Here is a 144,179-nt window from a genome sequence, read left to right as displayed (position 1 = left end):
GGCGGATGCTTTAGTCCAGATCTGGGAGGAGATCCCTCAGGAGACCATCCACCACCTCATCAGGAGCATGCCCAGGCATTGCAGGGAGGTCATACAGGCACGTGGAGGCCACACACACTACTGAGCCTCATTTTGACTTGTTTTAAGGACATTACATCAAAGTTGGATCAGCCTGTAGTGTGGTTTTCCACTTTAATTTTGAGTGTGACTACAAATCCAGACCTCCATGGGTTGATAAATTTGATTTCCATTGATCATTTTTGTGTGATTTTGCTGTCAGCACATTCAACTATGTAAAGAAAAAAGTATTTCATAAGAATATTTCATTCATTCAGATCTAGGATGTGTTATTTTAGTGTTCCCTTTATTTTTTTGAGCAGTGTATATTCCACAATGACACATAATTTAGGTGAACAAGAACATTGCACCCTAGACGATTACATCCAAGTTTGTATACTATAGCATGTACCATTACATTTTTACCCCACTCTCTTCCCTGGCCCAAATAGAGAAATGGCATCCCCACAAATGAAGCTACAATTCTGACCCTGGGACCTCCATTGATTGTGTTTGGTATTGACAACAGAGGCTGAGGGAGATCCGGTCGGCGTGGGGAATACTGTTTCTCCTGGGTCTGTGGTATGATCTCTAACTGCGGCTCAGTGAAGCGGCCGCCATATCGAACAAGGCCAAACACCCCATTTTTGTCAATACAAACACAGGGCTGACTGAGGCACAGGAGGGAGAGTTAGGGAGAGAGTGCCCTGTTGACACACCGATGGACCTGTAGAGCTGCACAGTTCATGGTTCTGAAACAATCCCTCTGTAGAACAGTTATGTGGCTTAACCTGTCTGTTGCAAACAAACACATGTGTCATGTAAGGAACAATTAGGATCAGACACACCAGAGACTGTCCGCCTAATATTGTTCTGCTGGATTTCACTGTATTCAAGTTTAACCAGGTGTTAGGGATATTCCATTTAGTAAAAAATCTTATGAGGATGTAATTTCTTTCAGAAGTATTTCTTTGCAAAGAGATTTTAACCATTCAATCTACCCATTGGGCACACCACGTCATTTCATTGTGGAAATGTGGGTAATTTTTGGTTTAGACATTGACCAATGAGATTTCAACCTTTATTCACCCACTCAAAAAGACAGCCAGAAGTTTGTTGAATTCCCAATGTGTTATCATTATGATTTCAACCATCTAAAAGCAACCAAATAACAATGGAAAAACAATGTCTGATTTTTGGTTTAGTTGTCATCTAAATGTGTTATCACTCCTGCACTTTCAGCCATTTAAAAGCACAACAAAGTTCAAATGGGAATACAATGTCAGATATTTTGTATTAATACAACAACTCAATGTGTTATCACTGTGCTTCATCTCATATCACAACCAAATCACCTCAATTGTAGTTGAGATCCATTAAAAATACATTGTGCAACTGATCAATGGCTGTTTGAGATTCTGAAAAGATATTTATATTGGGAAGATCGCCACAGACCTGTGACATCGACATCGCCTCAGTGGAGAGGGAGAAAAGCTTAAAGTTCTTTGTTGTGTACATCACTGACAACCTGAATGGTCCATCCACTACAGCATCTCTTCAACCTTAGGAAGCTAAAGAAATTCGGCTTGGACAGTAAGACCATCACAAACTTCTCTAGACGCCCCATTGAGATCATCCTGTAGGGCTGTGTGGTGCGGTCAGCCCAACACATCCCCGGGGGAACACTGTCTGCCCTCTAGGACATCTACAGCACCCGAGCCACGGCCTGTTCACCCCACTACCATCTAGACGGCGGAGACAGTATAAGGGCATCAAAGCTGGGACTGAGAGACTGAAAAACAGCTTATATCTCCAGGCCATCAGACTGTGTCACCACTAGCCTGGCCTCCGCCCAGTACCATGCCCTGAACTTTAGTCACTCTTACTAGCTGGCTACCGCCCATTACTCAGCCCTGTGACTTAGAGACTGCTGTCCTATGTATATAGTAATTGAACACTGGTCACTTTACTGTTTACATACTGTTTTACTCACCTAATAAATAAATATATATATATCATCCTTCGGAAAGTATTCAGATACCTTGACTTTTTCCACATTTTGTTAGGTCACAGACTTATTCTAAAATGTATTTCATATATTTTTTTTCTTATCAATCGACACATAATACCTCATAATGACAAAGCAAAAACTTTTTTTTTGCTTAGTTATAAAAATAAAAAACTTAAATATCACATTTACATAAGTATTCAGACCCTTTATTCGGTACTTTGTTGAAGCACCTTTGTCAGTGATTACAGCCTCGAGTCTTCTTGTGTAGGACGCTACAAGTTTGGCACACCTGTATTTGGTGAGTTTCTCCAAAGCTCTGTCAGGTTGGATGTGGGAGCGTCGCTGCACAGCTATTTTCAGGTCTCTCCAGAGACGTTAGATCGGGTTCAAGTCCGGGCTCTGGCTGGGCCACTCAAGGACATTCAGAGACTTATCCCGATGCCATTCCTGCATTTTCTTAGCTGTGTGCTTAGAGTCGTTGTCCTGTTGGAAGGTGAACCTTCGCCCCAGTCAGGTCCTGAGCGCTCTGGAGCAGGTTTTCATCAAAGATCTCTCTGTACTCTGCTCCTGACTAGTCTCCCAGTAACTGCTGCTGAAAAGAATTCCCACAGCATGATGCTGCCACCACATGCTTCACCTTAGGGATGGTGCCAGGTTTCCTCCAGACGTGACACTTGGCATTCAAGCCTTGGCTTCCGTCTGGCCACCCTACCATAAAGGCCTGATTGGTGGAGTGCTGCAGAGATGGTTGTCCTTCTGGAAGGTTCTCCCTTCTCCACAGAGGAACTCAGGAGCTCTTTCAGAGTGACCATCAGCTTCTTGGTCACCCCCCTGACCAAGGCCCTTCTCCCCCGATTCGTCAGTTTGGCCTGGCGGCCAGCTCTAGGAAGAGTCTTGGTGGTTCCAATCTTCCTCCATTTAAGAATGATGGAGGCCACTGTGTTCTTGGGGACCTTCAATGCTGCAGAAATGTTTTGGTACACTTCCCCAGATCTGTGCCTTGACACAATCCTGTCTCAGAGCTCTACGGACAATTCCTTCGACCTCATGGCTAGGTTTTAGCTCTGACATGCACTGTCAACTGTGGGACCTTATATATACACAGGTATGCCTTTCCAAATCATGTCCAATTAATTGACTTTACCACAGGTGGACTCCAATCAAGTTGTAGAAACATCAAGGATGATCAATGGAAACATGATGCACCTGAGCTCAGTTTCGAGTCTCATAGTAAAGGATCTGAATAATTGTGTAAATAAGGTGTATCTGTTTTTTATATTTGATACATTTGCAAACTATTCTAAAAACGTGTTTTTGCTTTGCCATTATGGGATATCTTGTGATGAGGAAAAACATTTATTTAATCCTTTTAGAAAAAGGCTGTAACGTAACAAAATGTGGAAAAAGGGGTCAGAATACTTTCCGAATGCACTGTAACTACTGCTGTACACACCTTTTCTATTCATATACTGTCTATAATGTCTATACATACCATTATATACATATATTTATATTCTGGACTCTGACATTACTCTTTCTAATATTTTTGTTTTTGTGTTTTGCATGTATTTTTTTGTATAGTTGTTATTACTTCATTGTTGGAGCTAGGAACATAAGCATTTCGCTACACCTGCGATAACTGCCCCCAAAAATCTGCTAAATACAGTATGTGTACGCGACCAATAAAATGGGGTTTGATTGATTTAGATTTTGTTATCTTGAACATGCACATTTTCTATGATTACATAATAAGACTTTATAGTACAGTAACCTCAAAAAACGGATAGATTGGATGGTACGATAGCCTTAACTTTAGGCTATTTATTGTATTACAAAATCATGTCGAATTGTGTTAGGTTGACAATGCAACAAAATATCAACATTTAAAGGAGATGTATCTAATGCTTGGATAGTTTAATCTTGTCACGCCCTGGTCATAGAGAGGCTTTAATTCTCTATTTTGGTTAGGCCAAGGTGTGACTAGGGTGGGCATTCTATGTTCATTTTCTATGTTTTGTATTTCTTTGTTGTTTGGCCGGGTGTGGTTCTCAATCAGAGGCAGTCTATCGTTGTCTCTGATTGAGAACCATACTTAGGTAGCTTTTTCCCACATGGGTTTTGTGGGTAGTTGATTTCTGTTTAGTGTTTTTCACCTTTCAGGACTGTTTCAGTTATTCCCGTTGTTATTTTTGTGTTTCAGTGTTCAGTTTAATAAAAATCATGAACACGTACCACACCGCATCTTGGTCCTCTCCTTCCAACAGCTGTTACAAATCTGAGCTACTGACAATCTTATTCTTTAACTTTTCTTTTTGGGTTCAGTTGGAAACATGAATCCGACATATAATTTGATAACTTGTTAATAGGCTGAATTGCAAAAGTGATTTTGAATTATGTTTTGTTGTCAACGCAACCAAATATCAACATTTTAAGAGATGTATCTTTTTTTATTCCAGTTTGACAACAAATTAATAATTAATATGTTGGATACACATCTCCATCTCAACCAAAAATCTAAGTTAAAGGATATGACTAAAACAAACAAATCAAACTTTAAATGCACTTTAAATCAAGTTTGATTCGATTTAGTCCTATTCTTTAACTTGGATTTCTGGTTGTAATGGAGACGTGAATCCAACATATTCACATTCAACATATTATTAACTTGAAGATTCAATTTGACATCAACCAAAGCTTGAAACACTAGGCCTATATGTATTGTCTATTTTAGGTGAACTCTGGGTTGAATTGAAACAATAGCTGTTGATGACATATAGGCCTAAATAGTCTCATTGGTGATATATGACTTCATTTGCTCTGTTAAACATACCCTTTGGAATGACTTCGATAGCAACAGTGAATCTATTTAGTTATTATGCAACTTTTCAGGGAAGTTAGGAACCAATATACACAGGCAGTTAGGAAAGCAAAGGCTAGCTAGCACGAACTCCAAAAAGTTCTGGGACACTGTAAAGTCCATAGAGAATAAGAGCACCTCCTCCCAGCTGCCCACTGCACTGAGGCTAGGAAACACTGTCACCACCGATAAATCCGCGATAATTGAGAATTTCAATAAGCATTTTTCTACGGCTGGCCATGCTTTCCATCTGGCTACCCTTACCCCGGTCAACAGCCCTGCACCCCCTACAGCAACTTTCCCAACTCTCCCCATGTCACCAAAAGCACTCACAAACTTCTACAGATGCACAATCGAGAGCATCCTGGCGGGCTGTATCACCGCCTGGTATGGCAACTGCACCGCCCTCAACCGTAAGGCTCTCCAGAGGGTAGTGAGGTCTGCACAACGCATCACCGGGGGCAAACTACCTGCCCTCCAGGACACCTACACCACCCGATGCTACAGGAAGGCCATAAAGATCATCAAGGACATCAACCACCCGAGCCACTGCCTGTTCACCCCGCTGCCATCCAGAAGGCGAGGTCAGTACAGGTGCATCAAAGCTGGGACCGAGAGACTGAAAAACAGCTTCTATCTCAAGGCCATCAGACTGTTAAACAGCCACCACTAACATTGAGTGGCTACTGCCAACACACTGTCAATGACACTGACTCTACTCCAGCCACTTTAATCATGGGAATCGATGGGAAATGATGTAAATATATCACTAGCCACTTTAAACAATGCTACCTTATATAATGTTACTTACCCTACATTGTTCATCTCATATGCATACGTTGATACTGTACTCTATATCATCGACTGCATCCTTATGTAATACATGTATCACTAGCCACTTTAACTATGCCACTTGGTTTACATACTTATCTCATATGTATATACTGTACTCGATATCATCTACTGTATCTTGCCTATGCTGCTCTGTACCATCACTCATTCATATATCCTTATGTACATATTCTTTATCCCCTTACACTGTGTATGACAGTAGTTTTTTTTGGAATTGTTAGTTAGATTACTTGCTCGTTATTACTGCATTGTCGGAACTAGAAGCACAAGCATTTCGCTACACTCGCATTAACATCTGCTAAATATGTGTATGTGACAAATAAAATTTGATTTGATTTGATTTGATTTCTCCTTCACCCAAATCCAGACAGCTGATGTTGTGAAAGAACTGCAAAATCTGGACGCCTACAAATCAGTCGGCCTAGACAATCTAGACCCTCTCTTTCTAAAATTAGCAGCCAAAATTGTTGCAACCCCTATTACTAGCCTGTTCAATCTCTCTTTCGTATTGTCTGAGATCCCAAAAGATTGGAAAGCTGCCGTGGTCATCCCCCTCTTCAAAGGGGGAGACACTCTAGACCCAAATTGTTATAGAACTATATCCATTCTGACCTGCCTTTCTAAAATCTTCAAAAGCCAAGTTAACAAACAGATCACTGACCATTTTGAATACCACCGTACCTTCTCCACTATGCAATCTGGTTTCCTAGCTGGTTATGGGTGCACCTCAGCCACGCTCAAGGTCCTAAATTATATCATAACCGCCATTGATAAAAGACAGTACTGTGCAGCTGTATTCAACCTGGCCAAGGCTTTTGACTCTGTCAATCATCACATTCTTATCAGCAGACTCAACAGCCTTGGTTTCTCAAATGACTGCCTCGCCTGGTTCACCAACTACTTTTCAGACAGAGTTCAGTGTGTCAAATCGGAGGGCCTGTTGTCTGGACCTCTCTATGGGGGTGCCACAGGGTTCAATCCTTGGGCCGACTCTTTTCTCTGTATTCATAAATGATGTCGCTCTTGTTGCTGGTGATTCTCTGATCCACCTCTATGCAGACGACACAATTCTGTATACTTCTGGCCCTTCTTTGGACTGTGTTAACTAACCTCCAGACGAGCTTCAATTCCATACAACTCTCCTTCCGTGGCCTCCAAATGCTCTTAAATGCAAGTAAAACTAAATTCATGCTCTTCAACCGATCGCTGCCCACACCTGCCCGCCATCCAGCATCACTACTCTTGACGGTTCTGACTTAGAATATGTGGACAACTACAAATACCTAGGTGTTTGGTTAGACTGTAAACTCTCCTTCCAGACTCACATTAAGCATCTCCAATCCCAAATTAAATCGAGAATCGGCTTCCTATTTCACAACAAAGCATCCTTCACTCATGCTGCCAAACAAACCCTCGTAAAACTGACTATCCTCCTGATCCTCGACTTTGGCGATGTCATTTACAAAATAGCCTCCAACACTCTACTCAGAAAATTGGATGCAGTGCTATCACAGTGCCATCTGTTTTGTCACCAAAGCCCCATATACTACCCACCACTGCGACCTGTATGCTCTCACTGGCTGGCCCTCGCTTCATATTCGTTGCCAAACCCACTGGCTCCAGGTCATCTATAAGTCTCTGCTAGGTAAAGCCCCGGCTTATCTCAGCTCACTGGTCACCATAGCAGCACCCACCCATAGCACGCACTCCAGCAGGTATATTTCACCTTTTTTCTGATAGTGGATATAACGTTAAAGATCTGACATTGTTTTAAAGGTATGAATTCAACATATTTTATACAAGGTTTGTCTATGCTGAAAATTGGTTACCATGATGACAATTCTGTGGTCGAAATTTCAACCTCAAAACAACAGTATGTTGATGACTTTTTGCAAAAACCAATGTATTTTCCACATAGATTCCACGTCACAATATGTTGACAAATTCTGTTGAAACAACGTTGATTCCACCTATTCGTGCCTAGTGGGTCTTACCACTTTGTTTTGACGAAATCAGAGATTGTGATCTACAGTGATATGGGTCAGAGGTCAAGTATCTCATATCCTGTCTCTCTCCAGACCAGGAGGAGCCTGCTCATCTGTGACAGCTTCTCATTTCCTGTTATAGCAGCCTCGCATCACTCAATGGATTGACCATGCATGATGTGCTTCACTTGTTGTCTGCAGTGGTACTATTAGGGAATCAATACCAAATATTGTTGTTGTTTGCTGCTACAGGATGAGTGTCACAGGACAGAAATAGAATTGAGTGACAATAAAAAAAAATGATATTGCACACTGCCATAATGTGGAGTGCATTTCACATTTTGTTGCTGATCAGGCCAACAAGAAGCCTTGAATGATTCTTTCCAGAGGAGAAATAGTCTGTGGCTACTGGCTGGTGCTGTCATATGTCCTATACATCTTCAGGGTTAGAAAGCTCTTTACATTACATCAGTCCAAGTCAAATAGCTTCTCCAATTCCAGGGCATGCAAGAGACAGTATACTATCCATCCGCCCATGTGAAGGCATACATCCCATCCCTCTCACAGATACACAAATATAAATAAACGGTCTTATCACGCACATATTCATTCTGGTCTCACATCAAACAATGATTTTGATTTCAACTGAAGACCTCTTGTCACAGTGGCCTACAGTGTATGTTCTAACCCATTTCTGGGCCATTTTTGTTTTGTTTTTGGGGGGTGATGGGAGTCCTAATTCAAAGTGACACCTAGTGTTCGTGACACAGGAAGTTCAGTTACTGTGGCACGCTTGGGGCACAGTGGTTGCCTTGCAGAGTTCACAATAGGCTCCTCTACTTCGCTCTATTATTTGGGACAAGTTGATCTGTGTAAGAGGGATGAATGGCCCTTCCGTTTCATTTGTTTACAAATGTTTGCATGGTGTTTAGTCACAATCACAGTAATGGCCTCTGCAGTTATAAATGTGATTTCTCCCTCATGATGAAGTGGGTTGCCTGGGCTGTGACAGGGCATTTCTTAAACACAAGTGGGGAAGAGAGTTACTGAAGTTAGGATTTGCCAACTTTATGAATCAACGAAAGTGTTTACTTGAATTCTTGTAGAGCTTACTGTCGACGATGTCCTCACAGATTGCCATAGAGAGAGTGAGGTCAACATGTTGATTGAGCTGTTATTTATATTTTTACTGCCACCAGAGAATAAATAGACACACACACACACACACACATACACACACCAACCAAGGTTTCAGATGTTGGACTTTAATGTGGTCCTTGATTCATCATGGTACCTGGGAGGCACATTTGGATCCTTTTCAGCAGGGTAAACCAAACAACTGTGAGTTCCTCTATGCTTGGTAGTGACAGCGTGACAAAAACTCATTTTCTTTCATGCATGGAGCCACTTAAGTGAAATGTTTAAAGGCTCAGTGCAGTCAAAAACATGATTGTCCTGTATTTTTTGTATATTTCCACACTATGTGAAACTGTGAAAATTCTGATAATATCCATTTAATGTAAGAGCTGTTTGAAAACATCGCCTGAAATTGGTACCTGTTTTTGTGGGATGGAGTTTTGGCCTTCCTGGTGGTAAATTAGTTAATAGACCAATAAGAAAGAGAGTTCCAAACCTCTGCCAAAAACAGCTAGTTTTCAGTTGTATTCCCCTCCTCACTCCCAAACAGTCCTAGCAAAATTCTTGCTTGAGAAATTGCTCTTTGCTAAGAAGCTACAGTATTTTTGTTTCTTTTTGACCATTTTTAATTGTTACCCAGAAATGATTTGATATTGAGATACATTTAAAAAAAACAGCTGCTTTGGACCTTTAACATGACATGTAAAATTCATATATTTCAAAAAGGAGACTCATGACACCACACCCCAAGGGTAGATAGAATGCATTCATTTCAGCTTAGCTCAACACAGCTCACTGCAACAAAAGGCAACTGTCTGCAGCCCAACTGAAGTTACAAGAGCCTGTCTGGGCACCAGTGTTATCTTCCGTCCAGACGACCACAAGTGAACCAAGCAGCCACATTTCAACTCATCTGACTGAACACACATAGGCACCTTTCCTGCATTTCTGGCCCAAACACAATTCACTAAACTGGGGAAGTTTGTCAAGCAGAAAGGGTTGCCTGGAGGAGCATGGGCCAGGGTTCAGGGCTGGGACCAGAGAGACATACTCCTGAACAAAAACAAGGGGAAGTGTCACGGCTCACTCATCCTCTCACTGTCGTGTTCTATCAGGGGAGCTGCTGCTGGTGTGTCTGAAGGGTTCACCTGTTCATCTTCTCTCTCATATCTCATTTTATATACACTACATGACCAAAAGTATGTGGACAACTACTCATAGAAAATCTCATTCCAAAATCATGGGCATTAATATGGAGTTGGTCCTCCCTTTGCTGCTATGACAGACTCCACTCTCTGGGAAGAACAGTGCTGTGGGGACTTGCTTCCATTCAGCCACATGAGCATTAGTGAGGTCGGGCACTGATGTTGGGCGATTAGGCCTGGCTTGCAGTCGGCGTTCCAATTAATCCCAAAGGTGTTTGATGGGGTTGAGGTCAGGGCTCTGTGCAGGCCACTCAAGTTCTTCCACACCGATCTTGACTAATCATTTCTGTATGGACCTCGCTTTGTACATCGGGACATTGTCATTATGAAACAGGAAAGGGCCTTCCCCAAACTGTTGCCACAAAGTTGAAAGCACAGAATCATCTAGAATGTCATTGTATGTTGTAGCGTTAAGATTTCCCTTCACTGGAACTAAGGGGCCTAGTCCGAACCATGAAAAACAGCCCCAGACCATTATTCCTCCTCCACCAAACTTTATAGTTGGCACTATGCATTGGGGCAAGTAGCATTCTCCCGGCATCTGCCAAACCCAGATTCATCCATCGGACTGCCAGATGGTGAAGCGTGATTCATCACTCCAGAGAACGCATTTCCACTGCTCCAGAGTCCAATGACAGTGAGCTTTACACCGCTCCAGACGAAGTTTAGCATTGACCATGATGATCTTAGGCTTGTGTGAGGCTGCTTGGCCATGAAAACCCATTTCATGAAGCTACCGACGAACAGCTCTTGTGCTGATGTTGATACTAGAGGCAGTTAGGAACTCGGTTCTGAGTGTTGCAACCAAGGACAGACGATTATTACACATTACGTGCTTCAGCACTCAATGGTCCAATTCAGTGAGCTTGTGTGGCCTACCACTTCGCGGCTAAGCCGCTGTTGCTCCTAGACGTTTCCACTTCACAATAACGGCACTTACATTTGACTGGGGCAGCAAAAATATTACGAACTGACTTGTTGGAAAGGTGACATCCTATGATGGTGCCACGTTGAAAGTCACTGAGCTCTTCAGTAAGGTCATTCTACTGCTAATGTTTGTCCATGGAGATTGCATGGCTGTGTTCAATTTTATACACCTGTCACTAACGCGTGTGGCTGAAATAGCCTCCACATACTTTTGTATATATAGTGTACTTCCAACTAGAAAATAGAAGTCATAAAATGGTTTACTGGAACTCTGCGGTTCTGTGATCAATGTACCTCTCCAACCCCAAGGCTATGAATGATGGACAATAAAACTAGCATAGAGGAAAAGAGTAGATTGGCTCAGTATACAGTGCCTTCGCAAACCCCTTGACTTTTTCCACATTTTGTTAGGTTACAGCCCTATTCTAAAATTGATTAAATAGTTGTTTTCCCCTCATCAATCTACACCACATTAAAAAAACAAACACATAATGACAAAGAATCAGACCAGAGAATCTTGTTTCTCATGGTCCGAGAGTCTCTTAACTCTAAATGGGCTGTCATGTGCCTTTTTCTGAGGAGTGGCATCCGTCTGGCCACTCTACCATAAAGGCCTGATTGGTGGGGTGATGCAGAGATGGTTGTCCTTCTGGAAGATTCTCCCATCTCCACAGAGGAACTCTAGAGCTCTGATCATCAGGTTCTTAGTCACCACCCTTACCAAGGCCCTTATCTCACGATTGCTCAGTTTGGCCCGGCGACAAGCTCTAGGAAGAGTCTTGGTGGTTCCAAACTTCTTTCATTTAAGAATGATGGAGGCCTCTGTGTTCTTGGGGACTTTCAATGCTGCAGACATTTTTTGGTACCCTTCCCCAGATCTGTGCCTCGACACAATCCTGTCTCGGAGCTCTATGGACAATTCCTTCGACCACGTGGTTTTTGCTCTGACATGCACTGTCAACTTTTTCTAAAAAACTGTTTTCTCTTTGTCATTATGGAGTATTGTGTGTAGATTGCTGAGGATTTTTAAAATGTAATCCATTTTAGAATAAGGCAGGAACGTAATTTTTTTTTTTTTAAAGTCAAGGGGTCTGAATGCTTTCCAAAGTCACTGTATGACCATATAAAGCCTTTTTAAAGACTATTTGCAAGTCACAACAAGGAAACGAAACATAGATAATCAATGCAATAGGATTGGAATAAACCCCTGTGAGGCATCAATGGGTCTTATAAAAACCAGTGGTCTGACGATCTCTGGGAGTGAGTGCCCCGTCACCGTGGTTCAGGCCTGGGAAATGCAATCACATTTTAGTATTCACTTCGACTCCTCACCTATACAACTACCACATTCATCTTTTTTTATTTTCATGTATGCTGTGATTTACGACATCACAGGTTGTTATTAAATGTAAATAAGTAAATTTAAAAAGGGGGGAGCCGACACTGTTGCTGATTGCCCAGGCTATGCAACAAACTGCTTCAGATCTTAACTAAGAGCGGAGAACCATTCGTGTAATGGAAATAATACATCTCAGACAAAATCTAAGACGTAAATACTCTTAGACCTTATAGAGTGGGATTGGGAACCAGAAAAAAGATGAAGGTCCTCGTGGTAGAGGTGGTGATAGAAACACTAAGATTCTTAGAGAGCTCTTCAGGCCATGAGCTGGAACTATAAATATCAGGAACCAAACAATGACAAAAGAACATGGGTTAACAGTAGTATTTTATCTATGTTTCCAAGTTATTTTGTTGATCAAGAGCATAAATGTTCCTGTTATATTCAGCCATTTGTAGTATGTTTATTTTAGGCAAGTGTAAAGCATGTAGAGTTATGTTAGTGAGTTACGTCCTTCAATATAATTATACTCCGATGAGTTCTGCCTATAACAAAATCTCTTGCATAGTTTGTTTTGTTTCGGTATGTTGCATTGAAAGTGGCTAATATTGTGTTGATTCTATAACAATTGCCACAGTAAAGGGGAATGTTGATAGTGTTAACAGAGAACTGTGATCATCAAATTTTTCTGAGTCAAGATCACTTTCTGAATCAAAATGGAAGCCGAGATCTACCGCCCCAAATTTTTTTTACGTGACTTAAAAAACGTAAACCTATGCAACATGAACCAATTAAAAACAATACTGTAGCAACGAGGTTTGTGCAGTAAGCTATAGGCATAATACATTATCACAGCATATTAGCTTTGCTTGAATTGCCCTGCCAATACATTGTTGTTTGGGACATTTTTTAAAATTATATTTCAACATTTCAGGTAGGCTATATGATCACACCAGTAAAAGATCCGTTGTTGCATTACTTGAGGCACGGCTGAGTGAGTATACATTTAAATCATTTGCTTTTTATTCTACTGGGCTGTTGGTGCCTGCATCTGAAGGTCAATTTCAGCGGACTCTCAACATCCCTCCGCTCTTCCTTTCATCTACTGACGAAGACCAAAAAGGGACATCGTCTTTCAGCTGATGGAAAAACTCGAGTCGCACCGCATTATTTCTGCCTCATGCACAAATTCATGTTGTTACTCCTATGAACAGAGAAAGTGAAATATTCCTCAATATTAAAAAAAGACCCAAACCGCTAATAATAACAACAACACAAGCCTATATATAGATACACTTTCCTACTCATTCATTACTACTGCAGTGCTTGTTGTAGCGCTGAGTGGAAATAGGAAGAAAGTGCATTTTATGGCTTATTAAAGAGTTGAATACAAAATGTTGACAGTGCTGAGTAAGAACTTAAACATGAACTGTCATAAAAACAGCAGCTCTTTGCTGTATTCTTTGACAGTCTCTCTCTAGTCATGGTTTTAAACATTTTGAAATCTCACAGTATCAACTTTGCTGTAGCTTTCTTTTATGCCTGCTACGTTAATGCAGACAAGGTAATCTGAGCCTTCCATTTGGCCAGTGTTAGGCTTATAGTGCACTTGATTTGCTCTCTGGGAAGGCAGAGTTTGTACCTTCAGACTCATGAAATGGTTTAAAATGGTAAAAGTCACCTATCCGGTGCGCAGGGCAGCTGAATCGGGTGCACCTACTGCCAACAGCCAGAGACAAAAAATAAATAAAAACAGGAACAGAAATCTTTTTCGTTGGGTTTTTTACAGAAATGTTTGACGATTGACTAGGAATGAATGCATTGCAGATAGCGATCGACCTGTTGGTTGGTGACCACTGCCCTAAAAAGTTCTCTGTGGTCTGATATTTCTTTGCTGGGCTACTGCGCATGTGCTCAGTTTACAGGGAATATTGTTTTTTGTTTCCTATCCCTATATAAAAACAGCAAAAAAGTTTAAATGATTGAGTGACAGGTTGGTGGAAAATCTGTATATTCGCTGTGTTGTGTTAGCACAATGGACAGAGCATACCACAGTGTGTGTATGGGGGCTATGGAAAGCCACTGGGGCACAGGGTTTACGTTAGCCGGGAATTGCTGACTTTTGGCATATAAAATAAATGAAAAGCCGATAAATAAAATTGTAGCCGGGCAAATTGTCCAGAGCAGGTCTGCTGCTGAGGAGAGAGAGAAAGCAGAGAGGAGCCTTGGCCTAGGCTACTGTTGATTGTGTAGATGGAGGGCTTTTTCATTGAAGTAAAACGGAAATGAGAGAGTATGACGACAGTGAAAAGCCTATAAGGCAGGTCTTCAGACTGCAACCATTTAGTTTTGCATTTTGCAACCCTTTTACACCTGGCTGTAGGAGTTAAAAAATGTATTGGTTGTATCGGTGTGGGCTGCACATTCGTTTAGTTTGCATTATTTTGGGAAGACGAATGCATTCACGTAGGCCGTTTGTAACAGGCCTATCTATCCTGTAGATTATATTCATTAACAAAACGGCCTTGCTTCAGTGTGTAGCACAGTGGAGATTGGCATGAAATCGTCACTCAATGATCTCTAAGCCTTTGCATTTGAACTTTGTTTGTTGTATAGTGTGATATAAGCAGAATTACATTTAATTACAATGCATGAACTCCCCAAAAATCCATCTCCGATTTCAACTGCCCCCTTAGTCACTTTATCTTGGTGCCGGGTCTGCATGGGATAGGTAAAGTTTATTTTAATCTAAGCTGCCAGTGGCTTCTGGTTTTCACATAGGCACTTTAGGAGCCGTGTGTGTGTGTGTGTGTTTAGGCACTTTAGGAGCTGTGTGTGTGTGTGTGTGTGTTTAGGAGCTTTAGGAGCAGTGTGTGTGTGTGTTTGCGTGTGTGCATGCAGAGGACGGTGTCTGATCGGCCCCTGTCTATTTCAGAGATAGTCATGAAGCACTGTCACTATCTGGTGCGTGACTGTTCATCTGAAGCCAGAAATGCACCTGTGTGCCAGCCTCCCGATACTCCCTGTTGTAGCTCTAGACCTGTTGTGTCCCATCATGGGCTGGTCTTCCACCACAGCTCCCATTCCCTACCCTGCCCTCCCTACACTCTCTGATTCATAGAGCCTTGCAGTTCACACTCCATTCCTCACTTCACACTCAATAAAAAGTGCCCTTCTGCCAGAAGTAATAAACACAGAAATTATGGGAAGGGATCTGCTATGATGGCGGTGGAAAGTCACTTTCTCTATATCTTCACATCCTCCACAACCAGAGGTGCTTAATAATAATAGTGTCACTAGTCCATAGGACTAATCAGATGGTTGAGTCCGATTTTGTCGCTTTTATTCCGGTGTAAAGCTACTGTTTGAGAGTACACACAACCTACATGTGTTAAACATATAGGATCTAGTAAGAAAAAGTTTTTAAATGTGTTAAGTTATGTGATGAAAATTCCGTCCTGCATTCCTGCATGTCATGTGAGCAGCAGAAAAGACCCTTGATGTGTAAACAGTAAGTAGGCTTGCACTGCCCCCTTGTGGAAATACCATTGTCATATCATTGTTTGAAATCGAGGACCACTATTCTCTGGTGATGTTCATCATCATCATAATTATTGTCAACACCATCAACATAATTTCCATGGAAGGGACCATAGAAATCTAAAAACAAGATACCTTTATGCAAATTACATGTTTTTTTTTGTGTACAGGGGCTCTTTTAAAAGTCACACTCTCCTCCACTTCTCCCTCCTGTCCATTGTCACCTCCAAAACTAAGGATTGATGAGGAATCTACCTGCATGTGTTTTGCACTGCCGGATTTCCACAAGATGAAGCTTCAGTAATAGTGGTGAATATTTGGTTTTAAATTATCTATTTCATATGGACATAGATATTTGTTGTATTGTAGCATATTTGCAGTTGTTTTTCCTCTAGTTTCTAGGGCTTTTTTAAACAATTGGAAGTGCTTAGGGAGAAAGGCCTCTTTTTCCAGCACCATCAAATGGGCTATGACAATGCATTTATTTCCATCCACAGAGCGAATTACAGCTGATGCGTGTTATTATTAGTTCAGCTTTATCTTGACCTTTCCATCAAACCACTGCCATATGCTTGAGTCCTTGGGGGATGGAAAGATATGCTGTCTACTGTAAATGGGATGATGTCATGACCACTGGTCTCACACAAGGATTCCAAAGCAATAACAGATTGAGAGAAAAAAAAAGAAGAAAAGATAAACAAACCTTTGAAAACTGTATTCATCAGTCCAAAAAATATGTCGATGTGCCCTAGAGGAAGACACTTAACCCTAATTTCTCAAGGGTCGCTGTTGATAATGGCAGATCCTGGCCGTGACCCCGACCGTGACCCCACTCTCCGAGGGTATCTTAGGGACAGATTTCCAATTCACGGTTGTATAATACACACTTGTGTGAAATAGGACAAATACAGTGGGGCAAAAAAGTATTTAGTCAGCCACCAATTGTGCAAGTTCTCCCACTTAAAAAGATGAGAGGCCTGTAATTTTCATCATAGGTAGACTTCAACTATGACAGACAAAATGAGAGAGAAAAAAATCCAGATAATCCTATTGTAGGGTTTTTATGAATTTACTTGCAAATTATGATGGAAAAAAAGTATTTGGTCACCTACAAACAAGCAATATTTCTGGCTCTCACAGACCTGTAACTTCTTCTTTAACAGGCTCCTCTGTACTCCACTCGTTACCTGTATTAATGGCACCTGTTTGAACTTGTTATCAGGATAAAAGACACCTGTCCACAACCTCAAACAGTCACACTCCAAACTCTACTATGGCCAAGACCAAAGAGCTGTCAAAGAACACCAGAAACAAAATTGTAGACCTGCACCAGGCTGGGAAGACTGAATATGCAATAGGTAAGCAGCTTGGTTTGAAGAAATCAACTGTGGGAACAATTATTAGGAAATGGAAGACATACAAGACCACTGATAATCTCCCTCGATCTGGGGCTCCATGCAAGATCTCACCCCGTGGGGTCAAAATGATCACAAGAACAGTGAGCAAAAATCCCAGAACCACACGGGGGGACCTAGTGAATGACCTGCAGAGAGCTGGGACCAAAGTAACAAAGCATACCATCAGTAACACACTACGCGGCCAGGGACTCAAATCCTGCAGTGCCAGACGTGTCCCCCTGCTTAAGCCAGTACATGTCCAGGCCCGTCTGAAGTTTGCTAGAGAGCATTTGGATGATCCAGAAGAAGATTGGGAGAATGTCATATGGTCAGATGAAACCAAAATATAACTTTTTGGTAAAAACTCAACTCGTCATGTTTGGAGGACAAAGAATGCTGAGTTGCATCCAAAGAACACCATACTTACTGTGAAGCATGGGGGTGGAAACATCATGCTTTGGGGCTGTTTTTCTGCAAAGGGACCAGGACGACTGATCTGTGTAAAGGAAAGAATGAATGGGGCCATGTATCGTGAGATTTTGAGTGAAAACCTCCTTCCATCAGCAAGGGCATTGAAGATGAAACGTGGCTGGGTCTTTCAGCAAGACAATGGTCCCAAACACAGCGCCCGGGCAACGAAGGAGTGGCTTCGTAAGAAGCATTTCAAGGTCCTGGAGTGGCCTAGCCAGTCTCCAGATCTCAACACCATAGAAAATCTTTGGAGGGAGTTGAAAGTCCGTGTTGCCCAGCAACAGCCCCAAAACATCACTGCTCTAGAGGAGATCTGCATGGAGGAATGGGCCAAAATACCAGCAACAGTGTGTGAAAACCTTGTGAAGACTTACAGAAAACGTTTGACCTCTGTCATTGCCAACAAAGGGTATATAACAAAGTATTGAGATACATTTTTGTTTTTGACCAAATACTTATTTTCCACCATAATTTGCAAATAAATTCATAAAAAATCCTACAATGTGATTTTCTGGATTTTTTCTTCTCATTTTGTCTGTCATAGTTGAAGTGTACCAATGATGAAAATTACAGGCCTCTCATCTTTTTAAGTGGGAGAACTTGCACAATTGGTGGCTGACTAAATACTTTTTTTGCCCCACTGTATAAGCACCCACTAAATTATTCTTATAAAATATCCAACCTGAAAAGCATTCAACCCTCACCAACTGGGGTCAATACAATTGAAATTATTGCTTGGAACAGGCCCACTGAAAAAAATACAAATTAATGTTCCCCTCTGCAATAAATTGCAATAACAGTAATTGAATAAATCTACCAGAAATTAGTCTGATGAACTTTTTTTTAAAATGCATCATTTGTGGCAATGGTAGAGTATGACATGTGAAACAGCATTCCCTCTGTGGCATGTTAAAAAGTAATCTGAAAGGTTTGACGGTGGATGACTTCAGTCATGTATCTATTCTGAAACAATACAGTATATTACAGTTCCATATAACCTTGGGCGGGCTGAGGCAGAAGTCACTATGAATTACAGCAGTTCCAGGTCGGCAGTTTATAATAATCAACTTGTCACCCAACCTCCATTTCCCAAGAATCATGGGTTTCCCCTTCCCTCCATCTCTATACTGGAGTCTCGGATGCACAGTGAACGATGCAGGCAATGCCATCCCACATTACACATCAGCAATGCTATGACGCGCAGTGAACCACCATCCACAGAGAATCACTGATGAGAGCATCTGTGTATTGGGATGTTAATGAAAATGTGATTACACAAGGCCAAGTGAGAATACAGCACATAATATTCACTTCAGTTATCTGCCAAGTCCAACCTCAGTACCTTTTAACCATGCATTTGTTTGTTTTTCTGAGATGAGGAATCCTTGTATCTCTGGAGAACAATGCCTCGACATAGAGGAATAACATAGAACATTTGAGAATGATTGAGGCTGTAACGAGGATGATTGTTATTGTGATAGTGATTAGGATGACAGTCAAAGCATTTAGATTGGCAGATTTCAAGTCAGCTCTAGAGGCATTACATCTCATTTATAGGCCTTAATACTGTCTACACCATCTGCCATGCATGACGCCTTGTGCTTGTAACTGATTTTTGGTTGGTATTACTGCTAACAGGGCCCCCTACAGTTCCTCTCACAATGCAACTCTTTCACCTCACTAAAGGCTATTTCAACATCGTGAGGTATCATTGAATAAGACCATAATGAAGATATGTCTCTCAGGAAATTGCTTTCCCTCTGCTCATGTGAATGCAGCAGCACCATGACAGAGAGAATACTGAACCACTCCAGCAGATGGGCAGAGCTGTTCCTATAGCAACTCTCAGAGATGGTCAGATCTTTTCAAAGCATCAAAAAAATAAAATCTCTCCATCATTTCTATTGTACACACAAAACCAGGCCGTTGAGAGCCGTTGGTAGTTTGCAGAACTATTCCTGCACTAAAAATCAAATGTATGTAGATGTTTGAAATATGACTCTGAAAGCCAGTCATTTTTAAATGACTGCTCATCCAATCTGAGCTGCATACATCTGCATGTGAATGTGGTGTAGCCTAGATTTGGAACTGGTATGGCTTCATTCAACTGACACAAATACTGTAGACAGTGAGTCATCAAAAAAAAAAAGTGAGACTGGGGGGTTAATCCCTCAAACAGAACCCATACAAGCATGACAAGGCACACGATGACTAAGCAACTGACTACTAAATAAGCTAAAATTAATACACCAAAATACAGATATAAAATTACATAACTCAAACTCTGCAGGAGCTGAGTGGGTTAATGTTTTGGAATAGAAATAGTGCATTCGGAAAGAATTCATACTCCTTGACTTTTTACACATTTTGTTACGTTACAGCCTTATTATAACATTTATGAAATAGTTTTTTTTTGCTTCATCAATCTACACACAATACCCCATAGTGACAAAGCAAAAAACTGTTTAGACATTTTAGCAAATAAAAAGCTGAAATTTAAGTACTTTTTTGGTTACTACATGATTCCATGTGTTATTTACTAGTTTTGATGATATCTTCACCATTATTCTACCAAGTAGAAAATAGTCAAAATAAAGAAAAACCCTAGAATGAGAAGGTATGTGCAAACTTTTGACCGGTACTCTAAGTATTCAGACCCTTCACTCAATACTTTGTTGAAGCACCTTCTGCAGCGACTACAGCCTAGAGTCTTCTTGGGTATGACACTACAAGCTTGGCACATCTGTATTTGGGGAGTTTATCCCATTCTTCTCTGCAGAACCTCTTAAGCTCTGTCAGGTTGGATGGGGGCGTCGCTGCATAGCTATTTTCAGGTCTCTCCAGAGATGTTCGATCGGGTTCAAGTTCAAGCTTTGGCTGGGCCACTCAAAGACATTCAGAGACTTGCCCAAAGCCACTCCTGCGTTGTCTTGGCTGTGTACTTAGGGTCATTGACGTGTTGGAAGGTGAATCTTCGCCCGAGTTTGAGGTCCTGAGCAAGTTTTCATCAAGGATCAGTTAACAAATTCTTATTTTACAATTGACGGCCTACCCCAGCCAACCCCTCACCTAACCCGAACGACACTGGGCCAATTGTGCGCCTCCATACTTTGCCCTGTTCATCTTTCCCTCGGTCCTGACTAGTCTCCCAGTCCCCTGCCGCTGAAAAACATCCCCACAGCATGATGCTGCCACCACCATGCTTCACCGTAGGGATGGTGCCAGGTTTCCTCCAGACATGACGCTTGGCATTCAGGACAAAGAGTTCAATCTTGGTTTCATCAGACCAGAGAATCTTGGTTCTCAGGGTCTGAGATCCTTTAGGCAAATCCCAAGCAGGCTGTCATGTGCATTTTACTGAGGAGTAGCTTCCATCTGGCCACTCTACCATAAAGACCTGATTGTGTAGTGCTGCAGTGATGGTTGTCCTTCTGGAAGATTCTCCCATCACCACAGAGGAACTCTAGAACTCTGTCAGAACGACCATCGGGATCTTGGTCACCTCCCTGATGAAGGCCCTTCTCCCCCAATTGCACAGTTTGGCAGGGAGGCCAGCTCTAGGAAGAGCCATGGTGGTGGCAAACTTTTTCCATTGAAGAATGATGGAGGCCACACTGTGTTCTTGGGGACCTTCAATGCTGCAGACATTTTATGTTATTCCCCAGATCTGTGCCTCGACCCAACCCTGTCTTACATTAGGTTTCTACGGTGTATTCCTTCAACCTCATGGCTTGGTTTTTGCACTTTCATGCACTGTATATAAACAGGTGTGTGCCTTTCCAAATCATGTTCAATCAATTGAAATTTACCACAGGTGGACTCCACGTTGTAGAAACATCAAGGATGATCAATGGAAAAAGGTTGCACCTGAGCTCAATTTCAAGACTCATAGAAAAGGGTCTGAATACTTACATAAATAAGGTATTTCTGTTTTTATTTGTATTACATTTGCTAACATCTCTAAAAACATGTTTTCACTGTCATTATGGGGTATATTGAGGAAAAATATTTATTTAATACATTTTAGAATAAGGTTGTAACATAACAAAATGTGGAAAAAGTGGTCTGAATACTTCCCAAATGCACTGTACATTTCCATAAACTCATGAAAACATTCATAACTACAAGTAATCAGAGAGTGAATGAGTCATCTCCTTTGACACCTAAGAGCACAAATAAAGAAGCATGAAACATTAAAAAATAATTTAATAAGCAAATACCTGGATATACTGTCACATGTAAAGAAATTAGCAAATCACATGGGGACATCCTTTCATAACATAAATATAAGTTGATGAAAATTTTAAAAACACATCCAATACTCAGTGCCAAGGAAAAAACATGTGACAATGTCTCTCAAAAATACAGTAGTGTTTATTAGTAAACAGAACATGACCTAACAGGAAACAGTGGCATTGGGAAGCAAAGACAAGCGTTCAGAGCAAAAAACTTTGTTACGATGGAGAAAGATTCAGGTAGATGGTGGTTAAAATTCCACGCTCACAGATCACTTAGCCATGATGAGATTCCCTTAGTCACTTGTCCTCGTGTGAGAAGATTTACGGCACTGCAAAAACAGAATTCTTTTCCTTACCTTTCTCTCTCACATGGTTGCCAGCTCCTGAGTTAGTCTCTCCTTCTCCAGCTGCAGCTCAATGATGCTCTTTCTGGTCTGCTCCAAACGGTCCTCCAGCCACTGCAGCAGGGGACCACTCACAGCAGACATCTGACTGCACAGGTTCTTAGTGAACACTGAAACACACACACGTCAGGTGGAGAAAGCAGTCCAGACACATGCACCGTCTGTGATATTAATGTGCATGCTGATACAATCAAATATCAGTTGTCAACAAATACATGACACCAACCTGAGCCATTGTGTATCTTTGTGATCGGATCCAGGTGAGTTAAGCTGAAAAAGGAATGAAATACTACAATTATTCCATTAACAATGAGCAATACAATGAGCAATACACAATGAGCTTCCCTGTGTCCTGTGTGTGCAGCAAGACAATTTTGTATATTATGGTAGACAAAGGGGAAATGTGTTCAGCGTGGCAGAGGCAATTGCAGGGGGGCTCAAAACACACCAAAAAGAGGTACCAAGGAGCTCCTCACTCACTGGCTTCACCCGCTCATGTGACGGGCAATAGCCTGGTACAACCCAGGCCAGTTTAATCAAATACATTCAATGAATCACTAGTTTCAATCAAGACTCCACCACTTTTATTGTCTTCCTGAGAACTTCCACAGGCTTTCGAACAAAACGTTAGAAGCCTGGGGTGCGTTCAGTACGACAGAAGTGTTGAAGGTTAAATTCAATGGAACTGTACTAAACAACCAGTTGATGAATGACGTGATTATGGTGTCCCAGAGGACAATTATGCATAGCGTGCTGCAGGAGTTTTGCAATCTCGAAATGGTCACCACCATATTGATCAGGCCACAGCGCGCCACAGCCACCAAACGTACCTTCAACGTACCTGTTGAAGAACGATGTGTACCGATGGGTGTTTCCTGGAAACCCGACATGGAATTCTACATCAGTCAGAAATGTGCGTTTGACACAGTAAATCTTCCACTCATGACTTCTACTAGACAGAATGTTGAAAAAAATACATTTTGACAGACTTTACCGGTTGTCCGTACGGTCGGTCCTTTTGGAGGTAGTAATGTGAGACATATCTACAGTATAATCAAATCAAACTTTGTCACACCTTACTGTGAAATGCTTACTTAACCAACAGTGCAGTTCAAGAAAGAGTTAAGAAAATATTTACCAAATAAACTAAAGTAAAAAAAATAATAAAAAGTAACAAAATAACAACGAGGCTATATACAGGGTGTACGGGGTAATTGTGCAGGGATATCAACTTTTCAAAGCCCTGGTAGTGCTTTCAGATCTCTAGCAACTGAAGCATGCGCACAACAACCATGTCAACACGTGCACGAGCTCAGAAATTATGGATGTGTCTCGTGCATGTAGTCTTTTCTTGTGCACATGCTGCAGGTGATAGAAATCCAAACGCACTACCAGCGCTTTGAAAAGTTGATGCAATTATACTCTCCTGTGGATACATTGTCTCACATTCCTACCGCCAATATGACCAACCGCACAGACAACTGGTAAAGTACATTAAAATATAACTTTATTCTACATTCTGACTTTGTAGAGGTTGCGAGAAGAAACTTTCCTGATTCAAACGCTCATTTCTGCCCAACGTAGAATTCAATGTGATTCAACATTAGGTTTCCATGCAACATTTTTGCAAAACGTATCGTTCAGTACAGTCACAACAAAGCAAACATTGAACCAAAATAAACGCACCCCCCTGGGCTTACGAGGCTACATACCTGTGAATCTTTCTGTAGGTATCCTGCTCTTCCTGGCAGAGGATTCTTGGGAGCTCCACTGCTGATTCAAGGCACACTTTCCCAATGGCCTCATGCGGGACCACATGAATTGGGATCTCGATTCTCTCGTACCTTTATCAACACAGATCAGGTATGCAATTCAGTATTTGTGCCGATATTGTCAAATGGCTTATTTTTTGGGGACAACTGCTCTGAGATGGACTGAATCAACTGAATATTCCTCTAATTAGTAGTCATGAGGGAGAAAAGATAACGAGAATCTAATAACACCTCATTTTGTTTAACAGAGAGTTGGATAGGGTATTAATTTCACTGCAAACAGTGGTTTCCAAACAGGGGCACACTTACTCAGAGCCTTTCTGGGCTTGTACAGACTGGAAGCAGGTGTAGAGAACTCGACCAGTCTAAGAGAAAATGATCATTGAATTCATTCAATGCCCCTTTGTATATCAAAATGGCTTTCTATATTTCAAATTGCTGTCATTTAAACCCTACTTTTGTGTTCTTATCCTCAATGAAACAGGAGAATATCAGCCCAACAAAGCCCTGGTCCATCATTTGGTACATGGCCTGTGTCCTTACATCTGTTGTAGAAAATGAATGATGCAGACACACCAACTGAAACAGTTTGCAATGACAGTGAAAACTAAAGTTGTGGAACTGATGTGGTAGAGGGGTGCTCTGGTTCTTACCCACATGTGATGGCCACACAGTGATGTGGGGGTGAGAGTGGTACCAACCAACTACACGCATCGGCCGTCCAGTCATATCAGCCAACCTGTAGCTCTTACTAAGGAAACGGATTACCAAAAATAATACAATGGCTGTGTCCCCAGGAATCCTACGAAACCTCCACCGGTCACACTGACATTTGTGACATCCATGACACTGACTTTGTCACACTGATCTCCTGCAAGACACCACCAGAAGACAGAGATTTGTTTTTTCATGAATGAGACATGTTGCACAAAGGATATCTCAGCTTCGGTAGTAGCTGAAGATAGCTGCTCAGGCGAGATTTCCACGCGATCCTTCCTCTTGTCTGAGCGTCGCAGAATAATAACAGAGTGAATGTGGACGATGCGGTTGGTGTCCACCTGTGTAAACAAACCAGGCGACTTAGAAAGCAGAATACTTAGTAGGGTTGTTAGCGAATCAATGAAATGTGTCACTATACCAAGTTGGAGACATATGCCAACTGAAAATATAAATGCAACAAGGGATACACATGCATGCATGTAGTCTGATTAATCAGGCTGGAATACACAATTAAATTGTACATACCAAGTGTGTATTACAGCCTGATTAATCATACTAACATGTAACGTTTTCTATTTATCGCGCTAGTAACACAAGCATTTCGCTGCATCTGTTAAAACACCTGCTCAACGTGTACGCGACCAATAAACTGATTGATAAAGTTATATAGCTAAATTGCTAGTAAACGTAACTTTACCTCTCCGATGCAGAGTCCCATTACTTCCTCCTTCTCGGTACTTAATGCATGATTCATGCAAACCAAAAATGCATCTGATTCGAGGTGAACTGCGCTCACTGCCATGTTATAGGACTAGCTAGCTATTTATCAAACTCCACAAACTAGAGTTAACTATCTACTTCCTTATCAAAGCGTGTGTTACATCAATAACAGTACGGTTTTGCAAGGAGGCGGATTATTCCATGGGTGAATCTCAAGTGTCTACTCTTCGCGTCCTCTCTCCTTCAAACCTATTGGAAGAAACGATCATAGGGGCGGGACCAGTAGATTTCTCATCCAATGGGTTTTGAGAAGGAGGCGAGGAGAGAGGACGCGAGAATGCTGCAATCGAGATCCCCCCCATGTGATCCTAGCTACATAAGTGTGCCAAAGTATTTTACCTCTTAGCCCTCAAAATTTAACACTTTTTATACAGTCGTGCGTTTTCCACAAACATAAAATACATTTATAGACATCACAAAATAATATTGTTATAATTATCTGCAGTTTAATCAGCAAAGTCCATAGGGCAGCCAATCCAGTCGGACGACATTTGGTAAACACCCGGGATTCCGGGGACGTTTGTATCGCTCTTGAAGAACGAACAGGTATACAATCATGACAGTTCAGTATCGTAGGCTAATTGCAATATGTACAGGTGGTTAATCGTTTATGCTGATTGTCCAAGTAATCAAACATGTCTGTGTTTTCTTGATAGTGGTAAAATGCCACAGAAAGATCCTTGTCAGAAGCAAGCATGCGCAATTCAGAAGTGTTTACAAGGTGAGGGTTTTCCACAACATAATCTATTTCTGATTTCTAACGTGAATAGCTTTTGATATCTGATTGGGTTTCTTGTATTACACGCACTTAGCCCACTGTCTTTGTCTTCCAGCAAACAAGTACATAGAGAGCAGGTGCGAGGATGTAATAAGAGCTATGCGTATGTGCTGTGAGCACGCAGGCGAGAACTCCATCTGCTGCTCAGGGTTCGCCAGGGAACAAAGGTCTACAGAGCCTAAAATTCCTGGTGCATCCTGACCTGATTGTGGACACTGGACAACGGTCTTATTTGTAAATTGTACATAATGACAATGCTTCAAATGTAATAAAGTTGTTTATAATGACAGTAAATGATCCTACGGGGATGAAGTCCAGTGTTGTTCAAGTACTGTAGCCAGGGGTACAACTTCTAGGGGGGGGCATGACTCCCCCTCACATTCTGAAATTGCATTTTTGTCCCCCTCAGTTTTATCATTGCACTGTGATACAAAACGCTGCTCGGGTGTGCCTTAGGACCATGCAGATGCCTCAGAGCGGTCAGGCATATAGGACCAGCACTGGAAAGCTGAACAGAGGCAGCAATTCTTTAGTTGACTGATTTAGCTGGCAATGTAACTGCTGTTTGACAGAAAATAATCTATATTCAGAAACTGGGTGGTTCGAGCCCTGAATGCTGATTGGCTGGCAGTGGTGGTATATCTAAGCAATAAGGCACCTTGGGGGTTTGTGGTATATGGCCAATATACCATGGCTAAGGGCTGTTCTTAGGCACGACACAGATTATAATAGCCTTGTTGCTATTATAAACTGGTTAGCAATGTAATTAGAGCAGTAAAAAATTTATTGTCATACCTGTGGTATACTGTCTGATATACCACGGCTGTCAGCCAATCAGCATTCAGGGCTCGAGCCACCCAGTTTATAACAGACCAAACCACGGGTATGACAACATTTATTTGTACTGCTCTAATTGAATTGGTAACCAGTTTATAATAGCAATAAGGCACTTCGGGGGTTTATGGTAAATGGCCAATTTACCACAGCTAAGGTCTGTATCCAGGCACTCTGTTTTGCGTCGTACATACCACACCCCCTTGTGCCTTATTGCTTAAATATATTCCCAGTGCTGAGCTAGTAGTGTAACTGACATTTTACGTGAGCTAATGTTTCACCCCCTCTCAAATTAAGTGAATGAAAAACTAGCAGCTCGCTAGTAGCTAAGTACCACAGTTCAGCTCTAGCTAGCCTCTAGCTAGCTGTCAGGTAGCAGTATCTTAACAGCTGTCGTGTGTATGGAAATGTCTTGTAGCCTTTTTTTATCACGTTTCAACAGAAGTACATTTGATGATGTACCAATAGCTAGCAGAGCTAGCCAAAAGAGCTAACGTTAGCTAGCTAGCTCCTTAACTTTAGCGATTATTTCTGCCTCAATCACACGACCTGAATTAAACGATGAAACCAGCGGCCAAACGAATGAAGACTGATATTCTGACGTTTTTTTCCAGCTCAATGTGAGTTCTTAGTCAGTATACCACTGTAAGGTTATTGATCTATCGGTTTCCCTAGCTAATTCCCTACTTTTCACTGACACGGTGTAAACATCTTTAGAGTCTTCACTGTCATGGTGCAGTCAGTACACAACTCATGTCTTAGCGGGATCAGTTGGTGACAGATGTCCCTGCAGTGTCAGACAGCCAGAGAAGACCAATCTACGGAGGAGTTTAGGGAAATTTTGCTGTATATTATAATCAATGAATGGATGCAAAGTTCCATCTTGAGTTGATAGGTAGGCTAGTCTGGGATCTGTGTTAATTTCAATTGTTGAACCATTGATTCTATTCATGTATAATATAAATGTTCACCAATGCAATTCTTTGTCATGCCTCATCTGAGCAGGATCAGATGGTGATAGGGGTCTCATCAGGGTCAGGCAGCCAGGGAAGACCAGTCTGATGGAGCGGAGGTGACTTTTTGCAGATACAACACTATTTTCTCTGTGCCGCAAACACTGTAAAGAAAGAAGCTTCAAAGATTGAAACTATTTTAAGTCTGTCTGACAAACCAATAAAGCGTCGATAAGAGGTTTTTCCCGATGACACACAACTTGTCATACAGAAATGTGAGGAAGACCTGGGAGATACTTAATGATGAATGGATACAGATATGTTAGAATGCCCAGTCATGTTCATATAATCTCAGACATAAATTATTGCAGTTTAGGACAATCCATAGAATGTACTATATGCCAGTGAAAATGAATATCATGCACTCAGAAATGTAATTATTCTGCTGGAGGGGTGTAACACAAAAGGGGACATATTTGCATATGTTATGTTCTTGTGAAGGCTTGCTGAATTCTGCCAAAGAATATGTTCTATCTCAACATGTCTATAGATTCTCCCTGTTTTTGTTTGCTTGGAAATGTTGATACTGGAGACATCAGAAAAAAACTGTGTAACCTAGCATTTAGTGGCTAAGAAATGCATTGCCATTAATTGGAAGGTTTGTTATCCTCCCACAATGGATGGAAGAAATGTCAAGTTATGTAGATAATCTTGTAATTAATCAAATCTATTTAAGGGTATACTATACTGTGCAACTTTCATAACGTCTGGATGCCTTATGGAAAACAGTACGACAAAAGGAGTCTATATAGAAAACATGCCCACGTCAGGGGAGATACCTATTTAGGCGCTGCTGGGCTGCTCAATCCTGGCCCTGGGTGTCTGCCGTACTATTGGTTAGCACTTTGGCCAAAAACCTGAAACCAATAATGAATGTTTCACTAAGATCCTCAAGCTGAGTAGGGTGTGTTGGGTTGGGGTGCTGCAGGGTCGTGGACCCCTAGGGACAGGGTGACCAAGCTAAATTGTGTGCAAGTAAAAAAAGCTCGAGTACTATTAGGCCTATGAATTATATGGAGGGTGTACTGTTTGTGTGTTAATGTGTAGCTGTTATAAAACTTGTTTTCCAAACCTTTCCTTGAGACAAAACAACAAAGATGGGAAGGAAGTGTTGGGGGGAGAGTTTAGTTATTGACTAGACTGGTGGGTGTCGGACATGCAGATGGCTCAGGCTGGCTGGCTGAGATTTGATAATCAAAAGGCGTTGTACTTTATTTGTAAGAGTTGTTAATTTGTTAGGCTATTGATTAAAGGTGCAACACAATATTAATTATTGATCTAGTTCAGTCTTATCAATCACTTAAACATATTTAATGATCTCTTACCTAGCTTGATGACAGCATTTTTGCTTACTTTATGTTGTTCCAAATAGTGATGATGAATGGCCATGTTAAATTGTATAGAAATGCAGGAAATTAGCTTCAGATGCCCCCCCAAAATGGGAGGGCCCCCAGACCCTCCACCAAGTTGTCCCCCCACTTCTAAAACAAAGTTGCACACCTTACTATAGCTGTATTTTCAGTGAAACGATGGCAAACAAAATCATTCTAAAAAGACAGTTCACTTTTTTATTACTTCTCCCAGAATTTTACATTTTGTTTGTAACAAAATATAGAATTTTAAACAGTGAAAAAAATACTATGAAGCTTTTGAACAGCACATTTTACACTTTACTAAGTAATTGGGAAGGGTTGCATTGAGGAGGATAAACATTGGAGAAATAATTGTAGCAAACTTGCATTCCTATCAGTGCATTACCTCATCACATGTTCTCTACCAAAGGCTTATTGATATGTTCCATGTATTACAGTACATTCCATAATTGTCCTTAGTCATTTGTAAATACACTGGACTCTTGTATGCTGTGCGGCAGCTTTTGATCATGCAACTTTAAATCAACACAATCTGTACTTGCAAACAAATCTGACTCAGACCTCAGTCTCAAGCAGGGATTTAGAAAGCCAGATATGTCCAGTCTGGCTTTCTAACTCCCTGGTCTCAAGTAAGAACTTGCCACGCATCCTCATCCACTGGTAAATAAGTCACTACTATTTGGGATGATTAACATGCACACACCATGATTGTCCTTGAATTACCTACATTTCCAAAGTGTAAGAAAAGATGTCTAATACCATTCAAACTTGTGTTACTGCAGCCTCTTAGTCCCCTTGTACAGTACTTACTCACAGATGTATTTCTGTTTGTAACTCAGAGACCCTTTGGTTTGAAGGAACATAAACACACATACAACCTTGATCTTAACCATTTAAAAAATGAAGGATATTACTAAACAAATCCCAAATTAGGGAAAACAAGTTAAAAGGGCTTTGCTCCAGTTCCATCTGACAGAATGCATTTACATGTATCCAGGTAGACATATTTTGGTGGATTTCAAACCATATCTCATAAGTACTGTATTATACCAGAATAATACATAGGAAAATGTAATAAATTAAATAGGTCATGCATAAGCCTCAATGATAAACATAGTATTTTAAATGGCTGTGTTTTCAATTGGACACATTCTCATGAGCCCAACAACACACATCAAGCCTATGAGTTACAGTTTGACATATATTATTGATATGTAGTCTACTTGCATATCTAGATAGCTGGTTAGATTTAAGCTTTTTTTCAGCCTTGTATTTGACACAATATTAAATAAAGAGATTAATTTGTAGATTTAGGAGGCCAAGCCCAGCAGAAATCCCCCTGCAAAACCTCCTGTGAGGACAATATTCTTCTTCACAAATGTCTGCACCTGGTAAAAAGAAAAACACCAATGCATGGTTAAGTTTAGCAGAGTATTGATAAGCATTGGTCTTAGTATGGAAGCCCGTTCCTTATGAGCCCAAGCTCGAAATGACAAAACGTTAAAGTTATGAGTGTGCCATTATATAACACATAGCCTACCACATATTACGCATGGCAGCAAAACAAAACTGATTTAAGATGTCTTTAGTACATAATTGGTCTAGCTTATACTCCAAAATTAAACAGATTTGAGTAGTCACCTTTGGGTGTGGACTCTATTATTCATATTGGATGGACTGGTTACCTTATGTGACACTCCAAAATGTCTATCCATGAGTCTGGGAGAGAACGTATAGCCCTAAGCGATGCACTTGATTCATTGATTTTGCAGTGCGACTTAGTTAGCCAAGAATTAGTGAATTTGCATTTGATTTTGATAGCCTACTAAATAGGGATTTTTAAAATTTATTTTAAGAATGAATTGATTGACACATTACCTTCAGCTATACAGAATATCTCACCAACATGCATTTCCATCTGCTCTCCTTTATTCCTTTCTTGAGTGCGCAGAAGGGCTGTCAACAGTGTAGTGAAATATGTTTCCTTGTGTAAACATGTCACTATTGATGTTCCCGAACAGATTTAACTTGCCCTAATTAAGCACTGGGTAGCTGCAGGAACAGGGTTGGAGAGCCCATGGCATACAGAGTTTGGGGCGGAATATCACCTGTCCGGCAGCTAGAGCATGCTCCTCAAACAGTGGTTGGTTTATGCATGGAGTGAAACTAGTGTTTTTATATTTACTCCTCAACTGCTCATATTAAGAACATGCGCCACTGTAAAACCGAAGTAGCCTACAAAGCAGACCCACAGGAAAGCGCACAAAGCCTTCATTTGCAATTTGTGTGCATACAGAGATGACATGTCACTTTCCCCCTGCCCATTTGATGATGGACCATTCTAAATCTAAACTAATTTTACATATTAGTAATGACAAGATTAAATTGAGAATAGTCTGATGGGTGAAAATATGATCACTTGATGAGGACAGCTGTGCAGCATAAGGTTTGTATCATTACTAAAGTTGCTAAATCTTGCATATAGGACCCTTTTCAAATTACCATTTTTACGCTCAACATAGCCACACCATGAGCACTCGCTCTGTAATGAGAAAAATATCCTCAAATTCAATTTACTATAAAATCTGATAAAATGGCACAGGACTTAAGCATATCTTGTCAGTCAAATTAACAAGCCTACAGCATGGAGCATAGCCAGATAACATGGGCCTACAGTAGGCCAACTCATATTCTGTTCTTCTGAATGACATTTTCTTCATAGTGTAACGACCCTGGGTTTATAAGCGCGGAAATCGAACCTGCCGCATGAGCATGCTTTTGCGGCACAGTCGATAGCGCGCCGGACCTCGGGCTCGAAGGTCGAGACCTGCTCCCTGCCGTTTCATTACATTGGTGTCAGAAGTGATCGGACCTTGCATCCACAACAGTGCGTGTGCTTGGCCGGTGAGCGCGTTCCTGTAAGACGTAGAGTCACAAGCTAGCGCGAGGACACGCTCTTTGAAAGGAGGGATTAGTGTAACGACCCTGGGTTTATTAGCGTGGAAATCGACCCTGCCGCATGAGCATGCTTTTGCGGCACAGTCAATAGCGCGCAGGACCTCGGGGTCGAGGGTTCGAGACCTGCTCCCTGCTGTTTCATTACAATATCATAAATGTTTTAGACCTGACTAAAATAAACAGATTTACTGTGGTGTATATTAAATTGATTTATTAGACTTTTCTAAATGTAGCGGTTCCAAAGGCGTGCATCAGGGACTGTATGCGTGGAGGATAAACTTTACCTTGATACTAGCAGTCTTTTGCATGACAATAACCATCAGACAAAATCTAATTCGTTTCGGGGAACACCAAAACTCAGGCTTCTTTAAAACTTAAATAAGTTGAACTCGCACCTCAGCTGATGTGAAGTGTAGCTCTCCCCATCTCTCAAGCTCCACTGGAACACTGGCCCAGCCACCCCTAAATAGCACCTGGGCCAACACAGGTGAAACACCTTCCCACTAACGAGATGGCAACCAGCACAGGTGTAACACATACTGACTGACAAGGTGACAAATCGGTGTGCCCTACATGCTAAAAAGCTATGCGTGCAAAAGTACAACCTCAAAACATAAATGAAAAAACCAAAGCATGTAACAACTTTAAAGGATAACCATATCTGTGTCCTATAGTCAACGTGCAAGCTTTGATATTAATGAATTGGAGAGTTTTGTTGATGTGAGTTGATGACTTACTATCTCATAATTAGGGTTATTACTTTTTTCCTCTAGAAATTAAATAGGTTTCATGTTTTGTTTGCTTGCCACGATACAAGTATTGCGATACGAAGTATCGTGGCAAGGAAACAAAACATTAAATTTCTCTAAGAAAAAAAGTCAATGTTAGAAACAAACAGCATTATGTTGTCACCAAGAGTCACATGTTTATTTTGCAAACTATAGCACCGACATTTTAAAATAAAGTAGGACCATAGAGTTAGTCTAATTCCTGTTGTTTTCTTTGTGCAATGGAAAATCTGGTGTCGTAGTATCACAACACTGGTATCATGACAATCCTACTTATAATGACTTACTATCTCACAACTCAAGTCAGATGTTCTTTTTTGGGTGGCAGGAACGGGCTTCCATATATTTGACTTTGTTCTCTTTTATACTCTGGAGTAAAAAAGGTGTGGATAGCTTCAACATCATACCATTAGTCATGAGCATATTTGAAATGCTAAAATCACAACACCAAAGAGATCATAAGACATGAATCAGATAGAAAACATCCACCATTTTATAGTAGACCATGATGACCCCTTACCTCATCCACTTTTGTCCTGACTTCCTTACTGGGCTTTTCTGTATTCAACTTCAGCTGCTTCTTGGCCTTGTTTACATCACGCTCCACTCTCTTCCAGTCCACTTTTATGTACCCTGTGTGGTTGGCAATCTAGAAGGAAATGAATCACACACCAATAATGGCAATGTGACTGGGTTTGAGCCATAACACACTTCCATGTGTCCTAATGTGAAACATGAGTGTCAAATATGTGTTAAATGTAGGTAAATAAGTCAGTCAGGTGTTGTTTAGAACTATGGATTTTCAAACACTAAATAAATTAATGCAGAGCATAAGAAGTCACACCTTACCTGAAGCAAAAAGAAGCCTCCACCCACTGCTGAAGCCGCCAGCTTTCCAACTTTCTGGAACAAATACCCAGCACACCTAAGAGGAAAAACAGCTATTAAACAGAGACCTGCCAATTCATAAATGGTTCAAATTGTAGAACACCACAGCAAATTCACATGGCTTATCCATTTATTATTTATTCATATTACACAATCAGGACTGATTGACTCACCAGCCAGACACTCCACCAATGGCAAGCTGGGTGGCAACATCATACTTCTCTGCTACTGGCCCAGAGTTCTTGCCAAAAATTTTGTTCCACCATCTCTGTTTCTTGGCATAGTCTACCACCTCTTCACTCTTATCTAGAAGATACTCTACTACCTCCTCACTCTTATCTAGAAGAACAAATCACACAACAAAAAAAGAGTCAGACCCACCACCATGTAACTGTATCTAGTTGTAATTTGATATAGCCAATTATTACATTGATTTCAAAGTCATACGCTTGATTGTCCTTGGCTCACATGACCTTGCAGGACACTGAAATACAGTGTGCATCTTATGCTGTGTCTGATGCCAGAAACTAGACTACATTGACCTTTACAAATCCAGGCTTCTGGACACTTGAAAATAGAGGCCTAAAATAGACCAGCCTAGAGACCAGATGGCCATCAATTTCACTTTGTCAGACAAACTTGTGATCAGCTCAGCAGTCGAGAGATTTGGTCTGTCTCAAGATCAAACACACTGACCTGGCAGACAATCCTTTTTGATGCATACCATTGATAGTGAAACACTTTTGTTTCATTTTATGGAATTGGCCCCGTTTGTTTTAAGGTCAGTGCTATCCAGGATCCTTGTGACATCCCTACCCTAAAAGCCCATTTATGCTTGATCTGAAAATGTGGTCGGATGCTCCGTATGGAGGATGTGACGCAATTGCGGCGCCTTCAGAGGCATGCAAAGACCAAAGGATCATCGATGCTTGGCTGTCATTTAACAAATAAATATAATTGTAAAAAATTGCCTGCGCTACAGACAGCGATACCGGTCTGCTAATACAGGACTAGTAAAGGCCCAGTGCACAACTTTATAAAATATATAAATAAGGCCTCCCGAGTGGCGTAGCGGACTAAGGCTCTGCAGAGCAGTGCTTGAGGCATCACTACAGACCTGGGATTGATCCCAGGCTGTGTCACAACAGGCTGTGACCGGGAGTCTCATAGGGCGGAGCACAATTGGCTCAGCATCGTCCGGGTTAGGGAAGGGTTTGGCCAGGGCCTTTACTTGACTCATAGCGCTCTAGTGCCTCCTTGTGGTGGGCCGGGCACCTGCAAGATGACTTTGGTCGTTAGTTGAACAGTGTTTCCTCCGACACGTTGGTGCAGCTAGTTTCCTGGGTTAAGCGGGTGGGTGTTAAGAAGCAGGTCATGATTTGGAGGACGCATGACTCGACCTGCACCACTCCCGAGCCCGTTGGGGAGTGGAAGCAATGAGACAAGATCGCAATTGGGTATCACAAAATTGTGGAGGAAAAAGTGGGTAAAATACAACATATATATACACACACACACACACACACACACACACACACACACACACACACACACACACATATATATACATACATACACACAGTACCAGTCAAAAGTTTGGACACAACGACTCATTCCAGGGATTTTATTTTTACGTTCTACATTGTAGAATAATATTAAAGACATCAAAACTATGAAATAACACATATGGAATCATGTAGTAACCCAAAAAAGTGTTGAACAAATCAAAATGTATTTTATATTTGAGATTCTTCAAAGTAGCCACCCTTTGCCAGCTTTGCACACACTTGGCATTCTCTCAGCCAGCTTCATGGGGTAGTCACCTGGAATGCATTTCAATTAACAGGTGTGCTTTCTTAAAAGTTCATTTGTGGAATTTCTTTCCCTCTTAATGTGTTTGAGCCAATCAGTTGTGTTGTGACAAGGTAGGAGTGGTATATAGAAGATAGCCTATTTGGTAAAACACCAAGTCAGTATTGTGGCAAGAACAGCTCAAATAAGCAAGAACTTTGAAAGTTTATTCAACTGCAGTGGCAAAAACCATCAAGTGCTAGGATGAAATTGGTTCTCATGAGGACCGCCAGAGGAAAGGAAGACCCAGAGTTACCTCTGCTGCAGAGGATAAGTTCATTAGAGTTAGGTTGAATTGCTGTAAAGAAACTACTAAAGGACATCAATAAGAAGAAGAGACTAGCTTGGGCCAAGAAACACGAGCAATGGACATTGGACCGGTGGAAATCGGTCCTTTGATCTGATGAGTCCAAATTGGATATGTTTGGTTCCAACTGCCGTGTCTTTGTGAGACGCAGACTAGGTGAATGGATGATCTCCACATGTGTGATTCCCACCACGAAGCATGGAGGTGGTGGTGTGATGGTGCTTTGCTGGTGACACTGATTTATTTAGAATTCAAAGCACACTTAACCAGCATGGCTACCACAGCATTCTGCAGCGAGATGCCATCCCATCTGGTTTGTGCTTAGTGGGACTATCATTTGTTTTTCAACAGGACAATGACCCAAAACACACCTCCAGGCTGTGTAATGGCTATTTGACCAAGAAGGAGAGTGATAGAGTGCTGCATCAGATGACCTTGCATCCACAAATAACCCGACCTCAAACCAATTGAGATGAGTTGGACCGGAGAGTGAAGGAAAAGCACCCAACAAGTGCTCAGCATATGTGGGAACTCCTTCAAGACTGTTGGAAAGCCTTCCTCAGGAAAAAGAGAGGCAGAGGAAGTCAGAGAGAGGGAGGAAGAGGGTGAGTTTGAATCGGTTAAAGTGCAGGGATTATTTAAAAAAATAAGAATGGTAGAAAGTGTAAGCAGAGTGTACTGTACACTGGATCGAAGACAGGAGGAGAAATAGAAGTGATTGAGGGCAAAGTATCGGAGGGGGTATGTGTGAAGTTCTCAGAGCCCGAGGCTTGCACAGAGAGTCAGGATAAAGAAGAGTCTGGTAGGAGTGAAATGTTTGGAAAAGTGGACCCTTTCCTTTTGGCTGATACATTTGTGGTTTCAGGATGGGTGAAAACAGTGTTGGGTGCTGTAGAATCAGTAAAGGTAACCAGAAGTGATGTGAATTGTTTTCCTCTCAAGAAAAGGACACCATTAAAAGAAGTGATTACTGAGATAGCGGTAAATGTGAAAGTTAACCAACTGAAGGGGAAGATTCCCGGTGTCTTTTGGAGTGACGCAGACAGGGTGGTGTGAGTGGTGAAACAGAAGAGACGTCGTCTGTCCTTTTGAGTTTTGATGTTAATGTTGATGTCCTTACCCGACAAAATGATGTTAGGATATATATACTCCCGGTCAAAGGTTTTAGAACACCTACTCATTCCAGGGTTTTTCTTTCTTTTTACTATTTTCTACGTTGTAGAATAATAGTGAAGACATCAATACTATGAAATAACACATTTGGAATCATGTAACAACCAAAAGTGTTAAAATCCAAATATTTTATCATTGAGATTCTTCAAATAGCCACCCTGTGTCTTGATGACGGCTTTGCACACTCTTGGCCTTCTCTCAACTAGCCTCACCTGGAATGCTTTTCCAACTGTCTTGAAGGAGTTCCCACATATGCTAAGCACTTTTTGGCTGCTTTTCTATTACTCTGCAGTCCAGGTTACTACATGATTCCATGTGTTATTTCATAGTTTTGATGTCTTCACTATTATTCTACAATGTAGAAAATAGTAAAAATAAAGAAAAAACAAATGTCCAGTGAGAGAGGCTGGTTGAGGTTTCCAGGGTTAGAGTACTGCAGAAGTTGTCATATGCTGAGGCAGTGAAGAAAGTAGAGGAAGATGGGTCAAGGGATCCTGAGAGGAGTGGTGTGATGGAGTGATGTCTTCACTATTATTCTACAATGTAGAAAATAGTAAAAATAAAGAAAAAACCAATGTCCAGTGAGAGAGGCTGGTTGAGGTTTCCAGGGTTAGAATACTGCAGAAGTTGTCATATGCTGAGGCAGTGAAGAAAGTAGAGGAAGATGGGTCAAGGGATCCTGAGAGGAGTGGTGTGAGTAGATCTGTACCAGTACAGAGGGATAGGCCAACAACTTATGCTTCCATAAGATTGGATTTTTAGCGTTTATGGCAATGGTATCAACTGTTCTAACAGGGATGGAATGGAAGTTGCTGGAAACTTGAGGTTGTGGTGGCAGCTGCAGAGGTATTTCGGTGTGTGAGACTTGACATCAGAAGAGTTACAGGGTGTGGTGGTGTCCCATCCTTTCAGACTGTTGGCCTGAGGAAGGACTAGATAGATTTAAATAGTGGGTAAGGGTGGTGGATTGTTGATTTATTTTCTATAAGGGAGTTATACTCCAGTCTCTTAGGTAGCAGTAATGCAACATTTGATGCCAACCGCCATTAAACCTCATCGAATAACAAAAATAAGTGGTTAGTAATACTACAAGATTGGACAAGAAAGTAGGCGGGGTCCCATAAAATGGCCTTCACTAATCCCCTATAAGAGACCTCAGTAACGGCACAGTAAGACATACCAGTCATGTATGCCATATCAGTTAAGGCTTAATGCCAAATATTATATTACAAAGTTATTGAATGGACCAAATGTGTGCGTCTTAGTTAGTAGTAAATGTTGTGTTAGCTAATGTTAGTAGTTCAGTAGCTGGCTAACCTAACTACCAACCAACACACCCAGGGGCACTGGAAGTTACGTTAGCCAACTACCGTTACAGCTGCTAGCTGAATAGCAGGCGTGGTGACTTGCAAACGGAGGCACGCTGATGTGCATTTCACACCGAGTTCTTTCTATCTATCTAGCTAACGTTAACTAACTGCGATTTTTAACTAGCATAACATTTTGCACATGCTAGTTAACTTTCTGAAGGGCAGCGTTCAAGTGCATTAACGTAAAGAATGGCAAACGCATGCAGTTTGCGTGCCAGTATTTTATATTTTCAGTCAGATTAAAGACTTTGTGGATAGTTACCTAGATCAATATATTTAAACTATGTATTATATTTCAAATATTTGTTGCTAGCTTGTTTCTCACCTTTCTTCTTCTCGGCCATTTTTTCTCAAGTCACTTCGTTTCAACCCGGATTTGAATCGAGAGCCCTTCCGGAATATCACGTGACGGAGCAGAAAACTGGCCTATAGTAGAAGAAGAGGCGAAGCGAGACATTCTCCATGTACCGCTGACTGCAGTGTGCGATTCGGCCCACGTTTGACCCCGCCCACCTTTTTTTGGCCCATCTGAGGTTTGACAGTCACACTGAATACAAACACACACGTGTGCGCAAGGCACACGTTGAATAAAAGCGTATTTCATTTTTGAAGATCGTAAGAAATATTATATCAAATCAAATGTTATTTGTCACATGCGCCGAATACAACAGATGAAATGCTTACAAGCCCTTCACCAACTAGGCAGTTTTAAGAAAATACCAAAATAAATAAAATTAAGAAAACAGTAAGATAAGAAAAACAAATAATTAAAGACCAGCAGTGAATAACAATAGTGGGGCTATATACAGGGGGTACCAGTACAGAGTCAATGGGTCAATGTGCGGGGGCACCGGTGTTGAGGTATTTGAGATAATTATGTACATGCAGGTAGGGTTGTTAAAGTGGTTATGCATAGATAATAACAGAGAGTAGTAGAAGCATGGGGGGAGGGGGGCTGCAAATAGTCTGGGTAGCCATTTGATTAGCTGTTGAGGAGTCTTATGGCTTGGGGGTTAAAGCTGTTTAGAAGCCTCTTGGACCTAGACTTGGTGCTCCAGTACCGCTTTTGCCGTGTGGTAGCAGAGAGCACAGTCTATGACTAGGGTGGTTAGAGTCTTTTACAATTTTTAGGGCTTTTCAAATCAAAATCAAATCAAATTTATTTATATAGCCCTTCGTACATCAGCTGATATCTCAAAGTGCTGTACAGAAACCCAGCCTAAAACCCCAAACAGCAAGCAATGCAGGTGTAGAAGCACGGTGGCTAGGAAAAACTCCCTAGAAAGGCCAAAACCTAGGAAGAAACCTAGAGAGGAACCAGGCTATGTGGGGTGGCCAGTCCTCTTCTGGCTGTGCCGGGTGGAGATTATAACAGAACATTATAACAGAACATTTGAACAAGATGTTCAAATGTTCATAAATGACCAGCATGGTCGAATAATAATAAGGCAGAACAGTTGAAACTGGAGCAGCAGCACAGTCAGGTGGAAGTTGAAACTGGAGCAGCAGCATGGCCAGGTGGACTGGGGACAGCAAGGAGTCATCATGTCAGGTAGTCCTGGGGCATGGTCCTAGGGCTCAGGTCAGTTGAAACTGGAACAGCAGCATGGCCAGGTGGACTGGGGACAGCAAGGAGTCATCATGTCAGGTAGTCCTGGAGCTCAGGTCCTAGGGCTCAGGTCCTCCGAGAGAGAGAAAGAAAGAGAGAAGGAGAGAATTAGAGAACGCACACTTAGATTCACACAGGACACCGAATAGGACAGGAGAAGTACTCCAGATATAACAAACTGACCCCAGCCCCCGACACATAAACTACTGCAGCATAAATACTGGAGGCTGAGACAGGAGGGGTCAGGAGACACTGTGGCCCCATCCGAGGTCACCCCCGGACAGGGCCAAACAGGAAGGATATAACCCCACCCACTTTGCCAAAGCACAGCCCCCACACCACTAGAGGGATATCTTCAACCACCAACTTACCATCCTGAGACAAGGCTGAGTATAGCCCACAAAGATCTCCGCCACGGCACAACCCAAGGGGGGCGCCAACCCAGACAGGATGACCACAACAGTGAATCAACCCACTCAGGTGACGCACCCCCTCCAGGGACGGCATGAGAGAGCCCCAGTAAGCCAGTGACCCAGCCCCTGTAATAGGGTTAGAGGCAGAGAATCCCAGTGGAAAGAGGGGAACCGGCCAGGCAGAGACAGCAAGGGCGGTTCGTTGCTCCAGAGCCTTTCCGTTCACCTTCCCACTCCTGGGCCAGACTACACTCAATCATATGACCCACTGAAGAGATGAGTCTTCAGTAAAGACTTAAAGGTTGAGACCGAGTTTGCGTCTCTGACATGGGTAGGCAGACCGTTCCATAAAAATGGAGCTCTATAGGAGAAAGCCCTGCCTCCAGCTGTTTGCTTAGAAATTCTAGGGACAATTAGGAGGCCTGCGTCTTGTGACCGTAGCGTACGTGTAGGTATGTACGGCAGGACCAAATCAGAGAGATAGGTAGGAGCAAGCCCATGTAATGCTTTGTAGGTTAGCAGTAAAACCTTGAAATCAGCCCTTGCTTTGACAGGAAGCCAGTGTAGAGAGGCTAGCACTGGAGTAATATGATCAAATTTTTTGGTTCTAGTCAGGATTCTAGCAGCCGTATTTAGCACTAACTGAAGTTTATTTAGTGCTTTATCCGGGTAGCCGGAAAATAGAGCATTGCAGTAGTCTAACCTAGAAGTGACAAAAGCATGGATTAATTTTTCTGCATCATTTTTGGACAGAAAGTTTCTGATTTTTGCAATGTTACGTAGATGGAAAAAAGATGTCCTTGAAATGGTCTTGATATGTTCTTCAAAAGAGAGATCAGGGTCCAGAGTAACGCCGAGGTCCTTCACAGTTTTATTTGAGACGACTGTACAACCATTAAGATTAATTGTCAGATTCAACAGAATATCTCTTTGTTTCTTGGGACCTAGAACAAGCATCTCTGTTTTGTCCGAGTTTAATAGTAGAAAGTTTGCAGCCATCCACTTCCTTATGTCTGAAACACATGCTTCTAGCGAGGGCAATTTTGGGGCTTCACCATGTTTCATTGAAATGTACAGCTGTGTGTCATCCGCATAGCAGTGAAAGTTTACATTATGTTTTCGAATAACATCCCCAAGAGGTAAAATATATAGTGAGAACAATAGTGGTCCTAAAACGGAACCTTGAGGAACACCGAAATTTACAGTTGATTTGTCAGAGGACAAACCATTCACAGAGACAAACTGATATCTTTCCGACAGATAAGATCTAAACCAGGCCAGAACTTGTCCGTGTAGACCAATTTGGGTTTCCAATCTCTCCAAAAGAATGTGGTGATCGATGGTATCAAAAGCGGCACTAAGGTCTAGGAGCATGAGGACAGATGCAGAGCCTCGGTCCGATGCCATTAAAATGTCATTTACCACCTTCACAAGTGCCGTCTCAGTGCTATGATGGGGTCTAAAACCAGACTGAAGCATTTCGTATACATTGTTTGTCTTCAGGAAGGCAGTGAGTTGCTGAGCAACAGCCTTCTCTAAACTTTTCTCTGACACTGCCTGGTATAGAGGTCCTGGATGGCAGGAAGCTTGGCCCCAGTGATGTACTGGGCCGTACACACTACACTCTGTAGTGCCTTGCGGTGGGAGGCTGAGCAGCTGCCATACCAGGCTGTGATGCAACCCATCAGGATGGTCTCGATGGTGCAACTGTAAAATCGTTTGAGAATCTGAGGACCCATGCCAAATCTTTTCAGTCTCCTGAGGGGGAATATGTTTTGTTGTGCCCTCTTCATGACTGTCTTGGTGTGCTTGGACCATGTTAGTTTGTTGGAGCTCTCAACCTGCTCCTCTACAGCCCCGTCGATGAGAATGGGGGTATGCTCGGTCCTCTTTTTCCTGTAGTCCACAATCATCTCCTTTGTCTTGATCACGTTGAGGTAGAGGTTGTTGTCCTTGCACCACAAGGTCAGGTCCCTGACCTCCTCCCTATAGGATGTCTCATCATTGTCAGTGATCAGGCCTACCACTCTTGTGTCATCAGCAAACTTAATGATGATGTTGGAGTTGTGCCTGGCCATGCAGTCATGAGTGAACAGGGAGTACGGGAGGAGACTGAGCACACACCCTTGAGGGGCCCCCGTGTTAAGGATTTGTGGCGGATGTTTCCGGTCACAACTTGCAGGCTTGTTTTCGAGTTGCTGTGCGTTTTGTTGCCAACCTGTTTTGCTACCTGACAACTTTACGGTTTCACTTTTTAATTACCGTTCATATATTTATTTATTTTTTCCTCTTTTTCACTCCGGACGCTTTATCTGGACACGATTCGTCAGGACCTCCAACAGCCGAAGCTAAGTAGTAACATTAACATGATGCCTTCTAATTGCAGCCGCTGTACTCGCCTTACGGCGAGGATAGCTGTGCTGCAAGCCCAGCTTCAGACGCAATCGTTAGGCAAGGGTAATTTCAGTGTAGGAAAGGATGAAACAGCGTCTGTGCCACCAGTAAGTACAGATAGTAGTATAAATCCCCTGACACAGTCCCCACAGCCGGACAACTTTCTCACGGTTTCTGGAAGGAAATGCTGTAGGAACGCTCAACCGGTGTCGCTCATTCAGCCGACAGAAACTTTCAACCGGTTTTCCCCATTAAGCAGCGGGTCGGAGTCAGAGGCCGAGTCTTCTCTGGTCTCTACTCCTCCCGTTACGGGGTCTGAGACGCCGAAGCTTCCCACCATTAGCTCTGACAAATTGAAAACTCTAGTCATTGGCGACTCCATTACCCGCAGTATTAGACTTAAAGCGAATCATCCAGCGATCATACACTGTTTACCCGGGGGCAGGGCTACCGACGTTAAGGCTAATCTGAAGATGGTGCTGGCTAAAGCTAAAACTGGCGAGTGTAGAGAGTATAGAGATATTGTTATCCACGTCGGCACCAACGATGTTAGGATGAAACAGTCAGAGATCACCAAGCGCAACATAGCTTCTGCGTGCATATCAGCTAGAAAGATGTGTCGGCATCGAGTAATTGTCTCTGGCCCCCTCCCCCAGTTAGGGGAGTGATGAGCTCTACAGCAGAGTCTCACAACTCAATCGCTGGTTGAAAACTGTTTTCTGCCCCTCCCAAAAGATAGAATTTGTAGATAATTGGCCCTCTTTCTGGGACTCACCCACAAACAGGACCAAGCCTGACCTGCTGAGGAGTGACGGACTCCATCCTAGCTGGAGGGGTGCTCTCATCTTATCTACCAACATAGACAGGGCTCTAAGTCCTCTAGCTCCACAATGAAATAGGGTGCAGGCCAGGCAGCAGGCTGTTAGCCAGCCTGCCAGCATAGTGGAGTCTGCCACTAGCACAGTCAGTGTAGTCAGCTCAGCTATCACCATTGAGACCGTGTTTGTGCCTCGACCTAGGTTGGGCAAAACTAAACATGGCGGTGTTCGCCTTAGCAATCTCACTAGGATAAAGACCACCTCCATTCCTGTCATTACTGAAAGAGATCATGATACCTCACATCTCAAAATAGGGCTACTTAATGTTAGATCCCTTACTTCAAAGGCAATTATAGTCAATGAACTAATCACTGATCATAATCTTGATGTGATTGGCCTGACTGAAACATGGCTTAAGCCTGATGAATTTACTGTTTTAAATGAGGCCTCACCTCCTGGCTACACTAGTGACCATATCCCCGTGCATCCCGCAAAGGCGGAGGGGTTGCTAACATTTACGATAGCAAATTTCAATTTACAAAAAAAAAAAATGACGTTTTCGTCTTTTGAGCTTCTAGTCATGAAATCTATGCAGCCTACTCAATCACTTTTTATAGCTACTGTTTACAGGCCTCCTGGGCCATATACAGCGTTTCTCACTGAGTTCCCTGAATTCCTATCGGACCTTGTAGTCATAGCAGATAATATTCTAATCTTTGGTGACTTTAATATTCACATGGAAAAGTCCACAGACCCACTCCAAAAGGCTTTCGGAGCCATCATCGACTCAGTGGGTTTTGTCCAACATGTCTCTGGACCCACTCACTGTCACAGTCATACGCTGGACCTAGTTTTGTCCCATGGAATAAATGTGGTGGATCTTAATGTTTTTCCTCATAATCCTGGACTATCGGACCACCATTTTATTACGTTTGCAATTGCAACAAATAATCTGCTCAGACCCCAACCAAGGAACATCAAAAGTCATGCTATAAATTCACAGACAACACAAAGATTCCTTGATGCCCTTCCAGACTCCCTCTGCCTACCCAAGGACGCCAGAGGACAAAAATCAGTTAACCACCTAACTGAGGATCTCAATTTAACCTTGCGCAATACCCTAGATGCAGTTGCACCCCTAAAAACTAAAAAAAAATTCTCATAAGAAACTAGCTCCCTGGTACACAGAAAATACCCGAGCTCTGAAGCAAGCTTCCAGAAAATTGGAACGGAAATGGCGCCACACCAAACTGGAAGTCTTCCGACTAGCTTGGAAAGACAGTACCGTGCAGTACCGAAGAGCCCTTACTGCTGCTCGATCATCCTATTTTTCTAACTTAATTGAGGAAAATAAGAACAATCCGAAATTCCTTTTTGATACTGTCGCAAAGCTAACTAAAAAGCAGCATTCCCCAAGAGAGGATGACTTTCACTTTAGCAGTGATAAATTCATGAACTTCTTTGAGGAAAAGATTATGATTATTAGAAAGCAAATTACAGACTCCTCTTTAAACCTGCGTATTCCTCCAAACCTCAGTTGTCCTGAGTCTGCACAACTCTGCCAGGACCTAGGATCAAGAGAGACGCTCAAGTGTTTTAGTACTATATCTCTTGACACAATGATGAAAATAATCATGGCCTCTAAACCTTCAAGCTGCATACTGGACCCTATTCCAACTAAACTACTGAAAGAGCTGCTTCCTGTGCTTGGCCCTCCTATGTTGAACATAATAAACGGCTCTCTATCCACTGGATGTGTACCAAACTCACTAAAAGTGGCAGTAATAAAGCCTCTCTTGAAAAAGCCAAACCTTGACCCAGAAAATATAAAAACTATCGGCCTATATCGAATCTTCCATTCCTCTCAAAAATTTTAGAGAAGGCTGTTGCTCAGCAACTCACTGCCTTCCTGAAGACAAACAATGTATACGAAATGCTTCAGTCTGGTTTTAGACCCCATCATAGCACTGAGACGGCACTTGTGAAGGTGGTAAATGACATTTTAATGGCATCGGACCGAGGCTCTGCATCTGTCCTCGTGCTCCTAGACCTTAGTGCCGCTTTTGATACCATCGATCACCACATTCTTTTGGAGAGATTGGAAACCCAAATTGGTCTACACGGACATGTTCTGGCCTGGTTTAGATCTTATCTGTCGGAAAGATATCAGTTTGTCTCTGTGAATGGTTTGTCCTCTGACAAATCAACTGTAAATTTTGGTGTTCCTCAAGGTTCCGTTTTAGGACCACTATTGTTCTCACTATATATTTTACCTCTTGGGGATGTTATTCGAAAACATAATGTAAACTTTCACTGCTATGCGGATGACACACAGCTGTACATTTCAATGAAACATGGTGAAGCCCCAAAATTGCCCTCGCTAGAAGCATGTGTTTCAGACATAAGGAAGTGGATGGCTGCAAACTTTCTACTATTAAACTCGGACAAAACAGAGATGCTTGTTCTAGGTCCCAAGAAACAAAGAGATCTTCTGTTGAATCTGACAATTAATCTTAATGGTTGTACAGTCGTCTCAAATAAAACTGTGAAGGACCTCGGCGTTACTCTGGACCCTGATCTCTCTTTTGAAGAACATATCAAGACCGTTTCAAGGACATCTTTTTTCCATCTACGTAACATTGCAAAAATCAGAAACTTTCTGTCCAAAAATGATGCAGAAAAATTAATCCATGCTTTTGTCACTTCTAGGTTAGACTACTGCAATGCTCTATTTTCCGGCTACCCGGATAAAGCACTAAATAAACTTCAGTTAGTGCTAAATACGGCTGCTAGAATCCTGACTAGAACCAAAAAATTTGATCATATTACTCCAGTGCTAGCCTCTCTACACTGGCTTCCTGTCAAAGCAAGGGCTGATTTCAAGGTTTTACTGCTAACCTACAAAGCATTACATGGGCTTGCTCCTACCTATCTCTCTGATTTGGTCCTGCCGTACATACCTACACGTACGCTACGGTCACAAGACGCAGGCCTCCTAATTGTCCCTAGAATTTCTAAGCAAACAGCTGGAGGCAGGGCTTTCTCCTATAGAGCTCCATTTTTATGGAACGGTCTGCCTACCCATGTCAGAGACGCAAACTCGGTCTCAACCTTTAAGTCTTTACTGAAGACTCATCTCTTCAGTGGGTCATATGATTGAGTGTAGTCTGGCCCAGGAGTGGGAAGGTGAACGGAAAGGCTCTGGAGCAACGAACCGCCCTTGCTGTCTCTGCCTGGCCGGTTCCCCTCTTTCCACTGGGATTCTCTGCCTCTAACCCTATTACAGGGGCTGGGTCACTGGCTTACTGGGGCTCTCTCATGCCGTCCCTGGAGGGGGTGCGTCACCTGAGTGGGTTGATTCACTGTTGTGGTCATCCTGTCTGGGTTGGCGCCCCCCCCTTGGGTTGTGCCGTGGCGGAGATCTTTGTGGGCTATAATCAGCCTCGTCTCAGGATGGTACGTTGGTGGTTGAAGATATCCCTCTAGTGGTGTGGGGGCTGTGCTTTGGCAAAGTGGGTGGGGTTATATCCTTCCTGTTTGGCCCTGTCCAGGGGTGACCTCGGATGGGGCCACAGTGTCTCCTGACCCCTCCTGTCTCAGCCTCCAGTATTTATGCTGCAGTAGTTTATGTGTCGGGGGGCTGGGGTCAGTTTGTTATATCTGGAGTACTTCTCCTGTCCTATTCGGTGTCCTGTGTGAATCTAAGTGTGCGTTCTCTAATTCTCTCCTTCTCTCTTTCTTTCTCTCTCTCGGAGGACCTGAGCCCTAGGACCTGAGCTCCAGGACTACCTGACATGATGACTCCTTGCTGTCCCCAGTCCACCTGGCCATGCTGCTGTTCCAGTTTCAACTGACCTGAGCCCTAGGACCATGCCCCAGGACTACCTGACATGATGACTCCTTGCTGTCCCCAGTCCACCTGGCCATGCTGCTGCTCCAGTTTCAACTTCCACCTGACTGTGCTGCTGCTCCAGTTTCAACTGTTCTGCCTTATTATTATTCGACCATGCTGGTCATTTATGAACATTTGAACATCTTGGCCATGTTCTGTTATAATCTCCACCCGGCACAGCCAGAAGAGGACTGGCCACCCCACATAGCCTGGTTCCTCTCTATTTTTCTTCCTAGGTTTTGGCCTTTCTAGGGAGTTTTTCCTAGCCACCGTGCTTCTACACCTGCATTGCTTGCTGTTTGGGGTTTTAGGCTGGGTTTCTGTACAGCACTTTGAGATATCAGCTGATGTACGAAGGGCTATATAAATAAATTTGATTTGATTTGATTTGATGTGTTGTTACCTACCCTTACCACCTGTGGTACGGGCCGTCAGGAATTCTAGGATCCAGTTGCAGAGGGAGCCATTTAGTCCCAGGGTCCTTAGCTTAGTGATGAGTTTTGAGGGCACTATGGTGTTGAACGATGAGCTGTAGTCAATGACTAGCATTCTCACATAGGTGTTCCTTTTATCCAGGTGGGAAAGGGCAGTGTGGAGTGCAATAGAGATTGCATCATCTGTGGATCTGTTGGTGAGGTATGCAAATTGGAGTGGGTCTATGGTTTCTGGGATAATGGTGTTGATGTGAGCCATGACCATCCTTTCAAAGTATTTCATGGCTACAGACGTGAGTGCTACGGGTCAGTAGTAATTTACGCAGGTTACCTTAGTGTTCTTGGGCACAGGGACTACGGTGGTCGGCTTGAAACATGTTGGTATTACTGCCTCAGACAGGGAGAGGTTGAAAATGTCAGTGAAGACACTTGCGAGTTCGGAGTACACATCCTGGTAATCCGTCTGGACTTCTTATAAGCTTCCTGGTTAGAGTCACGCTCCTTGAAAGTGTCAGCTCTACCCTTTATCTCAGTGCGAATGTTGCCTGTAATCCATAACTTCTAGTTGCGGTATGTACGTACAGTCACTGTGGGGACGATGTCCTCGATGCAGTTATTGATAAAGCCAGTGACTGATGTGAAGTACTACTCCTCAATGCCATCGGAAGAATCCCGGAACATATTCCAGTCTGTGCTAGCAAAACAGTCCTGTAGTTTAGCATCTGCTTCATCTGACCACTTTTTTATAGACCGAGTCACTGGTGCTTCCTGCTTTAATTTTTGCTTGTAAGCAGGAATCAGGGGGATAGAATTATGGTCAGATTTGCCAAATGGCGGGCATGGGAGCGCCTTGTGTGTGGAGTAGAGGTGGTCTAGAATTTTACCTCGGGTTGCACATTTAACATGTTGATAGAAATGAAAACTCTCTGGGTAAATAGAGAGGTCTGCTGCTTATCATAAGATACTCCACCTCAGGCGAGCAAAACTTTTGAGACTTCCTTAAAGTACCAGCAGATGTGTTGTAACACTTTTTGCTTCATGCTATATTTGAGACAAGCTACTGACAGTGTTGCAGTGAACAACACTGTCTTTTTATGCATGTCATGTACTGTTAGAATTGTGTTGATAAATGTTATAACTTTAATATATTATTTAATTGAGCATATCAGTGCAGTTACTACCTATCCTGATTTATAATGCTATTTACTTTCCTCATGAGAATGGAGACAGACTATACCATATAGACATACTGACAAGCTGAATGTGCTTTGTACATTAAGTTATATCAGCTCCAGTGAAGAGATCAGAGACTCGGGTGACTTCTAAGTCATCTTTACTAAACAACATAAACACAATTAACAAAGCAGACAAAAACAAGGTCTGACCACTCCTCAAAAATGGCTTCACTTCTGCTCCTCAAAATAGGCAAAGACAGTATTTTCTTGTTGTCAACTGCCTCCACATAGAACATCAACTGCCTCCACATAGAACATCAACTGCCTCCACATAGAACATCAACTGCCTCCACATAGAACATCAACTGCCTCCACATAGAACATCTCATCATCTCTCTGTAACTGAAACATGAACAGTTCCTTGAGGAGAATAATTTCCTCTTCATCCAGGCCATCATACAACCGTAGTTCTTTAAGGGTTGTAATGCGGTCTTCCCCGTCCATCCCAATTACACTAGGGAGGGTAATAGTGCCTTTAAATGTTTGGCGCTCGCACCACCTTGCTGCCTCTAGGGTGTCCCTTAGAAGAACATCTGCTTCCTTGAAGAAAAAGGAAGAATAAATGAAGAGTAGTGCCTCATTGGGTGATCAAGTCAAATTACACCCAACTATCACAATACCACCATGCAAACAAAAGCCACTATTACTAAAGGGTTTTTCAGTGATATCTATAACTACTCAACAAGTCATCACAACTATTATATCTTTCCATGCATCAAGCCTTCAGCATTACACACAGACTATATACCCAGTTCACAGCTCACCGTGCATTTTGTTTTCAGTATCGTCTAGAAAGAAAACAGATTGTTGTCATTAAGTAATCTAAGGGAACCTCTAGGGATGTGTGTACAAAAATGCGCCTTACTTTAGCTAATAGCCTACACAGTATCTGATCCTGCAGAGCTGAATGATGTGCCTTCTTGGGGGGGGGGGGTGTATTTTGTTTTTGCCTCCTCTTTCGATCTTTCTACCTCTCTTCTTCAGACCTTAGTGAGTGAATGACATACTTTCAATATGAAAATATATTGAGGTTAGTCTGGCTACAGTGAAACAAGCGATTTTAAGAATGCAAATTAAACGTTTTTATAATGTCCAAGACTTACGGCATGGGAAAGTTCTGCAGGAGAACTAGGCACCAGCATCGCCTAATATGCTGCATGTTTACCTTTTAAAAAGAAAATCACACAATCGGATGGGTATCCCAAAAAACATATCCACTAGTGATGAGAATTTCATAATTTATACATTCTTCAATGAAATCACACTGTGCTTCCATTGCAATGTACAGAGCGTACTGTAACTTAAGAAAGAGTAAATTGTTAAGTTTGATTGTTATGATAACAACAATAATGATAATAGTAAATAATAATACCCCCCAGGAATATATTTCAGGATGTAGAAGATGTGTGTGTGTGTGTGTGTGTCCCAAGAAGTCACAGCATGTCACATCAGCATCCAGCTCTGCAAGGTGACCGGAAACATGACCGAATACAAACAGTGTAGCTATTCCCTCCGCAAGGCAATCAAACAAGCTAAGCGTCAGTATAGAGACAAAGTAGAGTCGCAATTCAACGGCTCAGACACAAGAGGTATGTGGCAGGGTCTACAGTCAATCACGGATTACAAAAAGAAAACCAGCCCCGTCACAGACAGGGACGTCTTGCTCCAAGGCAGACTAAACAACTTCTTTGCTCGCTTTGAAGACAATACAGTGCCACTGGTCACAGCCCACTACCAAAACCTGCGGACTCTCCTTCACTGCAGCCTACGTAAGTAAAACATTTAAACGTGTTAACCCTCGCAGGGCTGCAGGCCCAGACGGCATCCCCAGCCGCGTCCTCAGAGCATGCGAGCATGCGCAGACCAGCTGGCTGGTGTGTTTACGGACATATTCAATCAAACCTTATCCCAGTCTGCTGTTCCCGCCTTCTAGAGGGCCACCATTGTTCCTGTTCCCAAGAAAGCTAAGGTAACTGAGCTAAATGACTACCGCCCTGTAGCACTCACTTCCGTCATCATGAAGTGCTTTGAGAGACTAGTCGAGGACCATATCACCTCCACCCTACCTGACACCCTAGACACACTCCAATTTGCTTACCGCCCCAATAGGTCCACAGACGACGCAATCGCAACTACACTGCCCTAACCTATCTGGACAAGAGGAATACCTATGTGAGAATGCTGTTCATCGACTACAGCTCAGCATTTAACACCATAGTACCCTCCAAACTCATCATCAAGCTCGAGACCCTGGGTCTCGACCCCGCACTGTGCAACTGGGTACTGGACTTCCTGACGGGCCGCCCCCCAGGTGGAGAGGGTAGGTAACAACATCTCCACCCCGCTGATCCTCAACACTGGGTCCCCACAAGGGTGCGTTCTGAGCCCTCTCCTGTACTCCCTGTTCACCCACGACTGCGTGGCCATGCACGCCTCCAACTCAATCATCAAGTTTGCAGGCGACACTACAGTGGTAGGCTTGATTACCAACAACTACGAGACGGCATATGGGGAGGAGGTGAGGGCCCTCTGAGTGTGGTGTCAGGAAAATAACCTCACACTCAACGTCAACAAAACAAAGGAGATGATCGTGGACTTCAGGAAACAGCAGAGGGAACAGCCCCCTATCCACATCGACAGGACAGTAGTGGAGAGGGTAGTAAGTTTTAAGTTCCTCGGTGTACACATCACGGACAAACTGATTTGGTCCACCCACACAGACAGCGTGGTGAAGAAGGCGCAGCAGCACCTCTTCAACCTCAGGAAGCTGAAGAAATTCAGCTTGTCACCAAAAGCACTCACAAACTTTTATAGATGCACAATCGAGAGCATCCTGTCGGGCAGTATCACCGCCTGGTACGGCAACTGCTCCGCCCACAACCGTAAGGCTCTCCAGAGGGTAGTGAGGTCTGCACAACGCATCACCGGGGGCAAACTACCTGCCCTCCAGGACACCTACACCACCTGATGTCACAGGAAGGCCATAAAGATCATCAAGGACAACAACCAACCGAGCCACTGCCTGTTCACCCCGCTATCATCCAGAAGGCGAGGACAGTACAGGTGCATCAAAGCAGCGACCGAGAGACTGAAAAACAGCTTCTATCTCAAGGCCATCAGACTGTTAAACAGCCACCACTAGCATTGAGTGGCTGCTGCCAACATACTGACTCAACTCCAGCCACTTTAATGGAAAAATTGACGTAAAAAAAATTTGCACTAGCCACTTTAAACAATGCTTCTTAATATAATGTTTACATATCCTACATTACTCATCTCATATGTATATACTGTACTCTATACCATCTACTGCATCTTGCCATCTTTATGTAATACATGTATCACTAGCCACTTTAAACAATGCCACTTTTCTATGTTTACATACCCTACATTACTCATCTCATATGTATATGCTATACTCGATACCATCTACTGCATCTTGCCTATGCCGTTCTGTACCATCACTCATTCATATATTTTTATCTACATATTCTTCATCCCTTTACACTTGTGTGTATAAGGTAGTTGTTGTGAAATTGTTAGGTTAGATTACTCGTTGGTTATTACTGCATTGTCGGAACTAGAAGCACAAGCATTTCGCTACACTCGCATTAACATCTGCGAACCATGTGTATGTGACAAATAAAATTTGATTTGATGTAGTGTAAAAACTGTAGGAAATAGGTTCCAAAAAGTGTCAAGAATAATAAACAAGAAAAAGTATGAGCAATAACAAGTGTGCTTTGCATGCTGCAAGCACAGAAATAATAACTTTACATATGTTATAACAGAAAATAGGACTAATATAATATACTGAATAGCCAGCATCTTCTGGACAAGTTACAATGACTATTCTTGACTTGCCATGCATGTTGGGACCAGGTGATTTCATTATTGTATATACACTATGTGTAGGCTCGCTGTGTAACTAACACGGAACCCAAACTGGCTGCCCGCGTGCGCCATTGTGCGCTATCGTGCATAATTGTATTTTGCCCCCACAATTTTTCATCTTTTAATTTATGTGGTGATCGCATCTAAACTTTCATTGTATTACCACGACTACCGGCAAAACAGTTTGTCTTTCAATCACCCACGTGGGTATAACCAATGAGGAGATGGCATGTGGGTACCTGCTTCTATAAACCAATGAGGAGATGGGAGAGGCCGGACTTGCAGCGCGATCTGCGTCAGAAATAGGAACAACTTATATTTTAGCCCTTGGCGTCGCAGACACTCGTTGGCGCGAGCGAGCAGTGTGGGTGCAATGATATTTATTTTGCAACGCTCGCGCACGCGACGTGTCCGGTTTGGTCAGCATGTAAGGGAATGGCATCAACGATACACATTTAGAGCCAGCCAAACACAACTAGGCATACATTGAAGAAACAAAGACAATCAACGATCAAATTGATTACATAACTACACATGTAAACCTAGGCTTACTGCTCAAGTAGGCAAATTTGTCCAAATAAGATTCCCTCATTGTGCGCAATTAGCGAGCTCACGTGCAAATGGGTGCTATGCTAACATCGGCGCAGTAATTTGGCATATAATAAATTACGACTGCAATGGTATAAGATTAATATTACAAAGTATATTATGCATAATGAAAGTTTCACTTATTTCCATGGATTATATTTTTATCCATGTAGGTTAGGTTCGATTACGAATCGCATTTGTTGACGGTGACCTTGAAGGACACTGGAAGGGTTCGGGTTAAACGCGTTTGACTCCGCCCACATTGATCCCGGCCCCGAACTGCACTGCGGTCAGGAGCATCTCAAGCCAGAGGCACAACTCGGTCAAAAATCTTTATTCTCCAGCAGGTGGCGTTGTTAAATTTATTTGGCTCACCAAGCGATGAGTTTTTGTATGGAGGTCAATGAAAGTGTCGAATTTGGTGAACAAAAAATGTAATGGCTTATTTGCTGTGTGAGGTTTATTTGATCGAATAGGAGTTTCGTAATGATTAGTTTGTTACGAGTGTACTGATATAAATAGCACACGTGACACCCCGGCAACTTAGAGAAAACACACTTTGTATCTGAGTTGTCTCGAGATGGCTGTGCATATACATGGTATAAGGCTGTAGCATAGTATCACCATTGAATTCAGGCGGTTGACGTCACCAACCCTCGTTGTATATTTCAAAAAAGTATTGAAATAATGAGATACAGCCATCAGTCCAAAGAAAGGATAGGCGGGAGCTAGAAAGTACAATTTCGATCTCTAGTGCCTCTTATGTCCTACTACCCTTGTGGTGTTTATGGATTCAAAGGACTGGACAGGTGAAAACTACTCTTTTGATTTTGAATAGGCCTATTTCATAGGTATGTTTAAAAACGTTCTTTTTTTCATTATTTTGAATGTATGCATGGTGAGAAAGGACAGAAAGAACAGAGGGCATTGCTTAAGTTTAGGAGAAGGTTGCATCCAATCATCTAAAGTAGATTCCTCTTCTCATCTCTGTCCCTTCATCACACTGGCCTGGCAGACACCATGCAGGGCTCCTTTGCAAAATAGACATTGGTCTCAATGGGACTCCCTTCTAAAATAAAGGTTAAATCAAATCTGCTCTGATCTGAAATAACTAGACAGGCACAGTGCCTTTTAGGTAGGGTTTCGCAAACTCAGTCCTCGAGTGGCGCACGTTTTGTTTTTTGCCCAGCTCTACACAGCTGATTTCAAATAATCAACTAATCATACTTTGAATCAGCTGTGTAGTGTTAGGACAAAAACCAAAACTTGCACCACTTGGGGTCCAGAGAACCGAGTTTGCATTGTTGGAAAAGGTACCCAATTGTCATGCTTGAGTAAAAGTCAAGATAATAGAAAATGTGTCACGTTCTGACCTTTATTTCCTTTGTTTTGTCTTTATTTAGTATGTTCAGGTGGGCAGTCTATGTGTGTTTTTCTATGTTGGGGTTTTGAGTTCAGCCTAGTATGGTTCTCAATCAGAGGCAGGTGTCGTTAGTTGTCTCTGATTGAGAATCATACTTAGGTAGCCTGGGTTTCACTTTTGGTTTGTGGGTGTTTGTTTCCGTGTGAGTGTTTGTTGCCACACGGTACTGTTTCGGTTTTCGTTCATGTTCTCGTTTATTGTTTTATGTTTCATAGTGTTCAGTTTATATCTTATAATAAACGTTATGGACACTTACCACGCTGCGCATTGGTCCTCCGATCCTTCTCGCTTCTCCTCCTCAGAAGAGGAGAAGGAATGCTGTTACAGAAACACCCACCAACCAAGGACCAAGCAGCGTGGTAACAGGCAGCAGCAGGAGAGGCAGCGATACCTGGAGAACTGGACTTGGGAATATCGCCGCCCCAAAGCAGAGCTGGAGGCAGCAAAAGCAGAGAGGCGCCGGTATGAGGAGGCAGCACGGCAGCGCGGCTGAAAGCCCGAGAGGCAGCCCCAAAAATGTATTGGGGGGGCACACAGGGAGTGTGGCAAAGCCAGGTAGGAGACCTGCGCCAACTTCCCGTGCTTACCGGAGAGAGAGAGGGACCGGGCAGGCACCGTGTTATGCGGTGGAGCGTGCTGGGGCTGTGCGTGTGCATAGCCCGGTGCGGTACATTCCAGCTCCTCGTATCGGCCGGGCTTGAGTGGGCAACGAGCCAGGTGCCATGAAGCCGGCTCTACGCATCTGATCTCCAGTGTGTCTCCTCGGGCCGGCGTACCAGCCTTACACATGGTGTCCCCGGTTCGCCAGCACAGCCCAGTGCGGGCTATTCCACCTCGCCACACTGGCCTGGCTACGGGGAGCATTCAACCAGGTAAAGTTGGGCAGGCTCGGTGCTCAAGAGCTCCAGTGCGCCTGCATGGTCCGGTCCACCCAGTGCCACCTCCACGCACCAGCCCTCCGGTGGCAACCCCCCGCACCAGGCTGTCTCTCCGTCTTCTGCCTACAGGTGTTCCCACCTGTCCAGCACTGCTAGAGCCTTCCTCCTCTCCAGCGCCGCCAGAGTCTCCCGTCTGTCCTGAGCCGCCAGAGTCTCCCATCTGTCCTGAGCCGCCAGAGTCTCCCGTCTGTCCTGAGCCGCCAGAGTCTCCCGTCTGTCCTGAGCCGCCAGAGTCTCCCGCCAGAGTCTCCCGTCTGTCCTGAGCCGCCAGAGTCTCCCATCTGTCCTGAGCCAGAGTCTCCCGTCTGTCCTGAGCCGCCAGAGTCTCCCGTCTGTCCTGAGCCGCCAGAGTCTCCCGTCTGTCCTGAGCCGCCAGAGTCTCCCGTCTGTCCTGAGCCGCCAGAGTCTCCCGTCTGTCCTGAGCCGCCAGAGTCTCCCGTCTGTCCTGAGCCGCCAGAGTCTCCCGTCTGTCCTGAGCCGCCAGAGTCTCCCGTCTGTCCTGAGCCGCCAGAGTCTCCCGTCTGTCCTGAGCCGCCAGAGTCTCCCGTCTGTCCTGAGCCGCCAGAGTCTCCCGTCTGTCCTGAGCCGCCAGAGTCTCCCGTCTGTCCTGAGCCGCCAGAGTCTCCCGTCTGTCCTGAGCCGCCAGAGTCTCCCGTCTGTCCTGAGCCGCCAGAGTCTCCCGTCTGTCCTGAGCCGCCAGAGTCTCCCGTCTGTCCTGAGCCGCCAGAGTCTCCCGTCTGTCCTGAGCCGCCAGAGTCTCCCGTCTGTCCGGAGCCGCCAGAGCCGTCAGCCAGCTAGGAGCCGCCAGAGCCGTCAGCCAGCCAGGAGCCGCCAGAGCCGTTAGCCAGCCAGGAGCCGCCAGAGCCATCAGTCAGCCAGGCGATGCCAGAATCGCCCTTCACTCCGGAGCTGCCAGAGTCTCCCGTCCATTCAGGACCCATTTCTAGGGTCCCCATTCCGAGGTTGGCGGCGAGGGTCGCCGCTCGTAAGAGGCCACAGAGGCGGACAATGAGGCGAGAAAAACTGTGGTGAAGTGGGGTCCACGTCCCGCGCCAGAGCCGCAACCGGGGACATACACCCACCCAGACCCTCCACTATAGGTTCAGGTTTTGCGGCCGGAGTCCGCACCTTTGGGGGGGGGGTACTGTCACGTTCTGACCTTTTTTTCCTTTGTTTTGTCTTTATTTAGTATGGTCAGGGCGTGAGTTGGGGTGGGCAGTCTGTGTGTTTTTCTATGTTGGGGTTTTGAGTTCAGCCTAGTATGGTTCTCAATCAGAGGCAGGTGTCGTTAGTTGTCTCTGATTGAGAATCATAGGTAGCCTGGGTTTCACTTTTGGTTTGTGGGTGTTTGTTTCCGTGTGAGTGTTTGTTGCCACACGGTACTGTTTCGGTTTTCATTCATGTTCACGTTTATTGTTTTATGTTTCATAGTGTTCAGTTTATATCTTATAATAAACGTTATGGACACTTACCACTCCGCGCATTGGTCCTCCGATCCTTCTCGTTCTCGCTACTCCTACTCAGAAGAGGAGGAGGAATGCCGTTACAAAATGGCCCAAGTAAAAGTCACACAGTAAAATATTACTTGAGTCAGTCTAAAAGTATTTGTTTCTAAATATACCATTGTATCAAAAGTAAATGTAATTCCTAATATACTTAAGTATCAAAAGTAAAAGTATAAATCATTTCTAATTACTTATATTAAGCAAACTAGATGGCAAAATGTTCTTGTTTTTATTTATTTGTCGATTTCCAGGGCACACTCCAACACTCAGACATTATTAACAAAGGAAGCATTTGTGTGTAGTGAGTTCACCAGATCAGAGGCAATAGCGATGACCAGGGTTGTTTTCTCTATAAGTACGTGAATTTGACCATTTTCCTGTCCTGCTAAGCATTCAAAATGTAATGAGTTATTTTTCGTGTCAGGGAAAATGTATGGAGTAAAAAGTACATTATTTTCTTTAGGAATGTAGTAAAGGAAAAGTTGTCAAAAAATATGAATAGTATAGATATTCCAAAAAACGACCTATATTTACACCATTGCAAGTTTGGGAACACTGGGTTCAGGCGTCAAATCAATAAGTGCAGATGAGAGCAAAGATACAAAGAGAGGAGGGTTCTATAGATTATTGAGATGCACTTATGACAAATCCAACCATCCTCATTCTATCCAAAATCCCCCAGAGCCCTATATTAGACATATTTAAACATTGTGTAGGCCTACCACTTGTACAATACTGAACAGCCAACTAAAAAATACAGCTACAGGCTACATTGAGACAGCTTTATTCACTTTTATACGAGACACCTTTTATTATTAATATTATCCTCGATTATCATGTATGGCATGATGATGACTAAGTAGAACAAAAGTCACATTTTATATTCCAATAAATAATGAACCAACGCTATACTTAGTCAAATGTGTATTTTATTAAACAAGAATACAGTTGGTATAACGGTCTACATACCCAATGAGATGTTCCGTTAGGGCACATGCATGCAGATTATAACGTCATTACTGACCCAGTAATCAGATGTAGCTCTACTTTGATCACACAGACCTTACACTGAGAACTGGGTGAGCAGTGGACATCTTGGTGTGAGTGACCCATGTTGAGTCCAGATCCATCTTGAAGATGACCACAATGGAAACAAGTATTTAGACTTTTTTGTGTATATTATCCTTTGCAATTTTTATATATCTGTTGCCTGCTGTAATATTTGTATGTGTTTTAAATATGTCCAGTCTTTGGACTGTGAAAATCAAACCATTCCCTTGAATAAAAATAGATAGCAATATACATATTTCACCCATGTTGACCTGCCAATTTAAATGCAAGTGTTTGCCTTATTGATTACAAACAACCACTTCTTGACACCCATAAAGACACTAGAACAGATTATTTATTATAACTGCATCTCAGTCAACTCAGCAGGGTTGGTTCTAAGCTCCATGTCACGTTGTGTTTTACATACCGTTTTTAAAAAACACTCTGTAAAAGTGAAAGTGTCTATAACTGTGTGAAAGTGAAATTGTCTATATCTCTGTTTGTATGACGAAGAGGGAAATGTCCTATTCATTATAAGCATTCATGAGTGATGTTTATGTTTATTGGCTGGTTAATGTAAACATTATATTGACCAAATTTGACAGTTGACAGCACAACCACTATTTCCATAATGAATGTAGGTTATCACAATGTTATCTTTTCACCTTTATAAAAAATAATCTACATTTCATTCTAACTATATGGAATCAAAAACTTACTCTCCATATGGTTTCATCCACCAGTACCATACCAATATCCTGGCCAATACCCATAACCAAAAGATCCAAAGAGAATAAGCCATAGCTCATTGTTTGTTTTCAAGGTTTTGTTGTAAAGTGTGATAGTCTGTTGGGCTGTACAAGAAGCTGAATATATACCTCTGCCTTGAATTAATTATAAAGTTTGTCACAAGTCAATGGATCACATTATGAATATTCTCACACCATTAAAACATTCAAAATTAAACTTTGTTTTCATAGACCTACCTGCTGGTTTGTGTGGACCTGTCTCCACTGAACCCCTCGTTTGGTGCCTCTCAGCAGCACTGCTTATTGCTCCACATCCTTCCTGCTTCACTAGACCCTGAATTCTAAGAATCAGATGAAAAAGGTTACTTCCTTGGTTGCAGAAGAGAGTAGTTTAAACATTTAGTTGCCTTATGTTTGTGATGTCAGGGAGGGCAGGTTCCTTTGGGTCGCCTTAAAAAGTGTGTGTGACAGAGGAGGGGACAGCTGTCACATTCAATCAAATTTCCCCTGGGTCTCTCCCGGCACCTGGATGGGAATTATGAATTAGTCACTTTTTAGGTACTGTCCATACAGCCAATTCTTACAGCTCGTTGACACACTCTTACGCATATAGTATAATAACAACATTTTCTTTCAAACATTAGCAGGATTAATATTTCTGTCAAGATAAGAGAACAGTATTTAATTTGACATCTTCTACAGATTGTGTTTTATGACTTCTGATTTTAGTGCTTTTTCAAAATGATCTTGTGTCTTTTTATTCCATATGAACAGCATACAACAGACAATGGATCATGCTAGCGAAAGTTTTCCTTTTGTTTTCTGACCTCTCTTGCAACTACGGTATCAGAGCCATGTTAAAAATAAAAAGAGGATTTGGTCATATGATGAAGGCTATGTGAATTACTTTATTACATTTTGACATGTACATTTTAGTCATGTAGTAGACGCTTTTATTCAGAGCGACTTAACAGGAGCAATTAGGGTTAAATGCCTTGCTCAAGGGCACATCAACAGATTTTTCACCTAGTCACCTCACATTTCTTTGCAAAAGATCTTAGGGTAAAAAGAAAGGACCACTTTATTTCATGAATTCATTTCATATTAAAATGTCAATAAAATCTGACTTTCAGAACGATCACAAAACAAAAAAGGTTATTGTCATTAAAACCTATTTCTCAAAGTTTCAGAGAATTATTTACTTTGTTATGACTTATTCTTGAAACTAAGTACATTACAGGTGTTGTGTTCTGTGATTACATTTTTTTGTGTGATTTATTTGACCATTTTATAACACAAAACAACCACACGTGGATACAGTACAATGCCATTAAAATCATTGAGGATGACACAAAAAAGTTTTAAAATGTATTTCCATTGTGGTCCTCATGAAAATAAATGAAAACAAAATATACACAAGATTATAACATGAAAACCAAGTACATCTCAAATACATCTCATCAATAGGGAGGAAACCGTAAAAGGAATAAAATAGATTACCATGTAATGTTCATTGAAAACAATTATACATTCCTTTAAGCCTGTGCAGTTTTATAGCATTTTGCCCATAAACCATTTCTTAAGGTTTATCTTAAAACTTTCTAGCATAGGAATGGATTTGATATGGTTTGGTACACCATTGCATTCCACAACGCCAGTGTTAAGGAAAGAGCTTTTTCCAGCCATGCTCCTATAGCAGAGCTGTCTGATATTGGCAACACTGTCTCTGGTGTGATGGCTATGAGTCTCTAATGAAATAAAAATAACCAGACAGGTAACTGGGGGCAAGGTCATGTATAACTTTAAAATCACCAACAGTTTGATCTGCACCACCCGGAGATCAACTGGAAGCCAGTTTAGTTCCCTGAAATGGTTAGGACCAATGTGCGTCCTAGGGAAGAGCTTGAGTATAATTCTCATTAGTTTGATTTGTGCCGTTTGAAGTTTGTACTTCATATTTTTTGTTATACCACTGAACCATGAGATACAAGCATATTCATAGTGGGACTGTATCAGATGTTTCCAGGGTCCTCATAGTCTCTGTATCCAGGAACTTGGCAACCCTTGCCAGGAACTTTGTCCTGGAGTTAACCTTCCCCAATGTCCTTCAGAGCCATGAGTTCACCTGTCGTGTTGGTCCAGTTCACATCCAAGTATGTAACAGAGCATTACACTTGACCTAGAAGTTGGAAAAGTTTCTTAATTTGTGTTTGGAACTAAACAGGATACATTCTGTCTTGCCTAAATGCAGAGACAGTTTGTTATCGGATAACCACTCACTGACTTTAGTCAGTTTGCTGCTTAGGGTCTTTTCAACTGTCTCCTTATTCTTATGTGAAACCAAGAGGGCAGAATCGTCCGCATACAGGAACAGAGGGCATGAACAGGCAGAATCCATGTCATTTATGTAGACATGGAAACATGACCACATGATGACAGGCTCACAACACATTTGCCAGAGAGCCATAGAACTGACCCTGAAGTTGATGTAGAGACAGTATTGTTGGAAAGGATATCTTAACATTAACTTATTACCAGTGTTTATGCCTTTGATATGGCTTGATATTCCCAAGTATGGATTATCTCCATAAAAAAAAATATGAGTTGACATAAAAACTATTAAAACAGAGTGTGGTGGGTGTGGGCGCAGTTCAGCTCTTAGTGCTGGAGTGATCTCATAATCTTTTCAGGAAATCTGAATGTCAATATTTTCGCTGTGCACTCCATTAGAAGTTTTTTATTTGCATAAACATTTTGGTGAATCATACTGACACCAACATCCATAGAGGGGAAACGTTTTAGTGTTTTGAAGCCCAAAGTACAGGAAGTAACTGCTCATCACTACCGCCCACCCCCAGAGGGTGGGTGGGGCTTTTTTCTGTCTGTATGTACATTGTCTTTGATGTTTAGATCAGACAAAAAAATCCAAACCATAGGCAGTTTAAGTCAAGAAAGGGTTGCACATTTACCTTTACGTCTTGATTGCAATCTCTAATCCTAGCAATTTACAGTCCAGTAGCAGTCAGTGCTGTTTAGGATGAGGGAGGACACTTTTTTTTTGTTAATGGGCATGGCCTTATTTCTATTACAGCATATTGGATAACTGTCATTCATATTCCATTCACCCAGTTCAATGTAACAGCAATAGGTTTAGGCTACTACATACATGATACTCAAATTTTCCCTACACCGATCATGAAGTTGCTACAACCTAGCCTATGAATGAAAGTTTACAACGTAGGTGCACACAGGTCGAGAGAAAATGTTGAGGTGACAGACAGTGACACATGAACAGACAGTGACACATCCAATACCGCCTTGCACACTCTTGCCTGCATCTAGCTTAGATAGAGTGTAATCATTAGTCCAACAGTTTCAAACAAGAGTTTTTATTGGACAAATTCAGGTATGTTTATCCCCATTTTGTTCCGTTTGCTTATGTTTAAGAAAAGTTTTTCAACAGAATCGGCAGAATGAATACATCCCTGATCACTGTAAATACAGTTCACTTTCATAGCAGCCACTTTGTATTCCTTCTCGCCTCTATGTACCCCCTCTAACCTTTTCCCTTTGCTTGTGGACTTCAATGCACAACACATCAGCTGTTCCAAGCCAAACTGTTGTTACCATTTTAGCTAAAGAAATGTCATAGTCAACATAGCTAATAGAACTAACGCGTTGGTAAACCCGCTACAATCATGCAGTAACATTACAGCGTACAGTCAGTAAGTAGTTCAGCACTTACACCGGCGGGACCCGGTGGCAATAAATTAGTAAAACCAAAAGCTTACCTTGACTTGGAAGAGTTGTTTGGATAGTCATAGCCAGCTAGCTAACGTAGCACCTCCCTGTTTGAGCAGTGTTTGAGTAGACTAAACTAGCTAGCTGCATTTGCTAGCTAAGTAAGTGAAACTGCTCTTTCTTCTCCATAATTTTGGAAGAAATTAATTTGTTCAAAACTGTTAGACTATTGTCTTTCTCTCTTTTTGAGGTAACTACTCACCACATGTTATGTACTGCAGTGCTAGCTAGCTGTAGCTTATGCTTTCAGTACTGGATTTATTCTCTGATCTTTTGATTGGGTGGACAACATGTCAATTCATGCTGCAAGAGATCTGATAGGTTGGAGGATGTCCTCCTAAATGTGTCATAATTACTGTGTACGTTTATGGACGGGGATGAGAACCATGAGCCTCCTAGGTTTGTATTGAAGTCAATGTACCCAGAGGCAGCCCCACGGCTACACCGTGCCCTACAGAGTGCTGTTGAGACTACTGTAGACCTTCATTGCAAAATGGTGTTATTTATTTATTAATAGTCAATTATTTGGTTATATTTAGTATAGTTATATCTAAAAATGATAACTTGTTTAATGTCTTAACATTTTTATTTTTATGAAATTCACTGAGGAGGATGGTCCTCCTCTGAGGAGCCTCCACTGTTACAGTCAGCACATATTATACAGGTTCTGTGCAAACAATTATATTCTTCTCAGAAAAATACACTGCCATTGCTTCATGAGCCCTACAAATCAATTGCAGGAATTAACCATCTCCTGTAGGTTCTCTATACCGGCAGGTGGGAAAGCACATAGCTTCTGGGTGGGGAGTGCAGACATGGGGTATAGAGAGAAATAGTAACGTTATCTTTTGTAGGAACGAACTCCGTCTCGGTTCGTTGGACAAACAAAGCCTATGGAAGAAATTAATGGCGTTTTTGTAGGGTTTTTGTATAAACGCCCAAATGAAGGTCTGTCGTAAACACAGGCATACGAGACCGTATGTTTTATTCAATGAGACTCTTTATCAGCTAACATATCTTTGGTGATTATTTTTAAATTACTTTTATTTTAAAAAGCACATAAAGGCTTCATAATTCATAAAGGTCATGTTAACCGACTGCTGTTGTATCATAGAACAAAACGTATAAGATCTCCTAAACCTGTGTTAACCTCAGACCTTATTTTCGAAGTGTATTCCAAAATCCTATTATTTTCCCATAGGGATGGGTGAACGAACTAGATGTTACTCGTTTCCGGGTTTTAGGACTACAAGCTGGCGAAATCAATATGTAACATAGACTGATGTCAAATATTTGTATAACTAACGTTAACCCAAAACAGACCAGAAGTCTGTCGTTTCCAATGGGAGCAAATAAATCATAGCGGGCAGAACGAGCAAGGAGGCGGGCAGAGCCAAGCACGAGCTAGTGAGATCATATTGGCGCGTTCTAGCCTTTATTTGCATATTTCCGTTTGGAACGCTACTCTGTTAAATGCGCGTGTGCAATAACTCAATTCGCCCTTGCACAATTCGTCCAAAAACATTATGTTACGTTGGCAAAGGGTAACGTCTACACAACGCAGTCCACTCTGTTTGTTTTAGATTCTAGTTTTGGAAACAGAAAATTAGATTGAGATCAAATGTTTCATCAGTGATACATTTGGCAGAATATCGGCCAAAATCCACATCGTTCCATCTTCTCCACTGCCGGTCACTGGGTTTCCCCTCATCACAAGTTTGGTAGTGAGTGGAAACGCCAACCGGATGTTTCACATGTATACATTCAGTAAAATATCTGGCTAATTGTTCTGTATGTGCTGATATGTACCCCTATCAAATTTCCTGGGATCACTTCTTCAGCTGTGATGAAAAACCACTAGAGGGCGAGCCTGCACTTATATTAATGAGATACTGCGAGAGCTACACCCTATGGATACACCCAGCACAGGTCTTAAAATGTCACTTATTGTTGACTGAAATAATAATGATACATTTTATTTGCACAGCTTAATAGAGTGGTTTCCATCTCAAACTACATTGTAAAACCTCAATGGTGTTTACCGTTCTTACGTGACAGGGCAAGCTGTTCCATAAATATAGAACACTTGTTATTGTCAATGAATGTTATGTTGTTTTTTACACATATCAGATACAGCAGATTGTAAATGTATAGACATCTGTATACAAAGGGGGTCTAGTAGTCAGGGGTTAACTGAAAAAGGCGGGGTTTAAACGCAACTATCCCCTAGGAAGTAATTTTCCTAGTGTGTAGAGACGAAATTTTAAATGGGTTAGAAGAAACTTGATGGATAGAGCTAAACTGGTTTGGTGAAGAAAGCTATGCTATATTCTTTAATACAAACATATCTGAAAGAAAACGGCGTTGTAGGCAGCAAGAACCGTATGTTACAACGCACGTGGACTCGTATATCAGTTGTAATGTAACCAGTTAGTAAGCTACCTTCACAGTCTCGTGCTTGATCGAACGATGTTAAATCTTCGCGATTATCCTGGCTTGTGATAAATGGTTGGATTGAATAGTGCAACTGGGGACCAACGATGACCTCTCTTGATGAGATATAGCAACATAAGAACTACAACTGGACTGTTGAATTTGCTACTATTTATCCTACTCGTAGCCATATCTTTGGATGCTGCTGCCAGCTAGCTAACTTAATTTCTTGCAACTAATGAATAGCTAAACGCCTAAAATGCCACTGCAAATAGGTGACTTGGTCGACATGCCGGTAGCTAATCACGTGGTTACTTATATGTACACGGGGGTACAACCATAGCTTTAATATGAATGACCAGGTTTCCATATGATTGAGAAGCAGCTATAGTTAACTAGCTACTCCCACACTGCAATTTGGTCTCGCACTGGCGGCCTCCGAGTTACAGTTCACGCAGTCTAGCTAGCTGAATTTCTACTACTTGTCAAGAATAGGAGGCGGTGGCAGCTGTGGTGTACATTTCTGCGTTCTTTATAGAGATCACTGCCAGGGTGAAATTCTGCAGTTCATGTTTCGACAAGAAGTCAGTGTACTATATTTTATTTCTGTCTTGTTCTTACCTTTTCCAAAACGAGAAGAGGAATATGTCTAGATATAACATTTACAGTCTTTTAGACTGGTTGTATGGCGGCGTGGACCCAAAGTTTGAAGGCAACGGGGGCCCAGAATGTGCCGCCTTTCTTGCACCCCAACAACGTATTGGCGAGAGTTTTGTCATGGTTCTGATTTCCATCGTGGAAGTTGTCGTCGCACTGAGGAAAATCAACATTTCTAAAGAACTCAAAGAGATAGCGAAAGATGGTCCAAGCATAAAAGAGGACAGTTTGGGCAAGAACCTGTTGCTGGTTGCTTTGTGTATGACGTTTGGAGTTGAGGTTGGATTCAAATTCGCCAAAAAGACAGTGATATACCTACTGAATCCTTGTCATGTTGTGACCATGTTGCAGGTAAGATTGCTACAAGGCTGGGAATACTAGCAACAACCACTTTTTGCAAACATACATGGTGTTATTCACACAGGATTTAAACGTACTTTTAAAGGGGCAATCTGCTGTTGCATGTATACATTTTGTATTTATACATGAATGATATGTACCCATTTGATTCTTGAAGAATGTAACTTCTAAATGACTCGAGCTAAGTATAAATGTTGTAACCCATCAGAAGCAAAACTTGACCCATGTTTTTCTCCAATGTTTGTAAACAACCACTAAAGTCTCCAAACATGGTTAAAACTATAGTTTTGATATCATGGATGGTCAGTCCTTCATCCATAGCGCTGTCTTTAAATTTGAGTGGTTACATTTCTCCAGCCCCATCCCTCAGTTTTTTACGGAAACGGGGGCTTGGCTATGGTTTCAACTGCTGATTGCCCGTTAAAGTTACTTTTGTCTTTTGGGGACTCCTATCTCAAATTTTAAGTGTGAACTTGAGATGGGCCTACTAATTGTTTTAGTGTTGAATGTGCATTGAGCATTTCTGTGTAGAGTAGACCTACTCAATGTACACTGAACAAAAATATAAGCACAACATGTAAAGTGTTGGTTGCATGTTTTATGAGCTGAATTTAAAAATCCTAGACATTTTAGATACATACACAACAAGCTTATTTCGGTCAAATGTTGTGCACAAATTTGTTTTCATCCCTGTTAGTGTCTTTCTCCTTTGCCAAGATAATCCATCCACTTGACAGGTGTGGAATATCAAGATTCTGATTAAATACCATGATTATTACACAGGTGCATCTTGTGCTGGGGAAATAACAGGCAACTCTAAAATGTGCAATATTGTCACACAACACAATGCCACAGATGTCTCAAGTTTTGAGGGAGCGTGCAATTTGCATGCTGACAGCAGGATTTCCACCAGAGCTGTTGCCAGATAATTGAATGTTCATTACTCTACCATAAGCAACCTCCAACGTCATTTAGAGAATTTGGCAGTACATCAAACTCGCCTCGCAACCACAGACCACATGTATGGCGTTGTCTGGGCGAGCGGCTTGCTGATGTGAGTGCCTCATGTTGGGGTTATGGCATGGGTATTTACTCTGTTCTATCTGACTGCGCAATCCACTGTCTCATCAGCCCAACCAGGCAATTTATACACTTGATCTCTACTATAAAAAGCATCCAGACATGATCTCATATTTCTTTTAGACTAACATTTTGTTTTCAATAGTGGAGATTTGTGTAATCCTTAGTTGGTCTCTGACATTTGGAACATTGTTTCAATATTCAAATTTGATCTCCAGCTGTCCCATAGTAATGAATGAGTCGGGACCAGACAGGCAGGCAGTGTTTCTCAGTCATTCGAAATCATGAATGAATCAGCTGGCACCAATTTATGGATATATACAATGAAATGTCATTTTAAAAAACGGTGAAACGAAATGAGGTGCAACTACTGTAGTTTAGTCTTTCCAGCTTCAGTTTGAAATGATTGTCTTAGCTGTGTTGTTGGCTAGCTCCTCTGATCAAGTGTCCTGACGAATGAGCACATTTTCTATGCTAGGTGAAATCACGCTTCATTAGCTCATTGTTATGGTTGTATCCAAATAAATGTCACTAGAAAACAGCTTTTGCAAATGCAGCTACTTCGTTGTTTTTTTGCCTTCACTTTTTGATGTGACTGTAAGTTAGCCGTAGTTGGCTAGCTAGCAAGCACGGGATAAGAACATTGCCAGCCAGTATGGCAATGGAACATTTAGAACGAACGACTGGTTTGCGTCCATAGATACAGAACAAAAAGACTGAACGACTGGGTTGCGTCTCTGGCAACCGGACCAATAGAATGAACGACCAGCCGGCTTGGGTAGAAACCCTAGATTTGTGTCGGGACTATATCTTGTGGAAGGATGAAATAGTATGACTAAATTTAAGTAACGTTTTTAATGGAAATATGTCAAACATTATTTTAACATGTTAGGAACCGGTTGTACACAAATGATAATGCCGCAGAAGCCGGGCCGTGCCAATATATCCTCCAAACACCGGCTTCTCGGGCATTATCACTTAAGTAAGCATGTTATCTGCCTCTCTGTAAAACTGTTCTGCATAGGTTTACCATCGTGTCCAAAATGTTAACTTTCTACATTGTGTTTTTACTCTACATCTTATTGTGCACTGATTTCAGGAACATCTTTCATGTGGCTATGGAAATACCTATGTAGTTTACAACGGAATCCGCCTTTACTTGCAGTGGCATCCAGAAAGATTGTATCACTTATGAATGCATTAGTGATGGGGGAAATTGAAGTCAAAGTAATGTATTTTAATAGGATGAAACATTCCTTAACCAGTGAAAGCTGCATGCACAATCTGACATGTGAAACCAATTCACTAGCCTCTCCCTGTTCCTTGAGTTATCATGTTGTAGCTTCAATTAAGGGAGTCCTGATGGCGAGGAGGGGACTAGATAGAAACACATGGTGAAGGAAAGGAGAAGAAACGCTGACAGGTAGGGGGAATGTATCTTGACTAGCTGCCCACCTAGTACACAATGAGGGGTTTGTTGTTCAGTCAGCCTCAGTCTGAACATGAGGTGTGGGCTGTGAGTGTGTCTACTGAGCTGACATTTGGAGAGCACTCAACACAGGGGGTGTTGAGGAGGTAGGGGCTCATCTGTTGTAATGTTGTGCATGAGTATCCCCCTCTTCCCAAAGTGGTGTGCTGCGGTGCACTGTAATTGTCTGATCTTATCCCACTCAATTTAACTGAGCGGATCATGTTGAATCATCTAAAGGGCAATGTCATCAGTTTCAGATCATTGATCAGAAAAGGGGCATGTTATGATTACAATATTGCAGTCACCAAGAAAGTATGTTTTATTTGGCTCTGAAACCCAAGGCTATCCAACATGTCAACGGAAAGACTGGTTAGAACTTGTTACTTGGGCTGACACCATTTAGTCCACTGGTTGATTAGTTTGGTCCATAAGCTGTTAATTGACCAAGATTTCTTTAGTCGAGCAGCAGCAAAAAATGTAAAGAAATCATGGTGTACAAGACACCTGTCTGATTCGTGCCTGTGAGTGGACTGATCCATTGTGGAGGCTGTTGGGGTGACACAGTCCATCAGTCTAAGACGTGCTACTGAAATTGTATATGGTTATTGTATTTATATTATATATGGTTAGAATGACATTTTATAGCATCCGCTTTCTCCCGCATTTGGATAATGGTCTATGTCTGCGGTTCTGAAACGCATATGTGCTTGTTGAATTGGTGACCTTTTCCTAGACCATGTTGCTATGTGCATAATAGCCAAGTTAACCAGCATATTGGTGTTGAGAACAGTGCAGCGGGGGCAGCAGCAGAGTTGGGGGAACGAGAAAACAGTCCTTGCCTTAATTGTCTAAGAAAAGTGAGGAGAGGAAACCTCAACTAAACTAGGACTGTAATCAATAGCTTAACTGTTGAATGTGCCTGGCTTTAGAAATTATCCATATACAGTATCAGTCAAGTTTGGACACACTTACTCATTCCAGGGTTTTTCTTTATTTTTACTATTTTCTACAATAAAGAATAATATTGAAGACATCAAAAGTATGAAATAACAACATATGGTATCATGTAGTAACCAAAAAAAGTGTTAAACAAATCAAAATACATTTTTAGATTTTTCAAAGTAGCCACCTTTTGCCTTGACAGCTTTGCACACTATTGGCATTCCCTCAAACAGCTTCATGATGTAGTCACCTGGAATGCATTTCAATTAACAGGTGTGCCTTAAGTTCATTTGTGGAATTTCTTTCCTCTGTAATGTGTCATCGCTTGATTGTTTATGCGTCTGTACTTGAATAAACTTTCAAAGTTTTGTACAATTTTAAGAATTATGGAGGCCACTGTGTTCTTGGGGACCTTAAAAGCTGCCTAATTTTTTTGTACCCTTCCCCAGATCTGTGCCTTGACACAATCATGTCTCGGAGCTCTACGGACAATTCCTTCGACCTCATTGCTTGGTTTATGCTCTGACATGCACTGTCAACTGTGGGACCTTTTATATAGACAGGTGTGTGCCTTTCCAAATCATGTCCAATCAATTGAATTCCAATCAAGTTTGCAAACATCTCAAGGATAATCAATGGAAACAGAATGCACCTGAGCTCAATTTCCACTTTTGTTTTTCTTCATAAATTTGCAAACATTTCTAAAAACCTGTTTTCACTTTGTCATTATAGGGTATTGTGTGTTGATTGAATGAGTATTTTTATTTTTTTCTTAAATCCATTTTAGAATAAGGCTGTAACAGAATGTGGAAAAAGTCGAGGGGTCTGAATACTGCACTAATATATATTACACAGTTGAAGTCAGAAGTTTACATACACTTAGGTTGGAGTCATTAAAACTCATTTTTCAACCACTCCACAAATTTCTTGTCCTAACCGACTTGCCAAAACTATAGTTTGTTAACATCTACTTTGTGCATGACACCAGTAATTTTTCCAGCAATTGTTCACAGACAACTTATTTAACTTATAATTCACTGTATCACAATTCCAGTGGGTCAGAAGTTTACATACACTAACTTGACTGTGCCTTTAAACAGCTTGGAAAATTCCAGAAAATGATGTCATGGCCTTAGAAGCTTCTGATGTGCTAATTTGAGGTGTACCTGTGGATTTATTTAAAGGCCTACCTTTAAACTCTGCCTCCGCTTGACATCATGGGAAAATCAAAAGAAATCAGACAAGACCTCAGAAAAAAATGTAGACCTCCACAAGTCTGGTTCATCCTTGGGAACAATTTCCAAAAGCCTGAAGGTACCACATTCTGTACAAACAATAGTACACAAGTATAAACACCATGGGAACAAGTTGCCGTCATACTGCTCAGGAAGGAGACTTGTTCTGTCTCCTAGAGATGACCGTACTTTGGTGCGAAAAGTGCAAATCAATCCCAGAACAACAGCAAAGGACCTTGTGAAGATGCTGTAGGAAATGGGTACAAAGGTATCTATATCCACAGCAAAACGAGTCCTATATCGACATAACCTGAGAGGCGATCAGCAAGAAAGAAGCCACTGCTCCAAAACCGCCATTAAAAAGCCAGACTACGGTTTGCAACTGCACATGGTGACAAAGATCATACTATTTGGAGAAATGTCCTCTGGTCTGATGAAATAAAAATAGAACTGTTTAGCCATTGTGACCATCGTTATGTTTGGATGAATAAGGGGGACGCTTGCAAGCTGAAGAACACCATCCCAACCGTGAAGCACGGGGGTGGCAACATCATGTTGTGGGGGTGCTTTCTGCAGGAGGGACTGGTGCACTTCACAAAATAGATGGCATGAGGAAGGGAAATTATGTGGATATATTGAAGCGACATCAGTCAGAAAGTTAAAGTTTGGTCGCAAATGGGTCTTCCAAATGGACAATGACCCCAAGCATACTTCCAAAGTTGTGGCAAAATGGCTTAAGGACTTAAGCCCTGACCTCAACCCCATAGAACATTTGTGGGCAGAACTGAAAAAGCGTGTGCAAGCAAGGAGACCTACAAACCTGACTTGGTTACACCAGCTCTGTCAGGAAGAATGGGCCACAATTCACCCAACTTATTGTGGGATGCTTGTGGAAGACTACCAGAATCATTTGACCCAAGTTAAACAATTGAAAGGTAATGCTACCAAATAAAATTTGATTTGATTTACTAATTGAGTGTATGTTAACTTCTGACCCACAGAGAATGTGATGAAATAAATAAAAGCTGAAATAATAATTCTCTTTACTATTCTGACATTTCACATTCTTAGGATCACCACTTTATTTTATCTGTCCTAAGATAGGACATTTTTGCTAGGATTAAATGTCAGGAATTGTGAAACTGAATTTAAATGTATTTGTGCTAATGTGTATGTAATGTTATGTATGTATGTATGCATGCATGTCAAGACATTGAACTGTTTCCCCGTAAACCACGTTCCCCGTCTTGCTTTAGCAGTATGCTTAGGGTCATTGTTCTGCTAGAAGGTGTCCCAGTCTCAAATCTCTGCAAGACTGAAACAGTTTCCCCTCAAGAATTTCCCTGTATTTAGAGCCATCCATCATTCCTTCAATTCTGACCAGTTTCCCAGTCCCTGCTGATGGAAAAACATCCCCACAGCATGATGCTGCCATGCTGGACACTCTTCCGTAAAGCCCAGCTCTGTGGAGTGTATGGCTTAAAGTGGCCCATAGTCCTATGGACATACACTCCAATCTCCGCTGTGGAGCTTTGCAGCTCCTTCAGGGTTATCTTTGTTGCCTCTGGTTGATGCCCTCCTTGCCTGGTGGTGCCATATTCTTCCATTTTTTAAAATAATGGATTTAATGGTGCTTCGTGGGATGTTCAAAGTTTCAGATTTTTTAAATAACCCAACCCTGATCTGTACTTCTCCATAACTTTGTCCCTGACCTGTTTGGAGAGCTCCCTGGTCTTCATAGTGCCGCTTGCTTGGTGGTGCCCCTTGCTTAGTGGTGTTGCAGACTCTGGGGCCTTTCAGAACAGGTGTGTGTATATACAGTGGGGCAAAAAAAGTATTTACTCAGCCACCAATTGTGCAAGTTCTCCCACTTAAAAAGACGAGAGGCCTGTAATTTTCATCATAGGTACACTTCAACTATGACAGACAAAATGAGAAAAAAAAATCCAGAAAATCACATTGTAGGATTTTTTAATGAATTTATTTGCAAAATATGGTGGAAAATAAGTGGGGGTGAATACTTTTGCAAGGCACTGTACCTCCAGTGTTACATTTTTTAAATAAGCATTTACATCAAGCAAAGTGAGTGCAGTCTAATCTTTTAAATTTGTACAATTCTGCTTGTATCAATGACCAACAGGCATATCTATGCAATCAGTCACTCTGATGACTGATTATGAAGCACCTTTTCACAGGCTGCCAGCTGTTTGACTGTTTATCTGACTTGTTTGCACTAGACCAATATTTGTCTGGTAAATAAGGAGTAGTCGTAGTTCTGCCCGCCTCCTAGAGACTACTGGGAGATGCCTTTCACTGCCAATTCCACTTACCGTTTACTATTCTGGAAACTCTTTGTATCCTGGTGAATGTTAACCAGGGGTTTAGAGTTACAGGTCTGCGCTGTGGCCCCTCATTAGCATATGTCTCGTGTCTGGTCAGTCTGTGGACAAAGATAAGCTGCTGTGACTTATTGTGGAGTGAGTTGGAGGTTTTGCGTGGAAAGGAACAGTGGATTCTTTTGCTATAGAACAGTGGGTCCCACTTTGGGACCCAAATTTCACCAGGTTGTCAGTTGAGCAAATATTCGCATCCAGATTTATTTTTATGCCAAAATACAAGCTGGAAAACTATTTTTAATTCTATATTGATAGTAAGTGTAGCAATTATTTGACAAGGGAGAAACAGATCACAAAATCAACCAAATCCGCTAAAAAGCTCTGCTAACAGCTCTATATTAAAAATACTGTGATAGAATTTAAATCGGAACAATTTTTCTTCAATTTTTTTTTTAGGTTCTTTATAATTTCTACACTTCCTGGTTTTAGTTGTTTCAGTTCAGTCAGGAGTATTTCCCCCCCCGGCTATTATTTTCATTTTTTTCCTCCAACACCCACGACCTATTCAAAGTCTCCTGCGGGGTCGAGACCCACGAGTTGAGAATCTCTGCTATATAATATGCAACAACGACAACTAGGCTTGGCTGGTATACCAGAGTATTTTGGTAAAAGCCACAATGGTTTTCCAATACCATTGAAACTATTTATTTTAAGTTTAATATATTTGAATTCGGGATGCACAATATATCGGTGAACATATCGGAATCTGCCGACATTAGCTAAAAATGACAACATCCGTATCGGCCCGGTGTCTAGTTTAAAACCAATGTGCAAAACCGATATCAAAGCTGATGTGCATACCTTTTATAACATAGGTACATGACATAATGACACCACGTAAAATGTTGCACTACACATGCAACACAGCATTCCTAACCTAGCCCACAATGCTGCCTGGATCGAGCAGTCAACAAGTCGAGCAGTCATTTGAAAGAGTAAGTAAGAAAATTTCAGTGAGACAACTCAAAGGCAAAATCCATTCACGCCAAGATAATGGTATTCATTGACCTTGGCTATCAACTGTTCTCTGTCGTGGGTGACGTTGGCTTTCGCTTACTGGTCGAGCACCGGTACACATTTTGCTCTACCAGAGTTACACAGTAATAGCTATTAGCTTCATGACATACCATGGAACACTGTTTGGGTCTGCGTGTCAAAGAAGATACACGTCAAATAACACTATTTGACGAGTCCTAACACTTTTTGACGCACTAAATAAGCTTTTAATTTGACATGTAAAATAACACAGTTCAATTATAGAATGTTGTGTGTTCTGAATTTGCACGTGCAAGCCAAGCGCCACCACTACTATCAGTAGCACTGTCATAGCTGTACAAAAAGTCTGCAAACAAGCACACACCGGCCACGAACTATGTGTTTACAATACCGCGTTGGTAATAAAGCATTATTTATTTGACCGCAACTTCTGGGGTAGCTAGCTTTAGCTTGGTACCTAGATAACACCAATACAACCAGCCTGAAAACAATGGCCAGTAGGAACTGCAGTCATTTTCATTATTCTTACACACAAGGATTCCTAAATCATTGCAAAGTATTGTTGTTTGCCTATTGAAATTGAACTTCAGTTCATGAAAATAAATGGCTAGCCAGCTACTTAACCCTGTTGCCCAAAGCTAACGTTATAAGCAGCCAGCTAGCTTCATCTAGCTAGTGAGGCTCGACCGGACCGGGTTGTGTTGTGAAGCTAGCCACAATAAAGATTAGGCACAACAGTGGAGTTTGTGGTTTGCCCTCAAAATAAAATGACCTCTTTGAAAGTGATGCAGAAGGTTACAATTGGTGGAATCATAAAATATTTAGACTAGATAATGTTTAAAAAAGGTTGGAATGTGAAGCAATGAAATGGGGTATCAGTCTACTCTGTGACACCCACAGAACACAACTATGAAGACTTTACACAAATATTGAAGTTTTAGCTTGTCGTGGGACTGTGACTGTGAAATCACCTCCCCAGTCAGCCTATTGTGTGTATTGACATTCATATTGCACTGTACAGCTTTACCTAAGGATTGGGGATCAATCAAATGGGGGTATCTGTCTACTCAATACCCAAGATATATTTTTTCCCAATGTCCTCAAGAGACTCCAAAACATCCACACAGTATTGTTTTTCTGCGGGAAAAGTGTTCAATACACACAGGTTGACAATAAATGTGGCTCAATTCAGTTGTTTCAGAGTCCCGCAATAAGAGCTACGACGCTAATGTTCTCTGGGTGTCACTGAGTAGACTGATACCCCATGTCATTGATCCCCATCCATAGGTAAGGCTGTACAGTGAAATAAGTATGCCCCAAATGCAATTCTAAAGTATTATACATCCGGTGTGTTTTCTGCAGATTTTTGTCAAATTAATAAATTGTCTTTTGTTGATTTTTATATAACATTCCAACCTTGTTTAGCCTGATCTATTCAATTATGGCATAATTCTACAATTGTATTCATTTGCATTACTGTCAATGACATACTTTTATTTTGAAGGCTAATCACAAAGTCCACTATTGTGGCTAATTCTTATTGTGGCTAGGGACACAAAGACTGGTCCGATCACCATTAATCAATTAAGAACTGTCCTATAAATTAGGGCTATTTTAGATGACACCTAGCCCTATAGTTAGCTAGCTAACCATAGCTTTTGAAACAGTATGTCATTTTGCTATGTTTTTGGGGAAGAACATTGTTTGCATCCATGAGCGAGCTAGCTTTTTTTTTAAATGACCAGCACTGTAGGTGCGTGAGAAGTACCAGCATCACAGCATACGTATCGATGAATCATTGTGACATAAAATATGAGTGATAGTGTAATAACCACGTAAAAAATGTATGAACGTGTAAAATTGTGACGTGCAGTCATATTCAGGTCATGATTGGTCAACAAGCTTATTTGACACGCAAAGACCCAAACGGCGTTCCATAGTATGAGAAATCCTGGTTGAGAATGAAACAACTGAACAAATGAACAGCGAAACAGCACAGCAAGTAAGTGAAATAAATGGGTTTGGTTATGTTTTACTGGTAATGGGGACATGCGTAAATGCCAACAAAATAACTTTTTCACACGTGTGTGCGTAACCTTTTTTATTTAACAAGGCAAGTCATTTAACAACAAATTCTTATTTACAATCATGGCAAACCCCGGCCAAACCCGGACGACGCGGGGCCAATTGTGCGCCGCCCTATGGGACTCCCAATCACAGGGTAGCGGCAGGGTAGCCTAGTGGTTAGAGCGTTGGACTAGTAACCGAAAGGTTGCAAGTTCGAATCCCCGAGCTGACAAGGTACAAATCTGTCGTTCTGCCCCTGAACAGGCAGTTAACCCACTGTTCCTAGGCCGTAATTGAAAATAAGAATTTGTTCTTAACTGACTTGCCTAGTTAAATAAAGGTTAAAAAAACAACAAAAAACAGGCGGATGTGATACAGCCTGGATTTGAATCAGGGACTGTAGTGATTCCTCTTCACTGAGATGCAGTGCCTTAGACCACTGTGTGTGTGTGTTCACTATTTAACTGTATTAGAATGCTTAAAAGACCGCTAAAAGTTTGAATATCGGCTACTGGTATCGTTTTTTGGGGGGGGGGACAAGGAAAATATTGGATATCGGTATCAGCCAAAAATGCATCACTAATTTGAATATTCTTTTAGCTACTTTTTAAGTAAATACCTGTTGTCAACTTGTGCAATACGATAAGAGATACAGATCACGATTTCAGAGTTAATGCCTAAACTTAAACATTTAGATTTGGAACAACTTCGTCTAATTCTGATGTGATACTGTTCAAGCTTGTAGGAACACTAGTTAACTGCCACTCGTGAGCTATGCAGACTTGCAGAGGTGATTGGGGAGTGCCAGAGAGGCCTATGGGGTCGGGAAATGTGTGGAATTTCTTTCCTTTCTTTTTACTATTTTCTAATAGTGAAAAGGTCAAAACCATGAAATAAGACACATGGTATCATGTGGTAACCAAAAAAGTGTTAAACAAATCAACATATATTTGAGATTCTTCAAAGTAGCTACCCTCTGCCAAGCAGCCAAAAAGTGCTCAGCATATGTGGGAACTCCTTCAAGACAGTTGGAAAAGCATTCCAGGTGAAGCTGGTTGAGAGAATGCCAAGAGTGTGCAAAGCTGTCATCAAGGCAAAGGGTGGCTGCTTTGAAGAATCTAAAATATATTTTGATTTGTTTAACACTATTTTTGGTTACTACATGATTCCATATGTGTTATTTCATAGTCTTGATGTCTTCACTATTCTACAATATAGAAAATAGTAAAATAAAGAAAAACCCTTGAATAAGTACAGTGCCTTGCGAAAGTATTCGGCCCCCTTGAACTTTGCGACCTTTTGCCACATTTCAGGCTTCAAACATAAAGATATAAAACTGTATTTTTTTGTGAAGAATCAACAACAAGTGGGACACAATCATGAAGTGGAACGACATTTATTGGATATTTCAAACTTTTTTAACAAATCAAAAACTGAAAAATTGGGCGTGCAAAATTATTCAGCCCCCTTAAATTAATACTTTGTAGCGCCACCTTTTGCTGCGATTACAGCTGTAAGTCGCTTGGGGTATGTCTCTATCAGTTTTGCACATCGAGAGACTGACATTTTTTCCCATTCCTCCTTGCAAAACAGCTCGAGCTTAGTGAGGTTGGATGGAGAGCATTTGTGAACAGCAGTTTTCAGTTCTTTCCACAGATTCTCGATTGGATTCAGGTCTGGAATTTGACTTGGCCATTCTAACACATGGATATGTTTATTTTTGAACCATTCCATTGTAGATTTTGCTTTATGTTTTGGATCATTGTCTTGTTGGAAGACAAATCTCCGTCCCAGTCTCAGGTCTTTTGCAGACTCCATCAGGTTTTCTTCCAGAATGGTCCTGTATTTGGCTCCATCCATCTTCCCATCAATTTTAACCATCTTCCCTGTCCCTGCTGAAGAAAAGCAGGCCCAAACCATGATGCTGCCACCACCATGTTTGACAGTGGGGATGGTGTGTTCAGGGTGATGGGCTGTGTTGCTTTTACGCCAAACATAACGTTTTGCATTGTTGCCAAAAAGTTCAATTTTGGTTTCGTCTGACCAGAGCACCTTCTTCCACATGTTTGGTGTGTCTCCCAGGTGGCTTGTGGCAAACTATAAACAACACTTTTTATGGATATCTTTAAGAAATGGCTTTCTTCTTGCCACTCTTCCATAAAGGCCAGATTTGTGCAATATACGACTGATTGTTGTCCTATGGACAGAGTCTCCCACCTCAGCTGTAGATCTCTGCAGTTCATCCAGAGTGATCATGGGCCTCTTGGCTGCATCTCTGATCAGTCTTCTCCTTGTATGAGCTGAAAATTTAGAGGGACGGCCAGGTCTTGGTAGATTTGCAGTGGTCTGATACTCCTTCCATTTCAATATTATCGCTTGCACAGTGCTCCTTGGGATGTTTAAAGCTTGGGAAATCTTTTTGTATCCAAATCCGGCTTTAAACTTCTTCACAACAGTATCTCGGACCTGCCTGGTGTGTTCCTTGTTCTTCATGATGCTCTCTGCGCTTTTAACGGACCTCTGAGACTATCACAGTGCAGGTGCATTTATACGGAGACTTGATTACACACAGGTGGATTGTATTTATCATCATTAGTCATTTAGGTCAACATTGGATCATTCAGAGATCCTCACTGAACTTCTGGAGAGAGTTTGCTGCACTGAAAGTAAAGGGGCTGAATAATTTTGCACGCCCAATTTTTCAGTTTTTGATTTGTTAAAAAAGTTTGCAATATCCAATAAATGTCATTCCACTTCATGATTGTGTCCCACTTGTTGTTGATTCTTCACAAAAAAATACAGTTTTATATCTTTATGTTTGAAGCCTGAAATGTGGCAAAAGGTCGCACAGTTCAAGGGGGCCGAATACTTTCCCAAGGCACTGTAGGTGTGTCCAGACTTTTGACTTGTACTGTATGTCTATATTTCTTTTGGCTACTGCTCGACTAATTTCGGTCGACCAACAGCTTATCGATCAGTCTACTAAATGGGGTCAGCGCTACAAGGCTGTGGGCAATATCAAACAGGGTTACCTTGGTCAGTTGATCACTTCTCTTTCCATGACAGACTGAGCAGGTGAACTCTATCCCTTATTGATGTAATTTGTTAAATACACCTCAGTCAGTGTAGATGAAAGGGAGGAGACTGGTTAAAGTATGAATTTTAAGCTGAGACAATTAAAACATGGATTGACAACAAATGTAAGTGCCTTTGAATGGGGTATGGTGGTAGGTGCCAGGCACACCGATTTGTGTCAAGAACTGCAACACTGCTGGGTTTCCTATGTGTATCAAGAATGGTCCACCACCCAAAGGACGTCCAGCCAACTTGACAGAACTTTGGGAAGCATTGGAGTCAACATGGGCCAGCGTCCCTGTGGAACACTTTCGGCATCTTGTGGAGTCCATGCCCCGACAAATTGAGGCTGTTCTGAGGGGGGCTTCCCATTGTTACTCACCACTGTGTCATCTCGCTGGAACAAAAGCACAGCATGCACACATAACGAATGCTTTGCCCTGTCATTATCTCGTTAGATAGAACTCAAGATGTTGTCCCTTGGAAGGAGGTTTCCAGAGGTGTATGTCTCAGGATGTTCGATTGAATGGGAACAACCATTCTCTGGAGATCAATTATCCTGAGAATGAATGCTTCTTTAATTGGTCTTTGGGGGGGATGGGTCCACCTATGGTTTCCATAAGGGTCTACTGCACTGAACAACAACTAAAAGTAGATGACAACATGGCTCAGCATGCCATAGCCCAGTCAAGCTAAGAGTAGAATGCTGTAGTGCTCTAGTACAAGGAAACCTGTTCCTGGGGCCCACACTCGGTGGAAATGTAGTTTTTTTCACCCCTAGCACTACACAGCGGATTCAAATAACTAACTCATCAAACTTTGATTATTTGAATCCACTTAATAGTGCTAGGTCTAAAAACTAAGCTCCCTGCCTGCCCACCTTGGTCCTGGGAAACACTGCTCTAGTATCACAGCCCCACCCAGCAGGGTATAGCATGGGGCCTTCTCTTGGTGCTGCATATTCAATTAGGCTACCTGCGTCGACATGCAAATAAGCACGCACCAGTCTTTACATGTATTGGCCAAAAACTCTTTGTTGTCAGATACCATACCAGTGAGTAAACCTACAAATTTGTATGGCAAAACCCTAATTTACATCCAAGACATGCTTGTTCCTGTTTTGTGTTAAGGCATTTACAAAACCCAAGCAGAGTCTCTAGGCAGAGAGGTGGGTAGGCAGTCAGGCAGCTCTGTGGCTGGAGAAGGATGAGTGTGTAAAGCGGTCTATTCTTCTTGAGGGGAAGAGCAGTGAGCAGCATGAGAACACAGGGTTCTGGCCTTGACAGACCAAGATATTCAGAATGTCACATCTGGCTGAGAAAATGTCCACCAAAACAGAACACTACTAGCAGTCTAGCACACTACTCACGGATACGAAGGCATGCTCACACAAGTGCAATGAACAAATATTTGCAAACTGGTAATTTTACAGTTTAGTCATGTTGCAGACGCTCTTATCCAGAGGGACTTACAGTTAGTGCAGTCATCTGACTCTGGGGAAGTAGATAAAGGGCCTCATTTGCCAAAATCCCAAAGATTCCCTTTAAGATAGCTAGGTGGGACAACAACATCTCAGTCATAGTAAGTACATGTTTCCTCAAAGTAGCTATCAGCAAAGTCAAAGCTAGTAGGGTGGGAAGAGTCAAGTGCGAGTTAGTTTACTGGTTCCACCATTGAGGTGCCAGGACAGAGAAGAGCTTGGACTGGGCTGAGCGGGAGCTGCCCTCCCGTAGGGGTGGGAGGGCCAAGACACTAGAGGTGCCAGAACGGAGTAGTCCGGTTGTAGGATTTGAGCATAGCCTGAAGGTAGGGAGGGGCAGTTCCTCTTGCTGCTCCGTAGGCAAGTACCATGGTCTTGTAGTGGATGTGAGTGATGATTTGACTCGGAGCCAGTGGAGTGTGTGGAGGAGCAGTGTGACATGGGAAAACTTGAAGGTTGAACACCAGGCGGGCTGTGGCATTCTGGATAAGTTGCAGGGGTTTGATGGTAATAAAATATTCATACTTAATTTCCTTTCGGCTCCATCATTCAGAGCTTCTGCCATTTTAAAATGTCATCTGTTTTAGGTTAGTAGCTTATACAGTAAATGACAGTTGAGAAGGTTGTAAGTGTTCACTTTATCCATTGTTCGGTACGTTTAAATGCACACAATAATACGATTATTGTGAATACTCAGATTTAATATAACAGTTTAAAAAGTGTACCTGCTTTGCAAGAAGAAAGATTTCCCTCATAATCCTGTTTACATGGACACATCTGAAATCAGACTACCTGATGGGACTTCAATGAATGTAGAAAATCGGCAATCAAAATAAACATTATCACAGCGACCATGTTCTTTTTGGAGACGTTTTGTATGTGAGAATGCATACTTTCAGTTTTTCCGAACTCACTTCCCTCCCGCAAAAGAGGGAGGCTTGAGCTGCTTGTGCAAGCATGTGTGCAGATCACACTGCTGGAACTGATGTGTAGTTATCTTTTAACAACTTCCCTGACTAATTGACAAATGATTTAGATAAGAGTATAGTCTCACAAAATGTTGCATGTCAGCAATCAAGTTTAAGATGTATAACATCAAAAATACAGAAATACAGCCAGTATGAGGCATTTTGCATTATATAATCCTGCTTTTGAAATCATATGACATTTTGGGACTATATCAGCAATGGACCTTGAAGGAATTTTCCTTTTAAGGTGTTTACATGTCCTAATAATTTGAGAGATTACGCAGAAATCTAGGTGTTTAAACCCCCTAATGTCGATGTCGGCACCCCCGCTGAAATCTAATTAGTAAAAAAAAAAACTATCCCATAAAAATCAGTCAGTTTAAGCTAGAGATGTTTTTTGTTTGCATTGGATACGTCTCAATCCATCACATTGTCACACTTCTGCAGCTGTGGTGAAAGGCCATGAGACATCCCTTTCACAAAATCATATGTAGTATCCGAACGGTTTGGCCTAAAAACTATTGTGATTGCTCTACGACCCCCACAAGCGTCTTGGAACTGAAGTCGGTACCGCCGATCTGCCAACTTCTGTCTGTAGCGTCCAAACAGTTTGGGCTGCACACTAATATGACCCGATCTGTGCAAAGGGGAAACTCTCACAAACATGTTTTGCTCTAGGACGACCACAGGCCTCACAAGACTCGTTCTGAAGGTTGAAAAAGTTAATGGAAGTACATATGGAGACTGTTTAGTGCCAAAAATAAGGAGTTAAATGTACTGAACAAAAATATAAATGCAACATGTAAAGTGTTGCTCCCATGTTTCATGAGCTAAAATAAAAATCCCAGAAATTTTCCATATGCACAAAAAGCTTATTTCTCCCAACTTTTGTGCCCAAATTTGTTTACATCCCTGTTAGTGAGAATTTCTCATTTTCCAAGATAATCCATCCACCTGACAAGAAGCTGATTTAAACAGCATGATCATTACACAAATGCACCTTGTGCTGGGGACAATACAATGCCACAGATGTCTGAAGTTGAGGGAGGGTGCTGAGGAGCAATGTGCCCTCTAAGCTGCGTGTGTGCGCGGGCACGCAGGACTGCCGCGGAGAATAACTATCAGCCTGCGTAGAGAAGCACGAGATTAAACTTCACTCAACTTTATTTTTTCCCCTTTTTAGTTCACACTATCAATGTTTCCCTCTACTGTGGGAATTGCCCATATTAGCCACTTTCAATGCAACACACCAAAACTAACTATGCAAGACTTCGTATGCAAAGCTAACTATGCAAGATATTTTCTTGCCGAATGCATCAGAGTAGGAGTCTATTGCATTGACAGGGACGACTCAGCCCGTACTCTACAGACCGGTGCGGCATAACTAATCAGCTGCAGTATCCCTATATACAAATATACCATTGCCATGTATGGATCTGACCATTCACTTTGAACTAGACTGTGTTTACAGCATGAGTGTTCATGAGTAGATGTACTTTTAGAGATCAAAGCGATAGCTGCATTTAGCCACGTGCACATTTGTTCATAGTTTGTGTTAGTGAGTTATTAGCCCAGTTATAACACCTTTCTAGTCAACAATGGGGGAGAGGTTGCTTCCTACAACAGCACAAAATGTGTGCATTTCTAGCATTGTTGTATTTTTATAGGGGCAGTGTTGTATTTTGAGACGGGCTTAAATTAGTAGCCAATACGTACAGGGTAGCATCATTTGTCTGATTCTCTGTAATAATGGTATGGGAATAATACTTTATTTTGTAAAGTGGTTTCTTGTATCAAACAACACATTTTTGTCACCTCCTTATCTGAATGATAAGTGGATAAACAGGTTAATGTCAAGCTCTGCATATTTTTTCCAAAAGTCTACATTGAACACCACAAATTGGCTGCTACTGTAGGCGGAATGACAGCACAGCTATTTCCATGTTAAAATATTATGGGATGCATTTAGTTTTTTTATGGTAGGCCACTCTGATAGGCTTACATTATGATCATATAGCCCCCGTAGCCTTCTTGGCAACTGTTATAACTGTAACCTAAAACAGGTACAGCCTGTGTTTGTAATAAAGCATTTTTTGAACAGAAAAACCAATTCTGATTGGCTGGGCCTATGCGCAAGGCCCTCCCATGGCTGCACCCCTGTCCAGTCATGTGAAATCTCTAGATTTAGGGCCTAATGAATTTATTTCAATTGACTGATTTCCTTAACTCAGTACAATCTTTGAAATTGTTGCTTGTATTTATTTTTGTTCAGTATAATATTGGTCAGTCGGATTTATATAACCTGTTGGTGTTGGCTGGCACTAAAAACCTATGTACATTCTATGACCTTTTTAGGATGCAGCTTTTACAACAACTCGAGGAAGCACCATGGGCGACCCAGTATCTCGTGTAGCACCACGGCCGACCCAGTATCTCGTGTAGCACCACGGCCGACCCAGTATCTCGTGTAGCACCACGGCCGACCCAGTATCTCGTGTAGCACCATGCACCACGGCCGACCCAGTATCTCGTGTAGCACCACGGCCGACCCAGTATCTCGTGTAGCACCACGGCCGACCCAGTATCTCGTGTAGCACCACGGCCGACCCAGTATCTCGTGCACCACGGCCGACCCAGCAGCACACGGCCGACCCAGTATCTCGTGTAGCACCACGGCCGACCCAGTATCTCGTGTAGCACCACGGCCGACCCAGTATCTCGTGTAGCACCACGGCCGACCCAGTATCTCGTGCACCACGGCACCCAGTATCTCGTGCACCACGACCCAGTATCTCGTGTAGCACCACGGCCGACCCAGTATCTCGTGTAGCACCACGGCCGACCCAGTATCTCGTGTAGCACCACGGCCGACCCAGTATCCGTAAAGGACCCGACTTGGAGTTGAATATATCAGTAGCATATTTATTTTTTATCAGTGTTCTTTCATCTTTTTCCACAGATCTTCTTGCTGGCCTGTCCGCCATGTAAAACAGCCATGGTCCTCTTTAGGTGAGTACCTCCATTCTACACACTCTCACTGCCATGAAATCCCAACCCCACCTCAACAAGCCACCACCCTCAAATACGTATCCAACCACCCTCACCCCAAGTACCCACCCATTCTATCCTCCTGACCACCCCATGTATTAAGGTGTCATGCTGAGTTAGCTATGTGAGAACGCAGACTAGCCAGTGACTGGAGTTTCCCAGGCATTACTTCAACTGACTGTCAAAGTTCTTCTTAAAATAGACCATCACCCTGTCAACACCTCAGTGCTCATCTTATGACTGAGTCCCAACACAATAGGACACTGAACTTAACCAGGAACTGCATGTACAATATGTGAAGCTGAGGGGAATTCTGAGGGTTTACCACAATCTGTTGAATCGGTTCTCTTCCTTGTGAAGTTGCTCTAGCTGGTTGCATGCATTAGGCTACACTCGAGAGACGAGGAGGGAGATCCAATGAGACTGACTGGACACTGGCTTCATGGTTCCACAAATCTGTTAATGCCCATTTTAATTTGTAAACAATAAATATTAAATAAATATAAATTACTAGCTCAAAAACGTAATATGCTAAAATGACAAGTTAGTGGGGGATGGTAATTTCAGAACCAAGGTGGGGTGGACAAAAAACAGGCAACACTGCCCCCCCCCCCCCTGATCTGACAGTGGGGTGGTAGATGCCTAGTCTCCCCTGTGGCTCAGCTCAGGTGCCTACATAGTACATGCACAAACATTAATTACACACACACAAGTTTTACTATCCTTGTGGGGACCAAAACATTTATTCCCCTTCAAAAGCCTATTTTCCCTAACCCTAAAATCGCCTTTTTCCTTATAGGGAGTGGCAAAATGTCCCCACTTGTCCAATGCCACGAAAGTGAAAAGAACATTGTGGTTTTAGAATGTCACAAGCAACAGTTGACTATGCTGTTGATATATGACTACCATGCACATTTCACCACACCAGAGCATGACATTTCAAACCAATGCCATGCAAATTTAGTTCCATCAACTGTCGGTCAGGCTGAGGTTCCTTCTCAGGACATTTCATAATCACAGCCGAGGTGTGTGATATTGCCAACATCCCACAAGAGTTTTTGTTAGTACAGTCATTCAAAAACAAGTGGACTATCATTATTGAAGCTCATTTTGGAAAAATCTGCTATAGTACAACACAGCTTCAGAAACAATGGACACGTGTGGCACAACAAGACTGAAGTCAAACAGTGTAGTCTGTATACTTGGGAGTCCCTCTTTTTTCCCCCAATTTTTTTTGTTGCCCTTTTTTCTTCCCAATTTCTTGGTATCCAATTGGTAGTTAGTCTTGTCTCATTGCTGTAACTCCCGTACGGACTCGGGAGAGGCGAAGTTCAAGAGCCGTGCGTCCTCCGAAACACAACCCAACCAAGCCGCACTGCTTCTTGACACAATTCCCACTTAACCAGGAAGGCAGCCGCACCAATGTGTCGGAGGAAACGTACACCTGGCGAACGTGTCAGCGTGCAAATGTAGGCATATAAATGTGCCCATTTGGGGATCTGATAGTGTTTCTGATTGGCTTAACGCACCACCACTAATGAGCTGTGGAGCTTCTCAAAGTAATGTTTTCTTCACCTCAAACAGCAAGCTGTTTTTACATCCTTTGAGAATGACAATAGTTCCTCAATGTATTTGAAAAATCTTTCCAGCTTTCTCCCTTTCCATAACCGCTCAGCGTGAAAGTGAAAAATATCATGCTCTGATCCAGTGGAAACATCATAAAATATGCCTTCCTGATTACTTCTTATCCCTTGAGCAATTGGCCTACAGCTGTGTCTGTCCCGAGCTCACTGGTGCAGGAAACTGAGGGCCCAAAATATATTATACAATTTTGCAAATTTGATAGCACACTTCGGGCTGGACCAAAGTTAATAGTTGATACAATGTTCCAATGTGATTCCTAGGATATTTATTTTTATCAGGATATTTTCTACCTGTAGGCAGCAATGTTTTTATTTGTTGGCTTTATAGGCAATTTTTTAACATAGTTTGCAATGGCAATTGAAGTTACTTTTTAAGTTTGTATTATTTTGATTTTAGATTTGGATAGTATTTTGATTAACAGACCAATTATTTTGAGACACAAAGACTTTAATATAAATTAAATGAAACTGTTCCACAAAAATGTGCATATGATAACCATAACTGGCATGCAGATCAGTAGAAATAGTCAAATAAATTGGCATTCCACATGAGAAAGGCTACATGAGGAGTCGGCAACCTATTACTGGCAACTTCAGGAGAGTAACGGCAGTCTGCGAATGCCAGTAGGAGCGGGAGGACGCTCGTCAAGTTAAGTTTTTTTCCCCTTCTGGTTATCTTGATCTCTGGCTTCCTTTTTGAGTCATTGTCTTGTTTCCTCGAACATTGCGCTTAATTAAAGCTCAATGTGTGTGTGTGTGTGTGTGTGTGTGTTTAAACAACACAATGTAACTCCAAGTCAATCACACTTCTGTGAAATCAAACTGTCCACTTCGGAAGCAACACTGATTGACAATAAATTTCACATGCTGTTGTGCAAATGGAATAGACAATACAGGTGGAAATTAGGCAATTAGCAAGACACCCCCAATAAAGGAGTGGTTCTGCAGGTGGCGACCACAGACCACTTCTCAGTTCCTATGCTTCCTGGCTGATGTTTTGGTCACTTTTGAATGCTGGCAGTGCTTTCACTCTAGTGGTAGCATGAGACGGAGTCTACAACCCACACAAGTGGCTCAGGTAGTGCAGCTCATCCAGGATGGAACATCAATGCGAGCTGTGGCAAGAAGGTTTGCTGTGTCTGTCAGTGTAGTGTCCAGAGCATGGAGGCACTACCAGGAGGCAGGCCAGTACATCAGGAGACGTGGAGGAGGCCGTAGTAGGGCAACAACCCAGCAGCAGGACCGCTACCTCCACCCAACACCGTGCAGGACATTTGGCATTTGCCAGAGAACACCAAGATTGGCAAATTCGCCACTGGCGCCCTGTGCTCTCCACAGATGAAAGCAGGTTCACACTAAGCACGTGACAGACGTGACAGAGTCTGGAAACGCCGTGGAGAACGTTCTGCTGCCTGCAACATCCTCCGGCATGACCGGTTTGGCGGTGGGTCAGTCATGGTGTGGGGTAGCATTTCTTTGGGGGGCCGCACATCCCTCCATGTGCTCGCCAGATGTAGCCTGACTGCCATTAGGTACCGAGATGAGATCCTCAGACCCCTTGTGAGACCATATGCTGGTGCGATTGGCCCTGGGTTCCTCCTAATGCAAGACAATGCTAGACCTCATGTGGCTGGAGTGTGTCAGCAGTTCCTGCAAGAGGAAGGCATTGATGCTATGGACTGGCCCGCCCGTTCCCCAGACCTGAATCCAATTGAGCACATCTGGGACATCATGTCTCGCTCCATCCACTCCATTGCACCACAGATTGTCCAGGAGTTGGCGGATGCTTTAGTCCAGGTCTGGGAGGAGATCCCTCAGGAGACCATCCGCCACCTCACCAGGAGCATGCCCAGGCGTTGTAGGGAGGTCATACTGGCACGTGGAGGCCACACACACTACTGAGCCTCATTTTAACTTGTTTTAAGGACCTTACATCAAAGTTGGATCAGCCTGTAGTGTGGTTTTCCACTTTAATTTTGAGTGTCACTCCAAATCCAAACCTCCATGGGTTGATAAATTTGATTTCCATTGATAATTTTTGTGTGATTTTGTTGTCAGCACATTCAACTATGTAAAGAAAAAAAGTATTTAATAAGAATATTTCATTCATTCAGATCCAGGATGTGTTATTTTTGTGTTCCCTTTATTTTTTTGAGCAGTATATATATATATATATATATATATATGGGTGAACTGCCTATTCATAACATTTGAATAGATTTTCTGACCAACGCATGCTACATTTGGGTCGGGTTTGCGGTCCGTGAATCGATGCACTTGTATCTTAAACATTTATTTGTGGACCGATGCGTATTGGTGAATTGTTCCATCCCTAAAGGATCCCCATAGAGAAAAGAGCAGAGCCATTAGGTGTAGATAACAAACATCACTCAAAGTCATTGAGACTCCAACTAGGATCTGTATCACAGCACCAATCACTCCCAAATTGCAGACATGCCTGTCAGCCTCTAATTATGTGGGTAGGGTCTTATAGCAGAGGGAGGAACCCTAAGGTGGGGGTCAGTACAGAACACCTGGGCCCTGTTCTCTGTCCTCTACTTAATCAGGAGGGTTGGAGCTGGACCACAGCCATGCTGGCCTCCAAACCCTCCCTGTTCCAATCAGGACCTTGCCTTGTCCTTCTGCCATGCAGTCATAGGAGAATTGAAATGTAGCTGAACTAGTCTGCATAGAAACAAAATGACTGAAAAGGATATGAAGACTAATCTGGGTTCCCTGAGGGAAGGAAATGAGATGTAATGCAAAAGCTACAGGATTATGTCACATGGGCCATGCTGAAGATGATCAACAACCAGATGTTGGGTATACTACAAAATTAGGATATATATACTAGTATATGAGATACACAAACGATGAATCTACCGAAATTATCATCTGCGGATGCCCAAGTTCATTGCATTAAACCACCGGTCCAAGTGTAGCACGTTTCCATACTAGCCTAGCACTTTGACAGGTGCTGGTTGGTATCATATGGTATATGATGCGTTTGGCTTGCAGAATCTTAAGCAAACGCTTATTTGGTTTTGTTGATTATGGCGTTAAGTGTGTGACGTGTACTCTCTGTCTGCAGGCTTCAAGTCCATATGCTGAATGGTGCCCTACTGGCCCTTGTCTTCCCTGTGGTCAACACTAGGCTGGTAAGAAACCATCACCTATCTGTTAAATTCACTGTATTAGCGAGCACTGCAGTCACTCACAATTAGACTTCCACTCTTTCATAGTTTCAAAGATCATATTTCATTATGCATATCAAATACAAATTTTGGCCTAGTATGTGAAACACAGAAAAACCCATCTTGCATTGCTTATGGTTAAAAAGTATTTTTCAAATAAATACAACTTTATCAGGAAGCTGAAATACCATGTTTGTTTGAAAAATACAGTATCAGGACATAGAAAAACCCCAAGGTTGCATCTCCTAGCCTTGTGGGAAAGCAACATAACTGTCCTTTGTGCAGAAGATGAACACAGCGATGACGTCCAACTGTTCTCAGGGACTTGATGAGATGTTCTTCTGTAAGTCAATGTAACCGTCTCTAGTTGACAATAGCAGATGTGTAATGCATCTCGGAAAATATCAACTTCTCTCAATCCAATGTAACCATGGTGACGTGGTCACAGAATAGGATCGGGGAGAAGATACTCTTTTTCTGAGCCTTCCGCACTCAGTAATTGAATGTGAAACAGCAAAAGCAGAGCCCTACAGTAGCTGTGCTTGGCTGCTGCTGACAGAATAACTGTGAAGCTGCCCTGTCACAACCCCCACTTGCTCTTTTTCTCTCTGTCCTCAGGCTGTTCTTTTTGCTGCATTTCCCTTTTCCTCAAGAGTAGCTCTGCTCCCTGCTCTTGAATCATGTCTCTCTTGCTACTAATCACATCTCAGCCATGGAAACCAAGCCCAAATTCAATTAGGCCTGTTCGGCCCTTTCCACATTTCATTACCACCTTCCCAAACATTCATCCATCAATGACTCAAAAGCACTTCAGTTTCTCTTGTTCAAAAAAGAACAATACTCAATTCAATGCTGAGTCTGGCCCAGCCCCTGAAATGACTCTGACAACATTGTATGTGAGGATTCTTTTGGCTTCCTCTAGACTTCTACCTTATTGCTTTTGTTCCAATCCCCCTACATACCTCTGGGAATTAGAGGTGTTGTGATCACATCCTGTAGGTCTGATGATCTGATGTGGAAGTGCACTTTTACTGTATGCTATGGGTCAACAACTCCGCTTTTGAATACCACAGGTCAGATGGTTATAAGAGTTCAGTCTCTTGGTTCTATCCCATGTGGGGCATGTTCTCTAGGCTATAGACTTTCTCTGTTTTAGTGTTAAGTCATTGTGTCTCATGCACATGCAACAGACATCCATTCATGTGTCAATGGCACCTGCTCGTGGGCAGTGTGTAATATCATGTTTCAGGATGTACCTGGGGCTGTTCAGGAGAGTGCAACATTACATAAGTTTCAGAATGTACCTCAACTACTACAGTACAGCACACTGTGTAAATGTGGTACTTGCACTGACCCTGTATATACACTGAACAAAAATATAAACGCAACATCCAACAATTTCTAAGATTTTACTGAGTTACACTTCATATAAGGAAATCGGTCAATTGAAATAAATTCATTAGGCCCTAGTCTGTGGATTTCACATGACTGGGATACAGACATGCAACTGTTGGTCACAGATACCTAAAAAGTAGAGGCGTGGGTTTAAAAAAAAAGTCTATCACCATTTGTCTCATGCAGCGTGACACATCTCTTTCACATAGAGTTGATCAGGCTGTTGATTGTGGCCTGTGGAATATTGCCCAACTCCTCTTCAATGGCTGTGCAAAGTTGCTGGATATTGGCGGGAACTGGAACACGCTGTCGTACGCATCAATCCAGAGTAGAGGTCGACCGATTTAATTAGGGCCAATTTCAAGTTTTCATAACAATTGGAAATCGTTATTTTTGGGCGTCGATTTGCCGATTTAAAAAAAAATAATAATAATAATTTACATTTTTTGTCATTGTTTTTATACCTTTTATTTAAGTAGGCAAGTCAGTTAAGAACACATTCTTATTTTCAATGACGGCCTAGGAACAGTGGGTTAACTGCCTGTTCAGGGGCAGAACGACAGATTTGTACCTTGTCAGCTCGGGGGTTTGAACTTGCAACCTTCCGGTTACTAGTCGAATGCTCTAACCACTAGGCTACCCTGCCGCCCAACTGCCTTGTTCAGGGGCAGAACGACAGATTTTCACCTTGTCAGCTCGGGGGATCCAATCTTGCAACCTTACAGTGAACAAGTCCAACGCAATAACGACCTGCCTCTCTTTCATTGCACTCCACAAGGAGACTGCCTGTTACGTGAATGCAGTAAGCCAAGGTAAGTTGCTAGCTAGCATTAAACTTATCTTATAAAAAACAATCAATCATAATCACTTGTTAACTACACATGGTTGATGATATTACTAGATATCTAGCGTGTCCTGCGTTGCATATAATCTGACTAAGCATACAAGTATCTGACTGAGCGTTGATAGGCAAAAGCAGGCGCGTAAACATTCATTCAAACAGCACTTTTGTGCGTTTTGCTAGCAGCTCTTTGTTGTGTGTCAAGCATTGCGCTGTTTATGACTTCAAGCCTATCAACTCCCGAGATGAGGCTGGTGTAACCGAAGTGAAATGGCTAGCTAGTTAGAGCGCGCTAATAGTGTTTCAAACGTCACTCGCTCTGAGCCTTCTAGTAGTTGTTCCCCTTGCTCTGAGCCTTCTAGTAGTTGTTCCCCTTGCTCTGCATGGGTAACGCTGCTTCGATGGTGGCTGTTGTCGCTGTGTTGCTGGTTCGAGGCCAGGGAGGAGCGAGGAGAGGGACGGAAGCTATACTGTTACACTGGCAATACTAAAGTGCCTATAAGAACATCCAATAGTCAAAGGTTAATGAAATACAAATGGTATAGAGGGAACTATAATTCCTATAATAACTACAACCTAACACTTCTTACCTGGGAATATTGAAGACTCATGTTAAAAGGAACAACCAGCTTTCATATGTTCTCATGTTAGGCCATCATTGAAAATAAGAATTTGTTCTCAACCGACTTGCCTAGTTAAATAAAAGGTTAAAAAATAAATGTTCTGAGCAAGGAACTTAAACATTAGCTTTCTTACATAGCACATATTGCACTTTTACTTTCTTCTCCAACACTTTGTTTTTGCATTATTTAAACCAAATTGAACATGTTTCATTATTTACTTGAGGCTAAATTGATGTATTATATTAAGTTAAAATAAGTGTTCATTCAGTATTGTTGTAATTGTCATTATTACAAATGTTTAAAAAAAATATATATTTTTTAAATCGGCCGATTTAATCGGTTTTGGCCTTTTTGGTCCTCCAATAATCGGTATCGGCGTTGAAAAATCATAATCGGTCGACCTCTAATCCAGAGCATCGCAAACATGCTCAATGGGTGACATGTCTGGTGAGTTTGCAGGCCATGGAAGAACAGACATTTTCAGTTTCCAGGAATTGTGTACAGATCCTTGTGACATGGGGCTGTGCATTATCATGCTGAAACATGAGGTGATTGCAGCAGATAAATGGCACAACAATGGGCCTCAGGATCTCATCACAGTATCTCTGTGCATTCAAAATGCAATTGTGTTTGTTGTCTGTAGCTTATGCCTGCCCATACCATAACCCCACTGCCACCATGGGGCACTCTGTTCACAACGTTGACATCTGCAAACCGCTTGCCCACACGACGCCGTACACACTGTCTGCTATCTGCCCGGTACAGTTGAAACTGGGATTCATCCGTGAAGATCACACTTCTCCAGCATGCCAGTTGCCATCTAAGGTGAGCATTTGCCCACTGAAGTTGGTTATGATGCCGAACTGCAGTCAGGTCAATACCCGGGTGAGGAAGCATGCAAGATGAGTTTCCCTGATGTTTTTTGACAGTTTGTAAAGAAATTATTCGATTGTGCAAACCCACAGTTTCATCAGCTGTCTGGGTGAATGATCTGACGATCCCGCAGGTGAAGAAGCCGGATGTGGTGGTCCTGGGCTGGAGTTGCATACATGTGGTCTGCGGTCATGAGGCCGTTTGGACATACTGCCATATTCTTTAAAATGACGTTGGAGGTGGCTTATGGTATTGAAATGAACATTCAATTATCTGGCAAATGCTCTAATGGACATTACTGCAGTCAAATGCCAATTGCACGCTCCCTCAACTTGAGACATCTGTGGCATTGTGTGACAACTGCATATTTTAGTGGCCTTTTGTCATCCCATGTATGATAGATCCTTGCCAGGATTTAACCAAAGGGAGGTGTCAGTGGAGCATAGATTCATTTCACACATCTCAAATTCCCAGTATTTTTATTGTTTGAACAGTCAATATCAATTCCTTTATCATAGAGAGGGAAGATGAACCATGTCTTGTCCTTGATGCTGGCACAAACCTGGGGGGTTACACTCACATTAACATCTGCTAACCATGTGTGACAAATACAATTTGATTTGATTTGGTGTGTAGGGACGAGTGTGCTCTGTCCTGGGGAGGAGCCACATGTCCAGCTGGAGTATGTCTTGTAAAGCTATATTCCAAACTCGGTCCTGGTGACCTCATGGGGTGCACGTTTTGGTTTTTGCCCTAACACTACACAGCTGAACCAAAACGTGCACCCCATGAGGTCACCAGGACTGAGTTTGGTAAATCTGTGCTACATGGTGAGGGGGAGGAGGGTTCACACATACACTGCGTCATCTAAGTGATCTGTGATCACACTGATCTGTGCTTTGTAATGCTATTTCTATTTCTCAACGGTCACACGCTCACCAGAGATCATATGGCTGTGTTAGTGTGTTGATCATTTTTAAGATGTTTTCATTTTATACATTTAGATAGGCCTATTGGGTGTGTTTTTAAAACTTGTCATTTCTGTATGTGAGGCCTGTTATAGTGACAGTGTTGCTAAAACATTTCTCACTGTGATTACAAGATCACTGTTATCTTCCTGTGTTTTATATCCAACTATCTGCTCTGTCCAGAACACACATCAAGCACTTTTTCAATTTCATATCTCAATAGCAAGGAAAGCATGGCCACACATTTATACTTCATTCCAAACTATTTTCTAAATAGTTGAACAAAGCACACAACATGGTGGTAAATATCCAAACCGAACAAGACATTTATTTTAATTTTAGTCCAGTTCACAATACCTGAATGGAATTAGTTTATTTCCTGAAGATTGTTAATCTATGCTGTCCGGTTTGGACGGATGGTCATTCTGATGAGCAGTAAGGATTTGGAATAGTTTTTGTTCATACAGAAGATTTGTCTCTCTTAAAAAGTGGATGCATCCTTTGAATGTCTCAAGTGAAGTTTTCCAGCCATTTGTGTCAACTGTATTGAATGTTGAACAGCAATAAAGACAAATACTACTTGCATAACTATGGCCTCATTATGTGGCTTTGCCCTTTGGTATGCTTGAGTCCCCTTGACTTGCTCTGGGCCTGTGACCACCAATTCCTACCTCTTTTACTGCTGCCTGGCAGTCGAGAGGCAGGCAGGCAGTGTTTATTGTGTTGTTGGCTGAGTAACAGCAGCAACATGTGGCAGGAGACTCTCAGGAACCCCTGACAAACAGTGAGGAAAATTGTATTTACTATCAGCAAAGTCAGTGGTCACGAAAGGCAAGGGTTTATGCTACAGCACAGACATGGTCATCCAAGGCAGGGATGAGCAACTTTGATGGGGGTGGGGGCCACATATACAATCTGAACTCATCGTGGGGGGGGGGCGCAATGGCTCGCGCATCTGCGTACCCACATCCATACCCACACATGCAGTCAGAGCATTTTGGGGGCCCCAAATCTACATTTTGTTGGGCCTTCTGCATATCCTCTACAGCGTCATGTCCAAACTGATGCTGACGTGATGGAGGCGTCAGAAAATGTGGCCAAACATAAATTAGACTTTTTTTTTAATGACAGAAAATCGAGGCTAAACACCAGTCATGTTTGACAAATAATAATTAACATTAACGTCTAAATAATTGAATGAAATTATTACTAAACGAACCCTTTCCTAACAATGCAGTTAATATAATTTTCATTTAACTAGTACGAAAAAGAACATTTAACAAATGGATAAAAAGAAAATAGTAATACTAAAATAACACAAATAACAATAACGATGCTATATACAAGTTGTCCTCTAGGCACGGTTCGTTTTAGATCAAATGGTCACAAGACCAGAGTGCAGGAATTGCGCTCCGCAATTCACACAACTTGAATCGGAGCGGAGGCGGTCAGCATTTTACGACTATTTAACCATAAACGTAATTGTTGAAACCCTGAATGTTTTATTTTATGAAGCATGTCTTGTTTCAAAGTAGCCTAGCCAAAATACAACCATAGAAATGTTGAGGAAATTATTTTATTAACACCACCATGACATTGAAACCAGCATTTTTCTCATTGGTTTTCAACAGTATTTTATTGTCCAGAAGCCAAAGGCATAATATTAGTCATATTAGTAACCCCTGCTAGTTGATGCATTTTTAGAGCTCCAGTCTTTCTTAATTTCGAATGGATATTTTCATCAATGTCGCATGAAACCGCTCACACATGCGGAGCGCTTTTGAGAACGGTGTTTTCCGCTAATTGCATTTTGGAACATTCGCACGTATTCTACAGCCATGTCGGCATTGTTGAGTTTATAATATGAAGAATTAAAACTTTATCAATATTTTAGGCTAAACAGACTGATCTGTTGCATCAGCCTCATTGGCTTAATTATACATGTTTAATGTACAGTGGTTGTATGGTTTTATGATCTGTCGTCCCAGAACTGTCCCAGAGTCTATTTTCAACCATAGACACCGACAGGGCGTCCTTCATTTCAAGCCCTGGAGGGAATTATTTTTAAAAGATATATAAAAGTATTTGTTTGTAATTGTAATGTTGCAATATTTTAAAGACTACAAAGGGTGGCAGAACCATCCTCTAGGAGAGCTTTAAAAGGGGAGTGTTGTATTTTGAGACAGGCTTGAATATGCAATGAAGCCAATAGGCAGTGTAGCCTACATTTTTATCTGATTCTCTATGGTGTAAAAAAATTAAAAATAAATAGGACAATTGGCTAAAACAAGTTAATGTCAAGGGAACCCGGTTACTCATTTTGCCATGGGGTGGAGAGAAACGTGCAGTTTTAATATCTTACTGAGTGACTAAAAAAAAGAAAGCTGTCTGCTTGACTAAATCTAAAAACAATAAGCTGATATGGCCTAATTGTAAGTGACTGACATGACAAGAGAGAAACTGCTGATGCACAACCAGATTATGTTTAACCCTGTGGATTTCCAGTGCTTTACCAACCGACCTCTCCCCTTCCGTTCCAGCTCACCATCTCACTCACAGATCCTTTTACTGTTAAGGCTGGCTGGCAATTTACAGATTGGTTACACTCATGCCTAGGGAAGGGTTCTCTTTGTTTTCTACACGAGTTAGTCTAACTGAATCCGAAACACCAGTCATGTTTTGATCCAATTGTGCTCTCACACACAGTTTCAAACATTTCCATAGCCAAACAATGTGAAATGCAGGAGCAGGGCATTGTTTAACATTCAATATAGTAAGGCAAACACTCATTGTTGACATGTACATATCTGTACTGCTATAATGAAGCTGATGATGATCATGTAGATACTGAACACTGGTCCATTTTGTTTCTTCAGCTTCCATTTGAGAAGGAGGTCTACTACATCCAGCATTCCTTGCTCTACCTGGTGCCTGTATACCTCTTCAGGAAAGGAGGTACGTGCCAGCTTCTTTTGCACTTATGGAATTCTGTGCCCTGTCTCCATTCCATGGGTGCTTCACTATCATTAAGAATTTGAACCATCTTGAGTTACTTCTCACTACTACCTTAACTCAACCAATCAAAACCCTCCTCCCAGTTCTGAAATTGTTGCAGTGAGAGGCAGAGCCCTGGAGTAAACTAGACTGCCATCTAGTGTTGTGATGCTATTCTTGCAAACACTGTTGACATTATTTATTTTTTGTGAGAATGTGATAATTATCCATGTTTAACATTAAAATCAAACATAATATGGCAATAAAAACAAAATGAACTTAACAATTCAGAGGAATAGAGACTACAGTGGTCTATGTTAGAATTAGCTCCAATACATCGGGAAATGGATCCCCAGTCAACAACAGACTAGGCTACAATTTGAACAAAGAGAATGGAATGAACTATCCATCGTGATCTACCATTTCTCCAATAGGATGAAAAAGCAAAATTGCTTCAAAATGAAACCAAAAAATCGACACGGTCACACACCACCCTGGCTCCTAACAAATTCAAACTAATTTGGAACAACAGTCTGATGTATTACACACAACATATCTGTGAACATAAGGAATAATTCATATCCCTGTCATAGCAGCATCACTGGCGAGCTAAAAAAAACTAAACAAAAAGCAAGTCCATATCTGTACTGTAGAGTTAACAGTATGGCTTAAAGGTGCTACACACAGGATTTTTCTGCATTGTAATTTCAGAAAATGTCCGTAATACAGTGCCATTCGAAAGTATTCAGACCCGTTAACTTTTTCAACATTTTTGTTACATTGCAGCCTTATTCTAAAATGTATTAAATTGTTGATTTTCTTCGTCAATCTACACACAATACCCCATAATGACAAAGCAGAAACAGGCTTTTTAGACATTTTTGCTATCACGTTTAAATAAGTATTCAGACCATTTACTCAGTACTTTGTTGAAGCTCCTTTGGCAGCGATTACAGCATTGAGTCTTTTTGGGTATGATCCTGCACGGAGCCTTCACTGTGCGCTGCCTCTTTAAGAGCGCTTCAGCAGTAAGGAAGGAGGAAATAAAGTTGCTGTTCAATTGCTCTGCCATTATTATTATTATTATTATTATTATTATTATTGTATGAGGTATTATTGGTGGTGTCACCCCTGTGCTGTGATGTGGGTTTATATGGTGTGTCTTCTCTCTTCTCTCCTCTGGTAAACAGCTACACTCTAGGCAGTCTCTTCTGCTGATGTGTGTGGGTCTGGTAGTGGCACTCTCTATTCTACTCTTTTCCTTTCGGCTTGGTTAATACCTGCTTGGCGCCCGAACAAAACCTTTATCTTTCTTCTCTAATAATACCACTTCAAGCTTTGCACACCTGTATTTGGGGAGTTTCGCCCATTTTCTCTGCAGATCCTCAAGCTCTGTCAGGTTGGATGGGGAGCATTGCTGCACAGCTATTTTCAGGTCTCTCCAGAGACGTTCGATTGGGTTCAAGTTTGGCCACTGGCTGGGCCACTCAAGGACATTCAGAGCCACTCCTGTGTTGTATTGGCTGTGGTTTTAGGGTCGTTGTCCCGTTGGAAGGTGAACCTTTCGCCCACGTCTGAGGTTCTGAGCACTCTGGAGCAGGTTTTCATCAAGGATCTCTCTGTACTTTGCTCCGTTCATCTTTGCCTCGATCATGACTTGTCTCCCAGTCCCTGCTGCTGAAAAAACACCTCCACACCATGCTTTACTGTAGGGATGTTGCCAGGTTTCCTCCAGAAACAGGTGGACACTCCAAGTTGTAGAACCATCAAGGATGATCAATGGAAACAGGATGCACCTGAGCTCAATTTCGAGTCTCATAGCAAAGGGGCTGAATACTTACAGTATGTAAATAAGGTATTTCTGTTTTTTATTTGTAATAAATTTGCAACTATTTCTAAAAACCTGTTTTTTCGTTTTGGCATTATGGGGTATTGTGTGTAGATTGCTGAGGATTTTTATTTAATCCATTTTAGAATAAGGCAGTAACATAACGAAATGTGGAAAAAGTCAAGGGGTCTGAATACTTTCCGAAGACACTGTATATCTGCAGTAATAGTGGAATGATAGTGTTTCACAGTATTATTTACCCGCCAGTGTAGTGATTGGCTGGCCAGTGTTGTGATATTCGCTTATTGATATCTCCCGCCGTGCCGGCACCTGTTGTCAAAGTGGGAAAGCTGTTTTGACTTTTTGGCTGTTATCTAGTGGACATCGGGTCAAGTGGCCAATGTAGAAATCGCTCTCATTTCCTGGCTGCAAACATTATGCACTGTTTGCTCAATTTTAGTTTGTGAGAAAACACTGAATAGTGTAGGGAATCATTGTAATATATTAACAAAAAGGGGAGTCTAGGTTGGGAAGGGCCTCATTAAAGCAAAGGTTGCATTTGATTATTATTGTGAAACCGAACAACAACAACAAAGTAGACGCCACCATCCATCCATACCTAGTACTGTTTTCTTATGTTTTATGTTTAAGCAACCGCATTGGACAAACAATTGCATTGTCAGTACACATTTTTACATGATATTCAATAAAACTCAATACAAATAAAATGGACGGGGGATTGGTTAAACCTGCTGCAACGATTAGATTAGAACAAGCCGCTCTCATGTCACTCACTCGTCTCAGGGAACAAGTCTCCCTTTCTCCGTGTATAAATCAGAATCCGTAGCTAGTCATTGTTAAATCAATTTATTTCCTTTTGACCTTTGTGGTGGAATTATTGTAATCAGAAGGAGAGACTTTTAGATTTCTTCAAAACAATCAGACTTTATTATTTCATTAGTGCAGTAATGGAGCTGGTCGGTGATCACCTCTGAAAACTCAACCAGCGGATTTGAGCGACAGCGTTTTGTAGCAAAGTCAATCCCCCTGGATGTTCGTGACAAACAAAGGCTGTATGGATGGGTCACAAGGTTGCTAATAATTCACAGCAAACAGTATCTGCTGTAAATACTGTCCTCATTGTATGGAGACCAGGGTCTGGCCCCCCAACTCCATACTGGAGCCATCTCCCCCTGGTACCCCAGGGGGAGATGCGGTATCACCCAGAGACATAAATCTCCTGTCAGTGTTTAATCTCCCAGAGGCCCACCCTCAGTAGAACACACACAGATGAGTGTTCTAACAACCCCTTATTCTGTTGCATAAAACAACCATTTGATGCAATTACAGTATTATAGCATAATTTAGCAATTTTGCTCTCACACTTTGCTGAGGCCATAAGTTGTTTTTGTCTGTCTACTTTGCCTTGTTTAGTAGGCCTACTTTCTGTCCGCATAATTAGTATAAGTCTCTCGTTTTGTCGTGATCCAAGCCCATGCTTGCTCGATACTTTTTCTCACCCAGGCATGTTTGCCACGCAACAAATCATTAGAAAATAATATCACAAATGTAGATTGTTTATTTTGATTGTAAAAGTGTTGGGAGAGAAGTTTTGCTTCTCACAAAAGTGAAACAATATATGGGGCAAAAAAGGTGCCTGCCTTCATCTGAATCTGTCTGGAATAAATGCAGTCCGTAGTAACTGGCCATGCATTAGGCAATTTATTAGCCTATTCCATTCATAATTGAATAGGACCAAGTAAGTAAATCATGGGCATTTTTTCATTTTTCATTTTTTTATTTACAATGAGTGAAGAAACTTAATGATGTACTCTGGGTGATATAGCGCAGTAATGCACATTTAAGATATAGGCATTACCGGCATTTTAAAGTGCACTTCCGGGTTTTCAGATCACAAGTAATTCCCATTACGAATATGAGTATGACAGATCGGCACACCCATTGTGAAAAGGCATGCAATAGTGGGTCTTGGGAGCAAAAAAATCCACTGCCAGCTGCATTCTTTAATTTTCAAAGGAACTTGAGAATACCCATATTGATTAGTCTGCCATAAAATGGAAGAAATCCATAACTGTATTTTCAGTTCTGTTTTGAATTATGTTCATACATTTACTATTCTTGCCTCCCCCTCCCCCAGGTGTGTACAAGCCGGAGCCCCTGGGGGACATGTGGTGGGCTATCCTCTCCACTGGCATCCTGTTCCTTTATCACTTCCTGTTCCTGCAGGGCCTGGGCCTGGTAAGATTGATGGAGGGAGCCCTCTACTGGACACTCGGTGCAACTCCTCTTCACTCGCTCTGAAAAGAGAGGCCAGTAACGAGACACATGACACAGATATAGGAGTCAGACACTAATGTACAGGTCACACTAGCATGACTAATGAGCTGCATGACACAGCGGACTGCTCTTCTCCCACTCTGCCTGACTGATGGCATGAAGGAAACAAACACCAAGCAAGGCCACCGTTACAGTAGGTCTGCTGAAGGGAGAACGGCTCATAGTAATGGCCGGTACGGCGCAAATGGAATGGTATTATACACCTGGAAAGCATGTGTTTAAGGTATTTCATATCATTCTACTAATTCCGCTCCAGTCATTACCACTAGCCAGTCCTCCCCAACCTCCTGTGGCCTCAGTGTGTCTCCTTCTACATAGTCTCTCACTTTTGTCTCTTTCTCTCCCTCTTCCCAGATGACCGAGGTCAATCTGAACAACATGCTGTGTCCAGCAGTGTCAGATCCATTTTATGGGCCTTGGTACCGGGTTTGGGCTGCGGGTCACCAGACCCTGTTGACCCTGGTCCATGGGAAGGCCCTGACCCTCCTCTCCCACCACACCGGCCCCACCTGCAGGTACTTTCTGGACACCGCCAGACTGCGCAGCAAGAAGATTGACTGAACATCCACACACAGAGACAAACACGAACGTAGCCTTTTCCAATCCAAACGCCTGTTATGTTGGGATTTTCTATCCACATTTTTAATGCATCTGTACCACCTTTACCATATTTATTTACTGTAAAGAAATAATAATTTCAGAGTCAATGAAATATCATTCCTTTAGTGTTTGTGCTGGATTGCATTATATGCATGCACAATCATGGGCGCCTGATTTTGTCTGAAAGTGAGGGTGCAAATGCTTGGAAGGGGGGGCTTGACTTTTTTTGGCACCATTTGAAGCGCTGTCACCATAAACATTAAAACAATTTACTTGTCTCAGCAGTGTACATATTTGATTAAAAAGGGGTAGAGATGGCTTATTTGGTCAAAATGACTTACCAAGCCAAGCACACAGACCCGGCACCAGGACAGGCTTTAATTGATTAAGGGGTGCAGTTGAACTCGGTGAGGGGGGCACCATTTTTAAGGGTTCTTGCATTGGAATTATATTGAATTCTTATCACGCTATAACGTAATAAACTAAGTTCAAATGCAGAGACTCAGACCAGTGAGTGCTTTTTGAAGTGACAGATTAACGTGAAATCTGTAGCCCAGCTCCACTGTGCTGTATCAGCACAATGGACAGCGCCCTACACAAGGCCATTTTGGTAATGAATATAGGCTACAATATAGGCTTTTTATAATAGGTGAATTGCTTAATGTGAATGCAGGCGTACACACAGCCGTCTTACCAAAATAAATGGTGAAAGTAGTAGACTAGTTAATCATGCAAAAAAAAATTACTGAATAGCAGTTTGGCTTAGAAAAATGACACAGCGAATGTGAACAGAACAAAACAGAGTTAGGTCTACTATAGGCCTATAAACAAAAGCGGATTGATAAAGGCATGACAGAATCTAGGCTAGTTACATTAACAGTAAACAAAAGGAGAATGCAAATAACCACATCCTACAACAGGGCTCTCCAACCCTGTTCCTCCCCCTGTAATCAATTAAGCAATGCCGGCCTACCATAAATACGTTTCCATTTCAGTTCCATTTTAAAAACATGAAAACCAATAGGCTGCCAAGAAAGCCTGCAGTTCTATTTCTATGGTGAAATGTATCGATATGTAGCTATCATTTGGGTCCTTCCATTAGAATTATAATGAATTCTGCTTATCACAATAAACGTAAAAGTTCAAAGGCCGAGACCATTGAGTGCTCTATCAGCACCATGTACAGCGCCCTACACACTAAGCAAGCCCTTTTTGGCAATGAAAATATATTTGCCATTCATACTCTAGGTTGTTGCTGAAAAGCATGTCACTGGCTATACTACCAAGATTATGATAAAAACCAACCAGCTAGATTGTTTCTTACCTTTTCAGAGTTGCAGCCTCCTTGATGCTCTGTGGAACTTCCTGAGTAATCAATCATTCCATTCTCCCTGAAATCTTCTTGTAAGATCCCACACAAATGCCAGTTGGATTAGTTGAGCTTTCCTTGGGTGTAGCATGCTTCGTCTGCTGACTAAACACATTTGTCAAAGTGGAAAAGGAGTTTGTGCCAGTTGCCTATCATTAACAAGTGTTGATACCTCAGTTCCCATAGCACTTAAAACTTTGTTTTCTTTCCGCAGTGCATTTCAAATGCTTTATGCGTTCCTAACGAATCCTTTTATTCTATCAACAGCATGCTTCCAGTTAGAATACTTGGAATAAGGCCCAGAAAACCTGCAGCTAGGGGAGAATTCTTTGCTAACCTGGGCTGGCTTCTTTGTTCCAAGATTATCAGGAACAGGTGGAGGGGTCTGTGGAGACATTATGCTTGTGGCACTTGTGGAAGAGTGAGTAGGCTCTTCACGCTGAGCTAGCTGGAGCTCGTCAGCATCATCGCTGCTGGGTTTGGCGGCGGTTTCGTTTCTGATCGTGGCAGATTAGCTGGTTAGAGCAAAATAGGCTAATAACACTAACACCCTTTACAGCTAGCTAAGAAGTTAACTAAACGCTGTAGTGGTGGGGATTTAACTGAACTTGACCTGCCCTTATAAATCTAAATCAAATGAGCCTATTACAGGCAGAGGCGTATCACATTATTCACGTAGCCTACCACAGATGAGCAGCATTTTCCCCACGCTTTTTATGGAAACCAAACCCAAAGGAGTTATACTTAACCGCCCAGTAGCTTTCCATAGCCCCCCTACACATATACACACACACCATGAGGTGCGCAGATACTGATTTTGCGCCAACCTGTCACTCGATAATTTGAACTTTTTTGCTGTTTTTATATAGAGACGTAAAACTGAAGTGGCACACGTTTTAACTGAGGGGGCTAAGCCCCCTTTTGCCCCCTCGTGGAGCCGGGTCCGCAAGCAGAGCTGTTTTATGGAGATCCAAATACCCTGTGCTTTTTTATTTAGAACATAGTCGCATACAGACACCACTTGGCTACATTATAACCGTGAAGCGGCCATTGTTCACTGGCATATGGGGCTCAGCCAAAACTGTTACTTTGTTCAATTTTTTTCATTAAGTAACAAATGTGATTTAATTGATTTGAAGTTGGGGAAAATAGATGACAAAAATGCAGAATGGTGTTAAATGCATGTAAACAGCTTGGGGAATATTTCACAGATGTAAGCATGTAATATTAGGCCTTCTGATTATTTCTCAAATGGACATATACATTTTAATACAAACATTACTAATCTTTTAAAATTATCCAATAGATGATAATTTTCTGGTAAAAAAAGTGGGGGTTTAAAACCGATGTTTGCACCTCTATTCTGAAAGTGGGGTTGTAGCTGCTCCATTTTCCCCATTGCTCAGGTGCCTATGCGCACAATGGGAAAGACTTCTGGAGTTTGGTAGTTCTTGATGTGGGCCATCCCAATTTCAGTCCATAACATGTAGCCCAATATATATGTTCTATATACATGATCACATAGTGCATCTGTTTATTGATAACATGCATAGCTCTACGTTGGGACAGTAACTGGGAACCCCTGTTATAAGGGAAGTATTACAGCCCATTGAAGAGGTTTTAAGTAGCATTTGCATTTCCTATTCACTTCGATCATTGGATCGCTCCCATTTTATAATGAGGGATATTTGTGTTACTTAACAAGTACACATGTAAATAAAAAAAGGGATATGGTTTACTTTTGTACACTTTTTTTCTGGGTGAATGTGCACTGTTGTATTTATCGACAATAAAAGTGATTTTTGCCCTTTAATTGTATTTTCTCAGTGAATACTTCAGGTACTAATAATACACTGAACAAAAATATAAATGCAACATGTGAAGTGTTGGTCCCATGTTTCATGAGCTGAAATAAAAGATCCCAGAAATGTTCCATACTCACAAAAAGCTTATTTCATTTGGTGCACAAATGTGTTTACATCAGGGTGGGTGAGCATTTTTCCTTGGACAAGACAATCTATCCACCTGACAGGTGTAGCATATCAAGAAGCTGATTAAACGGCATGATCATTACCCAGGTGCACCTTGTGCTGGGGTCAATAAAAGGCCATTAAAATGTGCTGTTTCGTCACACAACACAATGCCACAGATGTCTGAAGGTTTGAGGGAGTGTCCAAATGGCATGCTGACTGCAGGAAAGTCCACCAGAGCATTTGCCAGAGAATTGAATGTTAATTTCTCTACCACCGCCTCCTACGTTGTTTTAGAGAATTTGGCAGTACATCCAACCGGACTCATGACCGCAGACCACATGCAACGCCAGCCCAGGACCTCCACATCTGGCTTCTTCACCTGTAGGATCGTCTGAGACCAGTCACCCTGACAGCTGATGAAACTGTGGGTTTGCACAACTGAAGAATTTCTCCACAAACTGTCAGAAAGTCTCTGTGTGCTCGTTGTCCTCACCAGGGTTGTAACTGACTTCAGTGGGTAAATGCTCACCTTCGATGACCGCAGGCATGCTGAAGAAGTGTGCTCTTCATGGATGAATCCCGATATCAACTGTACTGGGCAGATGGCGTCGTGTGGGCGAGCTGTTTACTGATGTCAGCGTAGTGAACAGAGGTGCCCTATGGTGAGGTTATGATATGGGCAGGCATAAGCTGCGGACAATGAACACAATTGCATTTTATCGATGGGAATTTGAATGCACGGAGTTGCCTTGACAAGATTCTGAGGCCCATTGTCATGCCATTCATCCACCGCCATCACCTCATATTTCAGCACGATGATGCACGGTACCGTTTCACAAGGATCTGTACACAATTCCTGGAAGCTGAAAATGTCCCACGTCTTGCATTGCCTGCATACTCACCAGACATGTCACCCTTTGAGCATGTATGGGATGCTCTAGATTGACGTGTATGACCAGCAACTTCACACAGCCACTGTAGAGGGTTGGGACAATATTCCACAGGCCACAATCAACAGCCTGATCAAATGATCAAATGATGTCGTGCTGCATGAGGTCACACCAGACACTGACTGGTTTTCTGGTCCACGCCCATACCTTTTTTTTTATGCATCAGTGACCAACTGATGCATATCTGTATTCCCAGTCATGTGAAATCCATAGATGAAGGCCTAATTTATTTATTTCAATTGACTGATTTCCTTTATGAACTGTAACTCAGTAAAATCTTGTGTTTATATTTTTGTTAAGTGTAGATTAGTGGCGTGTATTTATGGACGCCAGGCTTCCCTAAAAAAGCCCCCCAATTTTTGTATTTATACTGCATACATTATTTTGTATTTTTTGTTTCTCTGTGTTTCCTACATTCAGCCTCTTGGGAATTGAAGGAAGTGTATCTCACTGGAGAAAACATCAGAGCGAATGAACTAGCTGTCTTAGTATGTGTAGCGGATCTACAAGTCAGAAGTTTACATACACCTTAGCCAAATACATTTAAACTCAGTTTTTCCTTGCTCGAACACGCTTTTTCAGTTCTGCCCTGTTCTATAGTGTTGAGGTCAGGGCTTTGTGATGGCCACTCCAATACCTTGACTTTGTTGTCCTTAAGCCATTTTGCCACAACTTTGGAAGTATGCTTGGGGTCATTGTCCATTTGGAAGACCCATTCGCGACCTAGCTTTAACTTCCTGACTGATGTCTTGAGATGTTGCTTCAATATATCCACATAATTTTCCTTCCTCATGGTGCCATCTATTTTGTGGAGTGCACCAGTCTGTCCTGCAGCGAAGCAGCCCCACAACATGATGTTGCCACTGCCGTGATTCACGGTTGGGATGGTGTTCTTCGGCTTGCAAGCATCCCCCTTTTTCCTTGAAACATAACGATGGTCATTATGGCCAAACAATTCTATTTTTGTTTCATCAGATCAGAAGACATTTCTCCAAAAAGTACGATCTTTGTCCCCATGTGCAGTTGCAAACCGTAGTCTGGCTTTTTTATGGCGGTTTTGGAGCAGTGGCTTCTTCCTTGCTGAGTGGCCTTTCAAGTTATGTCGATATAGGACTCATTTTACTGTGGATATAGATACTTTTGTACTTGTTTCCTCCAGCATCTTCACAAGGTCCTTTGCTGTTGCTCTGGGATTGATTTGCACCTTTCGCACCAAAGTACGTTCATCTCTAGGAGACAGAACGAGTCTCCTTCCTGTTCGGTATGACGGCTGCATGGTCCCAGGGTGTTTATACTTGTGTACTATTGTTTGTACAGATGAACGTGGTACCTTCAGGTATTTGGAAATTGCTCAAGGATGAACCAGACTTGTGGAGATCTACAATTATTTTTCTGAGGTCTTGGCTGATTTCTTTTGATTTTCCTATGATGTTATTAAGCAAAGAGGCACTGAGTTTGAAGGTACACCTCCAATTGACTCAAATGATGTCAATTAGCCTATCAGAAGCTTCTAAAGCCATGACATCATTTTCTGGAATTTTCCAAGCTGTTTAAAGGCACAGTCAACTTAGTGTATGTAAACTTCTGACCTACTGGAATTGTGATACAGTGAATTATCAGTGAAATAATCTGTCAACAATTGTTGGAAAAATGACTTGTGTCATGCACAAAGTAGATGTCCTAACCGACTTGCCAAAACTATAGTTTGTCAACAAGACATTTGTGGAGTGGTTGAAGAACGAGTTGTAATGACTCCAACCTAAGTGTATGTAAACTTCCGACTTCAACTGTATATGATGCAGTCAGATCAAAAAGAGTAGGACATTATTGCTGCCCGGGATGGGATGTCAGTGAGCATTTGGCCTCCCTTGATGAAAAATTCAATAATAAAACCCAATCAGCATTGAGTTAAACTGAGTGAGCTCAGCCACATCACATTTAGCTTAAGTTAATTTGACTAAATAGTTTTTGGTATCTTTTAGTTGTCACTGCATTAGACTAAGTGGAGGTGATTAGATAATGTTGAAATTGAAATCGTGCTGGAATGGTTGAGGCAGCTCCTGTTTTCTTTGTGACTTGCGGTAACTGGTTCTAAATCAATAGTAGTCCGAAAATGTTGGAAACATTACCTTGCTTGACCATGCTGTAGATCATTAACTGTTTGTTACAAGAAATATGCTTAGTGGACTTCATCGGACAGATGTTGCTCTCCGGTTTTGCAATGAAACAAATGTGTGATTTAATTTATTCTGCCACTGTGGCTTATATGAACTAACAGGTTATAAAGCAAACAAAGTCATTATCACAGCACATTGGTTGTAAAATGGCTTCCTACGATTTTACCCACGCATCACTACAGGTGTAGGTTATAATAGCTCTTTTCCAGTCCTTCCAGGCAAACACCTCTAACACCACCAATGTGTAGCACCTACATTATTTCCTTCCCATTACTATGGACTTGTTATCCAAGCTATAAATATAACCTAATGTGTTTTGTATGACATGCAATCAGGCTCCAACTCTCCAAGCATACAACCAAATACATTATCAGTCGTTTAACATGGAAAAACACCCATTACACAACTCACACACACATTTATCTTTTCACATGGTTTTATTCATTTTTATTGGCTAAATGAATTTAAAAAGGTAATAACAATGTTTAAAACTACATGATCATATCCACAGCCATTGCTCACATACCCACTGATAACCCATCTATATATAAGATTTTCTCCCTCCCCACACATTTTTTAAAAACATTTTTCATTTTCTGTATTTTTTTGGAGCCATACTATCATAAATGCCCATTTCAAGTCTCATCACACTAACAGCAATTCAATGGGAGAGGAAGGAGACTCTAGCTCTAAAGGAGTCTTTTTTTCCCCCAGTTCATATTATTCCATCAACATTTAAGTTACTAAAGCAGGGAAAGAGACGGAACCAAAAATGAAAAGTAGAAGAAATAAAAGGTGGGTGTGAGGGGTTACACCAGGCAACCCCGCGCCCCGTCATGCCACCACAGCAGAGACAGTTGCTCTGCACAGCGACACATTTTCAGAACATAGAAAACAACTCAAATAATTTAGAAACTAGATCCAAAATAGTTTTGGGGAAAATAATAGATTTTGATGTACAAAAACAGTAATTTATTTTATTTTAGTAAATCTTATAAAAGTTCCAAACACAAGTTTATTGTAGTTCTTATTTCATTTATTATTGATTCATTTATTTTTATTTTTTTTTGTTTATCTATTAGTGCGATTGTATACCAGTGCAGCTACTGGGTCCAGAGTAAAGAAAAGAGGTCTTTTTTCATCTTTAACGGCGTAAAAAATAAGGACAAACTCATCTTTTATATAAAGTATAACTGCTGGTCTTTAGGAAAGAAACACAGAAACTCATACATCTAGGAGGCACGCTATGGGGTTTTTTTTGTTTAAAAAATGAAAAAAATGAAAATACAAGTGACGACAACAAAATAAAAAAAACTGTGTGCAACCAAGTAATTTCACTGTCCTTGACGCCGGGTAAGGCTTCAGACAATCAATTAAATTCATTGAATAAGAGGTTGCTAAAGAAATCAAAAGACAAGTTAGAAATCGTACAAAAAACAGATAAAAAAAATCTGAAACAGACGGAAAAAAATAACATTTTGTCTCTTGCAGGGGTGTTTTTTGGAAGGACAGGAAGCCAGGCCTGAAGAGCAGCATTTGGACTTGGCCAGAACATAGAGATGTATAGAAATCGCTACGTTGTATCTATGCCATTATGGCGTCTGTGACAGCACGCACAGTGCCATTGAGGCTTTCTCCATTTTAAAGTAGTCCATTTTTTTCTTCTTTTGATGTTTGAAAAAGTGTAAAGCAAACATTGGTGACTTACTACCACCTGCAGTGATGGAGTCTTGAACCAAATTGTGTTAAATTTATTGTGGCCGTTAGATGGCAGTCATATAGCTTAAAGCCAATTACAAACTAATTTGAAGAAGAAAACAATGCTCTGCTCATTGGTCGATCACTCCCAAACCATAGGAATCTCCACCCAGTTGACCATTTTAAAATGGAGGAAGCCCTAAATGTCCATGCAAAAACAGGTTACTTCCATGTTATGATCTCTATACATCTCTATGGGGCAGAGGCATCTTTGGTTCGGTTGAACATACAAAGGTAATAGGAGCTTAAGTATTCCACAAAAATATATGCATACCGGTACACATACAAGGAATGCAGGGGCTAAACCGGCAATGGAACCAAATGACACTGTCTTTACACCTTATCCCAGTTGTGTCAGTATGAACAATGGTCACTCGTCCATGGTCAGAGGTGTGTTTAAACTAACTGCAAATTAGCAGTCAGAATAATCTTTTGAAGGACACCAGGAAAATCACATCACATTTGACTGAGATTTATTGATATTCATGAACCTTTACGTTCAGTCATTTCCATGTTAAAATTACGTTACATGATACACTTACGGTCATACGGAAGAGTGATTCATGAATGGCAACGAATTGTCCAAGTCAAATACAATAATTATGTGAGCATCCTGATGATATCAGCAATCACTCATCTGGCTCACTAAACCTGCCAACTAAACCCACACTCATGTCCAGCTTAAAGAAACCACTGTTATAGAGGACTACATGAATGACAATATTACATGAGAAGCACGACTTCCTTTGAGGGAGTTTGTAAGAGCCAGAGTTGAGTGAGAACCTTCTGTCAGATGACCTTTAAGCTGATAATCAACTCCATGGATGAGTAAATGATACAGGACAGCTATAAAAACTCACGATTTAACAAGAGTAAAATATGAAGTGTTATGGGTGTGCTTCTAAGAGGAACATCCAATCGTGGGCTGGACAGGGAAAGGGGCCTACGATGGGAGACTGGAGAGGAGGGGTGATAGACCCCTTTTACTCCAACTCTTTACTGTCCCAGCCCAGGAGCGAATCTCCCCTTCTGATGCAACAATCTACTGAACGACAGACTATACCTTTAACCCCCAGGCCATGAGGCAGGGAGTTGGGGGGAGGGGGATTAGTAGTGACTTCTTGTCCTTTCAAACCTGCAGGGTGTTGACTTACACTGGTAGGAAAAAAACACCTGTTGAACAGATCTGCATATATCAAGGATAATAAGTCGGATATGATCGATGAGTCCGCATGACCAGTCACGAAACCTGCGACCGCCCAAACATGAGGTCCAATAGCACCATTTTATTTATTTTTGATGATTTATACAAGTCTCTAAGCCTTCGATGTCAGGGATTAAACCATACTGTATGTTTTATACACACACATGCAACAGAATGGACTGCATTTGTGTATACATATATCGGTAAGTATGTAAAAGAGAATGGTGGACTTGATTTTGCAGCAGAAAAATATTCAGGTTGTGCTGTATTGAATGAACCAGAAAATGGTTACCCGATTGTTCAACAACAGGGAAAGCTTGTCCCACAGTTCTCTGAAAACTGTTTTTGTGACAAACTACTAGACCAATATATCTCTTTAAGTAGGCCTCCTTTGTCTTGTCAATGTTGTTGAGCAGCATTTCCCGACCACAAGAGGATAATATGAAGGAAATGCCATCCAATATCTGAGCAGGGAAGCACAGAGAACAGGATAGATAGGCCCTTACAACAATAACATCTAAACCAAGCATGTCTGTGGACAAACCCCTTCTACAATAGGCTAGATTAATGAAGTAAGCTGGGGTTTCTAATGTCCAGGTATGATTAGAAGAAAGGTTCCCATCTGCCTCCCGCTACAATGTGTCTATCTGAAGGTGAATGGGTGAATCAGGTTTTTAAGGCCCTTCACTGCCCTGTAGGTTGAGGTCAGTGTTAGACAGTACAGGACAGAGGAACACTCAGGGCACCATTTTACTGGTCCATAATTTATTAAATCAACACAACTGAAATAAGGGTCATTTCGGGTTACTGTGGATGGAGTGCCAAAGCCCTTAACATTTTGCATATAAAAATAAAATAAAAAGGATTAACCCTACTGTCAGTTGGTAAAAGATGTTTTATAAAATATGTTTGTTCTTTTTTGTTGTTGTACAAGCACCTCTCAAACCTGTACACGACACAGAGATCATTAGCTAATCCATTAACTACACTTGCCAAAACATACCAACTACTGGGCACGGATGTGACTGACAAAAAGGAACACCTGAAGAGGACATGGACTAACTGGTTGCTTGAAATCCCTGGTTCTTTATGTAGGGTTTGACTGAATGCAGCTTGACCACCCTTTCCCAGTTTCCTCTGCCAAAACAGCTGACAAGACAGACCAACAACCCATGCATGGTTTCTAGTCGCACAGAGACGGGGCGCAACTGGTCCTGAATACGGCAAGCACCTCAACAAACAGCAGCATGTCATGAGGAAATAACGGATTTGAACAAATCAACCGACGATGACCAGTGCCAAGGATTTAAGGTTAGCTAGATGCTATCTCCAGAAGCCTCCACAAGATCTCATAGCGTTTTGACTAGCTAGATGCTATCTCCAGAAGCCTCCACAAGATCTCATAGCATTTTGACTAGCTAGATGCTATCTCCAGAAGCCTCCACAAGATCTCATAGCGTTTTGACTAGCTAGCTCTCTCCAGAAGCCTGCAAGATCTCTCCAGAAGCCTCCAGAAGCCTCCACAAGATCTCATAGCATTTTGACTAGCTAGATGCTATCTCCAGAAGCCTCCACAAGATCTCATAGCGTTTTGACTAGCTAGATGCTATCTCCAGAAGCCTCCACAAGATCTCATAGCGTTTTGACTAGCTAGATGCCATCTCCAGAAGCCTCCACAAGATCTCATAGCGTTTTGACTAGCTAGATGCCATCTCCAGAAGCCTCCACAAGATCTCATAGCGTTTTGACGAGAGCACATGAAAGTGCACAACTATGGCAACCGTCAGTCATCAAGCATGTAATGTCAAATGTGGATGTAAAACATTGATTAGGCCTACATCAAGTTTCATTATTTGTCATTGTGGCCACAAGCTTCAGTTAAAATTGTATAAAAGCAGCGGAAGTGATGAGGACTCTTAACAAACAGCACAAAGGAGTTCAAACGCTGGAGTGTATTCATCAGTCGGATTCCGTTGCAAATGTAAAACTTATATCAATGAAAACTAGTTTCTATTGTACAAATTCAGGTAGTCCTCTCTGTTTTGTTCCATTTTGCCGGTTTACTCTAGGAACCAAACAGTAAACAGGTTTCATTGCAAAACTTTTTGCAACAGACTCCGACTAATAAATGCACCCCTGATGCTAACCCATACTAACTGAGTAAGTCCAGATAATGTCTCACAGGCCCAGATTCCTAGCCAGGACCAAAACACAAACTTTGAGAGGAAACCCAACTTTGGGACCAAATCCACTAGAATAAAGTAAACTCATAGAGGAAGTAAACACAGAGGTTACAGAGAAGAGGGGGGCAAACATCAAGCCTACAAAACAACCACATGCATTAAAAACAGGATATGGCTTTAAGTAGTTTTAGCATATCCCTGTCACAAGACTCAAGTCTCCCTCATTGTTTTTTCCTCTCAAACCAACTAGCATGAAATAACAGGATGAAGGTATTTTTCTCAGAGGACAATGAATGAGAGGACAATGCGCTCTGCAGTCAACTCTCCAACCCTATCACAACCTCCAGCCAACTCTACAACCCTAACACAACCTCCAGCCCTGCAGTCAACTCTCCAACCCTATCACAACCTCCAGCCAACTCTCCAACCCTATCACAACCTCCAGCTCTGCAGCCAACTCTCCAACCCTATCACAACCTCCAGCCAACTCTCCAACCCTATCACAACTCCAGCCAACTCTCCACAGTCAAGCCAACTCTCAACCCTATCACAATCTCCAGCCAACTCTCCAACCCTATCACAACCTCCAGCCAACTCTCCAACCCTATCACAACCTCCAGCTCTACAGTCAACTCTCCAACCTATCACAACCTCCAGCCCCGCAGTCAACTCTCCAACCCTATCACAACCTCCAGCCCTACAGTCAACTCTCCAACCCTATCACAACCTCCAGCCCTACAGTCAACTCTCCAACCCTATCACAACCTCCAGTCAACTCTCCAACCTATCACAACCTCCAGTCAACTCTCCAACCCTATCACAACCTCCAGTCAACTCTCCAACCCTATCACAACCTCCAGTCAACTCTCCAACCCTATCACAACCTCCAGTCAACTCTCCAACCCTATCACAACCTCCAGTCAACTCTCCAACCCTATCACAACCTCCAGTCAACTCTCCAACCCTATCACAACCTCCAGCCCCGTGGATCCCTTTCACTAGCGGCCTGCTTCACAGAGACAAGGGACAGAGACAACCTCCTTTGACGCAACTAAAATGGCTTCCTCCATACGTTTCTCAAGTTGGAAAGAAGAGCGGGTGAAAATATCGGAGCTGGAGCCGTACAAATTCAATTCAAGTTTTGCAGGTTTCATTACAAAACACTATGAACACTCAGGGGTGGAAATGAACGTCTCTGTCAAATATTTTGTCATGATCCTATTCATGATTTAATATCGCGCTTTCAATCTCCTGTCGGATGTGAACTTAACAACAAACTTCTAACCACACACAGAAAAGCAAACACGTGTGGGGTAATGTAATAAAAAAGACCAGCAAATACTAGTGGCGTGGCATCACAACCCTACAATCTACAGCACTACAACGGGTTACAAAGGCCAAACCAACCTAAGTCCATTTCTTGAGAAGAATCGCAAAATTGAGGAAAAGATTGAGTCTTCCAGAACGGCTGTTGGCTTGCCACATGACACACATAATGCCAAGCTGGCTACTAAGAAAGGATTCAACAGAAAAATAAAAACATTTCCCTAATAGATGGGACACTGTAGCTAAGCCTACACAAAATATGAGCCTATACCTTTATGCATTACGAATTCACCATATATATGACTTGCTTCCATCCACAGAATCAAAAGCCTGATTAGGATTGTTTGAAAATAATACATTTAGGAAAATTGAGTATTTGTGAACAAAAATAAAAACTAAAGGGGTTATATTGATATATATGCTGCAAAAACTATATCAATAGGAGGATAAAAATAAAAGATTTTTGTTTTTTCTCGTCATTATCAATTGATGCTCATTTTGCCACCCGTTGCCACGTCAACGTCTGGGAGAGCGTCAGCATGGCAACGGAAACTATCATCATAAAATGGTACAGTAGTAGAGATAACTAGACCAGGAGGGGGCGGGCTCTCCTGGGAAAAGGTCCGCAGAGAGGTCCAGTGATTGGTCATGCGGCTCGCTGTCAGGAATAATGGTTGTATGGGGGTAGAGGGTGCCCGGTGCCGTTCTGGTAGTGATGGTGCTGGCGGTGGGCAATGTACTCAGCATAGCTCATTGTCATCTTCTCGCTACGGTACCTAAACAAGAGGAGAGGGAAGTTAGAGAAGGAACAGTTACCCCAACTTACCTGGCAGTGGCACTAGAATCTCTACACCCTAATGCTCTATGGATCCAGCAGTACTCCTTCACTGATTTCTGTCTGTACTGTGGCAAACAGGACCACGGTGAGCTATGGGAGGGTCCCCTACAGTAATGATGCACCAGTCACATATTCCCAGCAGTAAGCAACACTTTCATCATCTACACTAAAGGCAGAACCAAGGCCAGCAGCAGTGGAAGACAGCAACCGGTGTGAAAGGAGAGCAGCCTCTCTTACCTGGTCAACTTAATGGTCTTCCTGAAGTCATTTGTGATGGGAGCTTTGTAGCCTCCCTTTCGTAGTAAGGAATCTATGGTCTGAATGTGGTCCCATCCTGCACAGAGAAGGTTATATCCCCTTGAATATCCCCCTTTATGTCCCCTTGAATCCCACTTCTCTCTAGAACCAAGACCTTCAGTCATACAGACATTATACAACGGTGATGGGACACACGATTCCACTTACCTTGCTCTTTTGCGACCTCTGGTAGGTAGGTGGCGGTACGCTTTGATCCTTTTTCATTGAAAAACTCTATCCTAATGCCATGAACACCCACCTACAGGCCAGAGAAAGGAGAGACAGAGACAGAGGGCAGAACAGACATCACATGAATGGACAGGAACAACAGACACATGCCTATATACACTACATGTCTTCGGCCACACACTCCAGAAAAACTGCAGCATTACCTAACAGAGTTACTAACCTATAGAAGTATGAGATACCATACCCGGTCACAGGGAGGGCTAACTCTTGAAATTCCGTCTGTCACTACAGATTTAGGAAAAACAGCTTTTAGTTTCGTCGTACCTCACGTATGGAACAACCTACAGAACACCCTACAGTTGGATGAGTTGGTGCCTTTTGGGCAAATCAGATTGTTGGTTGAGGGTCAGGATCCGGTCAAGATAGCTCGGGGGATTGTTCGAGTTATAATTCAAAATCACCCACCCACGCCACGGGCCCTTGCCCCCCTCTGGGTCAGCAAGGTCACTGCTTACGTCCTCACAAAAAAGACAGACTGCCTGTGTATGGTGCTTGTCGGCCTAAATCATGCTCGCTGTGTGGATCTCCAGGCTGCAATGGGATCCAGTTCATTCAGAACCAGAAACTGCAGCAGAGGCCTATTCCTATTTCATTCTCATCTCTACTTCACACTGGAGATTGTCTCTCCCAGCATACTGCTCTGTGTGGAGAGCGTACTGCTCTGTGTGGAGAGCGTACTGCTCTGTGTGGAGAGCGTACTGCTCTGTGTGGAGAGCGTACTGCTCTGTGTGGAGAGCGTACTGCTGTGTGGAGAGCGTACTGCTCTGTGTGGAGAGCGTACTGCTCTGTGTGGAGAGCGTACTGCTCTCCGGTGCACTGTAAACCTCAACTGCTGGATTCAAATATGTGAAGGCTATTTAATTTCAATAGAAATAAAATGACTGAAGAGTATTGCATAAGATGAATTAATAGCTACCTGTCTTGTTTCAGTCTCTTACCTCCCAGTCAAGGTAATCACCGACGTCCTCGAAGTTGGTGAGCAGAGACACCGAGCAGAAGAGGCGTGGCAGCTCGTCCCTCGTCACGGGGGGAAAGCGGCTGTCTTTAAGGGCACTGTGGAGACAACAGGGGACGTTTAGGGACAACATCAGCTGCACTACTTTGAACCAGTTTCAACTGGAAGACCAACAGATTATCAAGGACAATGTCCACCCAAAGCACATATTTGCGTTTCATCTCATGAATGAAGATGAAAATGAAAACTATGAGCCACAGGGCATTATGTTTATAATGAAAAGAAAGACCAAATCTCTCTGATAAGAGAAGATGTAAATGAAGAAACCCTGCAAGCATTTTCCTTTATCCTTTCAGAAGACATTAGCCATGAAGTGATATCTTCCGTGCTACATTTCAGAAAGTGCCTATCTGAGGGGATGTAAAAATAGAATGACCTGATGGCAGGTGAGTCTCCGTATTGGCTGGACCCACACTCTTCATATCAGATTGTCATTTTCCCTCTCTCCCCCACTCCACTCCATCCTAACAAGAGACTACTGCCACCACCCTTTCTGCACACGATGGCACACCATCTTCCTGCTCATGTCATGACAGCAGATGAATGGAGTCAGTTACAGTCTCCATGAGCCATAATCTACCACCACACGCTGTCCTAATTCACCAATAGGAGTGAAATGCCCCATGTGGTGATGGCATGCTGTCATAGTGCTGCCTCTTCTACATATTTGTACTGTTAGAAGACTCATATGGTAACAACACACGGGATGAACTGTGAACTGAACAGCATCCCTTTTAAGTCCATGATGTGTTAAATGGGACTCTGCTTCTTTCAGTCCAGGATTGGGAGTGACAAGCTGAGTTCAGTAGAAAGAGGCCCAGTCATTTCTCTTACTAGAGGGAGATGTGGGAGAGGAGCATGGAGAAGCGACATAATGAAGACATAAAACCGTCCGGCTCCCTGAGAGTAATTGACTTCTTAGGACCTGGGGGCACGCTGAGGGCACGCTGAGGGCACGCTAAGGGCACGCTGAGGGCACACTGAGGGCACGCTAAGGGCACGCTGAGGGCACGCTAAGGGCACGCTGAGGGCACGCTAAGGGCATGCTGAGGGCACGCTGAGGGCACGCTGAGGGAATGATAAGCAGATGTCCTGACAAGACAGCAGATTACTGGGCAGCTAAGGCAGAGTGAAGGAAAACCATTTTTGTGTATATGTGAGTATTGAGGAGGACAACACAGCACTCTTGTACAGAACAAACAGACAAGCCTACACTAAAACACTTTCAGAGGCTTCAATCTAGACTCAAGAGCTTTCAGAAGGTTATCTTGCATTTCACAGAGGCCCTTAGCAAGCAACAATGACATCCCCCACAAGTCAGGCCCCTCCAATATCTGGAATTTCTCCTGTTTCACTGGCCCCTCCCTTTTCCTGTGCTAACAACATGGTTAGCCTAGTGGTGAGTTGGATTTTAGACAGTCCACCCATATTCTAGAATGTCCTGACCTGGTATAACATTGGCTCTCAGTGCCTCAGTGGCTAAACAACAGCCATGGAGACGTTCTAACGCCTGTGTTGCTGCAGCCATTCTCTGCAGCGCCAGTGTAAGATTCCATGGGAGAGAGAGGATTTCTACATGCTGCTGGCTGCAGGTCCGACTGATTGACTAGAGGGCAGGGTTGGCAAATCTTAACCAGACAGGAGACGGATACACAAACAACAGCACCCACATACCTCTGGCACTCACAGGAGGGTAGCGAAGCTTATCCTCTCAGAAGAGTCATTAAAGAAATAAATCTGTCTTTTTACTGAGCTGACCCTTTTATCCAAATAGGTCTGGCTTGTATTAATACTGCATTTCACACATGTTCACATTTATAGGCCTATAGCTGAATACAAACACAAGACTGCACCTGAGAGTGAGTACACCAGGAACGTAACTAGCCTGGCTGGCTGGCAGTGTCAGAGCACCAGGTCATTGAGTTTGACATCGCTAAAAGAGCGCTCTAAAAGGGCTGTCTACTAAAACAAACAGATGATCGCAACCTCTACAAAATGGCTGCTCTGGACTTCAAGTGTAACACAGAGACAAAACATGCTTTGTAAGATCCTCTGACGTTAACCTGTTCCTCCTCTACAGACCAAGACTCATGATGCACGCTTATCCAAGGGACAGAATTAAATGATTAAATACCAAACGGTGATCGGATTGGTATCTATAATCTGAAATGGAAAAGCAATTTTAATACCAGTTGTAGACAGGGAATACCAATGAAGGGGAAGGTAAATGTTTGCAGAGATAAATTAGAGACGAGATGAGAACGTTGTCAGTCACTTCATAGTATACTGAAACAGGACAACCAACACACACTCATGTATGACCATGATACAGTGCATGTCAGATCACTGGGAGGGTGAGGCCATGCAGCAAGGCTGAAAGGCCCTGTTGACAGTAGTGCAGATCACATGACTGACACATGCAGATAAACAGACAGAGAGAAAAAGAGACAGACAGATGGACAGAAAGACAGACAGGCAGAAGGACAGAGAGGCAGACATATTCAAACCAGTTCTGCCCAGATTCTGAAGGTAATGCATTCTTTATTGGATTGTCAGATACTCTGTCTCATCCCCTGCACCCCACACACACACAGACACACACACAGACAGACAGACAGATACACACAGCTCAACCAGATCCTCTCTCCCCCACTGTGGGCCAGAGAGGCTATTAGGTTTATTAAAAATCACACACCAAGACAGACTTCTAGAAATGAATTTTAAAAAAGAAGCACATTTAATACAAAATCACCCTAGTAGGCCTACTTTGCATAAAATACTGTATTATATCCTTTACTGGTCGATACTGATATGAAGGTTGATATTAACTCCAGGAGACCTGGCCCCTCTAGGGAGACAGACCACTCATCAAATGAACGCCCTGGTAAATAATTGCCTTTAAACAGGCAATGGTGCATCTGAACTGGGCATGACAGTGTAAATGAGTTCCATACATTTCTGAGGCAAGCTGAGCACAGAGAAGCTTCTCTCAGTGAGGTAAAAACCCTCCCGGAGGTCCTGGGGCAATGCCGTTCCTCCGCTCCATGTACATGCTTTGCATGATTTATTCAGCACCAAAGGTCCTTTTGACGTAGACAAAACCGAAAACACACACACACAAGCTCAAAAGGTACAAGCTCCTAGTTATGTTTTTGTATATGGTAGGATGGAGGGGTGTTCTGTAGAATTGCTGAGTAAAAAGCCAAAAGTCCCTAAACATTAACTGGATAATTAAAGGACAATGGTTACTTGGTACAATAGCTGCTTGCAGCCATCTGCATTTGAATCATCCTGTACCTTTGTCATGAACATTCTGCTCTGTGAAAAACATGAGCATTTAAACCATTGGTTTTAAAAGGTCGCAACGGCAGAGGTGTGCCGTGCTTTGACAATGGTTATTTTCTTGTTTGTGCCTGTTTTGTCCTCCCTACAGTCAGAAGATAGCCTAACTGTGTGTTTAACACATGAATATCTTCCCAAGCATGCATTCTGTTCTGCCTGGTGAGAGAGAGATTGTGGCATTAGGAAATCTATAAATATGAATAACAAAAACCAGGGAGATTGTAATGCAGTGGGAGGGAAAAGTGTCTGAAAACAAAAACAACCCTGAGATGGTTAGCACAAGCCCCGAAACAGAAACTAAAGCTGGCCTGTCTGTAAGGCTCAGTATAAATACATGATCAATAGTGGGAAAACAATTTATATACAGTGGGGCAAAAAAGTATTTAGTCGGCCACCAATTGTGCAAGTTCTCCAACTTAAAAAGATGAGAGGCCTGTAATTTTCATCATAGGTACACTTCAACTATGACAGACAAAATGAGAAAAAGAAATCCAGAAAATCACATTGTAGGATTTTTAAAGAATTTATTTGAAAATTATGGTGGAAAATAAGTATTTGGTCAATAACAAAAGTTTCTCAATACTGTTATATACCCTTTGTTGGCAATGACAGAGGTCAAACATTTTCTGTAAGTCTTCACAAGGTTTTCACACACTGTTGCTGGTATTTTGGCCCATTCCTCCATGCAGATCTCCTCTAGAGCAGTGATGTTTTGGGGCTGTTGCTGGGCAACATGGACTTTCAACTCCCTCCAAAGATTTTCTATGGGGTTGAGATCTGGAGACTGGCTAGGCCACTCCAGGACCTTGAAATGCTTCTTACGAAGCCACTCCTTCGTTGCCCGGGCGGTGTGTTTGGGATCATTGTCATGCTGAAAGACGCAGCCACGTTTCATCTTCAATGCCCTTGCTGAAGGAAGGAGGTTTTCACTCAAAATCTCACGATACATGGCCCCATTCATTCTTTCCTTTACACGGATCAGTCGTCCTGGTCCCTTTGCAGAAAAACAGCCCCAAAGCATGATATTTCCACCCCCATGCTTCACAGTAGGTATGGTTTTCTTTGGATGCAACTCAGCATTCTTTGTCCTCCAAACACGATGAGTTGAGTTTTCACCAAAAAGTTATATTTTGGTTTCATCTGACCATATGACATTCTCCCAATCTTCTTCTGGATCATCCAAATGCTCTCTAGCAAACTTCAGACGGGCCTGGACATGTACTGGCTTAAGCAGGGGGACACGTCTGGCACTGCAGAATGAGTCCCTGGCAGCGTAGTGTGTTACTGATGGTAGGCTTTGTTACTTTGGTCCCAGCTCTCTGCAGGTCATTCACTAGGTCCCCCCATGTGGTTCTGGGATTTTTGCTCACCGTTCTTGTGATCATTTTGACCCCACGGGGTGAGATCTTGCGTGGAGCCCCAGATCGAGGGAGATTATCAGTGGTCTTGTATGTCTTCCATTTCCTAATAATTGCTCCCTGCAAGGTTGGTTTGATTTGATTTCTTGGTTTGATTTCTTCAAACCAAGCTGCTTACCTATTGCAGATTCAGTCTTCCCAGCCTGGTGCAGGTCTACAATTTTGTTTCTGGTGTCCTTTGACAGCTCTTTGGTCTTGGCCATAGTGGAGTTTGGAGTGTGACTGTTTGAGGTTGTGGACAGGTGTCTTTTATACTGATAACAAGTTCAAACAGGTGCCATTAATATAGGTAACGAGTGGAGGACAAAGGAGCCTCTTAAAGAAGAAGTTACAGGTCTGTGAGAGCCAGAAATCTTGCTTGTTTGTAGGTGACCAAATACTTATTTTCCACCATAATTTGCAAATAAATTCATTAAAAATCCTACAATGTGATTTTCTGGATTTTTTCCCCTCATTTTGTCTGTCATAGTTGAAGTGTACCTATGATGAAAATGACAGGCCTCTCTCACCTTTTTAAGTGGGAGAACTTGCACAACTGGTGGCTGACTAAATACTTTTTTGCCCCACTGTAGTTGCATATTGGGATATTACTTTTTGACGATATATTGTATAGTTTTGACAATATTCTAATATACTTTTTGCGCTAGTTAGCTGTACCTCCACAAAAACGTTACTATTTTTCCTCGTTGCTTGTTCTCCATCTTCTTTTTAAACAGGGAGCCAATTTGTTTTCAGCACTTTTATTTCCATTACTGAACAAAACTAGTTTTCTTCATGGCTCTCTCTTGTTCCTCTGCAGCAGACATATGGGGAGCAGTATGTTTGGAGCATCGGTATCGCAATACATATAGAATCGCAATACATATTGTATAGGGCAGGCACTTAAGTACCATGATAATATCGTATCGTGAGGTCCCTAGCAACTCCCAGCCCTTATGGTCAGACATGGCTAACAAGCTAGAAAATCATAGCATTACTTTTTTTATGCAAGACATGAAGGATAATCTTTGATTTTATCAAAGAAGCCAGTTATATTGATAACGTTACTGTTGGAGTTAAACACCAAAAGGCCCCATTTTTCCCAGAAGTACCCCAGGCCTCACTAATGACATTAGTGCCCACAGAGGCAGGCGGGCTGAGTGAACAAAACCCTCAGCTTTATTGGCATCCCCATCTGGACGCTTCGTCCTGTTTTGTTTGGTTCCCCTTCACAACACACTGCTCTCCCCCAACCTCCCAACTCTTGAAAAACAAATGAACCGAGAGGCCTGCCATTTCTGGTACCTAGATACAGTTCAATCCACTGAGGAAACTTTTTTTTAAACATTCTCCTCGAACCTCGACTGTACCTACGGTGAACTCAACCAAAACAAAAGCTAGGGTAAACACTGTTAACACACCAATACTCTGCTTGACGCTGTTCAAAAATATGCATGTCAACTAAATAAATACAATACATGTTGCTTAAGTATTAATGTAAGGGCTCCTATGTTGTTATCAGATCAAATGAATTAAGTGATTTAGTCCAGTAAACTTGACATTTTCTGTGACAGCAGAAAGCTTGAACTCTGTTGCAGTGCATGACCTCCTCTACAGGCCTCCGTGTGGAATCATCCTAGCAACAGCGCTGGCCAATAGGAGGCTGGCAGGAGTCTTAACTTGTAGCCAATAGGAGACCAGTTCCAGATGTCAGTGAGTATGTGTGCCTGTGAGTGAATGTGTTTGCCACTGTATGTGTGTGAGAAAGAGATAGAGAGCTACAGATCAGTCTCACGTGCACCCCCGCCCATTCAAATAGTGTTATTTGTTCCTGTCCACCTGGTATGCTGCTTCTCCCCAATGAATTAGCAATTTCCTTACAAAACCCAACAAGACAGAATTGTTTCGATGATGGTGGGTGTTCCTTTCAGTGACAGAATAATAAGAACGCAAAAAGATAGCTAGATTCACACTCAGAGAACTCAAAACATGTCTGCCATATTTTTTACTTGAATATATCAAAGGGGAACTGTTGGGTGAATGTTTTCTCCCAAAAGATTTGCTGTCATCCCTTCTTCCCTCCTCTCTTTTTGTTCATGCCTATGAGGCAAAAATGTGGAGATATCCCAGCAGGAGACAGAACACAGACACGGTGCTCCTGCTAGTGCCTACAATCGTCTCCCCGGTCACATGCTCACCACCCTCCGTCTCATAGTACTTGACGGGTCAGAACCAGCTGCTCTGCTTTTATCTTCCACTGAGGGTGCAGGGTCCAATATTAACTTTTTTTTTCTCACTGGCCCAAAAATAATTTCTACTGGCCCGGACATGGTGTAGTTTTTAAATGCATTGGGTTCATGCAGGGCCTATAGGTTGCCATGATTCTCTCTGCATGCAGCTATTAATAGGCTACATTTGGTTATTATGATATGTAATAAAAAGCTGTGTAATGCACACTGAACCAAAAATATAAAACGCAACAACTTCAAAAGAGTTTACTAAGATTCTACAGTCAACTCAAATCAATTCATTCGGCCTTCATCTATGGCTTTCACATGACTGGGAATACAGATATGCATCTGTTGGTCACAGGTACTATTTTTTTTAAAGTAGGGGCGTGGATCGGAAAACCAGTCAGTATCTGGCATGACCAGCATTTGCCTCATGCAGTGCGACATCTCCTTCACATAGAGTTGATCAGGCTGTTGATTATGGCCTGTGGAATGCTGTACCACTCCTCTTCAACGTCTGTGTGAAATTGCTGGATATTGGCAAACTGGAACACGCTGTCATACATGTTGATCCAGAGCATCCCAAACATGCTCAATGGGTGACATGTCTGATGAGTACGCAGGCCATGGAAAAACTGGTGATATTTTCAGCCTCCTGGAATTGTGTACAGATCCTTGTGACATGGGACCATGCATTATTCTGCTGAAACATGAGGTGATGGCGGAGGCTGAATGGCACGACATTGGGCCTCAGGATTTCGTCACGGTATCTCTGTGCATTAAAATTGCCATTGAGTCACTTTACGCCTACCTACATGTACATATTATTTCAATTACCTCGACTAACATGTAACCCGCACATTGACTCGGTACCCCCTGTATATAGCCTCGTTATTGTTATTTTATTGTTGCTCATTTATTTTATTTTTGTTTAGCAAATCTTTTTCTTAACTCTTATTTTTCTTAAAACTGCATTGTGGTTAAGGGCTTGTATAAATAAGCATTTTACAGTAAGGTTGTATTCGGCACGTGACAAAATTTGGTTCTATTTATTTTATTTTTTTGTGCTCATTGTCCGTAGCTTATACCTGCCCATACCATAACACCACCGCCACCATGGAACACACTGTTAACAACGTTGAGCAAAGCGAGCAAAGCGCTCGCTTAACACAACGCCATACACCCTATCTGCTCTGTACAGTTGAAAATGGGATTCATCCTTGAAGAGCACACTCGAGCGTGCCAGTGGCCATCGAAGATGAGAATTTACTGCTCATAAATATACATTTTTGGGGTGAGTAAAAATAGTTGTACCCGATCCCAACACTTTCTCACTAAAACATAATTACCAGAAGTCCACTGACATGCTCTGATAATAACATGATGTGCTTCACGAGCAAATGCAGCTCTGAACAGTTAGCTCAATGGTCAGGCACCGAGTTCCTGATATGTATTGCCACTTGCGGTCAAAGTTCACATTCCCCATGGGGTGCAAAACAAATCTTTGAAATGTGGTATTGCGGTATTGTGTTGGGAAGAAAAGTGCAATCTTCACCTTGAAAATTAAGATTAAAGGCTCAATTCAATCCGATCTGCATTACAGTATTTACGTAGTTGCTTTTTTTCCAATGGTCAAATGAACTCACAGATGTATACGGTACCCAAGCCCAAACCCCTACTACTACCAAGGCGACCCCTCTCCCAGGTATGCTTTTACTTTTCAGAATTAGAAGTGAGTGGGCACGGTTAGCATAATATAAAGGATTTGAAAAAAAAAAAAATATATATATATATATATATATATATGCCCCATGTGGGATTAGAATATAACCACTGAACTGCCCCATGTGGGATTACCGAATTGCAGTTGGGAAAAAATACAACGACTTGACATGACCACCAATGTCATCTATTTCTTCTTAAAATGAATGTAGCTACGAATATAAACGTATAATCCTCAAAGCCTACATGTTTTTTTCCTTTGTAAAAAAGCGCATAGATGTTTATGAAACGCTAAGCAAAAAGTTCTAATTTGGTCATAGACGGAAACGTGCCTTACTGCCTTTTAAATTGTGTAACGTCAGTAGTCTAGTCAAGGAAGCGTCATGCAAAATATAGTGGCACACTCCACTTACCAAGTCCATTGCCAAATAAGGCACACTGTCACCTGATTTTATAGTAAGACCTGAGGTGGTACCACCCAGCACATCTAGAAGGGAGTGTATTTCATACCGAACCCCTCCCTTGAGATGACATAAGTGTTCCTACAGTTCCTTTATCAATGGTAAGAGTTGAAGCACTAGGGGCAAAAAGAGCTAGATCTACTACTAAAAGTCCAAAATATATACATTTTGTAACGAACTGTCAAAATAAAGACCAGAATTCACATATTTCTATACAACTATGTCTAAATCATCTGGTTTTCGATCAAACATAATTTTTTTGAAATGAAAGTTAGTCTTTAAGACAAACGCGATATATCGAATGGCTACAGTAGGCCAGCCAAGATGAATACTAGGTGTTTTTGTGCAGACTATCAACAGTAGCCAGCATATTGCTAGTATGTTCACTATTGAAGGTTTACTTTTGTAAATCACCTTCCCTAAAAATCAATAAGCTCCGCAAATGGATGAATGAATGCATATTTTTGCTCTGGACAGCTTGTGTGTTAAGGTATCAACTGATGTCGATTGCGGGAGTGTGGTGGTGCTTGAATGAGCGGCCAATCATATTGCTCAAACACAAATACCATGACTGTTCGGTGTGTAGTCTTCAATGGTTTTACATAAATGGTAGATTGCAACAGAGCAGGTAAATGTTCAACTGGAACGCAAAAATAAACTGAAAAGTTACTGGGCCAGTCGGGACAGTGACTGACGAGATCCACTGGTCCGACATGTTTTCACTGGCCCCGGGCCAGCGCTAATGTCGGTTCCTGGGAAGACTTTTGTTTAGGGGACAAGCCAGACAATGTAAAGACTGATATCAGTGGTTTAGCCTAAAGAAGAATACAGTACATGCTTGGAACTCTGGGCATGATCAAGTTAAGAGAGTGGCGTACCTGGTAAGGGTGTACTCCCTGAGTCCTGGGTGGAGGTTCATGGCAGAAAATGTACCTATACATCCCCTCAACCGCTTGTCTCTTCCTATTTTCCATGTGACAAACAGTGGGCTGTAAGAGAAAGAAGGGAAGACAATGTTAGGACCTTTAGAGTTAAACACATTAGAACATCAGTTAAAATCTTGGCCCAATACATAGTTTAAAGGTCCAGGATTCACTTAGTGTGTTTGGAAAGTATTAAGACCCCTTGACTTTTTCCACATTATAGCCTTATTCTAAAATTGATTAAATTATTTATTTTTCTCATCAATCTACACACAATATATAGGGAGGTGACCAAGAACCCGATGGTCACTCTGACAGAGTTCTAGAGCTCCTCTGTGGAGATGGGAGAACCTTCCAGAAGGACAACCATCTCTGCAGCACTCCACCAATCAGGACATTATGGTAGAGTGGCCAGACGGAAGCCACTCCTCAGTAAAAGGCACATGACAGCCCGCTTGGAGTCTGCCAAAAGGCACCTAAACGACTCTCAGACGATGAAAACCAAGATTATCTGGTCTGATGAAACCAAGATTGAACTCTTTGGCCTGAATGCCAAGCATCACGTCTGGAGGAAATCAAGCACCACTCATCGCCTGGCCAATACCATCCCTACAGTAAAGCATGGTGGTGGCAGCATCATGCTGTGGGAATGTTTTTCAGAGGCAAGGACTTGGAGACTAGTCAGGATCGAGGGAAAGATGAACAAAGCAAAGTACAGAGATCCTTGATGAAAACCTGCTCCAGAGCACTCAGAACCTCAGACTGGGGCAAAGGTTTACCTTCCTACAGGACAACGAACCTAAGCACGCAGCCAAGACAATGCAGGAGTGGCTTCGGGACAAGACTCTGAATGTCCTTTAGTGGCCCAGCCAGAGCCCAGACTTGAACCTGATCGAACATCTCTGGAGAGACCTGAAAATAGCTGTGCAGCGTCACTCCCCATCCAACGAGACAGAGCTTGAGAGGATCTGCAGAGAAGAATGGGAGAAACTCCCCAAATACAGGTGTGCCAAGCTTGTAGCATCATACCCCAAAAGACTCAAGGCTTTAATCGCTGCCAACGGTGCTTCAACAAAGTACTGAATAAAGGGTCTGAATACTTATGTAAATGTGATATTTCGGTTTTTAAAATGAATTTTAATAAATTAGCAAAAATGTCTAATCCTGTTTTTGCTTCGTCATTATGGGGTATAGTGTGTAGATTGATGGGGGGACTACATATTTGATTTCAGAATAAGGCTATAACGTAACAAAATGTGGAAAAAGTCAAGGGGTCTGAATACTTTTTGAATGCGCAGTAGGGTTGAGAAAAACAATTGTGGACACAATATTTGAATTGATTTCTCACATTCCTAGTGGTGACACTGACAACAAAGGTCTTTCTCAACTAACATTGCACTGACAGATATTGATTGACAATATGTATAGCAAGTACTAAAAATAAGATTGCTACATGAGGTTTCTGTTACAGTTTGCTATTAGGCATAGCATAGCTCTCTGGTTTTACATTCAGGTGTTCTCTGGATCAAAGTCAAGTTAACCTTTTCTGTCAAAGCAGCAACCTGTCCAGTTTACTCTGCCTGTTTGTCATGGCCATATAGACTCAGTCAGCACCATAGTTTGAGTTTGACTGCGCATTGGGAGCTAAAATCAATTTGAGCTAAAAATCCATTTTAAAATCAAGCGAGGCAGCAGTCAGTGACATTTTGTCTTGCGTTATGTGTGCTCAGAGAATTTCGTGCACCAGCAGATGTACTGCTTTGTGTTCTCTGTAAACTGACAAAGTACCCTTAGTAGCCTACATGTTATGTTTAGTCTCTACCAACAAAAAACAACACACACAGTTGAAGTCAGAAGTTTACATACACTTAGGTTGGAGTCATTAAAAATCATTTTTCAACCACTCCACAAATGTCTTGCTAACAAACTATAGTTTTGACAAATCGGTTAGGACATCAACTTTGAGAATGACACAAGTAACTTTTTCCAACAATTGTTTACAGATTGAATTATAAATGAAATAATATATGTATCACAATTCCAGTGGGTCAGAAGTTTACATACACTAAGTTGACTGTGTCTTTAAACAGCTTGGAAAATTCCAGAAAATGATGTCATGGCTTTAGAAACTTCTGATAGGCTAATTGACATCATTTGAGTCAACTGGAGGTGTACCTGTGGATGTATTTCAAGGCCTACCTTCAAACCCAGTGCCTCTTTGCATGACATCATGGGAAAATCAAAAGAAATCAGCCAAGACCTCAGGAAAAAAAAGTCTGGTTCATCCTTGGGAGCAATTTCCAAACGCCTGAAGGTACCACGTTCATCTGTACAAGTATAAACACCATGGGACCACGCAGCCGTCATACCGCTCAGGAAGGAGATGTGTTCTGTCTCCTAGAGATGAACGTACTTTGGTGTGAAAAGTGCAAATCATTCCCAAAGCAACAGCAAAGGACCTTGTGAAGATGCTGGAGGAAACAGGTACAAAAGTATCTCTATCCACAGTAAAAACGAGTCCTATAACGTCATAACCTGAAAGGCAGCTCAGCAAGGAAGAAGCCACTGCTCCAAAACCGCCATAAAAAAGTAAGACTACAGTTTGCAACTGCACATGGGGACAAAGATCGTACTTTTTGGAGAAATGTCCTCTGGTCTGATGAAACAAAAATAGAACTGTTTGGACATATTGACCATCGTTATGTTTGGAGGAAAAGGGGGAGGCTTGCAAGCTGAAGAACACCATCCCAGTAGTGAAGCACGGAGGTGGCAGCATCATGTTGTGAGGCTTGCAAGCTGAAGAACACCATCCCAGTCGTGAAGCACGGAGGTGGCAGCATCATGTTGTGAGGCTTGCAAGCTGAAGAACACCATCCCAGTCATGAAGCACGGAGGTGGCAGCATCATGTTGTGAGGCTTGCAAGCTGAGAACACCATCCCAGTCGTGAAGCACGGAGGTGGCAGCATCATGTTTTGGGGGTGCTTTGCTGCAGGAGGGACTGGTGCACTCCACAAAATAGATGGCAATGTGAGGAAGGAAAATGATGTGGATATATTGAAGCAACATCTCAAGACATCAGTCAAGAAGTTAATGCTTGGTCGCAAATGGGTCTTCCAAATGGATAATGACCCCAAGCATACTTCCAAGTTGTGGCAAAATGGCTTAAGGACAACAAAGTCAAGGTATTGGAGTGGCCATCACAAAGCCCTGACCTCAATCCCATAGAAAATTTGTGGGCAGAACTGAAAAAGCGTGTGCGAGCAAGGAGGCCTACCAACCTGACTGAGTTACACCAGCTCTGTCATGAGGAATGGGCCAAAATTCACCTAACTTATTGTGGGAAGCTTGTGGAAGGCTCCCCAAAACAATTGACCCAAGTTAAACAATTTAAAGGCAATGCTACCAAATACTAATTGAGTGTATGTAAACTTCTGACCCACTGGGAATGCGATGAAAGAAATAAAAGCTGAAATAACTCCTTCTCTCTGCTATTATTCTGACATTTCACATTCTTAAAATAAAGTGGTGATACTAACTGACCTAAAACAGGGAATTTTTACTAGGATTAAATGTCAGGAATGGTGAAAAACTGAGTTTGAATGTATTTGGCTAAGATGTATGTAAACTTCCGACTTCAACTGTACATGTTTAACACACCAACACAATATGCTTATATGCAGGGAAAATGCAGATTAGCGTGTCCAATTAATCACCTAAAAGCATGGCAGCAGCTCCACCTCTTAGCCCTCAAATCACCTAAGAGATTTTGCACCTTTTCTCAATTACCCCCAGGATTACTGTCGCTAACTAAGTATTTTACCACACAAAAGGCTAATACTTGCATGTGTTAATACACTTTGTTAATATAGACCACTTTCAAATAGCTTAACTAGTCCTGATCTGGACAGAGAAGGATGACGTATGAGGGTTCCAGCCTCATTCATACTTAAGGAGATGTCTCTGAGCTGAGTATTAATACACTCTCTATTGTAGAAACTCACTTCCCCAGAAGAAGAATTACATCAGTCCAGTAGGGCACAATGTGGAGGTAGAGACATCTACCATGATGACCACCTCAAAAAGAAAGGGCCAGGAAAAGAAAATGTACCTATTCTTAGTATCAATGCCTTTCTTGAAGCTCATGACTTCATGTATATTTAAAAGCCAGGGCAATACAGAGGGGAGGGAGGAAAGACGGTCTTGGGAAAGAATATGATAGAGTAAGGAAAGGAGGTGGAGAGAGAAGTCAGTTGCTTACTAATCAACAATGTCAATATTCTTAATCATCAACATGTGTTCAGAGTGAGGAATAGCTGAGGAGCAATCTACATTCAAATCAACTCTCTGGACTGCACAGACAGCACTCGATAAGCGCCTGGAAATAACACAACAGTGGACAAACACTTCACAGTCTGAAAGAAGACTGTAGAGAGGAGGAAGACTGCACAGGAGAAAAAAAAGTATGTCTGAGTGAGTGTGTGTGTGTAAGACAGAGGCATCGCAAACTTGCTTGATTGATGTCAGTTGATCCTAATAAGAAGTGATCTCTCAAGGGACAGACAGACAACTCCATACTTTTGAAGCGAGTGGGCAGCTCTGCTGTAATAGGTTGACTTCAGACAGACAAGCTCCTCCAGACAGCCAGTGAGTGAGTCAGTCCATCCGTCAGGCGGGCCACTTCCTGGCTATGCAATAGAGACCTACCCAACCCAAGAGACTGACGGTCGCAGCCTGCAGCTCCCTACTTAAAATGAATTGCTTTTAATCTGGCTGATGAACCCCTTGGCAAATAAGGTGAGCAGCAGCCTGAGAGAGGCTGTGTGAGCCAAGACATTAATCTATGGGAAAGCAAGTGCAGAGGTAGGGACACTTGACAAGAGCTACAGTTGTGACCCCAGTCACCATTGTGGGGTGAAAGACCACCTTTAATGACTGTTTTCCATTGGTCTGACAAAAGCTGAGGTTCCATTTCCAAACCGTGAAATTCTACTTCAAAAGGATTTCAGTTAGAACATTTGTCTATCATACAGTTTCCTGACAAGAATCCATGATAAATCTCTTGCGAGTGAGCGGCCAGTTGTGCCTGCTAACTAAACATTCTATGGTGGGTGTTACGAGTTCTGGGGGGAGGGGCGACAGGGAACATTTTTGACACGCAGCCAGGGTTGATGGGTTCAGTGCGTTACAAAAGCCAGACTGCGAGTCAACATGGATTTATCTTAATGAACTGCTGATAAATCAATCACACCATGAGGTCTGAGCAAACAAGAGAATCTTTCTATAAAAAAAACATGACTGAGTCACGAAAATAGCACACCAGACCATTGGGCACTTCAGATATGAAAGGGAGACTGTGGGGGTGTCCTGGGTTTAAAAAGCTAGAAAAAAGAAAAATCATCTTTGCCGTTCAGGCAGGTAACAACACAGCAGCATGATTGTCTTTGTGTCCACTGACCACTGAGAATCAAAATTAAATTATTATATTCCCCAGGCCCCTATTAGATGCTCACTATGCTATGCGTAATTCAGGCAATTTTTCCTCTGTCCCTCTACTCTAGCTTTTTTGGCAGAGCTCCCACTCGGTTCTGTGTGCCCATTCTGAAGAGTAATCCCAGCCTTCTGGCCACATACTAAAGGGATGTCCTATTGCATCACGTGCCATACTGTGTCCTTGACGATTCCACTCATCATCCATTCCCCCACCCACCCACAGCCAACACCATCTTCACATACCATACCAGCCCCCATCCAGACTGCTGTGTGTGCCTGAAGAGTGAAGAGCAGACACATTCTCAATGATTTCAATTAAACATGTGTTGAAGGGTGATTAAACTACACTGAACAAAAAATATCAACGCAACATGTAAAGTGTTGGCCCCATGTTTCATGAGCTGAAATAAAAGATCACAGAAATTGTCCATATGCACAAAAGCTTATTTCTCTCAAATTATGTGCCCAAATTTGTTTAAATCCATGTTAAAAGGCATTTCTCCTTTGACAATATAATCCATGCACCTGACAGGTGTAGCATATCAAGAAGCTGATTAAACAGCATGATCATTACACAGGTGCACCTTGTGCTGGGGACCATAAAAGGCCACTCTAAAATTTGCAGTTGTGTCACACAACACAATCTCACATCTCTCAAATTTAGGGAGCGTGCAATTTGTATGTGGATTGCAGGAATGTCCATCAGATCGGTTGGCTGAGAATTGAATGTTAATTTCTCTACCATAAGCCGCTTCCAATGTAATTTTAAAGAATTTGGCAGTATGTCCAACCGGCATCACAACCGAAGACCACATGTAACCAAACCAGTCCAGGACGTCCACATCAGACTTCTTCACCCGCCGGATCGTATGAGACCAACCTCCCGGACAGCTGATGAAACTGGCAGAAACCGTCTCAGGGAAACTCATCTTCATGTTTGTCGTCCTCACCAGGGTCTTGACCTGACTGCAGTTCAGCGTTGAAACTTCAACATTTGCTCATCGATGGGGAGCAACTGCTCACATTCAATGGCCACTGTCATGCTGGAAAAGTGCTCGCTTCACAGATGAATCCCGGTTTCAACTGTACCGGGCAGATGGCGTCATGTGGGCAAGCGGTTTAATGATGTCAACATTGTGAACACCGTGACCCATTGTGGTGGTGGGTTTATTGTATGGGCAGGCATAAGCTATGGACAACAAACACAATTGCATTTTATCAATGGAAATTTCAATGCAGAGATACCGTGACGAGATCCCGAGGCACATTGTTGTGCCATTCATCTGCCACCATCACCAAATGTTTTAGCATGATAATTGCACACCCCCATGTCACAAGGATCTGTACACAATTCCTGGAAGCTGAAAATGTCCCAGTTCTTCCATGGTCAGCATAACTCGCCTGACATGTCACCCGTTGAGCATTTTTGGGAATCTCTGAATTGATGTGTAAGACAGTGTGTTCCAGTTCCCACCAATATCCAGCAACTTCACACAGCCATTGAAGAGGAGTGGTACAACAATCCACAGGCCACAATCACAGCCTGATCAACTCCATGCAAAGGAGATGTGTCACATGGCATGAGGCAAATGGTGGTCACACCAGATGCGCAGTGTTTATTTGATCCCCGCCCCTACCTGCATATCTGTATTCCCAGTCACGTGACATCTATAGATTAGGTCCTAATGAATTTATTTCAATTGACTTTGAAATTTTTGGAATCGTTGCATGTTATGTTTATATTTTTGTTCAGTGTACATGAGTAAAAGGGTGATCCAACACTACCCATTTGGTATCCATCCATTGCTGATGGATGAATGGATCATTGGTGATGGATGGGTAGCAACGTGTGATAGGCCTAAACGATTTCATCTCAACTCACAAAAACACATTGGGATGGAATCCAGTCGGAGAACCAGCGTTCTGCACTGCAGAGGTCCAACCCTGAGGACACAGACAGTGTGTCTCTGCAAAGCACATCAAACAAGGGCTGCTTTTAAAAAGACTTGTCAAGCATATTTAACTGAGCCCAGTTAGTCACTCAGTCCTAATTTAAAGCAGTGAGTAAGTCAAATATATTTCATAAAGCCATTACACCCACCATCTCAGATTGTCTGAAATAATATATATATATATATATATATATATATATATTATAAAGTTATAAAAACATATAAGATTAGCATTCCTGCGACATTGTTTAAAAAAAAAAAATATTATTTGATCTGTGAGAAATTAAGCTAATTGAGTGCACCTAAATAGGCCTTTTAATTTATAGGACTTATATAACATCTAATAAATATAGTACTCAACATTCGATTGGGGCCAAACTTTTTGTTCTATAAATGACTGAGACATGAGGAATCCCAATAAATTGTCAAAGACCACCCATGGACCCCCCACACCAAACCCACTACACCAATGAGTATACAGTATCAGTTCCCTATGTCTAACAAGTAGTATGGTGCTGCGGCAAAATAATGTTAAAGTAACGCTAATATGATCTGTTTCTAACAACAGAAACTATTTCAGAACCATCTAAGATGGTGGGTGTCAATCCTCTTTCTGGTGCTTTTTGACGAGGAACGAACCAAATGGAAGAACTTGACAGGTACATATTAGTTCAGATGAAGGGGTATGTCATCGCATGAAATGTTTTAGGAGGTGCTTCAAATCCTCTCCTCTGTACCAATCAGTCCATTCAAATAAGTGCCATCCCTAAACAGTGGAAACACTAGAAAAGGCTGCAGGGGCGTTTTAATGCGCATTGCTACATCTGGAGCCCAGTTCACACACAGACACCTTCCCACTGCAGACTGACTACTAATCAGTCCTGATGACATCACTGCCCACCATAGTCACAATTACACATTGCACTATAGCACCCAGTCCCAGCTTTCACACTGAGGGGGCGATTATTCAGGAGATTCAAAATTGTCATAAGTCACATGCATATAGGCACACATTACACTCCTTTGGCTTCTGATTTATGGGTCACAGGTGGAGCTGGTGTTGTGGGCAGGAGTGTGTGCAGAGATCAGATGGGGTGTGGGAGGGGCTGGTGTCATGTTCCTCACATCATCAGTTCCTCAAGCAGAAACCACCATGTTGTGTGTGGCACTCGGTTTCAACCTGGCAGGCCCAGTTCATCTACCACATTCTAGTAGTCTAGAATAAATCGAGCATGACGCTTGAGGTAAGTTTAATGTTAATTTGAGCCCTGGTAGAGCAGCTATATTATACAGCCATGGTTATGGCAACAACCCTCCTCTTGGAGCTGATCCACGCTGATCAGGTGAATCCTCCTGGTGGTAAACACACTGGCCTGGATGGATCAGACTACTCCCATCTCCATTTTAGACATATAGGCTAATGCAAGTGGGGGTAGACTTGGAGAGGAACTGAGTCTCTCAACACAGGGAAAGCCCTTGCCATTCAAATCTAAAATTAGCATAAAGATGACACCGGTGTTAAAATATAGAAAAGCAGAGCGGTGTTCAGTTCCTTGTCTTCATAGCTGGAAAGAGATTGCAGACAGCACTCTCTGTATTAGTACCATACTAATGTCAGAACAGCAGGGAGGGGCTTGAACATGTGTGTATGCTGTTGCCTCTAGTATACCCGTCATGGCATTACTCATCTCTTCCCTCTGCATTACATCCCAACATTACAAGCATGTTGCAAACAACTACATCTGGGTGATCAATTCCCTATTTAAGAATGTGTAACTTCAAACAAGCATATGAATGTGAATGTATGAGATGCCTTCTATTGAAGTAAAACAGCCCAACACATTTTTTTCAGGTTTTGTTTCGATCTTCCCAAAAGAGCGGAACTGGATATCAAATAAATTATTTCACATGGAAATTCCCAATGAATGAAAATGAAACTGGGCTTTCAACCTCCTCCACCCCTTTCCATCTGCCTCACTCTGCTTGGATTTCCGGTCCCATTTTCTGACATCAGGCAGAACTTTCACTTGACCCCTAAATCCTAGGACAGTGGGCATCAAACGGATCAACAGATTACAGTGCATCATCACCATGGCCCTGAGCACTATCAGGTTACTGCTTCATGTAACACTCACAAAACACACTGATTCAAATTGGGTGTATACGGAGTATCCCCAACATACACAAGATGTTCGACTTGTGACAGAACTGTCTAGTGAGGCTGAATTAGTTTCACTGTTAAACAGACACTGAGCTGGTACTTAGGAATCAAGGGGAAATCACCTCCAATAAACTAACAGCTACCAGGATTCTCACACTAGTAAGTCTATACATAGACCTCTAAGTCAAGAAATCCCAGCGTGTGTAAACAGAGACCTGGAATCAAGTGTCCAACTCTCAATCAATGGCTCTACTGCTACTCTTCCGCTTTCCAACATTAACAAAATGGGAAGCATATACTTTGTGTGATCCGGTTTATGCATTTTTGTGAGGTAGCCTAGTGGTTAAGAGCGTTGGGCCAGTAACTGAGAGGTTGCTGGTTTGAATCCCCGGGCCGACTAGGTGAAAAACCTGTCGACATTTCCCTTGAGCAAGGCACTTAACCATAATTGCTCCTGTAATTGGCTCTGGATAAGAGCATCTGCTAAATAACTGAAAGGGAGATTGCAAAGAGATAAATATGTTAAATATAAATATGCACCCTTTCCCTGACATATCTATAGAAACAAATGTCTGGCCATTTCCAAAAGGCATGATGATAAAGGCGGGTGGTAAAACTCTGTATCTATAAGATAGTCATACATTATTGTCCCTAAAAAGAATAAAACATGTCAAAATGCCTTGACCCATAAGTATGTTTTAAGCAGGCAATCATTATACATTTGGAAAAAATGGTGTGTTAAATATAGTAAGGAAGAAATGACTGCATGTTGTCAGGATTTGCTATAAAGAAGAAAACAATGTTGAAATGAATGGTATCAATAGAGTTTGTCTCCTGGCCTCCCATTAATGTTTCAAACATCTACATTGATATAGAATAATGGACAGGATGTTGATTTTACTTTGAAATAAAGGCACAGCACTAATATACTAGTTAACACTTGTGTGTACCCCCCATTGGTTTTTTCTTCTAATAAACATGTGTGTGTATAGACAAAGTCCGTGTGAAATGTATATGGTAGTAACAAGGCTACAAAAAGGTGGCTGAGAGCCATATTTGGTGTGTAAATGACATGCCTATCTGTTCAAATGTGGTCTTGCACACTAGTATGCAGAGAATGCTTCCCAGTTACCTAGCTGTGCAATGGCCAATTACCATTTTAACAGCCTTAGAGGAGAAAAGTACATTGGCATCTCATTAAAAATATCATCCCAATGTTTACTGTGAGCAAGGAAAGGCCACCATGACAACAGCTCCCTAAAGCTACTTTGGCTGTTAGGTTGGCTGTAATAACTGATGATGTAATAATGTATGCCTAACTAAGTGTGTAGACTGTCATTACCAACAGAAAATACACATATTGGGATTTTAACACAATGCCATTGGTAAATGTAGGCCTAATATTGCATAAAATATTGTCTCTAGTCATGAATGTGTTGTGGACAACCCCCCCCTTTAAATGAACAAAATGTAGAAGCTGTCCAGCTTTTTAATGGTTATTACATTCAATGCTGTATGGATTCTTGAAGAATGTCAGTTATGACTTGAGTTTAGGACAACTGTAAATTACACTATCATAAACCAAAACGAAGGTTGTAGGCTACTAATAAGAATACTAGAATGGGGGTAGGCTACTAATAAGAATACTAGAATGGATGTGAAACTTCATATGATGGTCCAAAGGTCAGCCATGTTGGTCAGGTAGTTGAGCAACCATGGCTTACCAGTGCTGTGATAAAACAGTGTAAAAAAAATTAAAATGCATTTGGAGAATTTATCTGCACTGTATGTTTGTCAGCTAGCCAGACAGTTTTAGAGGAATGGTTCCATACATTTTTCAAATTAACTGCCAATATAACATTCCATTCAAACAATGTAGTCAATCCACAGCCATACACTGTCAAATCAGTTGACGATACGATTTAGACAAGTTGTAAATGCAATAAGTACTGATATTGTATCATATAATATCATTTGCAGCTTTCCAATGAATCTTATTTTTTTAATATATTATTTTACATTCATGGTCTGTTTACATATTTTTAGAGGATATTTATACAGAAAACGCATATAAAACCCATAACGTGTATAAACCCAAAACACAATCATATGACAATAATTATATTACACAATGTACATATCACATGAGTTACATTTATTTTCCTGCAAAAGTAAAATCAGGACTATACCTCTTCTGCTGTTCATTCCAAATAGACTGGTTTGGGTTTCTCCCTGACCAATATGGCTGCCATTTTGAATCAATTCTGTAACTTTGAGGGTTTATGACATATCCTATTAAATTACTAGAGGGGGTCTCTATAATTCATCCTTACGGTTTTTGTAAACAAGCAATGTAGTTAGGTATAGTCAATCTCACAGGCGGATAGTCCTTGCATCAAATAGGTATGTCTATAGTTGTCTGAAACACAGGCTAGATCGTATTTTAATCGTAGGCCCCTGTGTCATCACTGATCAGTATCGTCGATTATACCTGTCAGGTATAACTCCGTCGATGTGGTTCACATTTTTTTTGCGTATCGAATAGCATCTTTGGTGTTGTTACATCTAGCAAGTCAATGTGTAATGAGGCTTTATGAGACACGCTGCTAGCTGTATGCCTAACCCTAACCTTGAACTAAGACCAAAAAGGTAAATGTTGGTTTTATACGATACAGACAATTTTGACTTTGCCGCTGGCCTATCTAGTGGGAACCCGTCCTCTGTCATGGTCGATTGACACAGACAAGGCAGCTAGATAAATTCTAGATCTCGACTTTGGATGAAGGAATATAATCAAGCCGTGTCATTTTCACAACACAGGGAAAAAAAATAGACAAACACACCACGCTCCGTAACACAACAATTGTGTGGTGTTTTCTAAACTTTCTAAACTGTAAAGTTGAAACTCGCCCTTGCTGGCTACCAAGCTAACGTAGCCTTTAATGCTAACTAGCTACTGTTTTTCTTTGTTGAGCTAGCTAGCAGACGTAAGCACCACACCACCCAGTGAAAGTAAACTTTATCCAAGTAGCAGCAGCAATATATTAATTTACGAAAGTTGCACAGCTCAACCAATTTACTTTTATTTTCACGACTACATTACAATTGTTTCGTTATCTGCTTGCTGTAACTTGCTGGCTAACGTTAGGTAAGAACGTTTATTACACAGTCGATAACATTGCTTATTCAGTCATTAACGTTAGCAATAGTAGCTACTACTTAACAACATAATATTAGGACGAAACTTACTAGGAATCGTTTGTAAACCTAGGTGTTCGGGGAGGTTGGTATCCATACAGATGGCAATAAAGCACGTCGAAACAGAAGCAGCACATCTCCGCCGAAACAACCATCTTCCTGCCTCCACTTCCCGAACCAGATCCCGGGCTTAGATTCGGGGAGAGGCCAGTTGAGTTGTAGCCTCCCGGGGTTGGGGACAACGCGTTGGTGCTACTACTACTACCCCCAGGACACCCCAGGCCGTTCACTCGATTCATGTTCCCTGCCGCCACAGTCGAGGAGGAACCAATCCCCAAGTCCGATCCACAATGTCCGGTCCCTGCCACTCCGTTTCCCGCCCCCACCCCGCCAGGACCCCCCGACCCGGGGGATCCCGACAGCTTCTGCTTCTTCACCCCGCAGCACCCGGCCGCCATCTTGGAACAATCTGCACCGACACACCGCTTCCGACCCATCACCGTCACCAAGGGAAGGGTGGGGGGGGAACGCCGACCAGACGTACAAATCCCACTGCGTTAATACGTGTGACGGACAATGCCCCACTTTCACTTTTTTTTGTCGGGCGACGTTATATCCAATATGATGAGACTGCAATGTCACCCTATCTTTGCCTTTAAAAATACGTGACTTACGCAAAGTCCTTATGTGTTTTCGCTAAGAAGACAGCCGTGAATCACTTCAAACTGTTCGATTGATCTCAGATATTGTCCAAAATACAGGTCCCTTCTTCGGAACACGATAACCACCGAGGTGATTTCACAAAGCAATCTTTCTCTCGAATGATGCAGAAACTCATTCAACCTCACTAGCTTCACAAGAGGAAAAACAGTTAGCTAGCTAGCTAGTTAACTATCCAGTCAGTAGCCAGATGTGGTGCTGTGACAGCTACTGCACTGCACCCCCCGCAACAGAGACAATCCTTTTTGTGTGGGAGTCGGGAGCTTGAGTACGCAGGACCCATACGCTTCAGCACGAACAGTACATTACGCTCCGGACCATGTAGTTTAACATTGCACCAGTTGTTTACTTTCATCCGAACTTTTAGCTAGACAACTGATCCAATATTGGAGATCCAAACGTCAAGTCGACGCAAAATAAAATGCCATTTGGCTATTATGCAGTTTGAGCCATCAGACAGCGTCAGCGCCGACCAAGTCATTTCAACAATCCAGCTGATCAGTTTGCACATGCATTTTGTCAGTTCTCGGACAGTTTAAAACATATTATTTAAACTCCAGCGTCATAATCAGCGCTGAAAGTTTGCTGTATATTTGTTTGGTCAGCTTATCCGTCTACTGTGATGCATTTTGAGAGAGCAGCATTCTTTCTATTCCATCTGTCCGAAATCCTCCGGGTTTGGTCTCTCGCTCTTCGCCCGACTCACAGCGGCTACCATTTGCCTGATAGCCTCTGTGCTGTTGGGGAGGGGGGGACCTGTGATCATCTGTAGTCACTGACAGTATTTACCTTCTCAACGCCGAAATAGGATCCAGGAAATGTTTTGCGATCGATTCCTACGCATAATGCGTAGTCTAACCGTATGCTGTCCGTGTCAAATCTGAATTCTTGCTGCGAATTACACAGAAAAAATGCTGCTTGTGCTATCCTCAGTTCCTAATCAACTTGGCCTCAACCGCGTGAGGATGCCGATGTTCGATTGCAATTTCTCATTTACTAATTGTGCTCCTTTAGACAATTTGTATCCGACTTCACGTAGAGAAAGCAAACATGCATCCCTTCAAATCCTTTTCGTTGCAGTCGTAAAATGTGCCGTCCGCCCTCTTGTTGCAGGTGATCAGCTGCTCTCCAGAATCGACTGGCCGCGCGAGGGATTTAGAAATAGCAGACTTGAACATTGGATTCGATTCCTCACGATATTAGGCTATCAAAATACCAATATAGGCTACTGAAAATATTGGTCAATGCTGTTCAAGTTACCAACCGAAATGTAAACTCTTTATTATATTGCTGTTACACAGGCATGCACAGTGTAATAATTGTGTAACCTAGGTGGTACATCAACATACAGTACCTGACTGGTTTTAGGCTATAACGGACCAACTGGGAACCATCGTTCGTGGTGTCATAACTCAGATCACATGGTGGGCTCTGCCAGTTGTTGGGGTGTAGATGTAAACCAGTTATCTAATGAGCTCTAGCCATGATCATACAATGACATCAACACCCCTGAAACCTTAAGTAGTGTTGTCGTTATGAACGAGGGTTCACATCCCAAGTGAGGTCGGCCATACAAGGACGAATCAGCTTTATATTGGGAAAGTTTCCTATCCTAATCATTTACCCAAAAGATGGCAACAGTAAGCTCACAAAACCAAAGACCCTTCTCTTATGATCTTTCATATTTGTACTGTAAGTAAGGGAGTGATACCAAGGTCAGAACATGAGATGCTTGCACTAAAAGTGTAGGTTTACACTTGCCTGAGGACTCACTCTGAATTTAATTACACTGTTATATGGATCAGTACATACAGTACATTCAGTCTGAAACTGCCATCCTATAAGTCATTTGTGTGACTTTAAAATCAGCGATTGGATCGCCTCTAACAAATCAGAGTATCAAAGTTAACATCATCATGTAGGCCGGCTCTGGCCCAACCCATCGGTTT

General features: G+C 42.1%; 5 protein-coding genes across 16 annotated transcripts in view; 2 read left to right on the top strand and 3 right to left on the bottom strand.

Moving 5' to 3' along the window:
• LOC112231355 (lys-63-specific deubiquitinase BRCC36) overlaps positions 1-25,838 on the bottom strand; it is a 43,033-nt gene extending 17,195 nt beyond the window's left edge. Inside the window, exons 1-8 of one of the 4 annotated variants that reach the window (XM_024398078.2) lie at positions 25,610-25,838; positions 25,131-25,250; positions 24,649-24,933; positions 24,502-24,557; positions 24,133-24,264; positions 22,647-22,690; positions 22,373-22,530; positions 21,793-21,941 (exon numbers count right to left, since the gene is read on the bottom strand). In XM_024398078.2, the coding sequence (XP_024253846.1) occupies positions 22,382-22,530; positions 22,647-22,690; positions 24,133-24,264; positions 24,502-24,557; positions 24,649-24,933; positions 25,131-25,250; positions 25,610-25,714 (891 nt within the window). In that variant the 5' untranslated portion in view covers positions 25,715-25,838 and the 3' untranslated portion in view covers positions 21,793-21,941; positions 22,373-22,381. Of the gene's footprint in view, positions 1-21,792; positions 21,942-21,966; positions 22,531-22,646; positions 22,691-24,132; positions 24,265-24,501; positions 24,558-24,648; positions 24,934-25,130; positions 25,251-25,609 lie in introns of those variants that run through there. The other 3 variants (XM_024398080.2, XM_024398079.2, XM_024398077.2) reach the window with 3 other exon arrangements.
• A 126-nt stretch (positions 25,839-25,964) lies between these two features.
• Positions 25,965-26,767, top strand: cmc4 (C-x(9)-C motif containing 4 homolog (S. cerevisiae)). Its single transcript, XM_024398081.1, has 3 exons — positions 25,965-26,238; positions 26,349-26,413; positions 26,526-26,767. Exons 2-3 carry the CDS (start codon positions 26,356-26,358, stop codon positions 26,669-26,671), a joined length of 204 nt encoding a protein of 67 aa, XP_024253849.1. The 5' UTR covers positions 25,965-26,238; positions 26,349-26,355; the 3' UTR covers positions 26,672-26,767.
• Positions 26,768-29,871: 3,104 nt separating this feature from the next.
• On the bottom strand, positions 29,872-39,453 carry LOC112231354 (FUN14 domain-containing protein 1A). Its single transcript, XM_024398076.2, has 5 exons — positions 39,351-39,453; positions 34,498-34,663; positions 34,286-34,361; positions 33,957-34,085; positions 29,872-31,078 (listed from the first exon to the last, which is right to left on the bottom strand). The coding sequence occupies exons 1-5, from the start codon at positions 39,367-39,369 to the stop codon at positions 31,001-31,003; spliced, it is 468 nt and encodes a 155-aa protein (XP_024253844.1). The 5' UTR covers positions 39,370-39,453; the 3' UTR covers positions 29,872-31,000.
• A 26,530-nt stretch (positions 39,454-65,983) lies between these two features.
• Positions 65,984-103,563, top strand: LOC112231353 (transmembrane protein 164). Of its 4 annotated transcripts, none has more exons than XM_024398074.2 (7): positions 65,984-67,209; positions 71,161-71,274; positions 85,888-85,937; positions 90,711-90,777; positions 98,390-98,468; positions 102,494-102,665; positions 103,048-103,182. In XM_024398074.2, the coding sequence occupies exons 1-6, from the start codon at positions 66,847-66,849 to the stop codon at positions 102,655-102,657; spliced, it is 837 nt and encodes a 278-aa protein (XP_024253842.1). In that variant the 5' UTR covers positions 65,984-66,846; the 3' UTR covers positions 102,658-102,665; positions 103,048-103,182. The 4 variants fall into 4 exon arrangements, with proteins under 4 accessions (XP_024253842.1, XP_024253840.1, XP_024253841.1 ...); XM_024398072.2 differs by having other exon boundaries at positions 65,986-67,209; positions 102,494-102,594; positions 103,048-103,563; XM_024398073.2 differs by lacking the exon at positions 71,161-71,274 and having other exon boundaries at positions 65,991-67,209; positions 102,494-102,594; positions 103,048-103,563.
• Positions 103,564-114,370: 10,807 nt separating this feature from the next.
• LOC112231352 (AMME syndrome candidate gene 1 protein) lies at positions 114,371-143,326 on the bottom strand. Of its 6 annotated transcripts, XM_042311739.1 has the most exons (9): positions 141,562-143,326; positions 128,664-128,774; positions 118,556-118,670; positions 117,537-117,627; positions 117,309-117,405; positions 115,882-117,009; positions 115,586-115,851; positions 115,522-115,548; positions 114,371-115,384 (listed from the first exon to the last, which is right to left on the bottom strand). In XM_042311739.1, exons 1-6 carry the CDS (start codon positions 142,005-142,007, stop codon positions 116,895-116,897), a joined length of 975 nt encoding a protein of 324 aa, XP_042167673.1. In that variant the 5' UTR covers positions 142,008-143,326; the 3' UTR covers positions 114,371-115,384; positions 115,522-115,548; positions 115,586-115,851; positions 115,882-116,894. The 6 variants fall into 6 exon arrangements, with proteins under 6 accessions (XP_042167673.1, XP_042167672.1, XP_042167674.1 ...); XM_042311738.1 differs by having other exon boundaries at positions 115,586-117,009; XM_042311740.1 differs by having other exon boundaries at positions 115,721-117,009.
• Between the last annotated feature and the right edge of the window lie 853 nt (positions 143,327-144,179).

Source organism: Oncorhynchus tshawytscha, linkage group LG33, assembly GCF_018296145.1.
Source record: "Oncorhynchus tshawytscha isolate Ot180627B linkage group LG33, Otsh_v2.0, whole genome shotgun sequence".
NCBI lineage: Eukaryota > Metazoa > Chordata > Actinopteri > Salmoniformes > Salmonidae > Oncorhynchus > Oncorhynchus tshawytscha.
This window is presented reverse-complemented; position numbering and strand designations above follow the sequence as displayed.

Coding starts and splice junctions, on each gene's coding strand:
- cmc4 (XM_024398081.1), top strand. CDS start 26,356: ATGCCACAGAAAGATCCTTGTCAGAAGCAAGCATGCGCAATTCAGAAG. Junction 26,414..26,525: donor AATTCAGAAGTGTTTACAAG/GTGAGGGTTTTC, acceptor TTTGTCTTCCAG/CAAACAAGTACATAGAGAGC.
- LOC112231354 (XM_024398076.2), bottom strand. Junction 34,362..34,497: donor ATTGGTGGAGTGTCTGGCTG/GTGAGTCAATCA, acceptor TTTTCCTCTTAG/GTGTGCTGGGTATTTGTTCC. Junction 31,079..33,956: donor TCAGGACAAAAGTGGATGAG/GTAAGGGGTCAT, acceptor TCTTTTTACCAG/GTGCAGACATTTGTGAAGAA.
- LOC112231353 (XM_024398072.2), top strand. CDS start 66,847: ATGTCTAGATATAACATTTACAGTCTTTTAGACTGGTTGTATGGCGGC. Junction 71,275..85,887: donor GGGACCTTTTATATAGACAG/GTGTGTGCCTTT, acceptor CTTTTTCCACAG/ATCTTCTTGCTGGCCTGTCC. Junction 90,778..98,389: donor CTGTGGTCAACACTAGGCTG/GTAAGAAACCAT, acceptor TTGTTTCTTCAG/CTTCCATTTGAGAAGGAGGT.
- LOC112231352 (XM_042311738.1), bottom strand. CDS start 142,007: ATGGGTCGGAAGCGGTGTGTCGGTGCAGATTGTTCCAAGATGGCGGCC. Junction 118,671..128,663: donor AGGGAGTACACCCTTACCAG/GTACGCCACTCT, acceptor TTGTCTCCACAG/TGCCCTTAAAGACAGCCGCT. Junction 117,406..117,536: donor AGAGGTCGCAAAAGAGCAAG/GTAAGTGGAATC, acceptor TTCTCTGTGCAG/GATGGGACCACATTCAGACC.